At 35.7% G+C, this 125,037-nt stretch overlaps 4 protein-coding genes and 1 long non-coding RNA gene across 14 annotated transcripts in view; 2 read left to right on the top strand and 3 right to left on the bottom strand.

The window, feature by feature from the left end:
- Positions 1-3,658: 3,658 nt before the first annotated feature.
- Positions 3,659-27,721, top strand: LOC113426505 (kinesin-like protein KIF20A). Its single transcript, XM_087960081.1, has 18 exons — positions 3,659-3,772; positions 4,532-4,609; positions 5,886-6,005; positions 7,157-7,295; positions 7,373-7,557; positions 14,870-14,948; positions 15,365-15,559; positions 16,502-16,613; positions 17,104-17,175; positions 18,212-18,358; positions 19,471-19,636; positions 20,414-20,590; positions 21,727-21,866; positions 24,124-24,289; positions 24,778-24,877; positions 24,956-25,008; positions 25,972-26,088; positions 27,115-27,721. Exons 1-18 carry the CDS (start codon positions 3,659-3,661, stop codon positions 27,280-27,282), a joined length of 2,328 nt encoding a protein of 775 aa, XP_087816207.1. The 3' UTR covers positions 27,283-27,721.
- Positions 27,722-28,215: 494 nt separating this feature from the next.
- Positions 28,216-72,645, bottom strand: LYN (LYN proto-oncogene, Src family tyrosine kinase). 2 transcript variants are annotated; one of them, XM_026692506.2, is made up of 13 exons: positions 72,370-72,645; positions 47,651-47,788; positions 44,466-44,511; positions 44,262-44,370; positions 42,268-42,366; positions 42,072-42,175; positions 39,938-40,087; positions 39,151-39,303; positions 35,975-36,157; positions 35,560-35,636; positions 32,721-32,874; positions 31,971-32,102; positions 28,216-29,879 (listed from the first exon to the last, which is right to left on the bottom strand). In XM_026692506.2, the coding sequence occupies exons 2-13, from the start codon at positions 47,780-47,782 to the stop codon at positions 29,677-29,679; spliced, it is 1,542 nt and encodes a 513-aa protein (XP_026548291.1). In that variant the 5' UTR covers positions 47,783-47,788; positions 72,370-72,645; the 3' UTR covers positions 28,216-29,676. The 2 variants fall into 2 exon arrangements, with proteins under 2 accessions (XP_026548291.1, XP_026548304.1); XM_026692519.2 differs by having other exon boundaries at positions 47,714-47,788.
- Positions 72,646-89,422: 16,777 nt separating this feature from the next.
- On the bottom strand, positions 89,423-94,142 carry LOC148131473 (uncharacterized). Its single transcript, XR_015748905.1, has 2 exons — positions 94,037-94,142; positions 89,423-91,543 (listed from the first exon to the last, which is right to left on the bottom strand). It is a non-coding gene; the product is annotated as an uncharacterized LOC148131473 (long non-coding RNA).
- Positions 94,143-96,685: 2,543 nt separating this feature from the next.
- Positions 96,686-120,798, bottom strand: TGS1 (trimethylguanosine synthase 1). Of its 5 annotated transcripts, XM_087961740.1 has the most exons (14): positions 120,532-120,798; positions 118,763-118,827; positions 118,033-118,214; positions 116,461-117,271; positions 114,646-114,748; positions 113,057-113,143; positions 111,968-112,142; positions 109,964-110,246; positions 109,278-109,448; positions 108,179-108,322; positions 107,550-107,766; positions 105,905-105,983; positions 100,249-100,376; positions 96,686-99,474 (listed from the first exon to the last, which is right to left on the bottom strand). In XM_087961740.1, exons 1-13 carry the CDS (start codon positions 120,648-120,650, stop codon positions 100,260-100,262), a joined length of 2,553 nt encoding a protein of 850 aa, XP_087817866.1. In that variant the 5' UTR covers positions 120,651-120,798; the 3' UTR covers positions 96,686-99,474; positions 100,249-100,259. The 5 variants fall into 5 exon arrangements, with proteins under 5 accessions (XP_087817866.1, XP_087817865.1, XP_087817867.1 ...); XM_087961739.1 differs by lacking the exon at positions 96,686-99,474 and having other exon boundaries at positions 100,080-100,376; XM_087961741.1 differs by lacking the exon at positions 96,686-99,474 and having other exon boundaries at positions 100,080-100,376; positions 120,612-120,772.
- Positions 120,799-124,820: 4,022 nt separating this feature from the next.
- LOC113430036 (DGAT1/2-independent enzyme synthesizing storage lipids-like) overlaps positions 124,821-125,037 on the top strand; it is a 16,999-nt gene continuing 16,782 nt past the window's right edge. For 2 of the 5 annotated variants that reach the window (XR_015748901.1, XR_015748900.1), the window contains exon 1: positions 124,821-125,037. This exon is cut by the window's right edge and continues 1,038 nt beyond it. The gene's annotated coding sequence lies outside the window, so the exon portion shown is untranslated. The other 3 variants (XR_015748899.1, XM_026692539.2, XM_087961738.1) reach the window with 3 other exon arrangements.

Below are 125,037 nucleotides of genomic sequence, written 5' to 3'. Positions count from 1 at the left end.
TGGCGACTGCTGTTTTAGGCCATTATTCAATTTTTTTACATTGCTTTGTTAATGCCCTCTAGTGGATTATTGCAATAACTGTAATTTTAAGAAGGAAAAGACTAATTCTAAGGCTACATTGTATTTGAACTTTTCACAGGAATCTTTCTAGATGTTAACATCTGACAAAAAAAAGTTGATTTCATTCAGTGCTTATTTGCAGCAGGAGCTATATTACCTGCAGTACACCGTTGGACATTTATAGAAATACAACACTGGCATGTAAATATGCAAAATATTTTTCTAGCCATATAATTTAATACTGGGGAAAATCTGCATATTTCTTGCAATATGAGGGAATTTGTCCTCATATTCTCATAATCAATTACAGTAATTAGTGTTTTTGCCAAGTAGAATCTCCTAAAAACTAGTAAGACTTTGTTGTTCTGGCAGCACATAGAATAATTTACACAGTAGATGCAATATTAATATGGATTAGAAGAAACTTAACATGTGTGCTAGTGTATATTATCAGATTCTCTAACGTGTGATCACCAGAAAAGTTGCAATTCTACAGGTGTATATAAAAAAGGTGGAATATGACTCATTGAATTTTAATACAATTCACACAATACAAGCTCTAATTCAATAGTACTAACTTGAACTGACTTAACTCCCACAATATGCAAAGCCACAGTTTACATAATTATTTAGTAAGCTTTAAAATTCGTACAAAGAATGAGTAATGATTTATAAGCATAGTGGGTGGATTTATACAATAGACTAAAATCCATTTTTGCTTCGAGGTACACATGAAGAGAATCCATGCCAGATTGTCTTTAGAATAATGTGTATGGCAAAAGGACTAAGTGGTTTTGTTGCAGTTGTCTAATTTCACAAAATTTCCATGATATACTGGACCATTAATTACACAGGTTAAAATGTAATTGGCAAGGTTGTAGTTAGGTGTGCTTTTCAAATGCTAACAAATGCATTAATGTAGACAGCATCTTGTGCAAACACACCCCGATTGGGAGAGGTCACTCATATTTTAAGCTGTAATCTTCAGCTGCATTTGGAAATGTCAAGAACTAAATGTTACATTCTGAATATAAAACATTATGAGCTGCAGTCCTTTCATATACCTTTCCTTACCAATGTTATGAATCATGAATACTAAAGTCTAAAAGAGTCACCATATAGGTGAGGGGAAGCATGAAAATTAAATAAGAAGAATGCCAATTTCCATGAATGAATTGTTACATCTCCAAGCACTTTAAAATGTGGACTTCAACTCCCAGAATTCCCCAGCCAGTCCATACATCTTAAAGTTTCTAAGGTAGAGAAACATTGTTTTAAAAATGTTAAATATATGCACCTGCTCATATTAGCCAGAAATACTTTATTCCTTTGTTCTGAAGGTTCACTGAAACTATTACTTCAATAAAAATATTTTCAGTAAACATCTATGGACACACAAACTACACCTGATAACTTCTAAATCCAAATGCTTATATACACTATATACAATATTGACATCCCAATAGCTGAACTTGTTTAGACAAAAGTCTGCTCAATTAAGCTTTCAATCAAGTGTGGAGATTACACAGCTGCCCCTCCCAGAAGTATCAGTAGGATATGGGAAGGGCATATAAGCATAAATTTACTTGCTGGGTTCTAATTGGTCAGCAGTCACTTATATAAAACTTCAGGTATACAATGACTTTTGCTGGGAAACTTGGAGGGAAGAAAATAAAATTTTTAACTAGAAAGGCAGTGCTTCTATGTCTGTAACTTCCAGAGAAATAAAAACAGGTAAAATACAGTTCAGGATAAAAACAGAAGTCAAACGTATTTGTAATAACTATAAACAATGTGTAGAGAAATGTATGCTTATTTAGAGGATCTAATGATGCTTATCCTGAAAAAGTTTGTGGCTAATTTGACTCTCGTGGTATACTCTGCTAAGCTACGATTTGTTTAAACCATGATCTATTAACCTACAATGGCTAGGTTTACTCAATATATTAAGCCATTATCAAACAAAGCAACTTAAGGTGTAATATGTGTGAAAGACCTAAAATAACCTTATTTAATGTAAAGGTTAAACTTGAAATGAGGAAAATACATAAAATAAGTATCTGGGTAAGCAATTATAATTGAGTACATTTTCTGAACCAGGTTCTCTAACATAATCTAGAATTTGAATCTATGTGTGTCATAAAAGACAGCTACTACATGGTTTGTTTCAGAAGCTCTTATTGACTATCCTTTGGAAATTTACTTGTGGAGAAAGGTTTACTAGTGGTTTATTTGTGGTTTACTAATTACAGCCTTACATGTTTTGTATTTTCACAAAACCATGCCAGACTAACATAATTGGGCCTAAAAAAAATTCTGAAAACTACTACAGGACAATAATTTATTCTTCTCTTAGATTCTGTTTCTCAAATAATAATGTACTCATTTAACTGGCTACATTGATAGTTTGCCTACAGGCTAGTAACCATCAATGCCAATTTGAAAGAGATCTTGAATAGATATTTTCTAAGATCTGAGACTGCTGAAAGTGGCTTGAGTGGCCACTTTTCACTTTTCACAACTGGAATTGGACTGGAAATGAATCAAATGGAGTTTACAAATTCAAGCAGACATTCTTTGATCTGGAATTCCATTCTTATGACTACCAGGCCAGAACATAAATGAAAGGCTTGGTTTTCAAAGTATAGAAGCAAATCAGTTGAAGCCAAAATAGGATGTGGAGCTAAGTCAAAATCAATTTTTATTTCTTGCCAAAGCAATGATCACTTTTTTAATTTTTTAATGATCACTGCATGGTTGTAAGATCAATTGCATAATTGATCTTACAACCATGCAGTGATCATTAAATTTATTTTGTGATGTGCTAAAAGTTCTTTTTTTAATACCTTTAAAGCTCTACCTGGGCTAATACATCATATTAAGCCCTTAGTTTTAACTTGTGCTACATATGATTTTTGTTTTGTTTTGGTGACATTCAAGAACCATTTATCTTTAATAAAGAGAAGCTTAAATTCTGGTGATTTCATGGATACAGCTAAGTATTTGGTTTTGTACAACAACATAGAAGTGCTTAATTGTTGCCTTTTTATTTATTTATAAATATTTTACGTTACTTCGACTTCCTGCTAGCTCATAGCTCTGATGTTTCCCAATGATCTTCCCTCCAAGCACTTTTCATTTCCAAAATCAACTAGCTGAGCAAAAATAAAAACCTCTCAAGTTGAGCATAACTGCTGACAATTTCCAAGCACTTTGGAGGCTTGGGGGGGGAGAATATACAAGTGATCTGACATTCAGGAAGAAATTTGATCAACTTCCTATTCTGTAGCCTTAGGGCTCAGTTCTAGTTTGTTTCTAACCCCAGGCAAAGTCAACTAGCTGCACCACCTGCAGTGTCTCAGAGTATCTTAATTTATCATTTGTGGTGGATTTTAGATTCATCAGTTTGGATCCTGAATGATTAAGCATATTTGAATTGAAATCAATGGATCTTTATGATAATGAAAATTTGTTATAATTGGTTGTCTAATAAGTAATACTAGGTTCATAACACTAACTCTACAGTTTTTTGTTGTTGTTAAAAAGGACATTACATACAAGGTAGGATTTTTTTTTATCTGCTGTCATATAGTGAAGAATGAATTGCCAAGAAAATTATGGAACTGCTTTCATGGGGTGTGGCATGATAGAAGCAGTATCTCATGAAGAATTGTCTGAAGTATCTAGTCCTGAAGAACATCAAGAAGTGAAGGTAAACGACTTTCTGTTTAACCACTAAGGATGTGTGACCAGATTTCTGTGGCTTGATGTAACATACTGTTTGTGAATGCTAAATTATTTAACCCTCAAGTCTATAATCCCATGAAATCATACAATGGAGAAAGCTCCTATCCCACTGATGAATCTTAAATTATATCATAAAAGGACCAAGTGATTACAAACATAATACAAAGAGTTAGAACAATTTGTTGTTTTCATTACATGGTTGCTTCTCACAATGACTGAAAACACAATATAAGGAAAATGAAAGTTAAAATGACCATGTGCTATGCTACCAGATTAATAGACCTAAGCAATAAAAATTGCTATCAAACTGTGTGGCCTGATTTATGGATTGTGTGAAGTAATGGTTTACTAATTCATAATTTGTTGTATAAACTACAAGTGGTTGATTCACAATACAGGCTAAGTCATAGATTATGGTTTATAAACTACAACAGTAGTATGTAAATCTAACAAACCTCATTATGGCATATTGTGATGCTTGAACCCTGACACAAAGTTTGATCCCTTAAAACCATAAATATTTTTCACCCCATCCCATATGTAGGGTAGTTAAATCATGAGCATGAACAGAGCTGGTTTTACTAAAAATAATGTTTGAAAGAAGTAAAATTTTAGGCACAAATTTAAAATTGAGGCAAGCCAGAAAGTAAATGGTAACATATTCAAGACTAGTACATCTAAATGATAAAATTGACATAATATATTTATTAATTTCTTCTTTAAGGAACTATATCAGCTACTAAAAGTTTACTTGAGAGTTCGGCCCTTCTCAAAGGCAGAGCTTGAAAATAATGAAAACCAGGTTTGTTATACATCATTTTGAATATTCAGAACTAGTAATCTAAAAATATTATGTTCACTATTTTGGTTTCTTAACAAGCTCTTAGGTTGTTTTTCATCATCATTGTCTAAGTATCATCTATACTAGAATGTGTTATTGATTTGCCTTAACAATGGTTTTGTTATTAACAGAAGTGTGTCTTCCAGTATATTTCTAGTTGATTTCTGAAATAATTGCTGCAGAACTGTTATTATGGCTCTCATGTTACAAGGGGTCCTCATTTAATGACCACTTGTTGGGTGTCTATTTGAAGCTACCATGGTATTGAATGAGGAGACTTATGACTGATCCTGTTGCAGCCATTACAGTGTATTTGTGGTCATGTGGTCACAATTCAGGCAATTAGGGCATTACAAATATCCTCACATGATCGCCATTACTGAGCTTTATTGCTGGCTTCTGACTGGAAAAGTCAGTGGGCACACTAGCAATAGGCTGCAAATGGCAATCGTGTGACATCATTGCCTAACAACTATGCGAGATTTTTTAATGACAGAAACCAGATCTGACACAGTTGTTGGAAGCCAATGTGATGACATCTTGCTGCCTAGCAATAGAGCTGCTGCTCCCAATTACTGTTTTTAAGTCTGTACAGTCTGTACTTGGCAGCCATTTGTTTCACCTGTTCAGTTAGGAAATATTTTGGTATAGATTTTCATTTTATGAATTTAAACATATTTTAATTTAACTTGTATGCTTTTAAATAGTTTGATTTCTGTAAAAGACTGTGCTATTTCTAATTCTTTTAATATGTTTTTATATTGATTGTGTTTATATAGATTAAGTTGTGCTTTAATTGAACAGCAGTATGAAATGTTTTAGCAATAGGATAGCTCATGCATTTTTAAAATAAACATACAAATAAAATAAACAAGTGGGTAAGTTGAAATGTACAATAGAGCATAATATTTAGATCCTAAATTCTAAATATGTTGGTTCTCCTACCTGAATGTATATCAGAAAATAACTTCTCCTGGTATAGAACATTTTAACAACCTTAGCAATGTTAAGATGTATAGAACTCCCAGAATTCCCCAATCAACATAGTTAAAGTTGTCAACATTTGAAAAACACTGCTATAGAAGAATATATTCTGCAATTTCTACAACTCTGGGCTCCATCGAATTGTTATGAACAGTAAATGGATAATACAAGGGGTTTGCATATACTGCATATCTTGGACATTGTGTCATATCATTTCAATTTGTAAAAGACATTAAAAAGTTTTTGTATTAAGGACTGCTTAATTATTGAAAATCAAGAAACAGTAACACTTCAGGCTCCAAAAGAATTGGCACAAATAAAAACTAATGAAAAGAAGATTGGACAATCTGCACATCAATTTACCTTCACAAAGGTAAGTTGCCCCTCTTTCTCTTCGTGTCCCAAATTTCAGAGTTTTGAAACACACGTAAAATAGTGTCAAAACATTTTTTTTGCTTCCCACTTTTCCAGGTCTTTAAGTAATCAGTTTATTCAGTTGAACACGTAATATGTAAAAAATTGCACTATATAGTTAAGTACAAATTAGTTTTCAATAGTAACCAAGTAACCAACAATATTATCTTAAGGGAGAAACTAATCATTATTTCAATGGAATCAAAGCTTTCAAAATCAGATTGGATGTTACATTATCTGGTCCAATCATCACATAAAACAGGGCTGTCAAACTCACGGCCCACCGGCCAAATGCGTCACATGCTGGCCACGACCATGCCCGGTTTAGTGGAGGAATAAGTCACATGTGTGTGTGTGTGTGTATACACACACACACACACACACACACACACTCATCTGCCATCATCAGGCTTCTGTATTGTGTTCGTCTGACTCACAGAAGCCCAATGATGGCAGATGAGATTCTGCCGAAATGTTGCTACAACTTTAAATGTTGCTACAACTTTAAAAACACAACTATAATGACGTGGGAAAATACCCGAACAAAGCTGAATACCATACATGTAAGTACCCATGAAAACGTAAGAAAACATGTATGTATGTATGTGTGTGTGTGTGTGTGTGTGTGTATAAAATCATTTCTAACAGCAATTCCTGGAGAGTCCAATTTAAATTAGAAGCATAGTGTTTGAATTTGAGGGTTAACCTCTTTAGCCTTTCTAAAGCTAAAATAATTTATCTTCCACAAGTGCTATTTTGAGTGGAAAATCCAACATGCACTTTGGTGCTTCATGAGTTAAACAATCTAGATACAATTTTTTTCTCATACATAATTTTTTCATCACATAGTTAATATTCACAAGGGAATTTTATATCTAATATCCATATACCATGTTAGAAAAATTATGTTCTGAAGCCAATGCAGATTTTTCTTGTGGTTTCATAAATGGAAAACTTGATAAAAAGGGGTTAAAAAATCTAATAGTGTTTTTGGAAGAATCTGCACATTCCTTTTTAAAAAAAAGTAAAAAAGGGTTGTAAAGATTGTTTGTACAATCTCATGCATCCCGTTTAATATGTCTCTGAAAATAACTTGTATTCTCTGTGTAGGTTTTTGGACCAGATACAACGCAAAATGATTTTTTTGAAGGCACAATGAAGGACATTGTAAAAGCTTACCTTGAAGGAAGAAATGGGCTTGTTTTTACTTATGGCGTTACTAATGCAGGCAAAAGTTTCACTGTCCAAGGTATAATCTGAGGTTCAAAATTCAGAACATCTTCTAATTTACAGCATGAAAGGAAACAAAATTAATTATATCCTTAGGTTGTCCAAAAGATGGCGGCATTCTTCCTCGTTCCCTTGATATGATCTTTAATCATATAAAAGGAAGGCAGTATTCGAAGATGAATTTAAAACCTTGCTTCAGTAATTTTACCAAGAGGCTAAATGATATGCAAGTTAAGCAAGAAAAATCCATGAAAGCTGCACTTCTTTTTTCTTTGAAAGAGGTAAGTGGACCGATATGTTTGGTATTATCATGTGTTAAAAATCTTATCCTGTAGGGCTTCATAGGCAAAACTCCACATGACCCTAAGTAGAATTTTCTACGTAATTCATTGTGGTTCTTATTTAGCTGTGTTTATGTGTAAGAATATAACCAGGCCAATTAAATGTATCTAGAGACAGACTTTAAGATCAAAATAAAAAAAAGTTAAAGAAATTGTCCCAGAAAGCTCACATTTTTATTCTAAAGCTAAAGAGGAAAAAGAAACTATCATGCTCTTCCTGTAGAAAGCAGTGTGAAGGAGAAAGATCAAGAATATTATTCTTCAATTTAGGATCAAACAGTGCAGTCAAAGGAACAAAAAAGAATGTCATTTTTTTTCTATTTCTGCTATTGTTCATGGTGGTTAATAGAAGAGAAGATGTAGGGTTGATATGTAGGTATTGCATTTCCAGTAATAGCTAGACATTCCCTGGAAATTCCATATTCCATACAGTGCTAATGATGAACAAGGATTATTACCAAGAAGAACCCACCATTTCTTTCTTTCTTTCTTTCTTTCTTTCTTTCTTTCTTTCTTTCTTTATTTATTTATTTATTTATTTATTTATTTATTTATTTTTGTCAATTGCTTACAAGATAATAGGTATGAATAAAAGAATAAAAGAAATAATAGGACAAGGATGGTAGGCACGTTTTTTCTAGGATAGGAAGCTGGTTGTCTTTTTTCTTAGCCAGAATTTGAGACTGGAATAAGACCACAGGCAACGAAAACATTTAGTGGTGTTTTCTATATAGAACAAAAACCATGGAATGAGTTAAGCAAATCCATCGATGTGCTCTTTAAAGTGGAAGATGATTTCTGCCTTGATATTATAGTCCATACTTTCACCTAGGATACACAGAGTTAATTACTGGTGAAAAAATAAATCTAAAAATAAATCTAAAGAAAAATACATAAAACAATAGCTAAAACAATTCCTAAAGCTAGACTGAAACTATTCTTATCTGCAATTATTTTTGCTTTAAGAAGGATTGTTAGGGTTTGGAGATTAACCCCTAGAAAAGTATTGCAGCAGTAGTCAAGCCAGGAAGCCAAACGAGAGTGGAAGGGCCCCAGAGTATACACACTGAACACAAACACTGTTTGTAGTTTAAATAGTTTTTAATCCAGTTAGAGTTTAAGCATTGTCATTCAGTCCATTAAGTCATTCACAGTATTTCCATCCAGTAAGACTCACTAGTATAGTCCAAGTTAAGAGTCCTTGCAATATCTTTATCAGCCGATAAAGATATCTTCTCCTCCTCCGGTTTCACTCTCCAGAGAAACAAACGCTGGATATTCAGCAAACAGTAGCAAACAATAACATTTCAGTCACAGGCACTCACAGTCAGTAATCACAGTTAGTCACAGCAGCACACAGTTACAGACAGTACTCAGTTACAGTCAGTAAGCTTTCCAGCTTCTAATGCTTCCTTATATTGTAACTTCTAACCGCACCCTTAATCGGCTAATTGCCTGCTGCATTGTGCTTAAAGTGATAAGCACTTAAACCATGATATCTAAGTTTTATATATTTATTCACCCAAACCATATTTGGTATCAATGTTATACCTAACATACTCCCCTTTGGGTGATATAAATATATAATACCTTTACAATCTAATCCCATATTTTTCACAACTCTCCTGGTGCTTACTGGCACCTTGGGCTTTAGTAAAATTATCAGCTAAATTGTCCTCCGACATACAGTACTCTAGCTGAATCATCTTACTTCTTACAGATTGTCTCACGTTTAGGTATCTTAGATCTGTATGTTTGCTCCTTGTTTTTACTCCAATATTTGTGGCCATTTGAATTGCTGCCTGATTATCTTCATGTATAATTATAGGATAATCTACTGTTATACCTATATCAATTAACATTTGTTTATACATTATTAATTCTGTACATAACAATGATAAACAGGAGAATTCTGCCTCCATAGTAGACAAACTTATATGCTGTTGTCTTATTGACTTCCAGCCTATTAATGTATTACCCAGCATTATGGCTGTTCCTGAAGTCGACTTTCTAGTGTCTCTTTCTGATGCAAAGCTAGCATCTGCATAAGCACTCAAAATTAAATCACCCTTTGGTTCTAAATACAATGAATAATTCATTGTCTTTTTAAGATATCTTAATATCCTCTTAGCTGCATTCCAGTGTCTTTCACATGGTGCAGAATTGAATCTAGCCAACTGATTCACACAGTACGATATATCTGGTCTAGACCAATTACTAATATAACTCAAACTATCAATTAAAGATTGATAAATCACCTTATCAAACTCAGGACTTTGTTCATCAGTGTTGCTAAACTCCTGACTCATTGGAGTCTTAGCTGGCTTACAAAGCTCCATCTTGTAATCTTTTAGCAATTTGCTTATCTTATCTTCCTGAGATATCTTAAAACCTTTCCGTGTTTTCTTTATATTCAAACCGAGATACTTCTTTATCTCCCTAATTGCTTGATCTTTATTCTCTTTCCTAATGATGCTATTATTTTATTTGCTTCATCATTAGTTTCAGTAATCAATGCAATGTCATCTGTGAATAGTAATAATAATGATACTTTCCCATTTGTCACCCTCTTAAACAGACATGGATCAGCTAAACCAGCTTTAAATCCTATATTGTCTAGTTCCTTTACAATATACTGGTTCCATTCATAGCCTGATTGTTTAAGACCATAGAGACTTTTCTTTAACAACCAACAATCATTATTATCCTTATTTTCACTTTTAATACCAACAGGTTTTTTCATATAAATAATATGTTTTAATGGGCGTGCAAGTAAGCAGTTTCCACATCTAGATGGTTAACTATATAGTTTTACTAGCTGCCCACACTAAAGCTGCTCTCAAGGTTGTTGCCTTAAGACTAGGTGCAAACACCTCGTCATAGTCATTAGCATTCTGCCTAAAACCTTGGGCTACTAACCTTGCCTTATGGATTAAATTACCATCTTTATCTATTTTTACCTTAAATATCCATTTGCAGCCAATGGATTTCTTTCCTACAGGTAATTTTGCATTTTCATACACCTTCATATCACTTAATGAATTCAGTTCCTTATTCATTGCTGCATACCATCTTGCTTTTTCCTTAGTAGGATACTTTTTAATTTCTTCTACAGAATTAGGAACTTGATTAATCTGGCACACTGTGTTAGCCTGGTACCTATCAGGCGGTCTAGATACACGTGTAGTTCTTCTGGGAATTACAGGGCTTACAGGAGGACTTTGTTGAACTACTACCTGTTCATCTTCCTCATCCTGTTCAGCTATTGAATCTGTTTCTTCCTTTATGGGCACTATTTCATCCTGTATTTGTCTCTTTACTTTATTTTTAAAGTTACAGGGATAACTAATGGGATTTCTATAGGATTCAATAATTACATCTTTATTGGCATCCTGTTCTAATTTCTCCCATCCTTCATGTTCTAGAAATTGGGCACTAGCACTACATAACACTTTAGATGTGCCTTTTCCCAAAATCTATATGCCCTATGGTTTGCCTGATAACCAACGAAGAAAAATCTTTTAGCTCTATGTTGCCCTTTTTTTCTGAGTTGTGCAGGAATATGCACCCATGCTGGTGCACCAAATGTGTGCAGGTAACTTAGGTCAGGTTTCCTGCCATGCCACCTGGTAAATGGTATTTCACCTGTTGTTGTATTAACAACGTTGTTCAATATGTTATTAGCACACATTGTAGCCTCCCCCACAAAGAATCAGGTAACCCAGAATCATTTAACATTGTTCTAACCATTGCCTGTAGTGTTTGGCCTCTTCTTTCAATAAAAGCGTTATGTTCTGGCCTGTATGGAGCAGACTTCTTATGCTCTATTCCAGATATCTTAAGTCTGTTCTGGAATTTGTTATTAATAAATTCCGTACCATTATCTGTCACCAGGGTTATCAGTTGACGTTTAGACTTTCTTTCAGCAAACCTAAGCCAATTGAAAAATGTTGATATGTTTCAGTTTTGCTTTTCATTAAATAGCAAAACCCATATCTAGAATAATGATCCATAATGCTCAGTATATATCTAGCACCCCCATACTGGGTTTCTTTGGACCTATGATGTCTGCAAATACCACTTCTAAAGGTTCTTTTGTTTTGAAACCATTTAGCCTATTTGCAGGCAATACTTTGCTCTTATCTTCACAGCAAACATTACAACGCAAATATTTATCACAAGGTTTTAACCTTATTCCTTCAGATAACTCAACTGTACGTTTTAGCATTTTAAAATTTACATGCCCCAAACGCCTATGCAATAAATGGATGCATTCTTCATGAGGCTTTATATTATTAAATACAGTTTGAGCCTCCCTTTCTTACTATTATCTAAGACATATAATGTTCCATTTAAAGCTGCAGTTACCCTTTTGTTATCTTTTTCAATTATGCAATTATTATCCTTAAAAGTAATTACATAACCTAATTTATCTAATACCCTTACTGAAAGCAAATTAAACTTTAGTTGCGGTACATACAACATTTTTATATCCTGGTTTATGTACGGACAACGTGCAAAACCTTGACCTTTCGCTTTCAGGTTCCAGCCGTTTGCAAGTGATATATGTTGAGAACTTGTAGACATTTTTATAAATTTTGTCTTATCTCTTGTGATGCAGTGGGATGCGCCACTGTCAACCACCCATAAATTATTCTTCATATCAGAGTTGCCAAACGTGGCTAGTTCAAATGCTTTCTTTGGCTTTTTTACATTCTGGCTTTTTCTCTTTTTGCATAATCTTGCCAAATGTCCTCTGCCTCCACAATTAAAACACTTTTTAATTGTGTATGCCGTTGAAGATAAATTCTCTTCTTCCAGGTGCTTTACTTTGCTTTGCTGGTTTCTTTCAAGCTTTGAAGATAATTTCTCTTCTTTCTTATCTTCTCTCAGCTCGTCACGCTCACGCCTTCTTCTGGCTTCTTCTAGTAGCCTGCCTGTAATCTCGGTTAATGAGAGGCTTTCTTTTGGCAATACTTCCAACGAAGTCACATAGTCATCATAGCTTTGATCTAATGAAGATAATATTATGTAGACTTGTTGCAGTTCATTAAATATAAGCTCTTTTTCTTGCAAATCTTGAAAAATGCTCTTCATACAGTTTAAATGAACTAACATATCTCCATTCCTCTGAAGATGCGTTGAAAAAGCTTCCGTGTAAGATTTATATGTGCTCCTACACTGTCCCGAACATAAATCTTCCTGAGGTTCTCCCAGCAGTTTGCAGCATTTTCTTCTCCACGAATATGGACAAGCTGCTGATCACAGAGAGTCAGTCCTATGATGCATAAAGCCTGCTCATTTTTCTGTTTAAAGTCTTGTAACTTTTCTTTATCATCATCATCAGCAGGATCCCATCTACTCACATCTGGTGGGTTTGCTATAATGTCCCACAAACCTTCTCTGCGTAGAGAAGTAAACTACATTTCATTGACCATGAAACATAGTTTGTTCCATCCAGCCTGGATATCATGGACAGTTGTGACAAATTTACTTGTGCCATTACTCTTCAGATATTTTGACTATTTTAAACTAATTAAAACAGTTTGTTTTTACAGTAATGTGCAACTCACACCAACTCTCTCTGTTATATCCTGGTTAGTTAGACTATGCTGCTGGGCCCATAACCATTGTTAGGGTTTGGAGATTAACCCCTAGAAAAGTATTGCAGCAGTAGTCAAGCCAGGAAGCCAAACGAGAGTGGAAGGGCCCCAGAGTATACACACACTGAACACAAACACTGTTTGTAGTTTAAATAGTTTTTAATCCAGTTAGAGTTTAAGCATTGTCATTCAGTCCATTAAGTCATTCACAGTATTTCCATCCAGTAAGACTCACTAGTATAGTCCAAGTTAAGAGTCCTTGCAATATCTTTATCAGCCGATAAAGATATCTTCTCCTCCTCCGGTTTCACTCTCCAGAGAAACAAACGCTGGATATTCAGCAAACAGTAGCAAACAATAACATTTCAGTCACAGGCACTCACAGTCAGTAATCACAGTTAGTCACAGCAGCACACAGTTACAGACAGTACTCAGTTACAGTCAGTAAGCTTTCCAGCTTCTAATGCTTCCTTATATTGTAACTTCTAACCGCACCCTTAATCGGCTAATTGCCTGCTGCATTGTGCTTAAAGTGATAAGCACTTAAACCATGATATCTAAGTTTTATATATTTATTCACCCAAACCATATTTGGTATCAATGTTATACCTAACATGGATGGATGAAATAATGTTTTTAATTATCATTTTGGTGATCCAACATACAGTTGAAGTATTTCATTGTACATAGTCCTTGACTTACAACAGTTCATTTAGTGACTGTTCAAAGTTACAATGACACTTTAAAAAGTGACTTAAGTTTTTCACACTTATGACCATTGCAGCATTCCCATGACCACAAGATCAAAATTCAGATGCTTGGCAAAGGATTCATATTTATGACTGTTGCAGAGTCTTGGAGTTATGTGATTACCAACATGTGACAAACAAAGTAAATAGGGAATCCAGATTCACTTTACAACCATGTTACTAACTTAAACAAATGTAATGATTTACTTAAAAACTGTGGCAAGAAAAGTCATAAAATGGGGCAAATGTTTCACTTATAAATTTTGGGGTCAGTTGTGGTCCTAACTGCAGGACTACCTGTATTTACTTTTCACTTAGTTAAAATGCTTTCCAGAAGCTGTTGAAATATGTTAAGACATTCAGCTCCAACTGGGTTTCAAACTTTCATCACAGGAAAATTGCTTGTCTTAAAATAGCCACATATTTCAAAAATAAAGATTAAAACCTTGAAGAATTGCTTACAAAACTATTTAAAGATTATATGAGTAATAGAATACAAATACATTAATAATACACAGCACACACACACACATACACACACACACACATATATATATATTTTTCTTAAGTTTTCGCGGGTATTCATATGTATGGTATTCAGCTTTGTTCGGGTATTTTCCCATGTCATTATAGTGTTCGTCTGTACACTATACAGAAGCCTGATGATGGCAGATGAGATTCTGCCGAAATGTTGCTACAACTTTAAAAGCACAACTATAATGACGTGAATGGCAAAACTTGTTAATCTCTAGGAAATCTTGACATGTTTTAGTGTGCTCGGAAAAACATATATGTGAAGTTTTGGGGAATATGCATTTTAATGCTAGATTCATTAGAAGCTATAATAGGTTTTTTTTTTTTAAAAAAAATAATCATATTTATCTATACAATATTTTTAAGGAAACTGAAAATATTTGGAAACCTTCAGATTCAATGTCATATAGCTACAACTCACCAAACCTTCCTTTGGACCAGTTAGGTAAAGTAAATAATGAGTATTCTTTCTTTTTCTCTCTCTCTCTCTTTACAGTATGTATGTATCTGTGTGTGTGTGTGTGTGTGTGGTGTGCATGTGTATATCTTGTTAGGATAATGTGAAAAAGTATCATGCACTGGAGATAGATAGATAGATAGATAGATAGATAGATAGATAGATAGATATAAATGCAGAAATTTAGTGTATTAATATGGAATGTGTCAAAATAAAGCTATATGTTTTCCACCAGATCTTGAAAGCCAAGACTCTGAAGCATCATTAGCCATGAAATTAGATCCTTAATACTAGCACATAACAGGGATAATAATGTATCTATAAATATGAATAAAATGCCATTGCTTTGTTGAATAAGTGTTGCTTTCTATTCTTTTTGCTATCCTTCAAACTTTTGTAAACAGATTACAAGACTGAATCTGTAAAATCAGAGACTTACACCATGGGTCAGAAAACCTTGGCATCACTTTGGGTTTCCTTCTTTGAAATTTATAATGAATATATTTATGACTTACTGGACTTACTACCAGTCTTGAAAAATCAGAAGCGTAAAGTTTTAAGAATCTGTGAGGATCAAGGAGGAAACTTTTACATTAAAGGTAACAGTGCCACTTTATTGTTATTCATCTAGCTAGATAATTCCTGGGTCTAACATAAGTTTCAATGATTATTTTGGTAGCCCAGTTGTTAGTTCTTGGGATATTGTCCAGCACTAAAAGCATAAGCAATTTTTGCAATAGCAGATGAAATCTATTTCTCCTCTTAGGTAAATTCAGAAAATACTTATTGCAGTAAACAAAGGCTTAGTTTCATACAAAGTTTGTTACTTTTTCAAATGCAAGTAACCTAGTTTAAGGTCTCTTATTTAATGAAAATCCTTTTTCATAATAGAAGATGACAGCTGTATTAACTTCTGCTGGTTTCCAAGTTACAGCTTGGATAAGAGTGCATAATAAATTGGTTGTTCTATAACCTATAAAACAGTGTTATATTTTTTTGTTAATAATCACATTTGCTGATTTTTTTGGTTAATCTTAACATCAGCTTTATTTAATGTGTAGGCTTCTTGTTACGTATATGTAACTCAGGCCAGAATTCAAATATTATTTTATAAATAGAAATCTGTCACAAAAATTAGGGTGAAATTTCAGCTCAAAAACAGTGGGATAACTCTGGGCAGTAAAATGTGCCTTTTATACTGATTCTCAGCTTCATAAGAAGTCAAAACCCTATCTTATGTCATCACTTTATTCTCTTTTATTCATCTTGTGTCATCTTTTTATTCTGTTTAAGTTTTCTGTGAATAAAAAAGAAACGTGTGTCTATTTTCTTATCCACTATATTCAAAAGCAGGGTGAGTTTGAACTCAACAGGAATACTTTCTGAATAGTCATGTATGTATAGTATATGTATGTACTTTCTGAATAGTCATGTAGTCATGTATGCACTGCAAAGAAGCAACAAGTTGTTATATCTTCACAGTGAATAAATAGAGCTATAGTTTCATTTTTAATTCATGCTAATGTTATCTTCTTTCCCAGATTTAAAATGGGTCAATGTATCAAATTCAGAAGAGGCTTGTAAAATACTTAAAATAGGAAATAAGAATAGAAGCTTGGCATGCACCAAGATGAACCAGCAATCCAGCCGAAGGTTTGCTTCCTTTAAATTAGTTTTACTCTTCCTTCTTGAGCTAATGACATTGCATGCAAAGTATAATAACTGGTATGATGAAAAAGGAATGAAGAAGGTATGCACACAAGATTGACTACAGCTTACACTAAAGAACTGCAAAAAAAAAATAAAAAAATCCTTCCACCCACAGTTGTTGGCGGATTTCAGTTTTCCTCTGTGAAGTATTATGAAGTGGTATTAGCATCTCATGTGATTTTGATTATATTCCTCTGTTAATGCAGCCTAGGACTTTTGGCTTTTTTGCCAGCTGCAGCACAGTGCAGTGTTGTCTCATATTTAAGTGGTTGTCCACTAGGGCAATCCACCAGTTTACTAGTTTACTAGGACAGTCCACTAGTTTACTCAAATACTTTTCCAAACTAATAATAGTTATGCTATTCATATGCCACAATGAAACATTAAAATTCTTGACAAAGATTAGAACACAACATATCTGTTTTTTTTCTAGTCATAGTATATTTTCTATTCGACTCCTCAGTTTGAGTGATGAAGATGTGCCATGTACTCTTGGAATCTCTGAGTAAGTGTCACTTCACTAATGATAGAGTACAGTAATGTAGATTAACTGATTGGTTGTATTTGTATGATGTCAAATTTCTAAGACTTACAGTAACAACAACAAAAACCATATACAATAGAAATAGTTGAGAACATCCCATTAGTTCCAAACTTCCATTCAGAAGATCTTTGTTTTAACTAAATTCTGCAAAGTAACTGAAGAAGGAATTAGCCTTACTTTCAAACAAAGATTCAAAGTCTAGGGCTATAACGGGAGGGGGGATCCTGGCCTATGACTATTATTAAGTATTGTACCTTATGATTCTTGACTCTTGACAAATGTATCTTTTCTTTAACATACACTGAGAGCATATGCACCAAGACAAATTCTTTGTGTGTCCAATCACACTTGGCCAATAAGGAATTCTATTCTATTCTGTGCTGTGCTGTGCTGTGCTGTGCTGTGCTATGCTATGCTATGCTATGCTATGCTATGCTATGCTATACTATGCTATGCTATGCTAGCCTCAGCCATACTCACTTCATCGAAGTGTGATGATACCAGTAGTTTTTCTCAGGAAAAAATGCATTCGACAGTTTGCATCTAGTTGGAGAAGGTACTCCTGCTGGTATCTAAACATAAGTGATACAAAGTTGTATAGGTTAAAATAAGCACTTTTGAGTGTACCTAGAACTTACTGGCAGGCAATGTAAGATTCACAATACAGCTTTTAGATGCTGAAAGTATCTAAAAGAAGTAGCAGGCATCTACCAATGACCAGACTGCTGCATTTTAACTCCAGTACAGTTTCTGGATTGTCTTCAAAGGCAATTTCATGTGGATTACATTGCAGTAGTCCAGACAAGTAGCAATAAGGCCATTAATCACTATGTGCATATATTTGTTTGCTACAGAATTGTACCATAATAGCTAAGAGTGAATTCATTTTCATAATTACAGCCTTACAGTTTAGCTATCTTAATGAAAACAGTTGCTTTCATTTATTTCAACAAGTGTAAGATCAAAAGAAATCAGATGTATGTGTTGATTTGTACAGACTTTCTCTCTGTGACCTGGCTGGTTCAGAAAGATGCCATAAAGCTCAAACCTTTGGAGACAGACTGAAAGAAGCTGGCAATATTAATAATTCTCTTCTTATTCTTGGAAAATGCATTGCAGCTCTAAAACAAAATCAAAACACAAAGTAAGTAATATAGATAAACCTTGGTACAACTTCAATTTAAAACTAATGTATTAATAATGTCAAATAATATGAAAAGATAGTTAAAACAATCTATTGTGATAGCATGACATAATACAACTGTTTACGGTCAGAGTTTCCCTGCCCAGGACACAGGTAAATAATTCTACAGGATTCATCCACATAAGAAAAATTTCTTTATATACAATACCATATAGCAGAAGTCAGCATACAAAATCAGGAACACAGAAGCAATATTCACAGAAGCAAGTCATTACAGAGTAGAGAAATATAGAGGCCTAGATTTACAGAGGCCTAGGTTACAGAGGACAAATCAACTCTTATATACAGTTCAATAAGTCAAAGCCACGTCCAGATTCCAAACTGTCTCTTATGGCCCCATACAAACAAATACTATGTTTCAGTATTCAAACAGCCCCCATTGGCTGACCTGATGCCATGTTTATTCAAACAGTCCCCATTGGCTGACCTGTTGCCATGTCTATTCCAGTTCATGAACTCAGGGATGGGATCCTAATGGCTCTGCCCGGTTCTATAGAACTGGTAGCTCTGAAGATCAGCAGACACTGTGTTTGCTGCTGTTTGGCCCACCTGCCCACCTGGGCTCTTACCTGTCCTTTATTTCCTGCTTTTTCAACCTCAGCTGCTTTGCACAGCACAGCTGAGGTTGAAAAAGCAGGAAAAAAAAGGTTTTTCAAATGCTGCACATCCGCGCACAGCACTTTTCAACTGTCCGGGCGGCACAGCTGATTTTTTTTTTACACGCATGCGCAGCAAAGCAAAACTAGTCACCAAACCGGTAATAACATTGGTTGAATCCCACCCCTGCATGAACTATATACACTGACATTTACTGCAGCAGATAACAAAAATACAAAATCTGTATCATATTTCAGGGGTGTTTTTTTTTTAACAGTTTATTGTACACTTACCAAATTGTTTTGTTTGCCAGTATATTTCTCAAAGATCACACTTTTCAATTGTTATGCAAAAAAATGTTTATCTCTCCTTTTCTCTCACTCTTACCTTACATCTTTGGATTTTACAAATTATCCTGATTCTGAAGTTAACATTTATATAATTTTTACTCCAAGATTAAGGCCAACTTATATTCCTTTCCGAGAGAGCAAACTGACTCGCCTCTTCCAACCATTTTTCTGTGGTAAAGGCAAAGCCTGCATGATTGTCAACGTTAGTCAATGTGCTTCCACATATGATGAAACACTTCATGTAATGAAGTTTTCTGCTGTAGCAAAACAAGTAAGAAAGATGCTATATCCTTCACAATACTCACATATCTTGTGCTACCACTTTTGCCATATTAATTGATTTGTTTTCTATGGAAGCTTATCTTGTCTGAATTGAAAAGCGGACTTTACTCACTTCTTTCTTCTTTGATGCTACACTACACACCACACATTTAATTGCTTTTTGTGTGAGAACAATAGTATTCAATTGTTGAAGCTGCTGTTAGTGATTTTTCCAATAGAAAGTATACATAAGAGGTGTGACTTTATAGATTCTCAAATGTTGGGGTCCAGTTTTCTCCAGCCTCAGACTGCATGTCCAATTTCCAAATAGGATGGAACAGATATTCCCTCATTCTATATAATAAAATAAAATTATGCATAAATAAAAAATTATGCATTTGTGATGAAAGTTTAACTTTGAGTGACAGGGTACATAGATTTACTGTGAATGAGTATTTACTGCTGAGAACTGCCTTTGTTTCCAAAAATTCATCAAACTGACTACTAGGTTTACCACTGCATCTTGAGTTACTACTAAAGCTAGTCAAAAAACAACAACTAGTAAGAGCTAGTAAAAATAGCTAGAGGTATCTATTTTTATACTAGCACAATCTCCAGCCTTCCATCATTAAATGTACCTTTTGATGGTAAACTAAAAGCTTTTTCCCTTAAGTTAATAGAATTTCTCTGATAGTTTTCCAAAGAAAGTAGACAAAAAACAAAATAAAATCAATGATCGTACCATTTTAATCAATCTTAAAATGTGTTTTGTGTGTGTGTGTTTTAGGTTATTCCAACATTTCAACACAAACTCTTCGATTATTTTCCTCCAAAGTACAGCAGAAGAGAAGATAAACCTACAGTGCATTTTGATGATGCATCAATTGAGCAATTTCCCACTTATGCCAACATTCCCTCTTCCTCTGAAGATGAGGAAATAGATATTACTATTCTGAGCCACGAGGTAGTCAAAAACCAATTCCTTACAATACAGTATGTTCAGTGAAAAAAAGATCATTGTGCTTTGTTTGACAAAAATTTGTTGTGTAAATTATAGCTGGTTGGAAAACAAAGTTGTAAATCATAAGGTACAATATGTAAATCTAAAATGGTTTAATTCATGTACCAAATGTCTTATGGCATGGTGAAATGAAGGAACCCATAACTTTTCCAACTCAAAGCTGTTAGATGTGGTTTGTGCATTTGCAAAAGAACTGGAAAAGTTGATAAGTAAACTCAGACTACATGTTGATCGTGTCATAGACCTAGTAGTAAATTTAGTAAACGTGAAAGTAGAAATAAAGTCAGAAAAAAGCAGAAAAAGTTGATCATCTTGCAATAAAAGCCACTGATTTAGGCGTCATTCTCTTGAAGTACCTGATTTTTTTTTAGAAGATAGAATAGCTTTCTATTATCTAGGAACCTCTCTAAAGAACTACAAATATAATTAAAGGAGACTGCATCTTTTACACAAGCTTGTAATTCAGACTGGAGTGGGTGCATATGATAGATTTAGACCTCTTCTCCCATATATTTCCTTTCTGAAATTCAATATCCAGAATAAAGACTTTAAAAATATTCAATTGCTCATCACCACTAATGAATTTCAGAAACCAAATGAGAATGGCAGGAATTTCAGCATTATGTTCCTTGCCTGCAGTTTCATTCTGAAACATCTGCAAACTTGCAGTAAAACAGAAGGAGTCACTGGTACACTGTATATTTTTATTCCTGCGGTCCTATGCAATATCCATTCTTAGTTGAGAACTCACCGTCTGACTTCTGCATGAACAGTTATAGCATTAGTAACCAGTTCAACTACCAGTACAATGGTAATAATTTTTCCATTTATTTCAACAAAATATAACATACTTAATTAGGCTAAGCTTTTAGTAGAATAAATTTTAAAATCAATTCAGTTCACATGTGAAATACATTGGGCAATTTTTAGTAGTACTGCTCAACCTGAGATAAAACATCTAAGAATAAGCCTTCTGGCTAGTGAATTTCCAATATTAGGTTTGACTTCTTTGTGCATGATGTACTATATCACTTCCATTTTTTTCATGTTTCTATATGTGATTCATGTTGGTATTATAGGATCTCTTGAAAACCACAGAGATGCTAAAGAGTAAACTGATTGCCGAGAAACAAAGCAAATTACTTCTTGAAGTCGAAATACGCAAAGAGATGGCCAAAGCAATGTTTCAGCAACTTATGGAAACAGAAGAAGCTTGGAGGTATGCCATAGAAAGTTATATTGGTAGGACTGACAAAAGTCATCTTCCTGTCCCATTCCAAGGGCAGCCAAATGAATCAGCAGTCGCATAAAAAGACATCAAGTTATGAATATGAACTGCAGCAAAGTTAGACACTTCATCTACCTTATTTTTGTGTAGCAGCTATCTAAGTTACTTCCAAAGAATTAGCTTCAAACTTATTTGCATTTTGTTTTATTAAAATTAAAACTTTATGGCAATTGTTGTGGCTGCTCCACATCATTTCCAAGTCTTTTGAACACTTCTATGCTTCTATAACACACAGAAAACGTTGGTAATCTTGTGGAGTATTTTATGAGATTAGAACTTCTAATTTTATTACGTTATTTCATTTCCATATTCTATCCAACTAACTATCAATAAGGTCATTCCATCTTTAGAAAGCTAAAATACATGGCTAATTCATGTATGTTTATTTGGAAGGGACTATTAGATCAAGGCTTTGTACACCATTTATGTTTTATGAAGTATTACATCAGAAGGAATTCTGCTGTTTACGAAAACACTCATATTCAGTGGAAATACCATTAAACAAAGACAGAAGTGGATACTCGAATGCAAAGCATTCTGTGTATGAGAGAATTCCTGAAAGTGAGAATTATAACAGAAAGGATATTTGTTTACAAGAAATACAATACAAGCAATGCTAATCACCTAGCAAGATACTATACTAGGAGAGTCCAAGAGCTCATGCCTGGAAGAAAACAAGATAGAGATAAGTAATCTCAAACTAACAATAATTTGGACACAGTGCAGAAAATTCTTAACTCTCTAGCTCAGTGTTTGTCAACCTTGGCAACTTTAAGATGTGTGGATGTCAACTCCACATAAGCGTGCATAAGCGCACGATCGTGCTTCCCATCCCTGTTCTATTGTTCCCAATTATTCATACCCATTTCCTCTATTTATACTTATGTTTATTATCTTGTAAGTTATTGACAAATAAAATAAATAAATAAATAAATAAAAATTAAACTCCCAGAATTCCCTAACTAGCATGGCTGGCTGTAAAATTCTGGGAGTTGAAGTTCATGCACATTAAAGTTGCCAAGGTTGACACAGGTCTAGTTATACCGTATTGTCCTATGATCGATAAGTCACAAGGTGCTGCAGAATCAGTGCTCTTGGTGTTTACATCTTCAATGGAGGGAGAGAGGAATTCACTAACAGCTCTTGTTAATGGATTTGATAATGAGTCAAACTAGCCTTACAGTATCTTTTCTGCTTTCTGGTTATTCCAGGTTATTTAAGATTTCCCTTGATAGAATTATCAGAGGTATAGTAAGTGTCAAGATATAACTAGCTAAATAAAAACATCAATAGGCATAATGTTCTCATAGCTGATGGCGAAAGCCAGGCAACTTTTGCTAAGTTAAATAAGTTAGACCTTGTTAGGGCCTGGATGGAGGAACCAACTGGAAAATCCATGCTTTCAGGGTAGAATGGAGAATCAGAAATAACAAATAACAAACCAACACTCAGAATAAGGAGATGGAATGGCAAATCATTTTGAATGTATTTTTTCTTTTTATGTACACTGGGAGCATATGCACCAAGACAAATTCTTTGTGTGTCTAATCACACTTGGCCAATAAAGCATTCATTCATTCATTCTGTATTGTGCCTAGAATAATGCATGAATTTGCTTATGTAATTCCTCAGGAACTGAGTTTAACTTGAAGGCAATTTTTCTTTTTACTTTGTGAAGTATTTCAAGCAAAGCTAAAATGACCTGACAAGGCAAGTGGATTGATGAAGATGATTCTTTCTATTTACTAGTGGGGGAATAAGATAGATGCATTATGGGTCCTTGGGACTCACTGAACTGACACTGATGATGTTACCTTGTTTAGGTAATGAAATGTCTGTAAGAAAACAAAGCTCAGAGAGCACCAAGGACCCTTCATTTCAACCCTGAGCTACAAATAGTCTCCTTTATAGATGCATTATCTGAGAAATGGGGGATAGTTGAATATGAACACGCACTTCTTGTATTAAGCTTACATCGGTATCCTGATCCAGATATGGAAAGTTCTGAGCAAGCTCATATGTAAAAGGAAATACCAAACAGCTGATACCTGAAACTAGTTAGCATTATATTGATTATTGTCAATGGTTACCAGTTGAAATCAAAGTAACAGAGCAAGGAATTGAATTTAGCAATAATTAAATACTAAAAAGTTCTCTGTGTTCTGGTTGTTACACATTGTTGATCCAGTAAACGCTTAGAAGACTTGAAAGAAAGTTATGAAGAAAAACTGGAGAATAAATTTGTAATGTATAAAGATGCCATAAAGAAGCATGCATATACATGTGCAATGGATCAAGTTGAAGAACGCTATGTTCCAATAAACGAATTCATAGCTGAACAAGAAAAGGTTCAGGTATGCCTGGATTTAACCTATTGTAGATTTTGACATTTTTGTATAGTTATCTCCAGGATTTCTATCCCAAAGTATAGTTTGGTAAATGTAAATAATGAAAATACTGTAGATCTCAGAGTACACTGAATGGCTTGTTTGTTGATTGTTGTCACATTTGTCATGTTTACAAGGCCGCATAACTTCATAAAATCTCTGCTTACACGAGCAGAAGTATAAAAAACTTTTAGAAATAAAATTATTTATTCATTCAATACCAGTAAGCCAAAACAGAATGAAGCATGAAGCAAAAAAATGGCTTTTTGTGCTTTTTAGAAAGTTTCATTTTGATTAAGGAAATAGGTTTTGAATTATCATTTAAATAACATTTTTTTGGAGGAGGGATGAAGAAGAATCATGTTAAAGCAACATTCAAAATGATTTTTCTTGCACTTCTAAAACTGTTGTGATTTGTATGAAGCCCTAAACTATTATAGAATATTATTGCTCAGGAAAGAGAAATGAAAATACTAGAGCTGAAACTAAAACTTGGAGAGCAAAATAGTCTGCCTTTGGAAATTCCCGGTTCAAACTCTACAGAATGGAATCTAGGTAAGAAATCCGTGTCCTAAGCTTGCCTATAATTTACAATGCAGGTCAAGTATTCTTACCCTTGTTTGGTGTTCACAGATGCTCAATGCAAGATGATGGAAGAAACTTCAGGTGCTTTACAGAGAGATGAGGTAACTTTGTTTATTTTAAAAAGACTACTAATAGCAATTTGTAATCTAAAATGCACATTATCATAATCATTCTCTATATAGATTAAAATATATATAGCAGTAAAAAAAAATTGTAAAAATATTGAAAAGGAAAAATAGAAAAACAATTAAATTGATGCATAGTTCCAGAAAAAAACATTTAAAACACAATTTCAGTGTATATAATTTATATATAATTATAAGTATATAATTATAATTAAACACGTTTGCATATCTTGAAAGATAGGACAAGTCTTGAGCATTAATTTGAGTATTTCATGAACATATGAAATGATTGCAACGGTGTGTAAAATTAACTATGGATCTTGTCCCAGTGCGACAGCAACCTTTCCAAAGTTGTTTGGTTTGAGGATGAAGTGAACTGACTCACTGAACTTAGACTTTACATATTTGCTATATTATAATTCAGCTATTCACTGAAGGTGCAGCTTCAATCACAAAATCTGCAGTTGTTGGCTCTAGAGGAATTCTGACACATGGACAGTCATCAAGAGACCAGCTACACAACTTTTTTTGCAGTCATTGCCTTACCTGCAGGCTTAGAATTTTAAGATGGATACAAAAGAAAAGCAAAGAAATAGGACAGAAGCTGAAATAGGCATTTCAACAATAACTTCTAGAGAAGTTTATTAAAGCCCTGTTTCATATATAATGTTCAAGTGTTGGAAGAAAATGAAGAAGGTCAAGGATTCTTTTGAAGCAAGTTGTAACTAAGTTAAATTTGCTTTTCCAACTGGCTTTTTCCCCAGTGGATTGGATACGACTCACAACATTTGCCAGCATATTAGAATATTGTATTCCTAACTTATCCAGATTTTATATTTTATCCAGATTTTAATAGTTTCATGTAGTATGATGAAAGACCATAAGTTGGCAGTTGATTATAGCATTATTCTCATTACTTTCAAACACTTTGTTTTGCAGTTAATAAAATCACTGAAATTGAAAATTCAGAAGTTAAATGAAATGTTGCAAGATGCCAAAGAAGAATATAGAAAAATAGTTGAGAACACCACATTAAAGCAGATGGTAAGGCTTAAAGTTGGTCACATATCTATTTAATATGTAGTTAGAGATATGTGTTCTGCTACAAGACTCTAATATGCTGAGATATGCTTTTCAAAGGCTTCTTCTGTGCTCTTGGCCTTATTTAAAATCATTTTAGCTTCTTCACTGTGATTTTGCTTTTTCAGTTAAAAGGTAATTGTGAATACAGGTAATTCTCACTTAACAATGCTAATTGAGAGTGGAAACTTCATTTTAAGTGATGGGATTGAAAGTCCAAAAATGCATGACTTAGAGCCAGCAGTTTCAGCGGTCTTGGTTGCCATTGTTAAGCAAGGACTGTGTGTTGTTAAGTAAGAACCTTACCCTCATGGGACTGCAACTTCCAACTTTCTGCCAGCTTCCCCTTTGATTTTTCTTGTGGGAAGCTGTTAGAAAAGTCATAAATCACATAACCACGATTTATGCTCTGATGTCCATAAGTCCAAAATCTCATCATAACTGCCATTCATACAGAATCGTTTCAAGTTTGAACAGACATTGAATGAGTGATTGTTAAAGACCATTTATAATTTTACTCATTTATTAAATGAATACGCATCCCATCTCACTATCTAAGCAACTCCAATAGAAGACACTAAATGGAATTGCACTCTGTTTACTCTGATATGAATAAATCCTGGTGGTTATTAATACTTTTTGGAAATGGCTGTGGTGCCTTTTCAGAACCTTGAACAACCATGTGAAATTGAATATCCAAATTCTATTTACTTTGCTTACCATGACTACTTTACAATTAAGCACTAGACCAGGGACTTCCAAACTTGGCGACATTAAGACTTGTCGACTTCAACTCCCAGAATTCCCCAGCCAGCCTTAAAGTTGCCAAGTTTGTGGACCCCTGCGCTAGACTGAGAGAAGACAGCAATGTTGGAGTGTCTCTTTCCCATATTTTTAGGGGAAAAATCATTTAGTTAGGATGTGCAGTTTCGGAAGAAGCTAGGGCAGTAGGATTAAAAAGACAATGTTTTAATTCTATTTAAACAAATCTTGCTTTCATAGGAACAAGAAACCATTGGCCTTCAAAATAGGCCTAAATGTGACCATGAACCTGATGCCACATTATCTCACCTACAAGAAGAATTAAAAGAAAGCAAAGGTCTATTAAGTGCAGAAAGTATTAAGCAACATAAATCAAAAAAGGGCTTCTTTGCAAGTCTGAAATATTAGTAACAGATGTTCCTAAGACATTGAAAAGTAAAAACTGCAAAAACCTGAGAAGTCACTTTCTGCATCACCCAAATTGATGTCAGTAGCACATAAAACAATATTGATCAGGACATACTAAATCAAAATTTATAAAATTGGAAACTATAGAGATATAAACTTAATCTGAAAGGAATAAATTGTCCTATATTTTGTTCATGATAATATGGGCATAAAAGAATTCACTTGAAACAAATTGCATTTTTTATCTTGGTGCCAAATTTGCCATTTTCCTGATGGTGGGATTACAACCCACAGAATTTGCTGTTGTGTCAGGAAGAGTTATTCTACCAATATATCTTGTGGATGAGGGAAGCATGCTAAATAATATTTACATTAAAATCTTCTAAAATTCCTATATTCCCATTTTCCTCTTTTGTAAACATATTTTTTAATTGTTGTAACAGTGCATATAATATTTAGATCTTAACATTCACATAGTTTAGGTTTATAACGATTGTGAAAATGTACAAAGATTACTTCTGTTCTTTTACTTCCCAGGAATTCAGCCAGGACAACAATTTTAATAACTGACATATTGTTTATATTTTGATACTATTATGACTAATTGTTTGACACTAATAAATTATTATATTTCTTTTGTACATGTTCAAAATCTGTAATTTTTCCCTTTCCATATAAGTGCAATAAAACATAGAGAATTCTAAAGACATAAAATTTGCATAACTTTATACATTCAATTAGTAAAAGAAGACTGGTATTTTGTAGCTGTCAGAAGTATATGGGGTATATATGAGTGAGGTGCTTTCATTCTCTGCAGTTATTATTTGTTCAAAAATTCATATTGGTTTCTAAAAAAATCTAGATTTATTGGTCCATGGTAGAATATATTTTAAAAATTCCAAGGAAACAAAAAATACCATAAGAGCTAGAAAAGACATTTTATGGAAATATTTAATTTATGATAATTTAATAAATTGATGTAACTGAGCATATCCTGTAATAATTATAAGAGAAGATACATTACAGGAAAAATGGAAATTTGTGATATACCAGATATTGTCTAAGGGCAATTTCTAGCATCCTTTATCACTGACCAGCTAACTAGGACTATTTGATGTATTCAAACTCCAGCATAATGGATCATATTCTGGAACAGAGATGTAAATCCAGGAGAATTAATTTGTTAAAGAAGCTGTCCATTATTGTAATAAGGAATAAGAAATTGACCTTATATTGGTTCAGATTTTCAATAATGCTTATTTATTAAAATCACAAAAACATTGAAATTGTATTTACAAGTTGACAGTCCGATTACCAGTCTACCAAATAAATTTCTTCATTAAAAGTATATAACAGTATTGACCAGCACTACTGAGCATAGGTATAATCATTGTGTTCTGATAATAATGGAGTGGTGAAAAGCATTTCAGAAGATTCACCCAAAACACTGTCCTCCCAATATATTATACAGGACATGTGTGCATGGGATGATGGTGGTGTAGCATTACTAAAATCCTGATGCACAGTATTGTGTCTTTGGAAGACATATTGTTTTCTATGAATTGTGTTCTAGGACTCTTACTTAAAATGTGTTCAATTATTTTTCACCATATAATTTGTGTGTGCCAAAACATACTACTTTTAGTTGCGATATGCAATTGTATTTCTAAAGCTAAACATTTTAATTGGCTTTTTCCCTAAACACAGTTAATAAAATGACATAATCAGAGGGGGAAAAAATAGGAATGGAAAATAGCTGTTGAATTCCAGAAAAACACAAAATATTATTCTAAAGTGATATTTTCTTTTCAATTCCAGCATATTTCATACTACCCATTTTTGAAGGATACCTTTAAAGGGAAATTTTCAGCCATGCTTAGAGAATAGATTTTTACAAAAACATTTTTTTTTTTTGCAAAGAAATGGTAGAATGATAAAGGGATTCCCTCCAAACTTTTGCAGCTTTTCAGTAAACAAAATGCAGCAGCTCATATAACTTCTAGCTCAGCCGTAAAACTAATATTTTTTTTCCAGATACATGTTGCACAGGGTTATTTGGAATAAGTGTTGATTTCCTTCATGGAGTTTTGATTTTGCACCAGGATTTTTTACAGAGAATGATGATCTGTTATATCATAATTCATTTCAACTAGTTGTTTACTTAATATAAATACAAAGAAAGCATCAGTGAAGAAGAAAAACTTCTAAGCCTTCAGCAAGATGTTGATAATCTGTCTTGCCCACTTGAGTTCTAGCTTTCAATTTTGAGTACCACAAAACAATTAGGGTATCCCAACACATGTATGTGTGTAAGTATAAAAGAATTGGCTCAATCACATTGTCTTATTAAAAGGTCCCTGCCATTTGGAAATGAAGAGCAACAATTCTTTTTTTCTATGGTTGCTGCTGATACTGTCCTTCAGTAGCTGTGTAGAAATCATCAAGGACACTTTGTAAATATTCAAATGTTGGTCTCTCTTCTGCTTTATTTTTCCAGCACGTTTTCATAATATCATAAAGCTCAGAGGGGCAAGATTCCATGCATGGCATGCGATAACCACGTTGAAGGGCTGCCATTACATCGGAATTACTCATACCTGAAATAATTTTTTTAAAAAGTAAAAGTTATTTTTAATATGGTTGGTACGAGAAGAGCTGATTTAGAAAAGGAAAATATACATTTCTAAGGTACCGTATTTGCCGGCGTATAAGACGACTGGGCGTATAAGACGACCCCCAACATTTCCACTCAAAATATAGTTTGTTATATATACTCGCCGTATAAGACTACCCCCTCTTCCACACACCTTCCACTTTTGCACTTTTTTTTTTTTGACGCACTTTTCTGCTTTGGACAATTTTGAAATGAGCTAATCCAATTTTGAACCAAGAATATGCAAATAGCTATGGAGTTTAGAAATGAGTTTTAAAAATATTTTTCATTGCTTACCATTAAGCGTAAAATATGTTGTAAATAAAATGAGAACACAGGAAACGTTCTCTTCTCAATACAGCTGATCTCTCTCTCTCTCTCTCTCTCGATCTCTCTCTCTCTCTCTCTCTCACACACACACACACACACACCAAAACCCGGACACTGAAAAGGCTGCCAAGGAACATTATATTCAATGCCTTCTCTTTAATCAAGAAACAAGGAATTCCTTAGAATCTTTTTTTTTCCCCAAGTGGCCCTCTTAAAAAAAAAAATGGAGGTAACACTTTCATTCAAAAAGTCTTCCAGTATCTGGAGTCGCTCAGACATATTGAAGTGAGGCAGGAGAGTAAGTGAAATTTGAAATGATCCAGCTACCGTTTTCTTCCCCTCCCGCCCGAAGGCCATTATCTCCACGTCAAACCGAACGAGGGGAGGCAAAGAAGCCAAACACGCTAAAAAGGATCTCTTTATTTTCCTACACAAGGTCACACCTACTTTTCCGCATTAAAAGGACAACCTCTCCTCACCACCACCACACACACACACACACCCCAATACCCGCAAACAATGTTCTGGGCATTAATCACCATTGCTACATTAACCTGGTAAATTTATACCCTGCCTCCCCCAGTGTTGCTTTGACGGCAGGATTTCACACAGCGGGCGCTCGCTCGCTCTCTTCTCCGCTCTCCCACCGTTCGCACATGTTGGAAGCACAGTAAAACCTGATAACCCACCCGGGCTCCCCATCCTTAACCTACAGCCGCCCGCACGCAAAACCTGCGTACAAAAAGAAAAAAAAAAAGAAAAGTATGCCGCACGTGAGGATCTTGAATCCCTCCTCCCCACACCGCTAAGGAAGGAAGAGGGGGAAAGGTTGCGCAGCGCGTGGCGAGTGACACCCGCCACACACACACACACACACACACACACACACCCCCCAGCCTCCCTCCCGGCTGCAACTCAAGCTCGAAGTGGGAGTCGGAGTCCCCGGCGTATAAGACGACCCCCACTTGGAGGCATGTTTTTCAGGGCAAAAAAGTCATCTTATACGCCGGCAAATACGGTAAATCATGTGCTTATATCCATTTTATTCACAAAATGGGCAGGATTTGCTTACTGGAGAAATGCAATATTTAGGTAGATTTCTTTAACCTAAATAAATTATTTGTGAAAATGAATAAAAACTTCAAAACACAAAAAGGGGCATGTTGTTTTCCAAAAGCCTAATCTACATTTCTTATTTCTAAGCTTTGAAGAAAAATCTTGCCATTGTGTACTCAGTTAATAAATGTTCCTTGTAACCTGGGAATGAGTAGGACCAAACCTCAATTGTTTTGGCCTCTTGAGTATTGCAATTGGTTTTCCTCATCCAGTTCAGCAATGGCAGTAATGGGCCAAAGCAAACATTTTCACCTTTGCCCACAACAATAGGAGCAATTTATTCCATTATCCAAGAATAATCAGATTTACACTTCCATTGTCTAGCAAAAGATGCAACTAGTGAAGTAACCTAAATTGCTGAACTTTAGTTACGTAACTTTACTTGTGGGTTGTACTGGTGTTTTATTATGGCTTCTATAATAAAACACTGTTCCACCTGATGTAGCTGCAGTCATACTTTCCTACCATCTTTTTCTTTTACCTTTTCACCAAATAACTATGTTCAACACATACCTTTGATTGACTGTGATACTTCTCTATATAGTAAAAACAAAACAAAACAATACTGTACATAGGAAGAAGCACAAACCTGGATAAGGAATTTTTCCATAAGTAATTATTTCATATAGAAGAACTCCAAAGGACCACACGTCTGATTTAATAGTAAAAGAACCATAGTTAATGGCTTCTGGTGCTGTCCATTTGATAGGGAACTTTGCACCTAGAGAAGTACAAATAATTCCATCTTAAATCTAGACATTGAAAAGTGAAGGTAGTTAAGAAATTGGAAAGAATTGTGAAGTGACTGGGTAATGACTTCTAGGAAAACATGAAAACCTATTTTCTTCCTCATCCCCTGCCTTACCATAATTGTCCTTCATGAACAGAGAACAAAAAAGGAAAGCATGCAGATCTTGGCATCTGGAATTCTTCCTACCCCTTTTCCAGCAGTGGTCTCCATATTGTGAATGTAATGAAGTAATGTGTTTCGTCCACTTGTGTGATTATGACACAGGAAATTCAGGTTGGGTATATAATCTTTGCTCTGAATTGTGCAACTAAGAGGGAGGGGGCCTTAGAATGGAGGAATTGTCAAAATTCCAGGTTGCTGCCCAAATCTCTCTTTCAGAGAAATGCATTATATGTCTCCCCACAGCCCCTACCTACTGCATTGTTTGTCCTATGGAAAATGACACATTGTTCAATATATTAAATTTAATACATTAAATATATTAAAAGTATAATTTATTATACTTTATTGATTAGAAACATCTAAGTGACCACTGATAAAAATCTGCCCCATCATTAAATATATTAAAATTTAAAAAACAGTACAAACCTTCCCTGGCTGTGTATTCATTATCTTCAATAACTCTTGCAAGGCCAAAATCAGCAATTTTACACATAAGTGCATCTGAAACTAAAACATTTGCTGCTCTAAGATCCCGATGTATGTAATTTTTTCTTTCAATATATGCCATCCCCTCTGCAATCTGCAAGAAGAGATAAAAAGGTTTTAATTTTTCTACTGTGTTGCTTATATGTTCAAAAATATGTAAAAATAACTCATTAACAATAGTTTGTGTTCTATTTTAGTATATCAGTTTTATATACAAGCCTAATATCTCCTTTTATTTGTATCTGAAGAATACTTGTAAAAATTTATAACCTTTTGTTAAAAAGTGGTGATTATTTAAGCAATATTTTGTAAAATTTGTCTAAAAGTTATATTTGGATCTGTTTCCAACCCATAGGCCAGCAGCTTAAATACAAGTATGACATTTTCCATTGCTTTGCAAACAATAGAGACAAAGCCACTAGTTGTGTTCTATTTAAATAACTGGTATTTAAGTTATATTTTTTAAAATACACATTCTTTTATTTTAATGGCAATTGCTTTTCTAAAATTTATTAGGACTGCAAATCTTTGAAAGACACTTAATTTTATTTATTAAACAGATGTACTGTAGAATCAGGATCAATTTGTAATGTACTGTTTTATAACAACATATCATAAGTCAAGAATAAAGCAAAAATAATGTCAATACATTTGGTTACTAATGCCACAGTGAGAATTGGTAAAGGATTCATTAGGGGTTCAACAGACCTTGGACAAATTCTGTCTTTCCGAAAGATGGCACCAGGCACCATCTGAACTTCTGGTGAAAACCTTCCAGAAGGTTGAGATAGGATACCCAAGAAATATATACAGGTAGTCCTTGACATTTCTTGCCACAGTGGTTAAGTAAACCACTACAGTTGTTAAGTGAATCTGGCTTCCCCATTGACTCTGCTCACCAGAAGTTTGCAAAATAGGATCACATGACCTTGGGACTTGACAACAGTCATAAATATGAACTAACTGGCAGGCATTTGAATTTTGATCATGTGACTATGAGGATGCTGCAAAAGTTACTGTGAAAAACAGTCGTAAGTCACTTTTTACTATACTCTTGTAACTTTGAATGGTCACTAAATGAACTGTTGTAAATCAAGGACTACCTGTACACCCTTTATGCCTCAGTCTTTCCAGCCTACATATGTAGGGAACTCCAAGACTGTTTTAAGTGCATGTGTACCACATAGGTCCAAACTATCTGAATCTGGCATATACTTATTAGTCAAGCCTATAGAGTCTGAAAGGTTGAAACAAAAACTTGAACTTGAATAAATAAAGTCACTGTATTCACTGGAAGTTGCAGTTAAGTTGAAGCTGAATTTCAGCAACTCAAAAACTGTAATACTGTAAATAGGTGCCTGTACATTCTTTAAAAACACATAAGTATACGCAAAAAGAGAAACTGTTCTTTTCTTGTTCCTCTTCTTGAGATCAGATAATGGAAAAATATTTGTGACGCTTCTCATTTTCCTGTCACAATTGCTGAATTCTTTTTTTAAATATGAGAAATAGTCTTTAGATTAAATACGTGTTTAAAATAAATAAAATAAATGAATTTAAACTTAAATTATGATTTATAATCTTTTTGAAAGCAAAGCGGAATGTCCAGATAAAATAATTCATTGCACTGGGAAAAGTAAAAAAACACCCCGATTTTAAATAGAAGTATAAAAAGTTGTTGATGTTAAACTAGTCTGGGCTAAATTTTACAACAGAAAATTAAGTTCATGTTCAAAGCATACTTGTTAGAAGGCATCCTGTTATCTAGTGTTTTGATCTGGGGTATATTCTGGCCTGGGGTATATACTGGCCTGGGGTATATACTGGATAGGTTTAATAGATAGGTTTAATTGAAACCTATCTGAAGTTATGAATATTTAGATCTATTTTTATATATATTGTTCCACTGTGCTAGGTTTTGAAGTGAATATCTAATCGGATAGTAATGTATTCTGGCTAGTTGCTATTTTATTTAATGAGAAAGAAAGTGAGGAAGATGGTAAAGTGAAAAACTATTTACTAAATGCAGTGTATTTCTCTTCCGCTCTTCTAATTTATTTGCAATGGCTCTGGCTTCACTGCATCTGCTTCCTAGTAGTAACAGGGCCCATCCTCATAAATGAACCTAGTTTTAAACTCATGCAAATCCTGAAGATTTCTAAACTAGTTGGAAGGAGCTCAGTTTCTGTTTCTTTTTCTAAATTGGCTTGAACTTAAATGGGCAATGCATTTACATGGCTAAAGAAATTTAGTTCCTAATGATTTTTCATGATCCAATGATTAGTCATTATAGGTCTAGAATTCTCTTTTCTCAAGTTTATAAGCGAGAACAACAATGAGTCTTCTTGGGAAGTCAGATTCACACCTAGTTGACGTTTCTTGTATTCTCTTTTGCAGTACTAAACAGTCATCGTAAGCACTTAAGGACTGCAATAACTTCTGTAGCAGGAAAAAAAAACCTTTTTCCTGCTATGTTGTTCCTTGAAGTTAGAATATGAATACTTATTCCATGACATCAGAAGAGCCCAGACAACAATTCAACATGGTTGAAAGCTCTATAAACATAATTAATTAGTGCTTCATAATTAAACTGAAGTTTTTGTAATAATACTAGCTTCGTTGATATACCATAGTTATGGTTTTCAAGGGATACTTTTACATGCTTGTAATCAGGTTTATAATTTGGTAACAGTTTATACACTTCAATCTAGTCACATAGATCTATTATTTTCCTATAGCAACAAGAAGACTTCTTTAATTTATATCTAGTTTTGTTTACCTGAGCTGAGAAATCAATGAGCTTTGGTAGTAGTAATTTTGTCCCTTCTGTACTCTTCAGAAAATCCAGTAAGCTTCCTGTGTGGAGTAAGCAAGTTTATTGGCAAAAATACAAATAAAACAAGTATTCTGATCATCTGGTTTTCCAGATTACGCTAAAGTATGCAATTTTAGATTATACTTTACTGACTAACCCACAAGTTTAGTCACTTGGACCATTATGGATGAGTGCAAATTGTGAACTTTAATTTACTTTAATTTATGAAGGATAGTTTTGTCTAGAAAAGAGCCAACTTCCAGGATGAAAAGCCAACAATTCTGCCAAGATTCAGAATTTAATGTAGATTGACTCTCTATTTCAAATCTAATGACTATCAATAAATAATATTTTTGACATAACATTCAATAATGCATACCTTTTGCCATAAATTCTGTTATAATGTAAATAGGTTCTTCTTTGGTGACTACAGCGTATAGTCTGACTAGCTTGTCATGCTGAAGTGTTTTCATTAGGTTAGCTTCTTCCATGAATGCTTGGACGGACATAGTACCAGGTTTCAAAGTTTTAACTGCCACTTTGGTATTATTATTATAATAACCTAGAATGAAATTGACAAGATGAATCCAAAAATAATTACAATTATTTATATTCAATTAATACATTACTAAAATATCTAGATGTGACACTTTTACTATGCTGTATATATGCAAAAGTCCAACCTTATCCAGCCTGGTGTACGCCACATGTTAATTGAGCTGGAAGAAGAAATTTGAATCTTGCATTTACTAAATGCAAAGTTTATTTATTCATTGAAGCAACTTTTTTTCAGGCTTCAATGTGATACAGAAAAAAGATGCTGCTGTTTTTTGTATCTATACTTTCAAATCATCACTGTAGAAAATTGGTGGATGAATGGGTGTACAAGAACACTAAGCTCTTAAATAGCGGAATCCTACACCTAAACCACAAGAAGGAATATAATACTCATGACAAATTCATATCTAATATTACAAAAATACAGAAAAATGTACACATTTAATTTCTTTTATATTAGGAAGATAAATAAAGAATAGTTTATTTATCTGTTTTCTCAAAATTATACAAAGTGGCATATATGACAGGTAATGAGGGAGGTTGGTAATGATTGTAAGTCTAAATCTTCTGGGTCGAGCTAAAGGGGTAACTAAATTTTATTTCAGATGCATTTTTGACAGAATCCTGTTCCAAAGTTTTTTAAAATTTAATTTGCATTTTATGTTGTGCATTTTTTAATAAATTTTATCAGAATGCTTGCTTCCTTTTCTGTATGATCAATTCCCATAAAAATAATAGGATATATTCCTGAGCGCACATATTATATAATCTTTTGCATACATTTTTTTCTCAAAGCAGATACTTTCTAATGAAATAGAGTTTTCTCTTGTCCATGAGACCTCATGTTATAATACCCTTCAGGATGTAAAATGTTGTGAGATTCTTTGCTGGTTTTGGTCACTGGATTTAAAAAGTTATTCTTCTATATAATTTAAAACATAATAAAGGATTAGTGTTATCCTTTATTATCTCCCTTAACTATCTTATCTCATTAACTGTCTTGGATTTCTTTGCCACACTAAAATCATTATGAAGCAAACAAGGCAAAATACATGTCCTTTTGGAAATACAAAGAAAAATGAAATCTATACACTAATTGTGATCAGTTCCAGGACATTTCTATATGAGGTGTATGACAAGCTAATTTGCATGTTGGCAGACATGAGCAGTAGCAACCTGTAGTTTGGCTCTTCAATGCAGTAATTTTGTCATTGTCTAGCAGTTACTTAAAGGGTTACAGTATGCCAAATTTAGATGTCAAAGTGGCTACATAAACAAGAGGAAACATCTTGAACCAGAAACACCCTCTTTTTCTTTTTTACATAAAGATGAAGGAACATAACTTCCTGAAATCGGTTCTTCCTTCTGCAGATGACAGCACTTCCCTAACCTATAGTATAGTATGTCCATTCATTTTGCAGAATTTTTGGTATGGCTATACTAAATAGCAAACATCCCAAGATGATGCCTGAGAAGTATATTGTATCTGCATGTCTTATATTAAACTAACAAATCAATCATCACTGTGACAGGAAGTGAAGGCATGGCCATATGGAGATGGGTTCCTAAATTGAAAAGAGAGGCAGTCATTCGGTGGGCAAATGGAAACTTGACCATGCAACTGAAGTCAACAATCATAGTCATCCAAGATTTGTTCTGTGCTACCCAGCATTATCTGCCAAGTACTGCATAAGGCACTGTTTCATGATATGAGCAAATAGTTTTTTTCTACATCCCTGAGCAGTGGTGGGATTCAAATTGTCTTACCAACAATTCGGTGGGTGTGCTTTGCGTGCACGCATGGCAAACACGCACTTTGCACGCATGCAGAGCCTTTCCTACTGACCTCCTGCACGCTTCCTGTGTCTTCAACAGCTGACCCGCGGCAATCCGCTGTGCCGCACGATGCAGCTGAGCATCAAAAGCAGGAAATAAAGGTCGGTATGGAGCCAGGGTGGGCCCAGCAGCTGATCATCGGGAGCGAACTGATTCGCTCCCACATGATCTTCGGAGCTACTGGAGTCACTCCTCCTCCGACCAAAGAAATGTTCAGGGTAATTGGGCAATAACAAAGGCCCATTTTGCCTACGCATGATCTTAGGAGCTGCAACATCTTAGAAACTGGCACTATACTAGATTTTTTTGACAACTATTTGAGGGATGTTGGGAAAAGGACACACACATTCTCTGACATCTTCTGTAATCTCTTTTTTTCTTATATAATCATTCAGTTCAATGCTCCTAATCAACATCATTGTTTCTTGACTGTTATAATAAATCCAGCACCAGTAATTATGATTACAAGAAGTGCCAGCAAGATCACTCTTTACTGGTGCCTAGGTTCACAAAAATTAAGTATCAGGTTAAACTTCTCTCTCCCCTCCCACCCCCATGTTTCTGGAAAAAGAAATAAGTTGAGAAACAATTAAATTGCTTTCTTATGAGACTATGAATAAGCAACGGAGAATAGTGGTTAGAGCTCATAGGCCACCTGCACTTATTTGAACATAGAACTTCAGTTTTGGGAAAAAAACATTTCATATTTCCAAACATTCTGATTTGGTTCATTTCCTGCACTGTATCACTGAAGAGAAACATGTAGCACACAGCAATGTAGTACATCTTTTGAATGCAAAATAATGCTTATCAATAACTTATCCCAGTTGAGAAACAGATATCATTGTTGACAAGTGTTCTAAGGTTTGCTTTATGTATGGTGACTATTTGTTTTAGTTTGGGGTAAGGGTTTTATAAATTATTTTATATTTCAAAGCCGTGTTAAGCCAATTTTAGAGCTTTATAATACTGTTCTCATGTATTTCCTGCCTCAAGATGCCAGAAAATAGCATCCCCATTTCTCAGTAATCATGTCCATGATAGATATTACGAGGAAGACTCAGGGGCCATAGTTCCTCTATCCTCTTCTACTTACTCCCTGCTATTTACATGTTATAAGCATATGAGAAATTGTCTATATAATACAAGTGAGTACCTTACCCATCCAAACTTCTCCGAATTGACCCGCTCCAAGTTTTTTCACTAATTTGATTGAATCTCGAGGAATTTCCCAGGCATCTTTATCCCACGGTTTCTGTGGCTTAGGACTAATACATGCTTTCTCTAGCTTTCTGCATAAGCCATCCGCTTGTTCTGTTTAAGAAACAAACATCCTATATTTGTATCATTATACATTTTCAGAGCCTGTATACCTGTATTTTCTTTCTAGAGGACAGGATTACATTTTAATGCCACAGATTCTGTGGCATTTGTTTTTCATCCTCAAGTTGACTATCAGTTAAGATTAGTGTGATCCTGTGATGCAGCTGCAAAAAGTTATATGGGGATAATTACATTGGAACTATGTGTACTTATCCAACCTTTCATAAGGGAAATGAAAGAGCCAAAGATATCTATATAAAATGTTATTGTGAATGAACAAAATTGCACTCCCTTTAATATCAACTGTGGTTTTTCTTTCCCACAGCAAATATGTTCACAAGACTGCCACAGTGTTATACAAATATTTACAATGTTGATAATCTGAAAAGTATTCTGTTTCAAGCCAATCTGATATTCCTCAAGCTGCATTTATCTTGGTTTCACATTGATATATGCCTTTTGAATATTTCAATCTGCTCCCTCCTGAAATTTCACCTGGACTTATACTATGCTCACCCTTGACACAATTATCCTATAAGTCAAAATCTATTTGAATTTGAAATGCAGAAATGTTTTCCGTCTTGGCTAGTATTTTATAGGTACTTTAGAAAATCTGCTGACTTACTTTGATAATGTTTGATCATATCACTGATGCAGGGAAAAGTAATTCTTGGAGAGATGTAATAGCCTCCATTGTCTAAGCTTCTGATTTTGTAGTGCTTAACAACATCACCATTTTGTCCATCATGGTCTCTTATGGATAATGAATAACTACCTGTGGACAAAACAAAACCAACAATAAACCATAAAATAATTGCCATTTGGTTGCTATCTTTAAAATAATAACATATAAACAATGTTAATAAAGAAAAGGTTAAACTGTGTCAGCTTTGTAAGGTAGTCCAGACAAGGAGCCCACCCAGAAGTACTACTTCTACGTTATTGTAAGGTTGTATTCATATAATATTGCAAGTCTTAAAGTAGGTTTCTCCCCCATTGCTGTCAAAACCCAAAATATTAGGAAGGGTCCCTTTTGAGATGTTTGCCTTCCCATCTCCCTTCTGCATGCTAATTGCCTCATATCTGAGAATTGTTCTTCCTCCATCTCCCAAAGTCATTGCTACCTACTGTCGCAGTAAGACAATAAACACTAGGTCCATCAGATTGATATTTTTCTAAAGCTTAGTAAACAGATTGCAATAAAACAAAACTTACTTTTAAAAAACAGGCTTCTGTTAGCATTCCCATTTGTTTAAAAATGTTTCTTTTTAAAAAAATAAAACAACATTTTTCCTGGGCGAACAATTCTGACTCTTTCCAAACAAGCAATGATTCAGAACAAGGAAAATAATCATGGGACTCTGTTTCTATTTTTCCACTATAGTTAATCATCTTATAAACTATTTTTCTCACAGTATCACTCATTCCAACTGCATTTCTTACACATTTGAACAATTGTATTATGTTATAGCTGAATAGTGATAGAATTTGACTTTAATAAGACTCTCAGATGATTGTAAAATAGAATCCTAATCATTTCTGCCCCTTAAACACTTTCCTTTTCATCATACAACACAAACCTGGAAACCATAATCATATGGCTGAGCTGGCATCTGGTGGAGATGGAGGGCAATTTAACAATTTTTTTCTCTATGGGTTCCTCAGGTTGTACTCTCTCTCCATTCTTATTTAACAGCCAACAAAGCCACTAGGTCAGATATCATCAATACCATATCCAGTTATATAACTCCCAACCTAGAGCAACCAAGTCATATTGCTAAGGTTCCTTCCCAATCTCTAGAAACTCTGGAGTCCCTGAATGGGAAAGAACAGCTTTCGCTCAGACTTTCCTCTGTCCTCCTTCAGTTCTGGATAAAATTGTGTTCTCTCAGACAGAACTGGAGCACAGTTTGGGGATCCTTTTATGGTCTTGGCTCTGCTGAAACGGGAGACAGCAGTCAGGGCCAGGAGGCTCTTTCAGATACTAAATTCCATACATTTCCAGATTGGGGGACAATCACTCATGTCTTAGTCGCTTTTCATATGGACTAATGCAACATGCTCTATATAAAGCTGCCTTCTACCTAGAAAATTTTTTATTGTATGAATAATTACGGGTATAACTTGATGTACCATTGTGTGCCATTGCACACGGCCATGTTATTTATGAGACACCTGTGCCTCCTTCTCATTTCTTGGTATCTGGCAGGTAGGCATGTTTCAGGTCCCTTCTTATATTACCTGGCAGAATCCGGCTGCCATGCCTTCTCTGTCACAGTCCTCTTAAGCTTTAGATGGCCACAAGTCTGCTAGCCTTTAAGGCCCTGAAAACCTGGCTTTCACTGGGCATTAGGCCTGATCTTTTTAATGGATTGTGCATTTGTTGACCTTGATTGTTTTGCTGTTCTGTTCTGGTATTCCCTGTTTTGTTTTTATGCTACTATCCAACTATAAGTTCTTTTGTTAAGTTGGGCAGCAATGTAAATCAAAGGAAGAAAACATCAATTTAAATAGCAATGTATATTAAAGATAACCCGAAAATCTTATTTCTGGTCAATAATTCTCTTTAGAAGGAATCTAGAAAAAGTAGGAAAGTCTGTTAGATTCTGGTTTGTTGATTGGAAGAAAGATTTTTTTTGTCATAGATGTTGCAAATATATTTGATCATACAGAAGCTTATTCAAAAGTTTGTGTCACAAACATGTAAGAGACAGAAAATTGAATTTATTTTCAGATCCAATGAAATCCAGAAAACTTACCTTTTAATGTTTCACTCTCTCTGATCAGGAATGCTCCAGGAGAATTTCCTGGAGCTAGAAGTTGCCTTTCTGCATCTTTTCTGGTTATGTCTTTAAAGAACCATCTGAAAGTATTATTTAAAAAAATATTTTATTGTTACCCAAACATGAGAAAAAAAGCAAAGGAAATCAAATACTTAAAAGATAAGAAACCTACTCTTCTGTTTCTAAAGTATTGACTTTTGCAACATAATTGCTTGGGATAAATCCTTCTTTTTTCGTTACAAGGGACTTAGCCCTCCACCATTCACCATGTCTAAAAAAAAAGAGTAAAATAATCACTGTTATTTTTGTAAAGAAGACTTTACTGATCAACATTCAAAGTAGCATTCAAAGCAGCTTACATTTCAACTGAAGGAAATAATAACTATTTTCAGACATCATACTAATCCAGGATTAATGGTTTGGCATGAATCACATTCATTGAAATAGTTGCCTCATTTGGGGCTTTTTATCCTAACACACTATTTGCTTTGTTTAACTGTAGATGTAAATAAATCACAGGTAGTTCTCAACTTATAAGCCGGAATTACTGTCGTAAGTTGTTGTGGTCATAAATTTAGGCGTCATGTGACCAGATCTCCAATTTTTCAACATTTCTTGTGGTGGTGGTTAAATGAATGATGCAATTGGAATGAGAAAATCAGCAAAAAAATGTCACAAATCACAGTCATGTGACTGCAGGATGTGCACATGGTCATATTGATGATCATGGACCATGGGAATATGTCTGCTTACCACAACTTGGGAAATGGGTGGTAAATAGCTTTTCTGGGTATTGTTGTAACTTCAAATCCTTGTTAAGTAAGTGGTTGTAAGATGAGCATTATCTGTTCAAAGTATATTTTGTTCAATGCCAGAAGTAACCTCATTCTCTGATGGTAAGGCACACTACGATACCAGGGAACTGGACCCATTCTTAGGTGATTTAATTTTGAGCTGGTTGTTTTTATTCCCTCTTTGCCAAAAGCCTGTACCTCTGTTTTTATAAGGTTACTGTAAATGTGATTTTTGTATCTTTTTACATCTATGGTTTTTATATGTGGTTTTATCCATTTGTTGTGCACCACCCATAGTCTCCTTTGGTGAAATGTGCAGATGTATAAATTTGATAAAGAAAGACATCTTCATCTGCCCATAATAACTTTCTCAGACAGGCTGGGTAGAAAGCTAAGCCAGTGAATCCAAGCACTTCTGTTCCTTTCACAGCTAAAGGTAAATGGTTTAGTATGCTGCCAAAGTATGCCCAACATATTACCTGTTAACTATGTTAAGAATCAAAACTGATTTGAGACCTCATGCATATTAAATCCTGCAATTCACTTCCAAAACTAGTATTACTTATCACACAGGTTTAGATGACTGCATAATTTAATAAATATATAGGTCAGCATTAATTTCTGTATTTGCATTTGCATAGAAAGTGATTTGTTTTTTTATCGCAATAGCTAGAGATTGATAGTTTTTATTAAACATAGAAAACTGATGGCAGAAAAATACCCAGGGGATTATTCGAATCTGCCCTTTAATGTTTTTGATTTTTTTAACTTAAAAAAAAAAACTTTGTCGGATAGATTATCCCAAGAATGTTTAAATTCAGTTATTGATGATTAAAGCAATATTTCATGGACAAAGAAAAAGCATGTGACTTTTTAATGGAAAGAAATATTACACAGCTATTAATGTCTATGGCTATATAGATACAGTATATGTATGTTTTAGTATTATACATTTACAAACATGTTAATGGGAACAAAATGGGATAAATGGGAACAAAAACTCCCTTTAAAACCTGCAGGACATCTGCTTCTGAACTTCTAATCAATTCTTCAATAAGAGATCCTGGAGACTGAATTTGAAAGTATACACAGGGTTGTCCAATAGTCCTTTTATTATACCTTTCCAATTGGCCAGCTGGTCAGAACAGGTTAAGTTGAATAACAATCCATATCTTGTGAACTTCATGGCCAATAAATACAGTCCTTCCCAGTTTTTACCCAGCACAATGCTACCTTCATTAGTTTTATAACATGAACCAGGTTTGATCTACTAGAATTAAAATGGCCAGTTTAATTGCTGAGCATACCCCCTAACCTCATGATTACACAGAAGTAAATAAAATCAGGACAAGACTTCTATACTTATACTTACTCCTCCAGAATTCTCATTTTTTCTCCTTTTTTAAAGGACAAGTCATCTTCATGCATGCCTTCATAAATATATAAGGCTATCACAATGTCCCCATGTTCTTTCTCCTCATCTAATTGAGAAATGCAATAAATATATTCTTACTCATTTATTACACTCAAACAATAGCAATTTGTTGTAGCAATCAATGATTTTCTATAAACATACCTTCATGATAGAACCTTTGACCTGGCAAAAGAATATCTTCATTTCCCTAAAACAAAATAATACGTTATTTGATATCATCAAACTTATTTTAATTTAAAATACAGATCCTATAGGGTTTTTCTTATGCTGATTATTTTATTTTGGGTTGTAAAATAAAATATCTGCACTTAGGTTTGAAATATCCACACATACAAATTTATCAGGAAATTCCTGTCCTAATAAAGCCATTTTGGAAACTAAATGATTGCTCTTTTACCTGAACCACCACGGTTCTTCTATAAGCTTCAATGCTATATAGATTTATAAAAACATTCCTGGAAAAAATTTGCAAGAGCCAACTGGGTGGATGTCTATTTATAGAACAACAATTAGAAAGTGTTCAATATGCCTATAAAAATGAATTCCATGTCAACAAGGACTTGTATACAACCTAATCTGTTCCACTGGACAATGAATAAAATTTATTCAAAGTCAGCATGCATTTTTAGGTTATTTAAAATTGTTGGACATTCTGCAATACTAGGCTATTGCTAAAAATATTTATGGCACAATTGACCATTTTGGCTGGAATATCAGTATTTTGTGGGTTTTCTGAAAACCAAATTGATCTACTTTTGGTAAAAACAAATTTACTTATTTGTCAAAATTATATTTTTATATATACATTTATTTTAATAGAATGCTTTTCCATTTTAAAATGTGGTTTGTGAATATATCACTAGATAATTGTCGATTATTCTTCAAAAGTTTTTTCAACTATCCAGTAAGTAGAGTAAAGTTGATATATTAAGGGATTCTTGGCACAGTGGCCCCCTCCTAGATCACTTGAGTTACAACTGTTATTCTGACAGAAGGCAATCCAGTAGCTAACATTTTCAGTGATGTTCCAATCAGCCCACAACACTGTAAGAAAATTAAATGGAGCATAGCCTTGCTTTTTTTAAAAGGGGGAACTGGTGAAATCCAGCCAATTCTGAAATCCTGCTGAATTGAAATGCTAATCATCAGCAATGCTACTCCTTATCATGTTAGCAGCTCGTGTAACTTGTAAGAAGAATTGTCTGTAGTTGCCTAGGCTGAATTCACACAAAACATGTTTTGTTAAATAATCTAGAAGGACTAAAATTATATATTGTATTAATCTAAAGTATAATTATAGTTAATGCAGTCATCTTGCAGTTGGTGGACACTTTAGGAGTTATGAAGGCAGATTTTAAATCTTGGGTACCAAATGGCTACTGCGATGGGCAGTAAATGGAATAGAAGCCCCATTTATCAAATGGTAAGCTGCTTTCCTCCACTGCTTCCTGAGACCCTTTTCCATAGGGCTGTGGAATAATTGAGATTTGAATAAAAAGGTGATTTAGAGAAAGTGTGGACTCAGACATTCCATGTACTGTCACTTCCTTAATTCAAATGCATCTTTTCCTGGAGTTGGAAGGAAGATTAGAAAAAGTTCAGCTTCTAAAAGGATTTCCATCAAAGGCACAATGAGCAACTTGGTGCATCAAAAATTTTATTTTCTCTTTAAAATCCAGATTGCTGTACATTCCTATTGTCTATCATCTCATCTTTGTCATATTATTTTGGGGCAGGTAATACAATAAAGTGCCATTCAATTTTTAAATAATGTTCTGTACCTGTTCATTGAAATGCAGGTTTTCTTTAAGGCAATACTTTGTATTCTATTAGTTATTCTTCTTCATTAAAAACAACCTCAAATGAGTAAAGTCATGCATGGCAAGCTTTAGCACAGTATGTAACTCCAGCTGGTATTCTTACCATATGATAACTAAAAAACAGTTATCCTGTAATGGATACAATTGCCAGGTGCATTATCTAGTTCTTGGTTCCCAAACTTTAAAAAGAACAATAATATTCAGTTTTGGCTTTAAGACTTTCTTACACATAGGTTTCTGTTGCAATTTATCTTTCTTATCTGTAGCAATTTTTATTAAATAAAAAAAAGTATTTTATGAAGGCATCCATCTTGAAAATGGAAAGCCCATCCTCCTCTTAGCATATGTTTTATGAGAATTAATACAGTATCTCTGTAACCTTTTAAGACTGCATAGTTTAAAAAATATTTTTGAACCCTGAAGATGGTAAAAAAATTAATACTTTAAAAAAAAACCTGCAAAGCTCCTTAGACAGAGACTTTGCATGCAGCGCTCTGCAAAAGAATTAGCATTAATACTAGGCCAAGGCCCATCTTAGTTTAATACAGGTAGTCCTCGACTTATGTCCACAATTGAGCCCAAAATGTCTGTTAAGTGAAACATTTAAGTGAGTTTTGCCCTATTTTATGACCTTTCTTGCCTCAGTTGTTAAGTGAATCACTGCAGTTGATAAGTTACTAACCTGGTTGTTAAGGGAATCTGGCTTCCCCATCGACTCTGCTTGTCAGAAAGTCTCAAAGGTGATCACATGACCCTGGGACACTGCAATGGTCATAAATATGAACCAGTTGCCAAGTGTCCGAATTTTGACCATGTGATCATGGCCATGCTGCAAAGGTCGTAACTCTGAAATACAGTCGTAAGTCACTTTTTCAGTGCTGTTGTAACTTTGAACAGCTCCTAAATGAACTTTTGTAAGTCAAGGACTACCTGTAGTTTATTTCCTACAAGAATAAATACTTTCACTGTGCTTGCAGTCAGTGTCTTCTACCACTTCCCCCTCTGTAGCTGCATTGGGAGGCATTTACTCCGAACCTGCAGTCTATGGAGAATCATCCAGGTCATAGTTGTCCCAAAGATGCTTTTTTTCAAAAAGCAACAGGATTTTCTTTGTTTTTCCTTGAAGATGTTTGCTTCTCATCCAAGGGGCTTCTTCAGTTCGTGAATGTGTTAAAAAAGAGGTTTTTTTTTTTTAAAGAAAAGTAATGTATTTCCAAGATTCTACAGTGAAACTAACACTACTTAGTGATCTATAAAAGCAAGGCTATATATTTAAACTGCTCTTAGTTGGAACTGCGGACTCAAAGACATAAGGTTCTGGATTTCAGGTACATTCTTTATGGGCTAATGAATCCACTGCCACAAAATTAAACTGCAGTCCATGAAAATGTAATTTTCATTCTGGTTATGTGTTGTGTTGGCTGTTTTAATGAAATAAACACTTAAGATATGCCAGTCAAACTGCAATCTCAGTGTTGGAATTCTTCCCTGAAACTATCTACTTACTGGCCTTTGCTGTTTATTGGACGTTGGATCCCTCACATAAATAGTTCGTTCAGTTTTACGTACTGATTTGTTCTTCACATCTAGCCCATCTCCATGTAGATTGTCTTTTTGTTTGGATTTTATACATCCCATATTTTCCTGTTGGGACAAAACAAAACAATGGAAAGATTAGACAAAAATGCTGTCATATGTATTCACATAGTCAAACCTATATGAATTTGCGGGGATCTTTCCACCTTGGCAGCAGCATATAAATAATAAAACATTGTCCCCAAAGAGATTTGTGTGATATCTTTAAACAGACAAAATCATTTGGGTGTTTAGCCCAAGGTTTCACATAAGGTTTTTATTTTCACTTTGCATATAACCCTGAAAACTAATATTTATATATAGCAGTTATTGTATCTAAATAAAAGGGATTTCTGCTTTATTTTCAGGATCTGACATATATTACATTTACACAATGATGATCATCTATGTTCCATAATTTTTACAATATGCTTTATAAACGTAATAGTTTATCAAGTTGAAAGGTGAGTGAAAGATCGCTATGTTTTGTATTTACATTTCCTGTATGTTCGTCCCTTCTAAATTTAAACTTCTCATGATTAATGTCCTGGGATTTAACTGAGGTTTTAGAAATTGGTAAAGTGTATATTGCTTGAGAGAATGCATCCTGAATGTTTACTGAAATCAAGAAAAAAAAATCATAAAAATCATGTTAAGTGTCATGATTTCCTAACATTGTTTTTATTATTTATTTGGAAAAATCAGAAGGCTCTTGCAGATTGGTACCTGGTACCGTAGCGACCGCTTTGTGCTCCTGGCAAAATGAAGGAATGGGGTGGGATTCTCCCGGTTCTGTCCAGCTCTGTAGAACCGGTAGCTCTGAAATGCAGCAGACATACCCTGTTTCTCCAACAATATGGCCTCCCCCAATAGGAAGTCCCAGCATGTTTTATAGGCATGAAATGAAATTAAGCCCTTCCCCCCAAATTAAGCCCTATATTAAAACATGCAAAATGCGGGGGGAATGGTGGGGGGGCTTGCCGTTAGGAAGTTCTTTTGTTGCACACCCGGATATGGTGCTGCCTTCGTTGACCCCAATACGAAGTACCCCACCAACGCCGAGGTCAACATCCAAGCCATCGCCGCCCGCCCGCCCGAAGATGCAAGGGGGGGGGAATTAAGTCACCCCCGAAAAGACGGCCTAGCCATTTTTTCAGGGCTCAAAAAAAAATAAGACCCGGCCTTATTATATGAGAAACACGGTAGAAACGGTTCTATGTCTGCTGCTGTTTGGCCCACCCGCCTGCCCGGGCTCTTACCTGACTTTTATTTCCTGCTTTTTCAACCTCAGCTGCTTTGCGCAGCACAGCTGCGGTTGAAAAAGCAGGAAAATAGTGCTGCGCTGCTCCGCTGTTTGGGCAGCATAGCTGACGATGCTCCACACGCGCGTGCAGCGTGCAAGTCGCCAAATCACCGAAGCGGTAGTTACACCAGTCGGATCCCACCCCTGGTTCCATAGCTATCATTTCAGCATAGTTCTAGAAAGAGGAAAATGCTAGAGCAGTGATGTCGAACTTTTTTGCCATGAGTGCGCAAAGCGCAAACATGAGCATACCCAAAATGCATCGTGCATGCCCTGCGCAGGCATGTGCATCCCCACGCATGCGCCCCTGCCCATGTGCAGCAGAAACCTGAAGGCCAGCTGGCCAGCGGGAAACACGCGCACTTGCACGGTGGAGCTAAGCTGGGGCAATGGCATGCATGCCCATGGAGAGGGCTCTGTGTGCCAACTGTGTCACGCATGCCATAGGTTCGCCACCACAGGGCTAGAGACAAGCCTATAACAGCCTATTAAAAACCTAAAGCAAAGTCAATCTATTGGTTCTTTTATTGGTAATAAGAAAAATCGCACATGAAGCAATATAACACACCGGTAGCTTGATAAAATCCTAGGTGTAAATAATAGAAAAAGAAACATAGTTGCTGTATATATTCCTAATATGTACGAAGTGGATGAAGTTCCATCTAAGTTCTCAGAGAGGTATCAACAAATTCAAGGTAATCTTAAGCACTGCTGAATCATAATCATTCAATCAAAATATTTAAGAAGCATAATCCTAACGAATAGGCATGAAGAACAAAGACATCTTAACAAGGACTGACCACGTGCTGACAGTACTGGGAAGACAAGGAGAATTCCAGATTAAAAGATTATTGGAATTTATCTGTACTCCCCATTGCAAATTTATTTCAAACCCATAGTTTCTGTATTTTTAATGATGCTGCTTTGAATTCTGGATTTCTGGTTTTGTCAATCTTATTCATTCAATTGTGTTTGGTTTTCGGACTCTGCCTGGACAAATCCTTGTAGCTTTCTTGCCCAGGTTTTTCAGAAGTGGTTGCCATTGCCTCCTTCCTAGGGATGAGAAGAAGTGACTGGTCCAAGGTCACTCAGCAGATTTTCTGTCTAAGGCAGGAGTAGAACTCACAGTTTCCTTGGTTTCCAGCCTACAACAACATACTGGCTCAAATTATCTTTAATTAAGAAAAAATGGGTATAAGATAGTAGAGTTAGTATAGTAGAGTATAGTAGACAATAGAGTTAATACTCTACATGCTACATTTTGTCATAAATTCCATTCAGAGACAATCTTTTTATGTGTGTTGAGAGTGACCATATCTAGCTATTTATTTTTAGATGCTAAGTACTTTCCTATTTTAACAAATATTTCCTGAGTAATTTTCCTTTGTATGGCAGTATCCTGAAATCAAAATACAAGTATAAATTATCATGTTGCAACAAGTTTGCAAAAATGCATAAGTTACTTGTACCCATAACTTATCAGTACCTTTAAGTTGACTATCTGACCTTTGATCCCATGAGTTCCTGGGAAAGTTCTCTTCCCTACTTACACATTTGTGAAATATTAACACTACAGGTCAGGCCCGTTGTTTAGTACTGAGAGATTTGTGACAAATCCTTCCCCTCGTCTCTTTTTTCCCATCCAAGTGAGAAAAAGAAATATTACAAATGCTTCCACTGAATGATCCAGAAATTTGAAAAGGGAATGACATGAAGTTTAAAAGACAGAAATATAAAAACACAACTTTGCTTTAATGCCATAAAACTCTGCTCCAATCTGCTTTATTTTTTTTTAGATTCTTTTAATTTTGTTTTGAAAATGTAGCTGACATCTTAAGGAATTAGAGGACATTTTTCAATTTATTCTTAAAAGAATCATGTAAGAAAGCAAAATCAAGATTAGCCCAAGTACATCTAGTGATCTTCACTGATCTATGAAATTTGGCCCTCAGATCTAAATATCAGTTGCTTTTTATTTTTAATGCCAGGCCATTAGATGTAAAGCGTGTCTTAAAGATTCAAGAGAGACCCCCTGAAAAGGAGAAAAAGTATCATCTCTTCATGGGCTAAGCATCTTTCTACAAATAAGTGTTTAGTATACTCTAATATGCTCTTTGCTCAGTACCTAAAAATACTGTAATTTAAGATTAAACATATTTGAGAGTTGAAGAATGACTTTAACTGAGCATTTCTACAGCAATGCTTTAAAAGCAGGTTTCACAAGAAAATGTAAATAAGGGTAAAGTTACATTCTTTTATTTTTCCCCCAAATATTCTTTGGTTTGGGTCCCTTACATACAGTTCCAGTTTATCAGATTGATCATACTGTAATTAAATCCTTCCTTGCACTCTTAAAATCATTTTTGTTTATTCAGTTAGTCTTCTTTCTGGAAACATTCTCCTTTCTCTACTACTACCAATTATCTTTTTGTATCTCTTTTTCCACTAACATCTCTGTGAACTATGTATTGCAGTCCTTCAAAGTGTAGAACTTTTGATTGCATTCCTGAGAACAACTTGCACCCTTTAAGGAGGGAAGTAAAATTTGCCAAAGATTGGAAACTGCTAATGCAGCAAAGGGAACAGATGAAGAAACTGTGGGGAAAGCAACAGGAAGAGAGAAAAGGAGGTAGCCTGCTGTTGGGTAAGAAATTCATGCTACAGCTGTTACGTAGAACACTGATCTTCCCGTGATATTCACAGGTCTGCCAGTTAATTATTTCCTGTCAGTCTGTTGTTCCAAATACACCTCGGTTCCTAATTTTGATACTGGAATTAAGTAAATAACAGAAAAAAATACCTTCAGAAAAAAGAGACAAAACAGTAGCCCAGAAATGTATTGTGTACAAGTCTCTCCCACACATTCTTATTGTCCCAAAGACAGTCTTTATTATGATCCCTGTAAATGAGGGCAGAAGAAACAAGAAAAGGCAGAAATACATCAGCTTCTCAAACTTCATCTTATTTGACAAAAGAGTCCAACTTTACTTCACCTTTCTTTAAATAGCAACAAAGTTTGAATACAAAATTTAGGTTTTTATAGGCATTATAAGACAGTCCATGGAGTTTCTCTGAACATTGGACAACTAAGAAATGACCACACACTAATTCCATTAGAGCAAGGTGTCAAACTCGATCGTGTCACATGACACATATTGATGTATTGTGACATTTTTTGCCTCTGCGGAACTGGGGTGGGTATGGTTTGCATGTGATGTATCTGGCCCCTGGAAATATGCTTTTCTTTTATTAATGTTGGCATATGCTCAGCCAGTTAAAGATCTGTACATACTTTTACTCTCTTATGGCAACATCTCTTTAAAGCAACCTCATTGTTATGGAAAACATTAACTTCTGCTATACTGCATAGAAAGCCATATTCTGCAGTAAATACTGACAAGAAAAAAGAAACAATGAGATCTTATTAGCATGAAACAATTAAAAATAAATATTGTTATAAATTAATGCTAAACCATATACACCATAATTTTAGGTTCCATTTCTGATATATTTAAAAGAGTCCTGGATATTAAGATAGGATTTTTAAAAAAAAAAATAGGAAGAGCTGCTAATCAAAGTAAAAAAGACTGATGGATAAATGGTTCTGAATCCATACTAGGTTCATGTTACTTATCATATTTCCTACTATTTCAAAAATAGTAGGAAATTATTAGTGAATGCCACAATTGTTTAGCTTCATCGTTTGTGCTGATTGAAACTAAACAACCTTCACTGTGCCTCAGTGCACGTGAATCTTGCCAGAATGAAATACATTTCCACAGGCTATATAACTTGGAATTTTTTCTTAATATAGAGTACTGTCTATGTCAGGATTTTCACACTGTCATGTCAATTATATGAGCACTAGTTTATTAGTGCAAAGGCTCTTAGATTCTCCCCTTTATATGCTAATTCAAAAGTCTCTAAAGGTAAAGGTTCCCCTCGCACATATGTGCTTGTCATTTCCGGCTCTAGGGGGCAGTCCTCATCTCCGTTACAAAGCTGAAAAGCCGGCGCTGTCCGAAGATGTCTCTGAGGTCATGTGGCCGGCATGACTAAATGCCGAAGGCGCACGGAATGCTTCCCACCCAAGCAGTCCCTATTTTTCTACTTGCATTTTTACATACTTTTGAACTACTAGGTTGGCAGAAGCTGAGACAAATCCCTAGCACTGATCACTCTGTTATGCGGTGCTAGGGATTTGAACTGCCAAACTGCCAACCCTTCTGATCGACAAGCTCAGCGCCTTAGCCACTGAGCTCTACTGGGTCATAAATGAAGATTATCATTAAACATGCCTTTATAGACACCACCAACCCCCACAAAACAGAGCTCTGTTTTCACTATCTTACTTTGCCTACTTACTTGGCAGTATTTTTCATTAACCAGAATACCATTATTTACTTTGGTTGTTAGAGAATAACATCATACACTGTAACCACACTGGAAACTTGGCACGATATACCAAAGTAAAATGAACTATGTCTGACAAATTGTGTCCCGTTCTACCCAGAATTAAGAATGTTATTTGGCAATTTTCTTTAAAGCAAAAAAAAATGTTGTGTCTTCCATTTGGCATAAGTCATCTCTCAGAAGAGGCTGCAATTCCTGAAGATTTGATTCAAATTTAGTTTACTTATAAAGGAAAGTAAACTAGAAAGTGATTGAATAAGTACAATCTATCACATAAGGAAAACACAATTGCCACATGCAGCTTTCTCATTATCACTGTGGAGTAGCATGGTGCTTTGGATTTTCAAATTAAATACAATTAAGTATTGAAGAAATCAGTACCAATTCTTTGGGTTGTGTTTATGTATGGGATGCATACATGTGAGGAGGATTTAATGCCAAGAGTGACACAAGCCATTTGGGTATATCTCCTAAGGAAGACCAGAAATGGCTCTCTATCACCTTTCCATGAAGAAGTAGTCTCCTCTCTTGATCAAATTCTTAGTTTGCTGAGAAATGCCACTCTATTGCTGCTGCTGTTTCTTCTTGTTTCTTCATTACTAAGGTAGCCACACTCTCATATATTAGTGCTTAACTGAAAACAGGAGTGTCTGAGTGATCCTGGTTTCATTGCCCTGCTGTCCTCTGCTGTCTGCAGGAGTCCCACAAGGGAAAGCAGTCAAGAAAGAATACACAAGTCATGGGTGACAGGACAGTCAAAATACTTGCTTATCCTATCTGTGGAGCTATGGTGGCTCAGTGGTTAGAATGCAGTATTGCAGGCTAACTCTGCTCACAGCCAGGGGTTCAGTCTTGAACAGCTCAAGGTTGACTCTACTTTCCATCCTTCCAAGGTCAGTAAAAAGAGGATCTAGATTGTTAGGGGCAATATGCTGACTACATTTCTAAACCATTTAAAAGAGTGGCATAAAGCATTGTGGCGCCATGTATACGTCTAAGTGCTATTGGTATCCTTATACTACTGTACTACTGGTCTTAGCTATGTAGAACAAACTGACAATCCCAACCTCAGCTACAAGGGCTACTGTCCCATCCAGGCATGGAGATTGGTTTTTTTCCATAGTCCTAGGGAAGATCCATGGAGCCTGGCACAACTGTTGCTCTTCTGCTGCATTAACATAGCCAGACAAAATATTTGGAAGCCAAATGTGGTCTGGTGGCTGGGAGCTTAAAATCCCTGATTTACCAGAGATACACTTGAGCGATTTATATAGATTCTGCTCAAAAGTCCTAATCAACATTGTCCCCTTCCAGATGTTTACCATAGACAAAATTGTAGCCATATGAAGTGGCTACAAAAATAAAGTCAATATGTCTCTTATTTAATGCACATTGCTTTATAAAGTTAGTTTCTATTCCTCTTTAAAATGTTGCTTTAAACCAAATTATAATTCAGCATTAGTAGATGTCAGTAGAAAAGGTATGAATCCAAAAGATAAAAATTAAATGTATTTATTAGATTTTCATACAACTGTAATCAAGAACTTGATTTTTAAAATCAAGTTTTAAAAATAAGAACTGCATATATAACTTATATGTCCCCTGTAATGATTACTATTGGTATTTCTAAATAAACAAGACATAAATCCAGAATTATAAGAAAAGCAGTTGATTATCTTTTCTCCCAAATACACTGATATTAAAGTCATATTGATATAATCACAAACCAGGGGAAGGCATTCAGTGCTAGTTACTAGCTTCTTTTTTTGGCATTAAGCAGTAACCACCTTTTCTGTGGTGATGCTCCAAGGAATAAAACAAACTTACTTTAAAGAGGAAATGTTCTTTGTATATAATTTAAGCAGCAATTTCACCAGTCAGGAGGATCTGAGTCATGCCTGGAAACCCACCACTGTGCTTTTTTTTTTGTCTATGAGGGGTGAGGGAGAGTAGTATCTTGGTAGCATTATCACATAAACTTATTGGAGAGGAATAGCTTAAGAAAATATCTTTTCAGCAAAACTAATGGATACAAATTTGTGTTGTTATAAGCTGTAAAAGAAACTGTAGTCAATATATAAACAGCAAAGAAAACAAAAACTTTATTTTGAATAGCTAGATCCAGGAAGTAATGTAAATATGTTTTTATATGGTATTTTTTGACTAAGCAGAATATCCTAATTTTCTTGTTATTCAATTATGCAACATGTCCTCAAATATAAAGAACATGAAATCTATATCTAAACAGTAGATAGCGGAAAAAAGAGTATTGATAAAAAAGAATGTTTGTAGATCAGAATTGAAATGAGGTGACCTTGGTACTCTCTGAGCTTGGTTGTCCCAAAGGTTCCTTTTTTTCAGGAGGTAACTGGATTTTCTGGATTTTTTCTTTGAAGACATTTTGCTTCTCATTCAAGAAGCTTCTGAAGAGCTGAAGAAGCTTCTTGGATAAAAAGCAAAATGTCTTAAAAGAAAAACCATAAACTGCGTCTTGAAAAAAGCATCTATGGGACATCCATGACCTGGATGACTGAGAATCTCCATAGACCTCTGAGCTTGGTGTTTTGTTGCAGCTGTTTCATTACCCAAATATCAGTGCACTAATGATGTTACCTAGTTTGAGTAATGAAACGTCTGTAAGAAAACAACCAAGTTCAAAGAGCATTAGGACCCTTCAATGAAGAGCATATCTGAATTGTTTTATATCAAGTCAAATTTTTGAGTCACAGAACTCTGCATTAAGATTTCCTAGTCTATGGAAAAAATATTTTCCAGAACTACAATCCCTAATCCAATGCAATCCTTTTTTCCCCTTGACAGTAGGAAAACAGGTTGCTGAACTTTTTTAAAAAGTATTAATTATTAATAGAACTAAATGCTATACTTTTTATTTTGTCTTTGTTCATACATACTCTAGATATAAACAAGAGCAATGTACAGAGTTACAAAATAAATAACTGTCCAGCTATAATACAGCTACTTCCTTCTTGGAAATTCCAGCAGAATTAAGTGAGGTATAAAAACGAAACAAAGCATCTTCTTAGTAATAGACTGATATAATATAATAGGAATGGCTTACCTTTTTATGACTAATGCCATAAAAGATCGCTCCCAGTTCTATCTGGAAATGCTAGATTCTGAGCAAATGCTGAACTCTGTGAGATTAGTGAGTCATTACCCTCTTACTCTATGTAAATTCTGGCCACATTGGCTTCAGAAATACAAGGCCTTCCTCCATTTCTCATCCCTATAACTTAATAGCTTCACTTCAAATATTTCACTAGAATTCTGATTACTTTTGTTTGAAGTAATCAAATGGCACTAAGAAATCATTTCATAATCATACAGAAATGAAAAAAAATATTTAATTAAGTTTCTATTGAAGGAGGAAGATTGTTTTGTCTATGTAAGTGCAAACTATTATACATAATAAGAGTTATAGGAAAATATTATGAATGCTGTTTCTATGTTGGTATGCTGTTTCTCTTCATTATTTTCTTTCTCTTATATTTCTCTTGTCTTGTTTCTTTTTTTTTTAAACAAATTTTATTGATTTTTTAAAGACAGACAAAACATAGGACATAAAGGCATAAAACCTCCTTTCTAAAAAAATTACTTATAAGTTTTAACAAGGCAAATAAAACATTATTTTTTAAGGCATAGTTCCACATTATCACATTTCCATTTAAGCACATATATATCTTTTCCAAATTTCTAATTATTTCTCCCTTGACTTTTATTCAATTATATTTCTTTCTATCAAGGTTTTATTAATTCTCAATCAAATATAAACATTTATACAGCATAATTCCAAATTATCACATTTCCATTTAAACACCTATATATCTTTTCCAAATTTCTCATTGTTTCTCCCTTCACTTTTATTCAATTATATTTCTTTCTATCAAGGTTTTATTAATTCTCAATCAAACATGAACACACAAAATACAAAACATAAAACAAGACATAAAAACATAAAACCTTCTTAATTATCGTTTGTACATGTCTTTTCCAAAGTTCTTTTCCATTATTTCTCCCTTTAGTTTTATTCCTCCAAGGTTTTATTAATTCTCAATCAAACATAGCTAACCAAAACACAAAACATAAAACATAAAACTTCTTTTGAAAAGTGGCTTAGCCCCGGGTTACATCTTTTTTTACAGACCTAAATCAAATTCATGCTCACCTTATATACCATTCTTATCTTATTTACCATTCTATATTTTCTATATAACTTCTCCCTTCTTTTCACTCTCTTAATTATATTTTGTTTATTTCATCTTATTTTAAAGTCATTATACTTGTATCTTTTGTCCGTTCTTTTCCAATTATCTATTTATCTCTTCTCTTTAACAAAAAAATTTCCCCCGTAATCACTTTTAAAGTGTGATGCCTTTCTATCTTTCCCCTAAATTTAAGTAATTATATATTACTTAAAGTAATACATAATTTCCGTTCTGATTCTGCTTAGTACATTCTACATGTTGCATTTTAAAATAAAAAATAATAAATTTATAATATAGTTAAATATATAATTTCCATTCTAATTCTAATTCTACTTAATACATTATTTTAAAATAAGAAAATGAAATAGTAAATTTATAACATTAAAATAACGAATTTAAGCTATAACTAAACATTAATCATTTTACACATTCTCTTTAATATTTTATTAAATATTGAGATCTATCATTATTAAACATTTTAATATTTTAATATTTTGTTAAATCTTATAATATTCCAATAGACTATTTCAAATGCAAGTACTACAATACTATCTTATGTACTCTTGCAGAATCTTTCTTTAATTATACTCTATCCTTTATCTCTGAAAAAAAATCTGCTTTTTTGCATCTTGTTTCAGACCTTTGTGGCTTTCCCCCCCCTTTTCCCTCCCTTTCTTCTCCAGTCTGGTCTTTTTGCCCCCCCCCCCCAACCTCCACCTTTTTAACTTCCCCTCTCTGTTGTATTTCTCTTTTCTGTTGCTTTCTAACATTGTACCTTTTTTTCACCTTATTTTTCTTTTTCTTGGTTGTTTTATTAAATCTTAAATTCTCATTTTTCCTTCCTCTCTTCCTATTTTCTTTCTTAATTGAACTTTTTGTCCATTAAAAATGGCTTCTTCTTCTTCTTCTTCTTCTTCTTCTTCTTCTTCTTCTTCTTCTTCTTCTCTTCTTCTTCTTCTTCTTCTTCTTCTTCTTCTTCTTCTTCTCCTTCTTCCTCATGTATTTGCTGAATACACCATTTCTAAAACCGCCATTTCTAAAAAGTGGAAGACAGCTCCCAAAGAATCCTTGCCTTCTTGTTCTCTTTCCTTTAATTTTTCATATTCCATTTTTAATTCATCCACAGATAGTGCCATTGTAAATTTTTAAGAACAACCCAGATGTTTTTAATCTTAAAGTAATTTCCAAGTGTCAAAGTTATCAAACAATCCAAACAGACACAAAATATTTCCTCTTCTTCTCTTTGCAGTTTTTCCTCCTGGGGCAAAATCCCAAAATATATTTTAAAGCTGTATTACAGTTAATTGCTGATCTTATAATCTTCAAGGCGTCTCCTCCAACAAATTTTTAAAGGTTTTTTTAGTCCTCTCCTTCCCACTTATAACAAAGAGCTTATTTTTACCTTAAAGAAGCAGGTTTTTCAGTGCTCATTTGCTTTCTCCGTAAGGAAGGGGAGTGAACTTTCCTTTTAGCACTTTCGCCGTTTTAACAACTTCTTTTGGAAACAAATGTATCAATCCAAAAGTCAGGTTTCCAGGGTGTTTAAAAGTATCTTAATGTCCCGGTTCAGCCAAGAAAACTTCTCCTTCTGATTCTTCCTCCTGCACAAATCTTATCCGGTTGAAGATTCCTTTGTGGCTGCCATTTCTGACAGCTGCTCCACCGCCTCAGGAAAAAGGAGTCTAGCCGGCTGGGGAAAGGGGTTGCGATATCCCCAGACCCCTGCCCGGATCTCCTCTATCTTCCGCTGCCCCTCTGGGGTAGCGACAACCCCCAAATCCAGTTGGATCGGGGGTACCTCAGCGGTGAGCGCAGCAGGGACCCGCAGAAAAGCGGATTCCTGCCGCCGCCGAAGCCTTGCAACCGGAAATTCCTTGTTTCTTTTATTTTTTTTAATCAGCCTTTGTTAAATATTATTCCCTTTATTATTCTTTCTGTTCCCTCCCTACTGATTTACACAGCATTAGTAAATGGTCGATCCGTATTGTTAATTGTGTGGAGGACAACTGGAATATGTGCTTTGGTCTTTAAATGTTTCAGCTACAGTATGGATGATTGTGACATATGCCATTCCTTGGTTTTTGAATTTTAATTTTTTGTAATTTCCTTTGTAACAAGACATTTTAAAAGGTTGAAATTTCCAGTTAGGTGCAAAGAATTGTTAGATATAAAAATAGCAACTGAAATGGCTTCATTTTTCAGAACAGACTGACATTGTTCCTAAAGTTAAAAATCTGTTTTAAAAAGCTTGGGCAGGGGAAATTGGTGTGTAATATCTTTAATATGGCAAGAGATATTGGAATTATATTTAATAGGCTTTTGATGAAAAATGTTGTATTATGAGATCAGTATACCGCTCTCCTGAATTTCTGTGGTCCAACTGAAGATTCTTCAGAACAAATAACTATTTTCAACACCTATATATTATGGCTTTGTTTGTTACCTTTGAGTTAATCTTGATTCCTGATAACCATCCAGACAGGTTTCAATAGAAACATTTTGGACATGTGACAAAGAAAGACTGACCGTCCAAAGTCACTCAGGTTGAAGGATTTATGCCTAAGGCAGGGCTAGACTCCATAGTCTTGTCTGGTATGGTATCTTTAGCTACTGCATCTTATATGTACTAAATTAAAGGTTGAAGGTTGTGTGAATCAAACTTTGCATCCTTATTTAGATCATAGGACATATACAGGTAGCCCTCGACTTACAACAGTTCATTTAGTGATAATTGAAAGGTACAACGGCCCTGACTTCTGGTTGTTTTTCCATCATGTCAGAGTGGAATCCACGATTGTGCGCGGTTTTGTTCTGTCCTAGCTTGTTGGAGGGTCCTGATTGGGAGCAGAGCCACCCTGAAGGGGTTAAGAAGGGGAGGACCACTTGGAGGGTTGAGGGGAGACATATCTCCCCTCTCTGACAAGATAAACCCCCTCTGAAGACAAATTGCAGCAGTGGTCTAAAATGGCCACCATGGAGATGGGAGGCAGTCCAGGAAACTAAGACTGCTGGACCAGTGAAGTTGTGAGCAGTGTGTGAACCAGGCAATGTACATGAACATTGAGGTACCCCAGAATTAAGAAATAAAGAACTATTTTTGATGAAAGTGTGTAAAAGCGGAGACCAAAGAGAGAGAGAGTGAGAAGAAAATTTGAACTTATGAAGTTACCTTTGAACATTGAAATGAATTAATTTGGAGGTGGAAAATTCAGAGGAAAATATCTGATTACAAAAGGCTTGGAAATTAAACTGGATAATTATTGGATTTTTGGCACTAAATAGGCATAAGTAAATACTGGAATTGAATGTGTTAAAAATAATAGCTAATAACTGGAATTAGCGAAATTAATAAGTTTTTTTTTAAAGTAAAAAGGGTAGAACATGGAAACAGAATTGAGAGTGCCACCTAATGGTACAGGAAACATTTCAGTGACTCTTTGAAAAGTGCTTGGTCTTTCTAAAATTGGAATTTAAAAGAAAATAAGAGGAACTCCACTATAATAAAATAAAAACCCTGAAAAAATACTAGAATACTACAAGGAAAAAAGATACGTGAAGAAATTGTCTTAGGATTACTTGGTGACTTTGGGAAAAAGTTGGAAAAGAAATCAACAGAAGGAACCTGGAAACAAAGACTTATGGACATTGTTGAAATTAAATATAAAAGTCCCTGGTTGAAATAAACTACTGGACATTTGGATTGGATATAATTATTAAAGAATGGGGGAGAAGAAGCATACAAAATGGGAGAATTATATGTGGAAATGAGATTGGAACTACAAGATATGAGGGAAATGATGAAAGAAAGCATGGAAACGTACAGTATTATACTACAAAAATTAGAAATGGTGATTCAGATTGAAGAAGAACAAAGAGAACCAGAGGGGAGGAGTTAAATAAAGAGGAAACCAGCTTTAAAGAACAAGTGGAACAACGAACATTAAAACAGGGGGGAGGGAATTAAAGTTAAAAATCTGAGGTTTGATGTGATAATTAAAGGGGGAATTGTTTGGGAAGCTAAACAAAGGAAAAGGAAACAGCAGAAGAGGGAATTACAGAGGAAAGACCGAGAAAGGGAGGGGGACAAAATAAATAATTGGAATGAGAAATGGAGGGAAATAATAAAAGAAAAAAGGGGAATTTAGAGAAAGGAACAAGAGATGAAGGGAAGCAGAAAGCAAACAAGAATGAAAATAAATTATATAGTCAGGAGGATGAGAGACAATGGGTAGAAAAAGAATAGGGAGGGAGATTCTGCAAGGTAATTTGTTGTGATATATAAGAATAGGTATTTTAAAATAGATAAGATTGGAACTGATTTTAAAAGGATTATTGTTAAATCAAATATAGATTTGAATGAAATAGATATGGAAAAGGGAATTTATTATAAGAATATTGATATTTTTAAAAAGTGATGAATAAAGTTAAAATGAATTATGAGAATTGTAATGGAAAGATTGATATCAGTTTCTATAATTAATTGAATAGATTAATATTTTTGGAATAGATGATTTATATGGTAATTGAGAAAAAGAATACCATGCAGATTCTGACTTAATATATATACAGTATATGCATATGTGATATGTAGTAGTTAGGAGAATATTGTTAGTAATGTAGAATGTTGTAATTAAATATACTATGGTAAATTTTTATAATGAATTAAAGAGAATAAATTGAAGGAATGTATAAGGTAAATAGGTGGCAATCTTGAATTGACAACTAAAGGGGACAACTTTTTGAATTGTTAGAATAAGGATGAAATGTATTGAATAATGAATGGAATAACAGTAGGTGATAAAATTGCAAATGTGACAGATAAAAGCAATATGTGCAATGAATATAGAAATGGAACAAGAATCTTAGATAATATTATAAAACAAGACATGAGAATATTTTAAGAAAAATGAAATAAGTTAAGATATGAACTGGAATTGGATAAAATAAGTGGAATGAATTTAATATTTGAGAATATTCAAAGGAAAATAGAATAAGTAACAATGTGATATGAAATTGAATAAGAAAGATGACTATGTAACTATGGTCATGTTTGTATTGAAATGTAAAAACCTGGAACCACACTGTTGGCCAAAAGAGATGTTTTTTAAAATATAAAAATAAAAAATTTATTTAAAAAAAGAAAGGTACAATGGCCCTGGAAAAAGTGACTTATAACTGTTTTTCACAGTTACGACTTTTGCAGCATCTCCTTGATCATGTGATCAAAATTCAGATGCTTGGCAATTGATTCATATTTATGATTGTTATACTATGTCCCAAAGTCATATCATCATCTTTTGTGACCTCTTGACAAGCAAAGTCAATGGGGAAGCCAGATTCATTTAACAACTGGGTTATTAACTTATGAACTGCAATGATTCATTTAACAACTATGGCAAGAAAGGTCATAAAACTGGCAAAACTCACTTAACAAATGTCTCACTTAAAAACAGAAATTTTAGGCTCAATTGTGGTTGTAAGTTGAGGACTACTTGTATTTGGTTCCAGGCCCAACTTCTTTGTCACCATTCTTGCCTATATTTACTCTGAAGCTTTGAGTGCATGACATGAGGAGTTTGTTTATCAGACAGTTTGCCGCAGAGTGCGATGCTGATTAGGGCTGAAAGGAAGTGACCCACTCAAGATCACCAGGCTGGCTTCTGTATAAAAAGGAAAACTAGAACCTGGAAGTTCTCCCTGTTGGTAATCAAGCATATTAATTATTAGACCACGCAGAAAGAATGTACATCTACATTTAATTTAATAGTTATTGGCTTGCTGTTCTCTTCAACAGGAATATATGAAACTGGCATACAAAAACATGTTTTGCTAGATAATTTCTATCTAGCTAGATAGTGCTTCTTTAATATGTGGTAGAGATGCCTTCAGAGCCTTTTTACAAATGTTTATAGGTGTTATAAAGTTTGTGGCTTTGAGAAAACTGTTGATTGTACAGGAACTTTAATTCATCATTTCTGAATGATGATAATGATTTTATTAAGTAGAAGGAACTGAAAAAGCAGGGTTTTTAAAATTAAGATAACTTGATTGTGTCTTGGATATTAAATACTGCTACAGCCTTTATCTTTGGATGAATCATAATTTTCATAAATTGTAAACATACAAATATGCTACAATCAACTAATGTTAAAACTCAGGAGGAGAAAATTAAATGTCCACCTCCTAATCAGTAAGCTTTATAATTTCAAAACATTTTTATTACACTAAGACACAAACTTGATCTCGTCATAGGCTGCATTGTGATATATCGTGACATTTTTTGCCTTTACAGAGCCAGATGGGCATGGCCTGTGTGTGACATATCTGGCCCATGGGCCACCAGTTTGACAGGTCTGCACTAAGGCAATGACATTGGGAAAAAGAAGAAATATTTTAAATATAGCTAATATTGATCAATCTACTAAGAATATAAAAGATAATGTAAGATGTTACATTGTATGTGAAATTTTGGTGCATTCTCCCATGATCTCATTACAATGTATTGTTTTAATGTTTAAGATGTAATTGTTTTATTATATGTCACCTACAATCATATTACTGGGATAGACAGTTATATACATTTGATAAACAAACCAAAAAAAATTGACTCTAAGTTTGATTAGTATTTGGAGAACTTTTATTGTCATACATTTTAAAATGAATTTACAATGTATAGAATTAATTTTGTTGTATTTAAAGAACTGGATTGAAATTGGATTGTGGTTTATAAATCAGTAATCTTTCATAAGAGTCCTGAACATCTAGCTCTTTTCTCAAGCTCTGGGCCAATGCTTATTACAAAATCTGATTGGATTGTAGTTAATGGTTGTAATTTCTTTTTCTGGCATAAATTAGCCATCATAGTTGTTAAATCAACAAGGGCTGTTTCAAATCGTGTGAAATATGTTTCCTAGAATCTTAAAACTACAGATAGTGCTTAACAATCACAACCACAATTGGAATTGGCAACTCCATCAATAAGCAATGCGGTTAAGTGAAACTTCATATAGCCTCATGTTTGCCATGAACATTAAGCAAATCACCCACAGTAATTAAGCAAGAGATCATGTGATTGCAACTTGTAATTTTACTGCCAGCTTCTCTACTGACTGATTATTTGAACTCAACTGTGAAGCATGTAAATGGTGAGCATGTGACCACAGAATGTAAAAACTCACCAATTGCAAAGTGCCCAAATTATGAACATGTGACCACATGGATGCTGCACTGGTTTGTAAGTGTGAGAATCAATACAGTATAAAAAAGCTACTTTTTCAGTATCACCATAACTTCAAACAGTTGCTAATCAAGGTAGTCATTAAGTGAGTACCTTCTATAGGATAATATTAGAAAGAACTAGCTGCATGTACAGTATATTGGATTCTTTAGTGAATGTTGAGTAAAAGTTACTTAAAATCACAATTCAAATGTCAAACTCTTAATTTGTAGAGGGTTTTTTTATTATTATAATATTTAGGATTACTAAAGAACTCTGGATTGATTGCTATGTATTAAAGATGCACATTACCTCTTTCTTAGGGCTGAGGGAGTGTTACTGGCCCAAAATCACCTGGCTGCTTTGTCCCTGCGGCAAGACTAGAATTTAGTCTCCTAGTTTCTAATCTAGTGCCTGATTCTCATACCACATAAGGTAGAATTAGCTATATTAAAGATGTCCCATACAACTACTTCAGCTTCAACTGCAACAATACAAGACCACACAACAGATACAAACTCAATGTAAACCACTCCAAACTTGTTTGCAAAAAGTACGACTTGCTTCAGCAACAGAGTGGTCAATGCCTGGAATGCACTATCTGACTCTGTTGTTACATCCTCAAACCGCCACTCCTTTAACCTTAAAGTATCTACTACTGACCTCCTCACCCCATTCCTAAGAATGTAAGGGGCGTGCATAAGTGCACAATCATGCCTACTGTACCTGTCCTATTGTCTCCATTTATTCGTACCTATTTCCTGTATTCATACTCATTTTACTCTTATACTTATTATTTTGTAAGTGTTTGACAAATCAGATTAATAAATAAATAAAATATATTTATTGCTGTAGAATGCAGAATTCAAAAATTAAAATCATTGGTCATTCTGATGTTAGCCTAATATATGTGCATGTTTTCCCTGTGTCTATCCCCATTGAAAAAATCTGGTATTCCTCAGAATTCTAAATAATCTTGAATTGTTGGAACCTATTGAGATTTCATCTCCCTTCTCTCATAAGGTTTGTGTCTGAGGAGTTCATCCAAGCAGTTGTTTATCCAATCATATTTTTCCTCAGTTTTCAAAAATCATCTGATCATTTGACTATCTTTCAAAATGTTTTATTTTATGTTTTCGGAATACATAAATACATTGGAAGGAGAAACAAACTGCCAAAAAGTGCTTTTCTCTGCTTTCTATAAAACAGGGTTTTTGTACAATCTAGTATGCATTGTTTTTTTAAATACAATGGAAACTCTGCAGATGGGCCCCAAGAACTCTTGATTGATTAGTTTGGATAGCAAACATTTCAACACCCCCTGATTAACACAGTGGATGCAACTTTAAGAAATACAACAAAGTTATAGATTTGTAATACAAATTTGACTGGTTTTATATCAGATTAGCAAAATACATGTGGGACATCTGGAAATATTCTAACCCATAATATAGTATTTATTTTTGCCTTAACATAAAATCTGAATCTACAATGCCATATCACCATAACTACAATGATAACAATATAACAAAATGTGCTTTGTGATATAAAACCCTTCCCAATGCACCCATTCATACACATAATTATCTAAGGGATGTTGAGTTTTCACTGTCACATCTTGGTTCATGTTAATTACTTTTTTCATCTCCCTGGAGATGCCCATGCATTCTTTAAGTGAATCACAATTCTGAAGTTGTTTAACAAATTAGAAGTACGTGGTTGAAAGAATCCTGATCTATATGAGCTTCTAACCAATACTTTTCCTTTTCACCAACAACTATAGGGTCTACTTAATCTGTTTTGTTTTACTTTAGTAGTTCTTCATTGTTTCCATGCCTGAAGGAAGACACACATATATTGTATATCTAGTTCAATATATGTTTAGCCATAATATAACCATTATGACTAAACATAAATGTTCAACTTTCAGTATTTGAAAATTTGACAGTAAAGCTATGTATAGATTCAGATTCAAAAAGCAAAATGGGATTCTGATCATAAATGTCCTTAAACCAATTATGTCTTTTCCTATCTTTATTTAGCTACCTTTTGTATAAGAAGACCTTAAGAAAACACAGAATGATATAATGCAAATTTACTTTGAACAAAGACATAAAAAGATAAAAACTTTCACACCTCCCTTGGACTCCCAAGGGAAGTACCCTTATGTGGGAAAACCCTGGTCTAGGGGTATAATGTTCCAAAGGGCAGATGGTCCAAGCATATTTCCTGGATCTCCCTCACAAGACAAAGTTAGTAAAAGGACCTGAAGCAATGGTGGGATTCAAAAATTTTTACTACCGGTTCTATGGACGTGGCTTGGTGGGTGTGGCAAACTGTAAAATCTCCAGCCCGAGGCTGTATTTGCGGGTTCTCCAAACTATTTAACATTTCCGCTACTGGTTCTCCAGAACTGGTCAGAACCTGCTGAATACCACCTCTGACCTGAAGCATGTTCATCCTCTTACATTTGGTGAAATGGTAGAAAAGGATGGTACCTCTGACCTATGTTGGTAAGAACCATATGTTTGGTATTTTCATTTTAACTCATACATGCCTTAATTTTGAATTTAAAGTTTGTAAGGCACACCATTAAAGGACGCTTCCTCTGCAAAATAACTTTCACATCAAAAGCAAATGTAAAAAGCATATATTATTGATGTAATGTGTTGAAATCCATAGTGACAAGACTGAAAGATAAAATGACTTACATAAATAGTTAATCTGTTAATTCTATTTACAAGTTGCTTTCAAAGTTTACATTTCCCAAAGCAATTACAATGACCACTGGTTCATTCACAGGAAAGGGAAAAACATACATAAGAGATTGTAAAAAAATTATGCAGCATACATCAGCAACTATAAAGGTAGTCCTCATTTCGTGGCCACAATTGTGACTGGTAACTCTGCCATTAAGCAAAATGCTCATTAAATGGAAATGTATTTGTCCTATAATTTTACTCCAATTTTCCTTTTGTCATAAATTTACTTTTTCCTCACCATCCTAACTGCGAATAGCTGCTAAACAAGGCATTTGCTAATCAAGGACTACCTATAAAGACTTTTACTTTTCAAAGAGCCAAGGTATTTGATCCGGAAAGTCTTTCTCAAAGATATTTCCCAGAGCCACAATTGAAAAAGTGGAATTCTTAACAGGACAATCTAATTTTCTTTGTGACTGGAATGTATACCTGCTCCATCACTTCATTGTAATGAGTGTATTAGAGATCAGTATCCTCACAATATTTGTGATCAGAGTTATATTTGGCCTTTAAATACTATGTTGCAACATGCTTGAGGAACAAAAAAGAAAACATTAAACAATAATCTAAAGAATTGTGGATATATTTAAGGAAAATTAGAAAGATGTATTATTATTATGATAGTTAAGAGATCTATACTTAGCAACCTACATGTTTTTAGTAACAAAGTACTTAAAATAAATTTATCTCAAACACTGGATTTCCTGCTAGTGTTAACATGCAATAATGAAACTTCAAGAAAAGGAACTATGAAAAATATTATCCACACACACTTTCTTCAGTACCCGGGTAGCTTTACAGTTCTTCAGTCACAATATCCACATTATAATATGGCAGTTGTACAGCTTGTTTGCATTAGATTTTCTTTTTTTTTTAAGGCAAAACTTCATTTTTAATTAATTGAAGCTCAAATATACTAAGTATCTAATTTACATAGCAGCCCATCTCATAAACATGATTCTGACCAGTGAGTCATAAAACAAACACTATAAACAAATAAAAATAACCATTAAAAACAATTCAACATATACAGTAAATAAGAAAGGGGGAGAAGGGAGCAACATACTACACACAATTCAACCACCTCATGGGCTCTCTATTTTCATGGGCTCCCCGAGCTTGCTGGGGGAAAAAAACAGATTTTGAGAGAATTCTAGAAGACCAATAGGGTTGGGGCTAACGTCACCTTGGGGCTAATGTCATGTTTGCGGGAGGGTGTGTGTGTGTGTTAGTAGATTCCACTGCAGAAAAGACCGGCCTCCTGATTCCCATTAGATGTCACAAGTACAAATGTGACTTGTAATATTCCTCTCCTCCCAGACCTTATGGTATGATTGTTAACAGTGTATATTGTAACAGGCCATTTATGACATTTATTTCAAAGCATTCGTGTTTTTAAATGAATGATTAGAGATAACTCTCAAACTCTTAACAGGAAATGTCACAAACTTAAGTATCTGAAAGGTGGCAGATAGCAAAAAGTGTCTTGCGAGGAACTCTGGCAATGAACTTGTTTGGTTTTTTTAGGCACATTTGAAATTTTGAGAGACCAGTATAGGCATTTTCACAAAATGTCTTGAAAAAAGTTTAAAGGTTTCATGTGGAACTCCAGCGAATCCTGGGATTTAATGAGAGAATCACAAACCTAGAAAATAGTTTTAATAATTAACCATGTAACTTTATTCTCCAAAGACTATGAATATTTGGTTGTCGGGCAAGTGACAGAGACCTGAACATTTTTACTGATGAAAATTATGTTTATTAAATGTACATGCCATCATTCTCACTACTAGTGTGACTCCATGTCTCCATATACTCCTTGGGTTTGTCTTTAACAGAACATATCTAGCTGAAATTAAGAAATTCTCAGCTCTTTCATACTACATGTGCCTATCCTTACTTATCTAATAATAATTATATTCATATCTTCCAATGTTTCATTGTGCTGACCAAACAAAACATATTTGCAAACCTTAATAATGGATTTTTTTTTTCCTTTTCTTCAGATAGAAAATTTGTCACACTTTATATCCCAACAAATATACGGAATAATCAACATAGCAGCAATTATGTATACTGCTTTAAACCTAAATTTGCATGCATCAGATGTGGGTGGGTAGAACTATAAAGTCATGTTTTGGCTGGAACATTCTAGCCACCAAGATGCAATTGCCTCTTTTTACTATCCTGACTTCTTTATATACAACGTGTGCAAGGGCACTCCGAATTGCCCCTTTACCATTAATCTTTTCTAATTAATTTCTTATTAAAACTGGAAGATACCTTGCTGCAATACATTCCGTATAAACATATACTTATTAATATGACTTTTCAATTTGAAAATAGTAAATCTCACTTATCTAAGGAGTAAACTGAGAATAGACAGTGTGATTTGGAATCAAGACTGATTAAACAATTTGTGACCAAACACTATCTATTCTAAAGACCACTACTGTCTACCTTTATAAGCCCTTCTAGTGAGCACAAATGGATTGTAACTACACAAAATATACACTATGCTGCCTTTGTTCATTGAAGCATCAAATGTTTCAAACATATGCACACAAGAATATCAATCCTACTCCAAATGTAATTGGTCTTTTTTTAATATAATGACTTAAAAATCAGGAAACAATTTCCCCGATTCAAGTTATAAAGAAAACCCTTTTAAGAATAAAATCAATTAAGTTTATTTGTCTAGCATTTTAAGTAATTGTTTAACATTCCATTTTGAGTAATCATTAACTTTTGCTTGTATCAGAAGGCTATAAAAACAATGGATGAGAATGCTAAATAGTAAACAACTATTCTGATAGCCATATCAAGATTGTGAAGTAAGAGAAAATCAATGAGCAATAAAACAGAAGTATGTTGTTATGATGAATACCCTATATCAAGACTGCAGTTTTTTAATAAAATTTTAAGTATCTAGAACATCCTCACAGGTAAATAAGGATAGGATTGAGGAATTGAAGACAGTTAACTTCAACTGTTCTTCTAGATTTTTTTTATAAAAACCTAATTATAATTAATATTAATTAGAAAAAAGAAGTTTGTATCATCTTGTAGCAATTATTTAGTTGAAATATTACTAACATTCAAGAGCAGAGCTATTATTATTAAACTGCACAAAGACAGTAACATATTATGTTCGCAAGTGTTATCTGGTTGAGAAAAACAGCTAATAGTATCTATAAGTGGGGAAAACAGCTAATATATTTCTTAAATAATGAATCAATCATGTCATAAAACAACCTACTTTTAATAAGACAAAGTGTAGTGACACTTGCAAAACATTCTGAACAAGAGGGAAAATGTCTGTCAAAATTAAACAACTGAACTGCATAAATTTACTTCCCTATAAACTGATAGAGGAGCTATTGTAATAATAGTACTGACTTCCTTTCAGCTAATGCAACTGTAACATAGCTGGTATACAGATAAAACTTCCTCTAAGGGTCAGCTGTATAAACTGCCCATTTAGTATCACACTTCCTCTTTTTTTTCAAAAGAACTGTTCAGCATACAGTTCAAACTGCAGAGCATTAAGAATTTAAATAACAAAGCAGGAAAAGGCACTATGTTGTAAATGGTTTCAGAGCATCATTAAAAATATTTATTTGTACCCCTTTGCTAATGTTACTGTAATTCAATTCAATTCAATTTGCTAATGTTACTGTAATTCAATTCTACAAACTACTGTAACAATTTCATCATATCCATGTGGACAAAAGCCCATATGAAAGTGCATCCAAAGCATCCCTAAATAATAATATTGCATAAAATAATGTCTAGACTACTGGACCCCAGATTGAAATCCTAATTTTGCCCTGAAGCAGAGTTCAGAGACTTAATGAGCCAATCACCTTCTCCCAGCCTTGTGGCATTTTTGCAATGATCAAATCAGAAGGCAGCAAACTAGGCATCTTGCTTCGTCCTTCTGAAAGAAAGTTGAGACATAAACTAAGCTAAGAAATATTTACAAATTAAATCAGTTGCTCTCATGATATGCTCCTCAATGGTTTTCTGAACTAACCTAATTTTTTTAGGTTCACAGACTTCATTGCATCATCTATTACTGGTTTGAGGCAGAGTCAGTATTTCATACAATGTCTAACCCAACTAACACCTAACAGTCTGGAGAAAATTGGGTTTGGGGAAGGTTGATATTCCCACTGCCTCTAATTTCACAATATATAAATACTAATATCACACGTTAATTACTGAAGGCTAGATTGTCTGCCTAACTTGGGATAATTTCAAGACATCTTCAATGTCTTGTAAAACTACGGGCAAAGATTCTTGAATAAAAGGAAAAAGATGGAGAGACAATACATGCAAAAGTATAGGATACCAAAATCAAGCGTTGAATGAATTTACAATAGACACATTAGTTTGTTGAGAGCCAATGGGGCCAGACACCCCTTCAATTGTCAACATCGGAGGGCAAAATCTCTTTTTACCTATCTCCCAGCGCTCCACATCCGTCAGAAGGAAATCCGTCAGAAGCAACGACCCACTCTCCAAAGATAAAGACAAATTATCACTGAACAAAGCGACAGCCAACTAACCCAAGCAGATTCAAGTCGAACCGGACGGGTAGAAAGATCGTGGTCTGATCAAAGGAAGTTCCACAGGCTCCAGTAAAACCAACCCATCTCCCAGGACAGGAAGGGAGAAAGGGGCCGCCAAAAGCCCCTTAAAGTGGTCGGAAAAGAAGAAGGACTTACCTTCCTGAGCTTGGAGAGTTGAACTCCACACCAATTAAGTCCACCGTTTTTTCAGCCCGGAGGCTGGAGAAAAGGAGAGGGAGCCCGCAGCCCAGAAGGAGCCTCTCTGAGAACGAAGTCGCCCCGTTTTCGGAACTTAAAAACAGGGGAAGTGAAAACCTAACCAAGAAGAACCGGCGAGGCTCATTCTCGCCTCAGCCAGTCCTGCTCGCTGCACAGAGGAACCTCAGGCGCCTTGCAGAGGCTACTGTGCGCTCCGGCTTTACTTCCTGGTCGTGGACAATTTGCATAGTTGTTCTGGAAAGGGCGCGCGGGAGGGGTGGGGGCTGCTCTGGGTAAAAAGAGAAGTAGAGAAAATGTGAGCATTTTCCCAAAAAGGAGTGGGCGGAACCGAACTGGCAAGAAAGTTGTGCCGGGAGGTAGGCGCAAGAGCCTCCTGGCAAATGGACCCAAGTCACCGGCTGCGGGGGAAGGTGTGTGCGCGGGAGAGAGGCTCGGCTTTTGGGCTAAAGTAACGCCGGTGGATAGAAGGACCTTCCTCGCTTCGTAAAAGAGGGAACGGATTGGGCAGAAACTGCAGGGCGCTCACAGCTAGTCAAACCCAAATGGATTGCCCTTCAGCTTTCCCCGCCGCTTTTATTCCGATTTGCCTCCCGAATCCGCCGCGAACCGGGTTCCTCTCGAAGCCTCCGGATTACAGTTCCTAGAGTTTCTATGTAATATGAACCAATAAGGAATTGGAAGAGTCCGAATATATCTGCTGGGGAAAGTTTTGTTGAGGTCACTGAGGTTACACGCAGAAAAAATAATAATACAAGAAATTACAGCCGCAGGTATTTCGGTAGGCTAAACATTCATTTCGGTTCAACTGTGAACATCTTATGATCTAACTGTAAACTATATATTGGCCAGTCAGTAAAGGGTTAACCTTTGTTGCTTTTGTTTTCAAAAGTGTGAAGGTAATTTTGAAGCACGTTTGTAATTAAAAGGTCTCAGGTACATATAAATTAAGCACAGATGCGGTATAGCCAATCAACATGCTTGCAGGTACAACTCTGCCAGCAGGGGAATTTGGGAGTTGGTCAACCAGATCAGCAGGTGGGGAGAAAAGTTGTTTTTTCCCCCCCTTCATGTCTTCTCACCAATTACCTTTTTAAAAAGGAAAACCTAAAATTAGTCTTACAAGAAACACAAATGCCATTAGATTCTGGAATGAAGACAAAAAAAAAGTACAGTATAGTATTCAATCTGAGAAAGACCTCTTGCTTAAGGGGTTTTATTTGATAGCATTACATTTTGCAATCACTTTATCTCACCTTTATTTTTCATAAATAACTCATGCAGCAAACAAACCTTACTCCTGAATGTGACTGGCTCAAAGTCACTCAGCTGGCTTTCATAACTAAGGTGGGATTATAATTAATGGTCTCCTGTTTTTAGCCTGGTGACTTAACCAGTAGAGTAAATGGGCTATTGATGGTCATCATTTCAGGACAAAAACAAAAAAGCAGCCTTTTGCCATGAAAGGCCATGATGACCCTAACCTGCTGTTAGTTAAAATGGATTAAGAGAGCTTTGTAGTATTTGGGGCTATAGTTAACTAACCATGATAATTTGGGTATATTTTCAAAGGTGTATTCAGAGAAAAGATAATTGGAGAAGGGCTCTCAGTTATATGCTCCTTAGAAGTGTATCAGGGATGCTGCTTTCAAAGCCATAATAAGGTTAGTTTTCATCTTTACATGTTGTGTGAATCTAACCATTGTGATTTTTAAATACAATGTTTGACCACTAACAATTGTGGCTTATTGAGCCAACTAGAGTTTAGCAAACTGTGGGAACACAATGCACGAACTGCAACTTTTATCTCATCTATCTGGACAATTTTGCTTGCTTTCTTCAGTTTGCTTAACGGAATAATGCTGAATTGGCTTTCTTAAACTCCATCCAGTTATTTTCGCATTGTAGCACCCAGAATTTTGAGCTGAATGTTGATCTTAAATAAATTGCTATCTTGTCTAACTTTGGAATATATGAAGCTGAATCTTGGCATAGTGGTTATTATATATGTTAGATCAACATTTGTTGCCCTCTTCCCCATACAGAAGGTAGAAATTTACCTAACTTTGGCATAAACTATCCAAAAAATGAACTAATAAAAACTTTTGAACATATTTGCTAGTTTTTGGTATTGCCAATGAGACAAGCCATTCCAATTAAAATATAGTGTCATATAGATGTAAACTGTAATTTTCCATGTTCTTTAGGTACCTACAGATAGTCCTTGACTTACATTTGGTCACTTAGTGACCAAGGTTATGACAGATCTCCAATTTATAATCTGGATTAGAATATCTGATTCCCTTCCCCATGTAGTTATATTATGACATTTTGGGTAATTATCACATTTACAGCCATTTGCATCATCTTGCAGTCATCTCACCCACCCACAATTTATGACATTTTTTAAAATGTAAAATACAAAATAAAATGTCCATTGCTGTCAGTCTGTGCCAAGAAAGAAATACTCAGACTCCATGGTGTAGAGCAAAGTTACCCTTTTACTGGAAATTAAAGTGGAAACGACAGAGCCAATTCTGAAACTAAGAAATTGGCGGGTAGAACACATATACAAAGGAATAGAATTGCTCCCACCCCGCAAAGTTCAAATGATTCTTCCTGTTAGGGATTTGGGGATTAACCCCTAGAATAATATTGCAGCAGTAGTCAAGCCAGGCAGCCAAAGGAGAGTGGAAGGGCCCCAGAGTATACACACACTGAAACACAAACACTGTTTGTAGTTTAAATAGTTTTTAATCCAGTTAGAGTTTAAGCATTGTCATTCAGTCCATTAAATCATTCACAGTATTTCCATCCAGTAAGACTCACTAGTATAGTCCAAGTAAGAGTCCTTGCAATATCTTTATCAAGCCGATAAAGATATCTTCTCCTCCTCCGGTTTCACTCTCCAGAGAAACAAACGCTGGATATTCAGCAAACAGTAGCAAACAAAAACAGTTCAGTCACAGGCACTCACAGTCAGTAATCACAGTTAGTCACAGCAGCACACAGTTACAGCCAGCACACAGTTACAGCCAGAGAGCTTTCCAGCTTCTAATGCTTCCTTATATTGTAACTTCTAACCGCACCCTTAATCGGCTAATTGCCTGCTGCATTGTGCTTAAAGTGATAAGCACTTAAACCATGATATCTAAGTTTTATATATTTATTCACCCAAACCATATTTGGTATCAATGTTATACCTAACATACTCCCCTTTTGGGTGAAATAAATATATAATACCTTACAATCTTATCCCATATTTTCACAACTCTCCTGGTGCTTACTGGCACCTTGAGCTTTAGTAAAATTATCAGCTAAATTGTCCTCCGACATACAGTACTCTAGCTGAATCATCTTACTTCTTACAGATTGTCTCACGTTTAGGTATCTTAGATCTGTATGCTTGCTCCTTGTTTTTACTCCAATATTTGTGGCCATTTGAATTGCTGCCTGATTATCTTCATGTATAATTATAGGATAATCTACTGTTATACCTATATCAATTAACATTTGTTTATACATTATTAATTCTGTACATAACAATGATAAACAGGAGAATTCTGCCTCCATAGTAGACAAACTTATATGCTGTTGTCTTATTGACTTCCAGCCTATTAATGTATTACCCAGCATTATGGCTGTTCCTGAAGTCGACTTTCTAGTGTCTCTTTCTGATGCAAAGCTAGCATCTGCATAAGCACTCAGAATTAAATCACCCTTTGGTTCTAAATACAATGAATAATTCATTGTCTTTTAAGATATCTTAATATCCTCTTAGCTGCATTCCAGTGTCTTTCACATGGTGCAGAATTGAATCTAGCCAACTGATTCACACAGTACGATATATCTGGTCTAGACCAATTACTAATATAACTCAAACTACCAATTAAAGATTGATAAATCACCTTATCAAACTCAGGGCTTTGTACATCAGTGTTGCTAAACTCCTGACTCATTGGAGTCTTAGCTGGCTTACAAAGCTCCATCTTGTAATCTTTTAACAATTTGCTTATCTTATCTTCCTGAGATATCATAAAACCTTTCCTTGTTTTCTTTATATTCAAACCGAGATACTTCTTTATCTCCCTAATTGCTTGATCTTTATTCTCTTTCCTAATGATGCTATTATTTTATTTGCTTCATCATTAGTTTCAGTTATCAATGCAATGTCATCTGTGAATAGTAATAATAATGATACTTTCCCATTTGTCTCCCTCTTAAACAGACATGGATCGCTAAACCAGCTTTAAATCCTATATTGTTTAGTTCATTTACAATATACTGGTTCCATTCATAGCCTGATTGTTTAAGACCATAGAGGCTTTTCTTTAACAACCAACAATCATTATTATCCTTATTTTCACTTTTAATACCAACAGGTTTTTCATATAAATAATATGTTTTAATGGGGCGTGCAAGTAAGCAGTTTCCACATCTAGATGGTTAACTATATAGTTTTTACTAGCTGCCCACACTAAAGCTGCCCTCAAGGTTGCTGCCTTAAGACTAGGTGCAAACACCTCATCGTAGTCATTAGCATTCTGCCTAAAACCTTGGGCTACTAACCTTGCCTTATGGATTAAATTACCATCTTTATCTGTTTTTACCTTAAAAATCCATTTGCAGCTAATGGATTTCTTTCCTACAGGTAATTTGGCATTTTCATACACCTTCATCTCACTTAATAAATTCAGTTCCTTATTCATTGCTGCATACCATCTTTCTTTTTCCTTATTAGGATACTTTTTAATTTCTTCAACAGAATTAGGAACTTGATTAATCTGGCACACTGTGTTAGCCTGGTACCTATCAGGCGGTCTAGATACACGTGTAGTTCTTCTGGGAATTACAGGGCTTACAGGAGGACTTTGTTGAACTACTACCTGTTCATCTTCCTCATCCTGTTCAGCTATTGAATCTGTTTCTTCCTTTATGGGCACTATTTCATCCTGTATTTGTCTCTTTACTTTATTTTTAAAGTTACAGGGATAACTAATGGGATTTCTATAGGATTCAATAATTACATCTTTATTGGCATCCTGTTCTAATTTCTCCCATCCTTCATGTTCTAGAAATTGGGCACTAGCACTACATAACACTTTAGATGTGCCTTTCTCCCAAAATCTATATGCCCTATGGTTTGACTGATAACCAACGAAGAAAAATCTTTTAGCTCTATGTTGCCCTTTTTTTCTGAGTTGTGCAGGAATATGCACCCATGCTGGTGCACCAAATGTGTGCAGGTAACTTAGGTCAGGTTTCCTGCCATGCCATCTGGTAAATGGTATTTCACCTGTTGTTGTATTAACAACGTTGTTTAATATGTTATTAGCACACATTGTAGCCTCCCCACAAAGAATCAGGTAACCCAGAATCATTTAACATTGTTCTAACCATTGCCTGTAGTGTTTGGCCTCTTCTTTCAATAAAAGCATTATGTTCTGGCCTGTATGGAGCAGACTTCTTATGCTCTATTCCAGCTACCTTAAGTCTGTTCTGGAATTTGTTATTAACAAATTGCGTACCATTATCTGTCACCAGGGTTATCAGTTGCCGTTTAGACTTTCTTTCAGCAAACCTAAGCCAATTGAAAAATGTTGATATGTTTCAGTTTTGCTTTTCATTAAATAGCAAAACCCATATCTAGAATAATGGTCCATAATGCTCAGTATATATCTAGCACCCCCATACTGGGTTTCTTTGGACCTATGATGTCTGCAAATACTACATCTAAAGGTTCTTTTGTTTTGAAACCATTTAGCCTATTTGCAGGCAATACTTTGCTCTTATCTTCACAGCAAACATTACAACACAAATATTTATCACAAGATTTTAACCTTATTCCTTCAGATAACTCAACTGTACGTTTTAGCATTTTAAAATTTACATGCCCCAAACGCCTATGCAATAAATGGATACATTCTTCATGAGGCTTTATATTATTAAATACAGTTTGAGCCTCCTTTCTTACTATTATCTAATACATATAATGTTCCATTTAAAGCTGCAGTTACCCTTTTGTTATCTTTTTCAATTATGCAATTATTATCCTTAAAAGTAATTACATAACCTAATTTATCTAATACCCTTACTGAAAGCAAATTAAACTTTAGTTGCGGTACATACAACATTTTTATATCCTGGTTTATGTACGGGCAACGTGCAAAACCTTGACCTTTCGCTTTCAGGTTCCAGCCATTGGCAAGAGATATATGTTGAGAACTTGTAGACATTTTTATAAATTTTGTCTTATCTCTTGTGATGCAGTGGGATGCGCCACTGTCAACCACCCATAAATTATTCTTCACATCAGAGTTGCTAAACGTGGCTAGTTCAAATGCTTTCTTTGGCTTTTTTACATTCTGGCTTTTTCTCTTTTGCAGAATCTTGCCAAATGTCCTCTGCCTCCACAATTAAAACACTTTTTAATTGTGTATGCTGTTGAAGATAAATTCTCTTCTTCCAGGTGCTTTACTTTGCTTTGCTGGTTTTTTACAAGCTTTGAAGATAATTTCTCTTCTTTCTTATCTTCTCTCAGCTCGTCACGCTCACGCCTTCTTCTGGCTTCTTCTAGTAGCCTGCCTGTAATCTCGGTTAATGAGAGGCTTTCTTTTGGCAATACCTCTAACGAAGTCACATAGTCATCATAGTTTTGATCTAATGAAGATAATATTATGTAGACTTGTTGCAGTTCATTAAATATAAGCTCTTTTTCTTGCAAATCTTGAAAAATGCTTTTCATACAGTTTAAATGAACTAACATATCTCCATTCCTCTGAAGATGCGTTAAAAAGCTTCCGTGTAAGATTTATATGTGCTCCTACACTGTCCCGAACATAAATCTTCCTGAGGTTCTCCCAGCAGTTTGCAGCATTTTCTTCTCCACGAATATGGACAAGCTGCTGATCACAGAGAGTCAGTCCTATGATGCATAAAGCCTGCTCATTCTTCAGTTTAAAGTCTTGTAACTTTTCTTTATCATCATCATTAGCAGGATCCCAGCTACTCACATCTGGTGGGTTTGCTATAATGTCCCACAAACCTTCTCTCGTAGAAGTAAACTACATTTCATTGACCATGAAACATAGTTTGTTCCATCCAGCCTGGATATCATGGACAGTTGTGACAAATTTACTTGTGCCATTACTCTTCAGATATTTTGACTATTTTAAACTAATTAAAACAGTTTGTTTTTACAGTAATGTGCAACTCACACCAACTCTCTCTGCTATATCCTGGTTAGTTAGACTATGCTGCTGGGCCCATAACCAATGTTAGGGATTTGGGGATTAACCCCTAGAATAATATTGCAGCAGTAGTCAAGCCAGGCAGCCAAAGGAGAGTGGAAGGGCCCCAGAGTATACACACACTGAAACACAAACACTGTTTGTAGTTTAAATAGTTTTTAATCCAGTTAGAGTTTAAGCATTGTCATTCAGTCCATTAAATCATTCACAGTATTTCCATCCAGTAAGACTCACTAGTATAGTCCAAGTTAAGAGTCCTTGCAATATCTTTATCAGCCGATAAAGATATCTTCTCCTCCTCCGGTTTCACTCTCCAGAGAAACAAACGCTGGATATTCAGCAAACAGTAGCAAACAAAAACAGTTCAGTCACAGGCACTCACAGTCAGTAATCACAGTTAGTCACAGCAGCACACAGTTACAGCCAGCACACAGTTACAGCCAGAGAGCTTTCCAGCTTCTAATGCTTCCTTATATTGTAACTTCTAACCGCACCCTTAATCGGCTAATTGCCTGCTGCATTGTGCTTAAAGTGATAAGCACTTAAACCATGATATCTAAGTTTTATATATTTATTCACCCAAACCATATTTGGTATCAATGTTATACCTAACACTTCCAATTAAAACTTCTGAATATGATCATGTGGTCATGTCCAGGTGGTGATGAGGCTACTGTCAGTTGACCTTGACATATTTTGATAAAAGTTCGCAGTTGCGCAAAAAGGGACAGAGGCTAGCGAAGAAATGGAAAGTTAAAGAAAGGAATCCCCCCTCCCCTTGCTAACCCAGCAAAGGAATGCAAAACACCTCCTGCCTTCTTCCCCTCCAAGATTCCCCCCTCCCACCGTTTCATGATAGCCGAAAGAAGTAAATTGGCATAACAGCAGAGAAGCAACAGTTAGAAGACAGAATATACTTATTAGGAAGATATCTTGAGGCTGACATTCGGACCCCCTAGAAGAAGGACATTAGTCCCTGTAAGAAAAAATAATCATATGTTAACATTGGCATACATCTCTGGTTTATCAGGGTATTTGGCATAAAAATTCTTAGGCAGTTCAGGAGCCCTAATGTCTTTCTCATTAACCCACTCAGCATAAGACGGAGGAAAATGTTTCCAAGCTACAAGATATTGGATACGACCCCTCCATTTCCTAGAGTCTAGAATTTCTTTAATCTCGAAATGTTGTTCACCCTCAATCAACAGTGGTACGGGGGGATCAGACTGGGTCGGTCTCAGGGTACAGGTATGTTCGGGTTTCAACAAACTGACGTGGAAAACCGGATGAATACGACGAAGAGTCTTTGGTAAAGTCAGTTGAACAGTCACTGGATTTACAATCCTCTCAATGGGAAAAGGCCCCACATACTTAGGACCCAACTTCTTAGATTTCTGGGTAGTCTGCAAATACTTGGTCGAGAGGAATACTTTATCGCCCACCTTATACAACATCTGCGGGGCTCGCTTTCTGTCAGCAAATTTTTTATGAGACTGATGCGCTTCGTCTAAAGCTTTACGTGCAACCGGCCAATTAAGTTGAAGTTGAGATATCCAGTCGCTCAACGATTGAACACTGGGGTTTTCGCCAGGCAGTTCAGGTATGGGCACAAAATCTTGCCCTGTTGCTATTTTGAAAGGAGTAAACCCCGTACTGCTGTGAACAGAGTTATTGTATGCCACCTCCACAAAAGGCAGTAACTCCACCCAGTTGTCTTGCTGATAATTTATGTAACATCTGAGGTATTGCTCTAGCACCCCATTAGTCCTCTCGGAAGCCCCATTAGTTTGAGGATGGCGGGCGGAGCTTAAACTCTGGGTGGAGCCTATTAACTTCAAAAATTCCCTCCAGAAGTTCGAGGTAAATTGGACTCCTCGGTCAGAAACTACACGCTCAGGTACACCATGCAACCTGTAGACATGAATAATGAACAGTCTGGCCAATGTCTTCACCGAAGGGATTTTGGAGCAAGGGATGAAGTGGGCTTGTTTGGAGAACAAGTCAGTCACTACCCAAATGACTGTGTGTCCACTGCTTTCGGGTAGGTCTACTATAAAGTCCATGGAAATTTCCTTCCAAGGAGCAGTTGGCCGAGCCACATTTTGCAGCAAACCTGGTGGTTTACCAGGAGATCTTTTTGCTGAAGCGCAAACTGGACAACTCGCCACATAGGGTCTCGATGTCCTTTTTCAACGAAGGCCACCAGAACTGCCGTTTGACCAAATGTAGAGTCTTTACAAATCCAAAATGACCAGCCACTTTGGAATCATGAGTTTGTTGTAACACTTGGCTTCTCAGGTTTTGAGGTACATACAATTTCGCACCTATCCAGGCTAGACCATCTCGAACGGTGCAGTTATTCGCATTTGCCAGGAACCACTCATCCGTTTTCAAAACCTCCTTAAATCGCTCCATCAGGTCAGTGGACAAATCTCTCTCCTGTTTTCTCTTTTGCACGCGGGTAACTACGGGGGCAGCCAGCTGTGTAGTGGACACGATTGGCCTTATCACTTCTTTACAAATACTGTTGTATTGAGGCATTCTAGACAAAGCATCTGCCATAAAATTTTTTACCCCTGGAATATATTTCAAGGAGAAATTGAATCGCTTGAAAAACTGAGCCCACCTAACTTGCTTAGGAGATAGCTTCCGAGGAGTTTTTAAAGCTTCCAGATTTTTATGGTCAGTCCATACCTCAAATGGGTGCTTCGCTCCTTCCAGAAAATGCCTCCACGCTAGTAAAGCCCAGCGGACTGCAAACACTTCCTTCTCCCAAACGGCCCATCTCCTTTCAGTGTCAGTCAATTTACGAGAGGTGTAAGCGCACGGTTGTAGTGTCCCCTTCTCGTTTAACTGAAGTAAGACCGCCCCCACCGCCACATCGCTCGCATCAGCTTGGATCACGAACGGGGCATCCATGTCTGGGTGTTTCAGTACTGGTTCTGCAGCAAAAAGTCTTTTAAGCTTTTCAAATGCAGCTTGGCACTCCATGGTCCAATTCAACGGTTGGCTGGGCTTTGGTTTTAATTCCCCCTTTGTTTTCAGGAGGTTGGTGATGGGCATGGCTATTTTAGCAAAAGACGGGATGAATTGCCGATAGAAGTTGGCAAATCCAAGAAAACTTTGAAGTTGTTTACGGGTTCTCGGTGGGGCCCAGTCCAATACAGCTCGCACTTTCTCTGGGTCTATCTCAATGCCCTCGGGGGAGATACGATATCCCAAATAGTCGATTTTTTCTTGATGGAACTCACACTTGGACAGTTTGGCGTACAATTTGGCTGCCCTCAGCTTATGCAACACAGAGCGTACCAATTTCACATGTTCGTCTCTAGTCTCCGTGTAGATGAGAATATCATCAAGGTAGACCAGAACCCCCTTGTATAAATGTTCGTGAAGCACTTGATTGATCATTTGCATGAAAACAGCAGGCGCACCCTGTAGGCCGAAAGGAAGAACATTGAACTGGAAACAACCCATCGGGAAGTTGAACGCAGTCTTCCACTTGTCCCCCTCTTTAATCCGGATTCGGTAGTACGCCTCCCTCAAGTCCAACTTTGTGAAAATCTTCCCCTTTGCCAAGTGGGCTAACATGTCCTTCATCAGAGGGAGGGGGTACACGTTCTCCACAGACACTGCGTTCAGGTTTCTATAGTCCACCACCAGACGTTTGGAGCCATCTTTCTTCTCGTGGAACATCACAGGGGCCGCCACTCGAGGTCTGGCAGGTGTGATGAAACCACGTTTCAGGTTCTTGTCGATAAACGCTCTCAGTTCTTCCAGCTCCCCCGGTGTCATCGAATACAGCTTTGGTTTCGGGAGCGTCACCCCCGGTAGAAATTCAATACTGCAATCGGTTGACCGATGGGGAGGGAGCTCGTCGGAAGCCTCTTCACTAAACACCTCTCTTAAGTCCCAGTACTCCTTCGGGATTTTCTCCTCCCCCTCCACCCGTTCGACACCTGCGGAAGCTGCCTCGGCCGGAACTTGCGGCTTTGGATGGGATTTCTCCTCCCCTTCCGGATAGTGTTGCTCCTCCCCTTCCGGTGGCCGATCGGTGCGGATGCGTATCCACCCCTCTCTCCAGTTCACCTGGGGATTCCACTTCCGAAGCCAGGATAATCCCAATATTAGAGGCTGTTCCATCCCAGGGGCCACAATAAAACATAGGATCTCGCGGTGAGTTCCCATGGTCATCTCTAAGGGTTCCGTTATAAAACGTGCTGGGCAACCTCCCGCCACAGATCCATCCAGTTGACAGAAAGCTATGGGCGTTCTTAAAGTTCTCAGTCCAATGCCCATACCCTTAACTACTTTCATGTTAATTACGCACCTCGTGCACCCCGAGTCCAATAAGGCCAACATCTCTCCCTCGGTCCCAGAGGTAGGCTCCCTTAACTTTATTGGGATGGTCATGGGCCCTTGGTTAGGACTTACCGGGACGTCATCTTCCGAGTCGGTCTCGCTCTCATCGAGTGGGGTTGGAGGTCCCAGCTCCTCTCCCGCCGCAAGGGCGACCTCTACAACCTCTCTCGTCTTCAGCCCGGTTTCGCGAGGCTTGGTTGAGGGGTTTTCGGGCTTCCTCCCTGGGCCCTGCGCTTTCGGTGGGTCCGACTTGACCCGGCAATCCGCCATCCGGTGGCCCTCCTTCCCGCAACGGAAACAGGCTGTGGTCTTGGCTCTTGCCACCATCCCTCCCCTTTGGGGGGTGGAGGTCTCTTGGAGACGTGGGGGGAGTGGTTTTCTCCAGACGGGACCTCCTCTGCGTCTGCTTCGAGTTAGATCACCTCTTCCGCCAGCAAGTACCACGACTGCAAATCACGTGGGTCCCTTTGGGAGATGCACGTGTGGTACACATCTTCATTTAAGCCATCTTTGTAGGCTTCTATCAGGGCCCCTTGGGACCAACCTCGGATGTGGTATGCCAGCTGCCTGAACTCTTGGGTGTAGTCTGCAACCGATCTTCCCCCTTGGGTTAGAGTCTTCATTCTGATCCTAGCCCTTCTCTCTGCCAGGGGGTCCTCAAACCTTCTCCTCAATGCAGTCATGTAAACATCGAGGCTCCGCAGTTGGGGGGAGTTATCATTGAACAAAGTCACCACCCAGTCTGCTGCCATCCCTTCCAGGGTTCTGGTAACACATCTCACTTTGGCTGCTTCAGAAATGAACTCCCTTTCAAATTCTGCCATATAACTCCCAACTTGTACCAGGAAAAAACCCCAAGTCTCTGGGATTTCCTCCAAATTTCACATCTAAGAGAGGCAGGTGGCCTCTTCCAGGAACCACACCTATTGCTGGGGCTCCCCGGGCGGCGGCGGGTGGCTGCGCCGGCGTAGGCTGGACTAGGGGGGTGGGGGTAGCTCGACTTCCCCGGGCTGACCTCGCTCCCTCTTCCCCCTCATACCTTGGAGCCGTGCCGGGCTTCTCAGAAACGTCCATAAGGAATTTCCCAGCTTGATCCAGCCTGTATTGCATCTCCTCCCCCTCTTGCCACAGCCGTTCCCTCGCACCTCTTTGTCTTACAGTGATCCTGGGAGGAGGGGGGTCTTCAAGGTCTCTCCAACCAACCCCCAACGACCATCTGGGCATCTCAGCTGGGGTTTCTTCCAGAGTCAGGTCGGCCAGTAGGTCAGCAGCCGGCATCTCTGGTAGCAGCATCGGCTGCCCCCCCCGCAGCTCCCTGGTCATCTTCATCGCTGGCTGGAGACGACATGAGATGAAACCCCCTCGGAAGAAAAGTTGCTGTTTTCTCTTGGTGGGTTGATGTGGGAGTTTCGGAATAATGTCAGTCTGTGCTCCCTCTAAATCCCAAGAAAGAAATACTCAGACTCCATGGTGTAGAGCAAAGTTATCCTTTTACTGGAAATTAAAGTGGAAACGACAGAGCCAATTCCAAAACTAAGAAATTGGCGGGTAGAACACATATACAAAGGAATAGAATTGCTCCCACCCCCCAAAGTTCAAATGATTCTTCCAATTAAAACTTCTGAATATGATCATGTGGTCATCTCCAGGTGGTGATGAGGCTACTGTCAGTTGACCTTGACATATTTTGATAAAAGTTCGCAGTTGCGCAAAAAGGGACAGAGGCTAGCGAAGAAATGGAAAGTTAAAGAAAGGAATCCCCCCTCCCCTTGCTAACCCAGCAAAGGAATGCAAAACACCTCCTGCCTTCTTCCCCTCCAAGATTCCCCCCTCCCACTGTTTCATGACAGCCTAAAGAAGTAAATTGGCATAACAGCAGAGAAGCAATAGTTAGAAGACAGAATATACTTATTAGGAAGATATCTTCAGGCTGACATTTGCAGTCAGTGGATTCACTTAATATTCATTGTGCTCACTTTATGACTGCCATGTTCACAATAGAGATTGTAAAATCAGGTGCGGGTACATGATGACCTGATTTAAAACCAGCATGACTTATGACCGTAATTCCATGCTCAATTATATATAAGTTGAGGACTACCTATATATAAAACTGGTTATATTATATACATTTTATATGTATTATTGCAAGCAATATATTAGTTTTTTAAAATATATTTTAGTCCACTTTGCTTTTATGCTGTTTCAGAGATAATTTTAAAACAAAACAAAAAAAGAACTATGTAAAGTTCCATATCCAAGATTGTTATTAATAATTGGATCTGTGTGTCATATAGACATCAGGATTCATGTTGAGCTGACTTGCTTAAAAATATTTCTAGCAAATTAAGTATAGGTGGAAGGAACCACCTTCTGTCCTTTGCATTATTAAAGCTTGTCATAAATGCTGAAGAAAATCATCTGGCTCTGCAATACTACTCTGGTTGTATTTACTCAGCATAAGTGCCACTGAATTGAAAAGAGGATTGGAGCCTTGTATTTTAAGCAAGGCTTTCACTCTATGCATGCTTAAAGTTAATTCCCATCTGATTTCATATATGATCCTCCACTTTCAATGGCAGCATGGAGACTTTATATTATTAAAATGGTATAAGATACATTGTCCCTCAACTGCTCAAAGATTGTCCAGTTATAGAACTATGGGTATGAAATCCAAGCAACAATTAGGGCACATTGATCTTATGTTATGCAGTCAGATCATAACTTACAATATATGCTGACTCTGTAAACTGCTTAGAGAAGGCTGTAAAGCACTGTGAAGCAGTATATAATTCTAAGTGCTGCTGTTATTGCTCTATGTTCCAAGTCTTTACAAGTAGAGTGTCAGGTTTCCAAGTGATGAAATCCATTTAAAAAGAAAAATACAAAGTCCATCTTCAAAAAAGATTTCTTTTATTTAGGAAAGCATCAAATTGGCCAAGTCCATGGTAATTCCGGATCTGACACAACCCGGAATTACCCCACAATATTACAAGTTAGAAACTACCCCCAAAAGTCATATTCTCCAATAGAAGTAATTCAACGTTGCTTAATGTCATAAATCTCCACCTCAAGGGGCCCAAGCAAGGACAGCTCGTTTTCCCATGGGAAGGATAATCACCTAGCCAAAACAACTCTCTTTATCTCACTCCTCCCCACTTAGGAATGTGACAAGCCCAAAACCCTTTCCCCCATGACTACCACAGAGAAAGTAAGAAAAACAATATATATTTAGACTAACTAAAATGGCTACACTTATGTCAGTTTCGGGCTTGACATACAGATCTTCACCTGAATTGAAAATAATGTTATCTATCAAAAGGATATTATGGCTTTAAGGAGCTGTTTGTCAGCAGATACCTGTTAGTCAGCTGCACTTATTAAGCTTAAATTATATTATACATATTGACTGTCCATTTCTGTGGGGTGCTTATTGCTGTTTGAAGTGCTGCTTCTATGTGTGTTTCGTTGTCGTCCTGGATAAGAGGACCTATTTGCCATTTGAAATGACTTCACTATGGACACATGGACCAGCAAGTGCTAGTTCTCTCTAGTGATTCAACGTTCCATTGTTGATATGCAGATTGTAAAACAGAATAAACCTTTAAATCCTTATTGACATTTGTTTCATAATTGTATAACTTTGTATTAGTCTTTGTGTTTAATTCATGCGGTGCCAGTTGAAGTGATATAAAAAAACTTTGTTTAATTCCACCATTAATTCATAACTATGGAAACCCAGATATCAAATTTGGTTTCATAAGAATAAATACTAGGGGCCACTGGTCCTATATATAGATTGTTAGTCATCGTAGAGTGTGCCAATGTTGAATTCTATGCTGGAGAAGGTTACTGGTCAGAGAGTAGATCACCAACTGCAAAAAGTATACATCCTTGCCAGGCCATGGCAAGCCATCATTAGATCCTATTATCTGTCAACCCAATTATCTTTTGGATTCAGACATTGCATTAAACTGAACTGAATAACCATGTCGAAGCTTAACATAAAGTATTAACCCAGCCTTCGTACTGGACTATGCAACTGGGATCCAAAATCTATGTATGTGTAATACTGGGCTTTCCCAGAGCAACATAGACTAGTTCTAAATGGCTAATAGGTGAAGGTATAGCTAAATGATTAAGAAAATGAAAATGATTAAGAAAATGAAATATTTTTCCAATTTCACTTGCTAGAAATGTTTTTTTTCTGTATGCTCAGTGTAATGTGCATTCATAAATCATAGCTAGGTCTATCAGACTTCGACAGGCAAAAGACTGGATGACTATTAGACTACAGCAAAGTCTAGAGCTTTCTAATTGTCAAGGATTTTGCACTTCCAGTTCTGATGGCCTATTGAAGCTGAGAAGCAAGATAAAATGACATAAAAGTGTGCAAGCTTTCAGATTCTTTGTAACTTTTCATCTGAAGAAATGGTACAAAAAAACAGGATGTAGTAAAGAAGCAAAAGATCCAAACTGTAGTTGCTACATAAGCACTAACTGTATTTGTAGTGAGTTGACAATATGGTTGTAGCAACCACAATTCAATCAGCTGAAATCAATTCTACAGGAAGGCTATCCTTTATTTACATTCATAGAAAACTAATTCCGCCCCTGAATAGCCCTCACTTTACTCATAAAGCTGATAATTACAGAAAAATGTATTTAAACTAACATATAGTAAATTGAATTGTATCTATGCTCTGCTACTAGAAGTCAAGGTTGAACAATCATTGAAAGAAAATAAGAGTTGCATCTTTGATATGTAATTTGAAGATAACACTTTCATCTCTCCATTTAGAATTGGGAGAAATTCCTTTCTGAAATCTTGAGAAACCAATAGTGTCGAAGGGCTATATTCACAGGGCAAAGTAGCACTTAAGTTTCTAATTGATTTTAAAATGAACTGATACTTCTAGTTCATATCTCATATTCAAAATGCTATGTTGTATGAACATGTGGTTGGGGGGGGGGGAATGAAGACAATTCCTCCACGCCAGACATGGAAGAAGCATTATCTAAATAATGCTATATTTTTCACTAAAGAATTAATGTCAGTGGCAAAAAAGTGCCGATATAGGATGTGAGCCTAAAATAATCCACTGTCCTCAGCCTCTCAACTTGTTGAAAGTAGTTGGCTAAAAGAAGAGAGACCATCCCCCGCTGACACAAGGATCATGAGTGTCAGCCAAGGTACAACATTCTTCTGATATTTTCAGCATATATTCCAATTACCTAAAAAGGGAGAAAATACTACATGATACCACAAGCACAAATTATTTTTCAAAAGTAGTTTTTTAGCTCTTGCATCAGAAATGTTAACTAATTTTTAAACAGATTATCTCATGCATTTTAAATCACATATTTTTTATAAGGAAGTATACTTTTCAAGGAAATACATTTATTTTTCTCACTTGCACATTGGTACCAAGAAACAAGCAATTTCTTGTAAACAAATATTCCAGAAGGGTTATTTGAGGTGAGGTTTTTCATAAGGAAATAAGTAATAGAATAATAATTGCTTAACAGATAATGCTAAATGATAAAAATATAAAAGAAAGCAAGTATTATAGGAACAAAAATATTTGAAGATAACACACTAAGTAAATTGAAAAGCTTTCAGGCATTTAATGAAAGATAATCTTAATTTGATTACAATATTTTCAAGGACTATTTGTTGTATTCTGCCACACCATTCTGAATTGAAGTTTTGGTAACTGACAGTATGAGTTTGTTGAGTTAGCTGGCACTTCTGCAATATTTAATTGTATTAAACATTTTAATGATCAAGTATGGATTTTGTGACAGTTTAATTTATATCACCCTGCTTCTTTGCTTTAGAAGTCAGCATTCCCTGACCTGTTTAGTGCAAGAGGAAATATTCTTTATTCTTTTCTTCTGAATATAACTATACAGCTCACATCAAGTGAAGTTTACTATGACGTGGATAATGGAAGAAGACTGAATTCTGCTTTTTCCTAATTTTCGCATTTCCTTGCTGCTACTTCTTTCTGCTTCAGTTCTCATGTTCTGTGAACCTGATAGGCCTGGAAGAGTTAGTTGCCACTTTTATCAGTGTTGCTGCTTTAGAACGCTCTCAAAATAGCTATAAACTAACTATACTGTATATACATGAGTTTTGATAGAAAATAAACACATTTTAATTATTATAGCAAATTTATCTTCCAAATTCTATTTTTTTAAAATTAGAGAAAAAGAGGACACACAAAAATGAAAAGCAAAAACATAAAAACAAAAGCTAGCACCTCAAAACAAAAGGCTTCTGTATAAGATGAAATGCTCACATAAAACACCACATCAATTTTTTTACACTCGTGTTGTGAAACTGCTTTAACAATATTCTGAAAGCAAAACAAAGTCATCGCCATAAAGGACACCAGATTTTCTAACTTGCTATCAAGTAAAAAACATTACTTGTGCTACAATCATTGTGAAGTTACATCCACAAATAATGTTAGGAAACAAGGAATACACAGACATGAACTGGCTAAAGCAGAAATGGGAGAAACTTCCTTTGATTCAGGCACCAAGTTACTTGGAAGCCACATAGAAGCCAGTTCCCCCTCTAGTGCTTTCTCTCTCTGCCCTGCAGAAAATGGGAAGTGAAACCACAGCGAAGAAAGATCAGGTCCTTCAAAAGGCGCTGCTTCGAAACAGCTCTGCCTAGGAACCTTGTTTCAGTCAATTCTCTTGTACTAGACTTCCTTTCCTGACTAGTCTTTCTCAACAAGATGCAACAGATTCAGCACCTGGGCTATGAGTGGGTGTGCTCAATAACTGGGAGGAACTTGAGGGATCACACGCTTCCAAAGCGACCATTTTACTATCTAAAACTTCATGTTTCCTCTCCTTCCCAGACATAGAAGGAAAAAAACATGGGCACAAATTTGGGTGCACCTAGGAACCTAAAAAAGAGAGAGACACATGCTGTATCATTTACCTTGTTATGATTTTGTCTTAAAACTCAAAATAAATTCAAATTGGAAACTTATTGTTTCTTTTAGCATTTATATTGAGATAGTTAAGTTAGAATTGGGAGCTGCCCCCTTAAAGGAATGCCTCATGGTAAATGTAGTTAATGCATCCTGGGAAATGTAGTTCATGTCATGTGGTTACATCTGTAATCCTGATTGTTCACTGAATTTACCCTTGGTTGGGTTGGGGGTGTTTCCTTCACTCTTTCCTGGACCCCAGCAGCATGCTGGTGTCTCACCCCCTTGCTCCTTCATTATGGGGTGAAAGATCACTATTCTTTGACACTATGAAGTCATCTGTGCAAATTGGACATTAAGATGAATCTCGACGTAACTGTGAGTTATATTTGAGGATGCCTTGTGAACCAATAAAAAAAACTTTGTATGGAAGCCTTTGTAGAGTTACCTGTTCTGTCTTTTAATTGGCTGGCTGAATATAAAGATAGACAGGTAACTTTACAAAAGCTTCCATACAAAGTTTCTTTATTAAAGGGGCAGCTCCCAATTCTAACTTAATATCTGAAGTAGCATTACTTATATACTGTCTGGACAACACAATTTGTCAAAATCTACCTACTTTCACTATGTTTATTTGAATTTCCTAACTGCAAATCAAAGATCCATGAGGAAAATAGTTTAACACGGAAGATATTTTTTATTTCAGTATGCTGAAGAAAGCCACACAATCCCTTCTTTTTAGGCCTTGGTATAAAGTCACTGATGCATTTCATCTGAAAATTCCGGCAGTTAACAAGACAGCAAAAGGGAAAATAAAGGACTATAAGCTGTTCTAGAAAATTTGATAAAACTGAATGATGTGCAGGATGGTTATTGTTTATAGCCTAAATGCAGTTAGTATTTTTGCATATTGAAAAAGGAAATAGGCTTAAAAACAGCAGTACTTTTATCTGCTTTCAAAATCAAGTATCTAAGCCCAGTTGAAGGGAGAAAGAACTCCCAATGTCTCATACTAGACATTTAGCTAAGCATTCCAATTGGTCCTTTCATAGAAATAATTGTATCTTTCATTTGATTAGATATAGTTGCAGTTAAATAGCATGATGATGGCATAATCTAATTAATGGCTTTATTGTTTACAAACTGATTTCTTCAACTTTGTCTCAGTATTCCAGTTAAGAAAAATTGATCGAGGTAGCATGTTTTATTTAAAAATAGTGATATTTATATCATTAGCTGACAGCAGTATAGCAGTAGCAATAGCACTTAGACTTTTGTATTATAATATCCAAATAATATTCCCTACCCACTTATTTTTGTTTCATTTTTCTTTGCTGTGAAGTAGACACAATGCAGTCATAACAAAATGTTTACTTTTAAGATAATTCTTCAAATCTGCATCTTTATAAAAATAAATCCTTTAATAAATATATGTTCAAATATTATCTAGAAAAAATGCCTTGGCTCTTTCTTGAAATAATTTTACTGAATCATGTTCTGTTACAGTAATAATATTTATATAATGCTGATCTATTCAATTAATGATTGAGATACGGGAAACATTTTAGTCAAGAACCATAATATAGAATGAAAAAATATTTGCAAAGGGTTTAAAGATAACCATATATCTTTATATACAAAATTCAACATATAATCCTATAATATTTTTAATGTACAAGAGATTTAGGTGGAGGAGTATTCTATCAAAGGACCTCAAGTTGTAATCATCTTAAGATGTTCAAAATATCTATAGTATATCTGAAAAATCTTGAAAAATCTTGTGATATTAATACATGCTAGCTATTAAGACAACAATTTGCCTTAATGATCTTAAAGTGGAAATCAATGTAGAAAGAGGTATTTGAAAAGGAGATACAATATCACCTATCCCTTTCTCAGCCTGCCTTGAAGAAGTATTTCACAAACTAGACTGGGCAAAAGATGGAATAAAAATCAATGACACATATTTAAATCACTTGAAATTTGAAGATGTTGATACAAAAGCTAAGAGTGGCGCAAAGAACCATAGAAAGATGCATGCTCGGTTTTACAAGATAGAGACCTACACATGGATTAGAGAACAAACAAAAGTATACAATATCACCAAGAGAGCAAAAGGATTGAAACGGAAATGGGATGGTCACATAGCAAGAACTGATGGCAGGTGGACAAAGGCAGTCATAGAATGGATCCCACTTGATTAAAAGTGTCCATGAAAGTGACCTAAAACAAGATGGATTGATGACATCAACAAGTATTGTGGGCCCAATTGGCAAAAGAAAACTCTGGATTGTATGTGTTGGAAACATGCAGAAGATTCCTTCATCCTGCAGTGGACAGACAATGGCTGATGATGAATGATTTATCAAAACATTTAAATCATCAGTATTTTGGTCTACTTATTTCTTTCACCACAAATCTGAGCACTTGTAAATTAAAATTACTACTGTAGCTAATTTGTAATTTCTACCTAAAATATTATTTCTTTCAAAAATATATTAGGAGTCTTAAGCTGAACAGCTTTTCTCCTTGTCCTTCATTTATATCAAACCATTTTTACATGCTTTCAAACTGCTAGGTTAGCAGAAGCTGGGACAAATTACCTGTCTGTAATTGGATCAATTTCATATAGTTAAGAACTGTTTCAAAATGTTTCTAGGAATGTTTCTGTTCTGGCCAAGAATTTTCCTTAAGCAAAGTTATTTCTTCTTTTACTATTCCATTTCTCTTTTTCAACTATATATTCCATAACTACTATAGATGCTTAGTATTTATTGCTTAAATATGTTTCTTTTAGTATTTGCTCTGAAAAGATATGTACTTTTCTAAACCTTGTGACCACCCTGAAAAAAACCTGAAGAAACCTAAAGAATTCTTCTACTCTCTTATCCACAATGCTATTAGCACTCAGTTTACTGTAAAATGGCAGGCAGTCCTTATACAGTGACTGTTGTGGTTCGCCGGCAGCTGGTGCAGACGGCACCGGAATTGGACAATTGGGAAGAATGGGGACCAGTCTGGGAGTCTGGAGAGGACTCAGACGAAGGTCCTGCCTCCAATGCAGAGATGGGGCCAGGACCATCTGGGAATGGGGTGGTGCTGCCTCTGGAATCTGAAAGCAGCGAGGCAGAGAACCCAGGGGAACCTAAACAAATATTAAAACAAAAGGGGAACTCGGGGTTAGGTCTCCCAGAAGGTATAAAGGACAAAGATTTTTCAGGAAGCAAAGTAAGTTCAGATTCATTCTTAGAATAATAGTTTCTTTTCTAGTTCATTGGACAGTTCTATTATTGGCAGCACTTCACAGGAAAGAAAGGTGGGTACTTATCTCATGGGACTGATTGAGATTCATTACCAGCTGGCTAAATGATAAAAATATAAAAGAAAGCAAGTATTATAGGAACAAAAATATTTGAAGATAACACACTAAGTAAATTGAAAAGCTTTCAGGCATTTAATGAAAGATAATCTTAATTTGATTACAATATTTTCAAGGACTATTTGTTGTATTCTGCCACACCATTCTGAATTGAAGTTTTGGTAACTGACAGTATGAGTTTGTTGAGTTAGCTGGCACTTCTGCAATATTTAATTGTATTAAACATTTTAATGATCAAGTATGGATTTTGTGACAGTTTAATTTATATCACCCTGCTTCTTTGCTTTAGAAGTCAGCATTCCCTGACCTGTTTAGTGCAAGAGGAAATATTCTTTATTCTTTTCTTCTGAATATAACTATACAGCTCACATCAAGTGAAGTTTACTATGACGTGGATAATGGAAGAAGACTGAATTCTGCTTTTTCCTAATTTTCGCATTTCCTTGCTGCTACTTCTTTCTGCTTCAGTTCTCATGTTCTGTGAACCTGATAGGCCTGGAAGAGTTAGTTGCCACTTTTATCAGTGTTGCTGCTTTAGAACGCTCTCAAAATAGCTATAAACTAACTATACTGTATATACATGAGTTTTGATAGAAAATAAACACATTTTAATTATTATAGCAAATTTATCTTCCAAATTCTATTTTTTTAAAATTAGAGAAAAAGAGGACACACAAAAATGAAAAGCAAAAACATAAAAACAAAAGCTAGCACCTCAAAACAAAAGGCTTCTGTATAAGATGAAATGCTCACATAAAACACCACATCAATTTTTTTACACTCGTGTTGTGAAACTGCTTTAACAATATTCTGAAAGCAAAACAAAGTCATCGCCATAAAGGACACCAGATTTTCTAACTTGCTATCAAGTAAAAACATTACTTGTGCTACAATCATTGTGAAGTTACATCCACAAATAATGTTAGGAAACAAGGAATACACAGACATGAACTGGCTAAAGCAGAAATGGGAGAAACTTCCTTTGATTCAGGCACCAAGTTACTTGGAAGCCACATAGAAGCCAGTTCCCCCTCTAGTGCTTTCTCTCTCTGCCCTGCAGAAAATGGGAAGTGAAACCACAGCGAAGAAAGATCAGGTCCTTCAAAAGGCGCTGCTTCGAAACAGCTCTGCCTAGGAACCTTGTTTCAGTCAATTCTCTTGTACTAGACTTCCTTTCCTGACTAGTCTTTCTCAACAAGATGCAACAGATTCAGCACCTGGGCTATGAGTGGGTGTGCTCAATAACTGGGAGGAACTTGAGGGATCACACGCTTCCAAAGCGACCATTTTACTATCTAAAACTTCATGTTTCCTCTCCTTCCCAGACATAGAAGGAAAAAAACATGGGCACAAATTTGGGTGCACCTAGGAACCTAAAAAGAGAGAGACACATGCTGTATCATTTACCTTGTTATGATTTTGTCTTAAAACTCAAAATAAATTCAAATTGGAAACTTATTGTTTCTTTTAGCATTTATATTGAGATAGTTAAGTTAGAATTGGGAGCTGCCCCCTTAAAGGAATGCCTCATGGTAAATGTAGTTAATGCATCCTGGGAAATGTAGTTCATGTCATGTGGTTACATCTGTAATCCTGATTGTTCACTGAATTTACCCTTGGTTGGGTTGGGGGTGTTTCCTTCACTCTTTCCTGGACCCCAGCAGCATGCTGGTGTCTCACCCTTGCTCCTTCATTATGGGGTGAAAGATCACTATTCTTTGACACTATGAAGTCATCTGTGCAAATTGGACATTAAGATGAATCTCGACGTAACTGTGAGTTATATTTGAGGATGCCTTGTGAACCAATAAAAAAAACTTTGTATGGAAGCCTTTGTAGAGTTACCTGTTCTGTCTTTTAATTGGCTGGCTGAATATAAAGATAGACAGGTAACTTTACAAAAGCTTCCATACAAAGTTTCTTTATTAAAGGGCAGCTCCCAATTCTAACTTAATATCTGAAGTAGCATTACTTATATACTGTCTGGACAACACAATTTGTCAAAATCTACCTACTTTCACTATGTTTATTTGAATTTCCTAACTGCAAATCAAAGATCCATGAGGAAAATAGTTTAACACGGAAGATATTTTTATTTCAGTATGCTGAAGAAAGCCACACAATCCCTTCTTTTTAGGCCTTGGTATAAAGTCACTGATGCATTTCATCTGAAAATTCCGGCAGTTAACAAGACAGCAAAAGGGAAAATAAAGGACTATAAGCTGTTCTAGAAAATTTGATAAAACTGAATGATGTGCAGGATGGTTATTGTTTATAGCCTAAATGCAGTTAGTATTTTGCATATTGAAAAAGGAAATAGGCTTAAAAACAGCAGTACTTTTATCTGCTTTCAAAATCAAGTATCTAAGCCCAGTTGAAGGGAGAAAGAACTCCCAATGTCTCATACTAGACATTTAGCTAAGCATTCCAATTGGTCCTTTCATAGAAATAATTGTATCTTTCATTTGATTAGATATAGTTGCAGTTAAATAGCATGATGATGGCATAATCTAATTAATGGCTTTATTGTTTACAAACTGATTTCTTCAACTTTGTCTCAGTATTCCAGTTAAGAAAAATTGATCGAGGTAGCATGTTTTATTTAAAAATAGTGATATTTATATCATTAGCTGACAGCAGTATAGCAGTAGCAATAGCACTTAGACTTTTGTATTATAATATCCAAATAATATTCCCTACCCACTTATTTTTGTTTCATTTTTTCTTTGCTGTGAAGTAGACACAATGCAGTCATAACAAAATGTTTACTTTTAAGATAATTCTTCAAATCTGCATCTTTATAAAAAATAAATCCTTTAATAAATATATGTTCAAATATTATCTAGAAAAAATGCCTTGGCTCTTTCTTGAAATAATTTTACTGAATCATGTTCTGTTACAGTAATAATATTTATATAATGCTGATCTATTCAATTAATGATTGAGATACGGGAAACATTTTAGTCAAGAACCATAATATAGAATGAAAAAATATTTGCAAAGGGTTTAAAGATAACCATATATCTTTATATACAAAATTCAACATATAATCCTATAATATTTTTAATGTACAAGAGATTTAGGTGGAGGAGTATTCTATCAAAGGACCTCAAGTTGTAATCATCTTAAGATGTTCAAAATATCTATAGTATATCTGAAAAATCTTGAAAAATCTTGTGATATTAATACATGCTAGCTATTAAGACAACAATTTGCCTTAATGATCTTAAAGTGGAAATCAATGTAGAAAGAGGTATTTGAAAAGGAGATACAATATCACCTATCCCTTTCTCAGCCTGCCTTGAAGAAGTATTTCACAAACTAGACTGGGCAAAAGATGGAATAAAAATCAATGACACATATTTAAATCACTTGAAATTTGAAGATGTTGATACAAAAGCTAAGAGTGGCGCAAAGAACCATAGAAAGATGCATGCTCGGTTTTACAAGATAGAGACCTACACATGGATTAGAGAACAAACAAAAGTATACAATATCACCAAGAGAGCAAAAGGATTGAAACGGAAATGGGATGGTCACATAGCAAGAACTGATGGCAGGTGGACAAAGGCAGTCATAGAATGGATCCCACTTGATTAAAAGTGTCCATGAAAGTGACCTAAAACAAGATGGATTGATGACATCAACAAGTATTGTGGGCCCAATTGGCAAAAGAAAACTCTGGATTGTATGTGTTGGAAACATGCAGAAGATTCCTTCATCCTGCAGTGGACAGACAATGGCTGATGATGAATGATTTATCAAAACATTTAAATCATCAGTATTTTGGTCTACTTATTTCTTTCACCACAAATCTGAGCACTTGTAAATTAAAATTACTACTGTAGCTAATTTGTAATTTCTACCTAAAATATTATTTCTTTCAAAAATATATTAGGAGTCTTAAGCTGAACAGCTTTTCTCCTTGTCCTTCATTTATATCAAACCATTTTTACATGCTTTCAAACTGCTAGGTTAGCAGAAGCTGGGACAAATTACCTGTCTGTAATTGGATCAATTTCATATAGTTAAGAACTGTTTCAAAATGTTTCTAGGAATGTTTCTGTTCTGGCCAAGAATTTTCCTTAAGCAAAGTTATTTCTTCTTTTTACTATTCCATTTCTCTTTTTCAACTATATATTCCATAACTACTATAGATGCTTAGTATTTATTGCTTAAATATGTTTCTTTTAGTATTTGCTCTGAAAAGATATGTACTTTTCTAAACCTTGTGACCACCCTGAAAAAAACCTGAAGAAACCTAAAGAATTCTTCTACTCTCTTATCCACAATGCTATTAGCACTCAGTTTACTGTAAAAATGGCAGGCAGTCCTTATACAGTGACTGTTGTGGTTCGCCGGCAGCTGGTGCAGACGGCACCGGAATTGGACAATTGGGAAGAATGGGGACCAGTCTGGGAGTCTAGAGAGGACTCAGACGAAGGTCCTGCCTCCAATGCAGAGATGGGGCCAGGACCATCTGGGAATGGGGTGGTGCTGCCTCTGGAATCTGAAAGCAGCGAGGCAGAGAACCCAGGGGAACCTATCCCCAGTATGTGTGTGCGCAGAGCTGCTAAAAGGCAAGAGCAGCTAAAACAAAAGGGGAAACTCGGGAGTAAGGTCTCCCAGAAGGTATAAAGGACAAAGATGACGAAACCTTTGCAGGAAGCAAAGTAGTTCGTTCAGTTCAGATTCATTCTTGAAGCTCTTTGTACTTCACTTAGTTTCTTTTCTAGTTCATTGGACAGTTCTATTATTGGCAGCACTTCACAGGAAAGAAAGGTGGGTACTTATCTCATGGGACTGATTGAGATTCATTACCAGCTGGGAATGAAAATAATTCCCAGTGTTGCAATAAAACAAGACTTGTTTTAAGCGTGTGTGTAATTACGGTCTCAGAAGCCTTGGTCAGAACAATGACCACTTGTTTAGCAATCATTTGCAATTATGATAGTGCTGAATAAGGAGATTGGTCCTCGAAGTTTCAGCTGTTGCAGTGCACAAGTGATAATAACTTGACTGCTTGAGAACCAGCACATAATGATGACTGTTACAGCATCCATGATCTTGTGATTTCCATTTGTGACATCACTTCCGGCATCTGATAAAAGTCAAAGAGGAAGACAGCAGGAAAGCGTAAGTCATGGTCATATTATGTTGTATGATTCACTTAATGACCACAACCAGAACTCTGTTGTATGTTTGTGCAGTTATGCATATTTTTACTTTACAATCACATCACTTAGCAATGGAGTTTCTGGTCCCAATTACAGTTGCTAACTGAATTATCAATGTATTTGTAAATGAATGGTTCATTAATTTTTGTGTGAAATGTATATATGTTATATATAGTTAATTTCTTTTATCCCAGTCAACTTTCATTCATAGGTAACATAGATAAAATTACTCCATAATTTTTTACATTACTCAGACCACTTGATGATGAAAAGCAATTGATGCAGTATTTCAAAGGTGTATGAAATGAAATAGTTCTTAAATAACTTCCTTCCACTCTGCCTGAAAAAAGCAGGTTCCTCTCTTTTTAAACTTTTCATAGCCAAATTTAAAATGGCTTATTAGGATAGAAACAAATAGATTAATTTCAGTAATGTAAGATTGGAAACACAGAGTCTTGCTTCAATTGATTCTCATCTTTTTACTATCAAAATATATATTTAAGTTAATAATATATAATAATATAATTAATAAAATATAAAATATTTTATTGATGTTTGTGACAAACATTTTAAACCACTGTTTTCTCAAGGTCAATACAACATGGAACATTTTGCAATTAAAAACTGACAATAAAAGTTAAAAAAAGGAAAGATACATTACAATTTGATTATCTCTTTTATCCCAATAAACAGCTTACTAATAAATAAGTCAGGATACATCTTGTCTGATTAAATCTCCAAAATAAGCAGTTATGGTCTTCAATCTGTTATTCAGAAAATTTTGTTCTATTTCAACTTTCCCCCCTGGTCCAGCTAAGGAAGCTACCTGTAAAAAAAAAAATCAGTATCAGAAAATTAGACATTTGAGATATAGTTGCATTTATTATGGGAAAACCCCTAGTATAAGTTTCAGTAATACTTTATTATTTACCAAGCGGAACATTTTTCCACCAGCAATTTAATTTTAGAATTAGGGTTACATAACTTTCCATAATGCCTTTTCCCAGCATCTCTTTTAGCATGAACTTATTCCAAACTTATAATAAATGGATAGACAGACAATCACTGATTTCAAAATCCTATTCAAGAAATAACTGGTCATTGGTAAAAATATTTTCCTCATATCAACCCTGAGCTACAAATATTCTCCTTTACTAGTACCAAATATTTTCCCTCTTCCCAAACATGCTGACTGGGTGCACAAGACAATTAAAAAAAAATCAAAAGTGGTAAAAATAAGTCAAAGAGAAATTTATGTCCCCTTCCACTTTTTGTCTGTTCATCCCTAACCCTTATTTCAGGCTTTTTCAGACCTGCTGTAAAAATAGCAGCACATCACATCAAAGGTGCAGGCTACAAAATATTCTGATTAATTTTTGTTTCTTTCAATATTCAAGTGCTTTATACAGTATATAGACTTTCCTTCTAGAATATGGAAGCTCAATCTGGCTGCAAAAGCTGTCGGAAATGCCCAGGTGCTCATGTGTTCAGCATTTTATGTTTGTTCTGATGTCATCTGGCACGCCCACTGCCAGACATAGTATCAACCCCCATCTATGTCACAAAAGATCCTTGTGCAAGAATGTAGTCAAAATAGATTTTCCCCAACCTCTATCTTTCTGTAAAGGAAAAAAAAAGAATATTTGCCTTTTCAGCATCCAGTCAGTCCCACAGAAGGAAACCAAAAAACAAGAAGTAATATATTGAAGCAGGAAATATAAAAACCATGAAGGCTTTTTTAAAAAAAACAAAACAAAATAATTTTGAAAGAGGCAAGAGATAGGCAAGAAAGACTTGGAAAAGATATAAAACCCAAAGCATTAAAACTTGAAAACTCCAATCCCAAAGATTTGCTAAAGTATTAGTTTAGAAAGTATCTACTCAGGAAATACAGGATAAATGTAATAATATTATAAATTAATTACACATTGTACACTGAAGTATTTTATGTATACATTATGTAATTAAGGTATTAACTGGTACAATATATTATAATAGCTAAATAATTAGAATTTAAAAAGATTCAATGACCAATGAATAAGTTCATCAAAGGATCTGGGGGAAGAAAAGGATGGCAAATCAGCCAACACAAATGGAATTTTGCTAAACTGTTTGAAAGTTAAGAACTATCTATGACAATTTATTGATGTTCATAAAATTATTAACATTTCTATTTAGTACAAAAACTAGTCAGCGTAGAATATATTCATTGTATTATTTGCCACTTCCATTATTACTACTTAGAAGAGTTTCTTTAAAATTTTGTTTACAGTCAAATGTATAAAAGACCAAATAATTCTGATTTTTTTGTATTTTACATTTAATCAACTCCTAACTGTTATATGACATTTTTCACTTTTTCTTCTCTTAAGACTTAAACACAAGTTTAAATGCACTGAACTTTCTCTCTGTTTAAATGATTATTAAAAATAAAATCTAGCTATGAAGAGTGATGAAGAGATGAATATTATTTTTAAAATAAATTGTGTGATTCTTTTCACACAATTACCCTGGGATGCAAAAGTAGAAGTAGTCGGCCATCTAAAAAACTGCTTAAAACAAAACAAAAAAATCCCCAAAGAAAAATTCCAGATTCAAAGTTTAAACAATATCAGAAATTGTTTGTTACACTGTCAATATACCGTCAATATATTGACTCAATATATTGAGTCAATATACACTCAATATACTGGGAAGGTATATTTTCATTCTCATGTGCCATCAAATCTGTGTTGACTCTTAGCATCCATATAGACCTTCTCTGTGATGGTCCATCCATTCCAGAATTCTTACTGAAGGTACAAGTGATCATAAAATATGCTACACTATCTTGAGCCTCCTTAAATTGTTCTATTTGTGTATGTGCTGTTGTTGCTTCAATAAAAGTTTAGTGACTTTTACATTATTACCTTAAACAAACCTCAGAAAAACTTCCTTAATTGAACTGCTGAAACAGTGTAAATTGTACCTAGCCATTTTAACCATTGGGCCATTATGAATGCCCATTATTTGTAAGTGCAGCCTAAACTAAAATCTCAGTTGTACCAGGTAATTGCACCACCTGATTATAGAATACTAGCTAGCTATTCAATAGTTACTCTCCTGCTCCTTGTGTCAATAAGATATATATCACACAATACCACTAGGAGAGTTTATAATTCAGGATTCTTCACAGGTCACTGAACTTTGACATTTAATACTGTAAGGGGAACTTCTGTATTACACAATTCTTTTTAGAGAAATTGTGTACAGTATTACTCAATTTAGTGCAAAAGATAACTGCACTCAATTGTTCCTGCATGTTTAGTCAACAAAATTTTATTCTATTTGATAGCTTTTCCCACCAAATAAATTGGACTTAAGTCTCAAAATTGCTATGCAGATGCAATACTGTATAAACATATATGGAGTGACACAGCACATATAAGTATTTTGATTTTAAGGACATTAATCCTATTTTAGGGCTTATGTTACCATATGTACAATATTTCCTTTCTAAAATGGTTGGAAACGTGCTGTTGAATTTCCACAAGCGTGGTCTGAGGGGTTTCTGGGACCCATAAAAAGAATTGGGGCAGCAAAAAAGCATTCAAGATCCTCATTATCTATTTCTGCATTAAGCAATTTGATTATACTTAAATGACATGCTTTTTATTTTTAGCTTATGAGTGTTGTAGAAACTATGTAGTTCTATTCTTTTAACTCATAATGGAGTTCAGTTCAAGTTTTAATTATTAATATTACACTTTTACATATTAACTGGTGATCCACTTTTTACAGTCACAGAATAGACAACTAGTAGGGAGTTCAGGGGATTCAGTCCCAAATTTGAATATGTTTATGGGAAATAAGTGCTATATGGTTAGAGTTCTCCTGCTTTAGGATATTCGGGATGTTTCTTTATCATATCGCTGACCAGGTGGTTATGCCATCTGCAGTCAACAGGGCTTTTAGCCCCTCAACCATCTGGAGCCCCAGAGCACAAAGCAGCATTCCTTTTGGAAAGTAATTCACAACAGTAACTCATGTTCCTGTTATTATGAAATTGCATTTTTAGTTACCCTACCTTTAAAGGTAATTAGCAAAAATGCAACAGCATTGTGCCAGCAGCATGTTATAATTTTGCTGCAGGCCCTACAAAGATAACCAGGGTTTCCTGGTTTCCACATGCAATTTTAAATGCTTGTTTTGACCTATAAAGCAATATATGGCTCCAGGACAGCCTCTCCAACTACAATCCACCTTTCTCAGACATCACTTGGCAAGTTGACAGAGTAGGGCACTAGGCCAGGATTAGCTGTTTCTCCAATATCGTTCTCATTGTGTGGAACATCTTTTCTGTGGACATTCAGTTTGCTCTGACATTGATGGTCTTCTGGAGGGCTTCCTTTTAAATTTAATGAAGGTGATACCATCTTGTGAATTTTCTTTTTCTGTGTTTCTATTTTTGATTTTACACCAGTTGTTTTTATTTCTGATTATGTTTTTTTGTTCTGTGGATATTTTATGCATGTCTACCATTGAGAATTGTATGATAATACCACTACATACATTTAATAAATGAATAAAATCAAAAGTATTAACACTTATGAAATGATCTAAGACCACAATTGCTGATTTCAAGGTCTTGAATCTTGTAAACTTCTTTATGGAAGCTTCCCATAAAACATTTTCACAATCATCTGCACTTCTGCAAAAAGAGAACTGGCTGTAATTACTGCTTGCGTCGGAGCAATAATGCCGTAAGTAATGGGACATACTCAATGTAACCTATGTTAGTAACTTCTGATTGTCAAAGTTTTTGGCTGTTGGTCTTAATAAAATATTGATTTGTCTGAAAATTTTGTAATTACAGTACAGAAGTTATAATCTCAATAGGTTTTACTAAATTTTATACAAACTTGGAAAATTTCAAGATCCTAGAGAATAATCTAGAGTCCATTACTATCTATTTTGGGATTGCAATGAACTACACATTTCTTTCATTTGATAGGCTTGATCAAAGTGAATAAACTGTCATTTAAATAACAGTTTTATAGCATGGAATGCTATTCTGCTTCACTATCAGCTATCCCAACAATTTCAAAAACTCCAGACAGTATAGACCAGGGGTGTCCAACCTTGGCAACTTTAAGACTTGTGGACTTCAACTCCCAGAATTCCTCAGCCAGCTTTGCTGGACACCCCTGGTATAGACACTGCTTTCTCCTACTTTTTCCGACAACAACAAACCAAGAGTGACTGGCCCAAAGTTATCTACTGAGTTTTGGTGGCTCAGGATAGGACAGAACTTGAGTTTCACACTCCTTATCTACTAAAGCACTACATCTCTGAACTTTTAAAACAAATTAATTTATGTTAAACATGTATTACAGTGCCTGCAAACATTCTCATGGTTTTAGCATTTATCTAACTCCAACCAGTTTTGCTCCAAATGTGTCCAAACATGGTCTGAACAGTCCATTTATTCTGTTTTAAAATATAATAAATCTTCACATTACATATTTTTGGAATTGCTACTCCCTCTAGTGGAAATGTAAAGAAACCAAGTTTTGATAGCTGTAAAAAAAAAAACAGAAGTATACATACCAAGCTATGTTTTAATTCCGGATAATAACTGTTTTGTTTTTGACAACCCACAGGAGGATATTTACATGTCTACAATTTAAACTATAACAAAACTGGAAAGTCAATGCTACATATGTCACAAATAGGGAATGTTGATAACAGACACAGAACAGACCTCAAAACACAGCCATTCAGTTTTACCATTCTTCCCAGTCTTTTTCTAAAGTGTAAATAGTGAGTGTAGGGAGTGCAAAAGTTAGTTTAGTAGAGGAATACAAGAGTCTTTAGAACCTTTAGGACAAAATATGCAAGAATTTTGAGAGTCAAAGAGATTCAAAATAACTCTACCTTGATTCTGTTTGGTGTAAAATGTGAAAAATAAGCACTTGTTCTGCATCAAAAATAGATACGTACACTACCGGTTATATACTTTATACCAAGATTAGGCAATCTACATTATCTTGGAATTTCATAATAGTTCTGAAGAGAAAGCCAATTCCATCTCCCTACTGAAGTTTTGAAATAGAGGCAAGAAGAAATACAGAGAGAAGCTTAGCTATAATTACCAAGTAAGATGAAAATTTATTTTGTTTAGTTGGATGAATTTATAGATCAATCTGCAAATGATTCTGAACAGCATACATCCTAACCTCTGCAAAGTGTGTTAAAAAAACAACGCAAGAAAAATAACATCACATTATACAAATTTACAAACAGACCAGAAAACTAATTTACACTTTAATTTCTAACTAAACATATTCATTTTATCTATAATTTATAACTCACCTGATCTATGTCAGCATTACGTGGAAGAAAATAAACAATGTTGTTGGTAATCTTCTGGGACAGGTTAAAAATTTCAAATGTAAAATTGTGTTAAGAAAAAAACCAAATGTTATATTGCAATGGTTCTTACAGCAAGACAACTTTCTTAAATATACATCCTTCCACATATAAAAACTAAATTCCAAATATTTTTATCTAATCATAATCTAAATAAGAATTATTTTTACTGAATAACCCTTGGGAGGATTTATTGCATTTTTCATCTGTTCAAGAAATAGAAATAGAAAACTGAGCCAGAATGGGAAAACCAGCTTTTGAACTTGCTTCCTTTTTAACTGATGGGGACTTATGAATTAACCCATATTGAAAGAGCAGGTATTATCAGCTTGGAATGGTTAAGTTAGCTCAAAAACAATAATTTCCGTAAGTTCCTTATTATAGAAATGTTTTACTTCTATTCTTTCTACCTCATTTTCGTTGACATTATACTGCATTCTGAAATGAATTAGTGCATTCTACCATGTTTATTTGTTCGTTTCTATAGCCTGATTTCCAATAAAGGACTTACTTAAAACAAAACTGAAGCATGCTAATCTGGACAATATTATTACACTGCTAATAATAGTGGTTCATTGTAAGATTTGCATAGCATCTGAAATCTTTCAGCTTTATGAGCTGATTTAATGCTATTAATACTATTTGTTTTACTTTACAGATAGAACTTACTATACAATATACAAAATGTGCAACTTTATAAGAACAAAAACTGTTAAATCTGATAATTTTAAAAGCAAACATACAAATCTTTCAGATGACTTAAAATTCATTTTTCAAAACTTTGTACAAAATTAGACAGCTTCAAATACTGTAGTTCACATAATGAATGCAAAACCTCCATGAGAAATGATTAAAAAAATACACTAAAAATCTTACTGATACTTCCTTTGACATCTATTATAATAATAAGCAAACAAAAAGAAGTTTTGTGACTTTTTGAGGCGTCCTTGATGCTATCTGAGCTTGGTTGTTTTCTTGCAGACATTTCATTACCCAAACTAGGTAATATCATCAGAGCACACCAAAGACCCATTTCAACCCTGAGCTACAAATATTTTCCTTTATTTGTATATGGCTTTTTATTTACCACATTGTTCACTTCTCTTCAAGTTAGAAATCTCTTCCCACTGGTACACAGATATCAATCTGCAACTTTATCATCTGCTTTGCCACTTTTAACAAGAATTATACAAATTTCTTTTTAAGCTACAAAGATCACACCTAATATCCTTAATTCCATTAAAGAAGATCACTGTTGATTAGAAACAAATAGCAATAGCAATAGCACTTAAACTTATATACTACTTCATAGTGCTTTACAGCGCTCTCTAAGCAATTTAAAGTCGGCATATTGCCCCCAACAATCTGGTTCTCATCTTAGCGACCTCAGGACAGAAGGCTGAGTCAACCTTGAGCCTGTGAAAATCAAACTGGCAGCCGGCAGTCAGCAGAAGTAGCCTGCAGTACTGCATTCTAACCACTGTGCTATTACAGCCTAACGTTAAAATACAGAGCTTTGTCACTCAAAGGAAAATAATATCAGTTTTACCTTTAGGGTTACAACAAAATGATTTTTAAAAAAGGATATCCATCAGGAGAAATCATTGTTTGAATATCAAAGATTTCTGCAGCAGCATATTCAGGCCCACCCCAGGGAGGACTCAAGAACACAACATCTGCTTTCAGACTGGATGCCAGCTTCATGAAATCACCACATATGAATTCTATCTGGTCTGCCACTCCATAAACCATGGCATTATTGTGAGCAAGTTGGATCTTCCCAGGGTCAATGTCAACTGCAATTACTGAAAAGATGAAACAATTTTAAATATTAGCAGCTTAAAAAAAAATCCATGAAATAGAAAATTTCAGATACTTTCTAGAAAAATAGTAACTAGCCTAGCTGTAGCTAAAAATATATTGTTTACAGTTATTGCCTACATTTGTAGTTGTTTAACCAGAATAGATTAATAAACTGAAAATTTTTGAAGGGTGATTTTTTTTTTTAACAATTAAAACAGGGCAACACCTGGACTTCAATTCCCACAATTCCCCAGCTAGAATGCTGGCAGGGGAACTCTGGGAGTTGAAATCCAAGTATCTTAAAGTTTCCAGGTTGAGAAACACTAAATGGGAACAATACTTATCCTGAACTAGCAATCCATTATTGCTGCTATGAAATATCTAGTAAAGTTCAAACCAAGTTAAAGAATTTACCTCTTTTTGCTGCCAAGGCAAACTGAATAGCATTTCCCCCAACACCACAAAAGGCATCTACTATTATGTCAGAGTCAAAGGATAGCTTTACACGGTCTGCAATGTGTTGAGCAATCTTCTCAGGTGTTACGGAAAACCATCCCTCTAATAAAAAAGCAGTTAATGTATTTATGATATGGCCTTAAAAGAAAAGAACCTCAAAATCAAATAATCAACTACATCAGTGCAACTGCATTTTATCGAATAGCCATACATAGTTGTATTAATTAAGAACACAAGTGTAAAATTGCCCTGCAGAATCACACAAAGGCATCCCTTGCTCAATCTCCTAATTCCCAGGAGGCAGATTTTTAGGTTCCATACTGAACAGCCAGCCACACTGGCATGTAATAAGAAATTAGAATTCCTGGTTCTCCTGACATACTGTATGTATAAGAAGTCTGCAAATATACCCAGCTCATGTGTTCCTCTCATCAGTTTTTCCTTTCCCATGGCAGTTTCTTGTAATGCTTGAATCCAGCACCCTGCTCTCGTAGTCTTGGACTACAGAAACAATGCTAACCTTTGTTGGCTTATGTTGCTGAGAATTCTGTGATTGACATAGTTGAGCATCACAGTAGGACACTGGTATTTGGCTAACTTTCTTCTCATGAGAACTGAACAGACTGTATGTACAGGTAGTCCTCGACTTACAACCATAATTAATTACAACCTCGACTTACAACCTTTGTCAAAAGGTTGCAAGAGATTGTCAAGTGACCCCGGGACACTGCAACCGTCATAAATATGAACCAGTTGTCAAGCATCCAAATGTAAATCACATGCCCGTGGGGATGCTGCAACGGTTCTAAGTGTGAAAAATGTCACTTTTTCCAGTGCTGTTGTAACTTTGGTCACTAAACAAACAAAAAGTTGAGGACTACCAGTTTGGTGCTTGTTCACAATAAGTCACAAAAATAGGAAGGGGTACTAGCTCTTCATTAATTGCAAACCTATAAAATGACCACAGCATCAAACAGCAATTATGTATGTGAGTGATTCATCAGAGAACTTGAAATTAGTTTTTAGGTCATAGAATGCAGTATCATTATAAACTTACCTCTATCTAACTGAATCCCTTCATCAAAACGAGAAAACAGTCTATATCGTTGTGCCCAGTATTTAGTCAGCTCAGGATCATTGGCTATTTTGTGAGGAAGGCACTTCACATTTCTGTTTTTCCATTTCTGCATCTTTTTATTTTTCTTCTTTTTCATAGTATTTGCTTCACCTAAGTAAAAAAGAAAATCATATTTTTTTAAAAAAAGAACATTTTAAAAAATACCTTTAAGAACACCAAGGAATTAATTTCACTTCATCTTGTAAGACAATATTCCAGAATTTTCTATGCTGTTATGTGCTAAATTATTAGCATCTACTATAGTAAGAAAGCATAAATTCATTGGATATTTAAATGGCTGTATAAAATGTAAGGATAGTATGACCCTTTAAAAATGGAAAAGAACAGAAAATCCCACCCAGAAAAACCTAACTAGAAAATTACCATTTGTTATTAGTAAATTGGTTTTTTCTTATAACATTCCTGTCTATGCACTATACCAGGGGTCTCCAACCGTGGCAACTTTAAGACTTATGGACTTCAACTCCCAGAATTCCTCAGCTAGCAAAGCTGGCTGAGGAACTCTGTGAGCTAAAGTCCACAAATCTTAAAGTTGCCAAGGTTGGAGACCCCTGCACTATACAACTATGTACATCTATAAACACATTGTTTTTAATTCCACATACCTTCTGTTTCCATTTGTAGATAGTCTGGAATATCCAGGGGAATGAGTTCTCTTCCTAATGGAACTTCTTCTCCTATCAGCTTTTCTTTGCCTTTTTCTTCAATACTATCAAGTTCCTGGATATCTGAACTAGGATATAGCAAGTCACAATTTTGGAGACTCAAATTCTTTGAGTGAGAGGCATTTTCCTGTTCATCTGAATCACTGCTGGTAGAAGTATGATAGACTCTACCTTCAGATCCAATTTTCACATCTTCATTTGCTTTTTGCAAGAATTTCTGTACCTAAAAATACTATATGTTATAAAATTTAAAATTTAAACAAAAAGATTCTACCTTTAGTAGACACCGTGCTTCAAAAATTTACCTTGAAGAAATAGAAAATTTTGGTAATTAGTAGTTCTCATGTGTATGGATCCTCTGCTCACATTTAGATCTGTTAATATTTCTTTCAAAATAGACAGTGAAAAAGTGGGCAGAAATAATCCTTATGAATGGTTCTTTCCATACATAGTGGCACAATCCTATTAGAATCTTACCAGTGATATGGTTGCTATCTGTGAGATGCTGCAAAGGCGTTTCCCGCCCCCTTAAAGAATTTGAATACTTATGCAAAGACTGAGGCCCTCCCAAATCTACTGTATACTTAACTCTGTTATCAGAAACAGGAAATGTTATCTATGTTTCATGTTTGTTTCCAGGACCTCACCATTGTGTTTTTCTTTCCAAATGCTATTATCTTTTTAATATATACACTTTTTATAAATACATGCTACTTCTACCTTTTCCCTTAATGCCTGTAGTGCAGAATGCCATAACACAAGTCACTGCAAGTGTCTGCAAACATTCTATATTGAGAACAAAGCCTTGTAATCATTTAGAGCAGGGGTCCTCAACCACCGGGCCGCGGACCGGTCCCGGTCCGTGGAGCACTCTGTACTGGGCCGCAAAGAAATTTTTTTTTAAAAAAATGGCGGCTTTCTTCGCCTTCGGTGAATGCTGCTGGGATCGGGGATCAAGGACACAAATGAGAGAAGGGGAGGGAGGAAGCAACCAAAGCCTGTCCTGCTCTCTGGCTCAGCGGCTTCGGTTTCCTCCCGCCTCGTTCCTCTCTCAGTCGCTCTCTCGCTGCTCCACCACCCCAGGAAGAAACTGCTTCAAAGTAGCCGGGGGGAGTGGCTTTTCCTGTCGCCGCAGCACCTCCGAAGCGCCCGTTCACCCCCACCCCGCCCGCCTGCGCGCGGTTCAATCCACAGTGCTCCGTTCTGCCTGCCTGCCTGCCTTCTTTGTTTCTGGTGAGAATAATAACTGTTCGCCTCTTTTTATCAGCCGAAGGCTGCTCTGAAACGAAGAAGGCAGGCAGGCAGGCAGAACGGAGCACTGTGGATTGAATCCGCTGTGGCGTGGGTGAGGGGTAACGGCGCTCGGAGGTGCTGCAGCGACAGGAAAAGCACTCCCCGCTTCTTTGAAGCAGTTTCTTCCTGGGCTGGTGGAGCAGCGAGAGAGCGACTGAGAGAGGAACGAGGCAGACACCTGAGGGAGGGAGGGAGACACCTGAGGGATGGGGCTGAGGGAGGCAGGGCCGAGGCACTCCCTGAACTTGGTGGTTTGCTGGCAGATGTTTTATTACCCGACTAGGTAACACCATCAGATGTTACCTAGTCAGGTAATAAACGTCTGCAAGCAAACCACCAAACTCGATTCTTCTCCCCCGGTCCTTGAAAAAGTGTTTGTGCTTGAAACTGGTCCCTGGTACAAAAAGGTTGGGGACCACTGATTTAGAGACTGAAAGTACTTCTTGAGTTCCTAAGTTAAAACTTTCCTACAGCTATCTTTTATGTTGTTACTTAACATATGCTAGAAAATATATACTATTTTATATCATTTAATAATTGATATTATTCAATAGTTAATACATTAACATTAGAAAATGTAGTCTACTATAATAAAAAAATAACAGAGTACTTTGTGTACTATACTATATTACATATGCAAACAATACATACCTTATTTAAGGTCTTACTTTTCTTCAACATAAATGTTTCAGGTTCATCTGTAAAATATGTATGCTTGTTTTTAGTCTTGATTGTTCTGCGCATGTCCAAGAACTCTGATTTAAATTTAATATTTTTATTAAGACGAATCACTTTCCTTTCACTGAAGCTAGGAATGTCTCTGTATCTAAAGACAAGAAGTTAAAATTTTACTATTTAGAAAGACATTTTGTTTGTGTGTGGATATGTGTGAGATGGAGTAATATAAATAAAACTGTATTTTTTTTTTTTACTTTTAAAGATTTATTTATATGCAGTCTATCTTTGGATACAGACGTTATAGCTAGTATATGATGAGGCCAGAATGGATGTAATCCAGTATTTTTAAAATGCATAAGGGTGCTTTAAATCTTGGCTTTAAAACACTTCCAAAACCATACAAATCAGCTGGGTTGATTCAGAGTTAGGGTTTTGAAGGATGAACCAATTTTTTTAAGCCTTTGCAATGATTTCACCACACATTTTGTCCCTTAGTAATTGTCATGTAAACATGCTTAAACTAGAGAAAAAGAAATCTGAATTTGATACTTGGGTTGATATACATATGACCTGTAGACTTTCCATCTGTGATCTCTGATTTTCTCTAAAGTTGCCATATCTATAATCCTATATCACAAGTTTGTAGATGTTATAATATACTAAAAAGCCTTAATATATTCTGCATCTTAAAAAAAAACCCACATTGATCTCCAGTTCACTCAAGGATTTAAAAGAGATGCCGGAATCATTACATTCATTTCATTATCTGGAGTCTTAAGAGTATTTTATTATTGTCTTCAATATTATAAATACTTCAATATTTTATATATTGAAAAATTCTGGGTAGTCAATTGTATTTAGGCAGCACTGCGGGTTTGGGGTAAATCTTCACTTAAAGGCATTGCTATTTTAGGAAAGTTCTAAAACAAATTTGACAATACTGAGATATGTGGACTTCAATTCCCAGAATTCCCAAACCAACATGCTGTCTTCATATTGCTAAGTTTGAGCAGCACTGGTCTATAAGATTTAAAAAAAAAAAAAAACTTTAGTATACATTACTTTTGTCCTGTGCCATGCTTGAACCCCAATTGGTAGAAAATTCCATCTGAATCATCCTGAGGATTTTCTTCAACATCTAGTTCATGGCTTGAAAGAAACCACAATATCCATTACAATCAAAAACATGATGAATAATTAAAAGTAAATCTTTGTTGCCTTCTGAACTGAAGATAGAGCATCTTATTTAAAAAAATAAATTAGAAATTACTCAAAGCAATTTATTTCACTCAATTACCTTTTCACTCAAAACAATTTCTTTCATCTAATCAGCAGTGACCAAAACCAACCTGTCAATTTTCTCCCATCAGCTCCCCTGGCGGGAAGATTTCACGGGACTCCTTATTTACAGAAACTTTGCCCTTGTGGCCGCAAGGAGGTAGAAACTCTCCACCATATGATGCCCTGTCTATGTGTCCCAAGACATCTCTGATTGGCCCAACCATTTCCAAATACGAGGACTATGCAGATAAATTTTATTTTTATTATTTTTTAAAGGGTGCTAACCCCACATTCACAGATCAGGTGTCCAGATATTTTCACCAAGTTGTACAGCTGCACAAAACTTCTTAATTAGATCTATTTCATATATAATCATTTTTTTCTTTCCCGGTGACAAATTGCTGTATTAAACTATTTCCTTGTTTACTGTACTCTTTTATTGCAAATACTGATCAAAGACTGCATTAAAGATATTTGATTTGATAACACTAGTTGAAATGTTTGTCGTGTTTTCCTTAATTATGCAGTAATATATCAATGAAAACTGGCTAAATAGTTGTAAGATAGTATAAAAAATGCAAAAGCAAACAGTAAAATTTTTCTCCTACCTCCACAGTATGTGCATTATAGCAGAGACAAAACACAATAATTTAGTTATAAAAAGTAACGCTCATAAGTAAATACATATTTTCAGCAGAAAAGGAAAAACAGACTATATCATGGAACAGAATATCCTTCTCTTTTGCAACATATCTGAATTACTTCTTAAACCAGGGGTGGGTAGCCTGTGGCCCTTGGAAACACCTGCTGAATTTGGCTTCCTCTCATTTTAAAATAGGAATAAAAACGATATATACATATGTACAAACGTACGTACGTGTATGCGGTGTGTGTGTGTGTATGTATGTATGTATGTATATATATATATATATATATATATATATATATATATATATATATATATATATATACACACACAAACACACACACAATTATGTCTGATTCTTAAACATCGTCTGGACAAGTCCCTATAGTTTTTTTGGCAAGGTTTTTTAGAAGTGGTGTGCCATTGCGTCCTTCCTAGCACTTAGAGAGTGACTAGCTAGCTTTGTGCCTAAGACAGGACTAGAACTCAAGTCTCCTGATTTCTAGCCTGATGCCCTAACTACTATAAAATGGCTCTCACAAAAAAAAGTAGTGTAAGGTTAAAAGAGATGTACATGTTAACAGAAAAAAAGGGAAGGTCAACACAACCAAAACTAAGAATGTATAATGAAGCCTCATGCTTCAGCCCTCACTACAACTATCAAGTATACTCCCAAGCTAAATAACATAAGAACAACAATCTGTTGACATAATGGATGACCTGCCTCCTCTTTAGTTTGACAGGTTTATGCTCAGGGGGCTCCTCATCACCATCACTACTCTCAGATCTTCTCTCTGCTGTGGTATCCAAAAGTTCCTGCTGTGAAGCTAGTATAGAAAAAACATAACAGAATGATATATTTAAAATTAAACACTTTGAGAAAGAAATCACAGTTTAAGTAAATTAATTAACTGATCTATTTACTACACTTTCTGAAAGACAAAACAAAACATATTATACATATTAAAAGTACTTAAGCTTTTATGTTAGCATTAAAACTTGATCATGCCAAGCAACATTGATCACTCCTTCTATCATATCAAAAAACTGGTTTATAATAAAAAAACAAACACATTTGTAATTTAAGGGTGTAAATCTTGGTAGGCACTGTTACATCATGAAATAGAACAATATTTTTAGCTCTGCTCTATACCTAAACATAATAAAATTTTCTTCAAAACATCGTAACTTCCTAATAGCAGGTATGTAATACAAAATAACATGCACAATTTGAAACCGGATTACTATTCTCAAAACCACATTAATGAACTTACGGATTTCAGCCAAAATGAGGTAATAGTGTCCTCTTTATCATTGCACATTTCCTGCATAATGAAGCTTGATTTATATGACCATCCAACTCACAAAAGTAACTCTAGGCAGCTTAGAGTTGTATAAAAGCCTAAAGCCATCCTTTTAAAGCATTCTCTAGGACAGCATTTAACACCCGAGGCTTAAGCATGTGGGACATCTATGCCCAAAATACTCCATCCAGCTCTGGGACTTGAAGTTTACACATTTTAAATTGCTGAGGTTGAGAATCATTGTTCTAGGTTGTTCAATAAACTTTAAAAATGATGAAACTGGGTGTGTAGTGTTGTGTACTGTGCTGGTTAGTAAGTAATGTAACCTCTAAAAACTACCGTGTTTCTCATATAATAAGGCCAGGTCTTATTTTTTTTTGAGCCCCGAAAAAATGGCTAGGCCGTCTTTTCGGGGGGTGACTTAATCCCCCCCCCTTGCATCTTTGGGCGGGCGGCGATGGCTTGGATGTTGACCTCGGTGTTGGTGGGGCACTTCGTATCGGGGTCAATGCAGGCAGCACCATATCCAGGTATGCAACAAAAGTACTTCCTAATGGCAAGCCCCCCCCCCCACCATTCCCCCCCATTTCGTATGTTTTAATATAGGCCTTAATTTGGGGGGAGGGGCTTAATTTCATTTCATGCCTGTAAAACATGCTGGGACTTCCTATTGGGGGAGGCCATATTGTTGGAGAAACAGGGTATTTAAGCCTCCCTTTAAGTGGAGACACTCTAAAGCAGGGGTGTCCAACCTTGGCAACTTTAAGACTTGTAGACTTCAACTCCCAGAATTCCTCAGCCAGCTTTGCTAGCTGAGGAATTCTGGGAGTTGAAGTCCACAAGTCTTAAAGTTGCCAAGGTTGGACACCCCTGCTCTAAAGCTTCAAATATGAGGTCCAAGCCAAGAAATGAACAAAAATGCTCTATTAAAATTGCTAAAGAAATCTCAATCTTAAAATCATAATCAACATACATTATATATTTTAAAATCCAACTCGTGATTGCCTAATATGGGATATTCCAATGAACTAAATAGATAATATTCATATTAACGATACTTTTAAAATTATGGTAGGAACAGAATCATCCAAATAAATTTCAGTGCTGATTGCCATTCACAAATTTTTGATGCTGCTAAGGAGCCTGGATCAAGTGATTTAAAAAACTGATAGAGAGCTCATTTATTTCCAACAGCCACAAAAGATTAACAGCCAGATTAAAACTGAAATACCAACCTGGCTGATTTGAGCATCCATTTTTAGAAGACACACCTCCTTCTCTTGTTCCCTTATCTGATTTCTCAGTTTGGCCACAATTGTGAGGACTATGCCTTGCAATGCTTGCTGAAGTTGGTTGTTTTTTAGTATCAGCTGCACTTTGCAATTTGCTGTGTTCTGCTTCTTTGGAATTTAGATTTATTTCACTGATTTTAGAAAAAATATAATCATTACTGGAATCATTATATACAATAGGATTTTCTTTGCAAATGTCTAAGGAAGGAGACATATGAAAAACTGAGTCCTGCACTTCTCCATGGTCTCCATGGCTGTCTGAGTTTAATGATTTTTCTGACTGCTTACAATTCAGCTTTCCGGTATTCATTTCTAGATCACTACCATGTGTAACATCAACAGTCCAACCTTGACTTGCCCAGTAGCGAAACTGTTCCCAGTAATACCAGTAGAGCTCATTATAGTGTTGCTCCCACTTGTCCTTCATTTCAGGATTATTCCAAGGTTCAAGATTAGCCTCCTCCTGTTTCTTTTCCCAGCTTTTCCATAGAAGCTCTTCTCCAAACTGATGCCAGTATTTCTCCCATTCTTCATTTATATGAAGTTCATTCAGTGGCATCCTTCCATTTTTACAGCATTCAGCATAATCATTTTCCTTTTCCACCAAGATTTCATCATCAGAAAGAGAATGGTCATCATCATCCTCTTCCAAGGACTGCCACATTGTTTCATGGATATCTTGTTGTAGCAATTTTTTCTTCCTTTTGTTTTTCTTTGTCATTTTGTTAACTATCTTGCCAGTCTTCTCAGGGGCCTAAAATGTAATATGAAAGCAAGCAAATAGAGTAATTCTGGATTGCATGTTCAGGTTCAATATCCTAAACTTATTTCATTTTCCAATTTGGCACTTTCTGATGGACTGAGATTATACCAGTGAAAATATCAACCATTAAAACTAACACTGGTGGAGACTCTGAATGCTTCCTCAGCATTATTAGAAGAGCAAGAGCTTAAAAAAAATGACAGGGATTTCTTTTTGAAGCCACAGTATGGCTATTTTATCAATAAAGAGAAAAAAATATCTTCAAAGATTCATGAACTGAAGCAATATAAATAAGGCCTGCATCTTCAAATAATGAGCTTTTGGATTTCCAGTTTATTGCTTCAATTAATCATAACATACTTTATTGTTATTTGAGACCCTTTAGGTACATTTGCACTTGAATCTTCTTTTGCTATCAATCAGACAAAATAAAATGCCAGAAGACTGTGAATTCTACTCCCACCTTAATCATGAAAACCAGCTGGGCTACTTTAGTCTAGTTTCCCTTGTATCTGTGATTTAGTTTCCTGTGCAGGGTTGTTGTGGGGAAAACAGGAGGAGGAAAAAGTATATTCACTGCCTTCAGCTACTTATATAAAGGCTGGATGAAAAAAAAGCTGGATGAAAAAATAACCTATGAAGTAAAAAGCATTAAAAACCACTATTTTCTTTACATGCAATGCAATTCCACTACATATTTCTTAATTTATTTCCTAATTCAATAATTTAAACTGAATTAAATTGGGTTTTACCGCTTTTGTTTTATTGGCTGCCAAACTGCCAAACTGTAAGGGTAACCCCATACTCTTCATGAGTTCAGTTTCTGAATCTGGTTCGACATCATCCACTTCCAGAGCAAGACTGTTACATTTTTCAGTAGTCTCAAAGATTGGTTTCTCCTCTTTTTCGTTATCTTCAGTAACTTCCTCTTCTCCTGTTAATACACAGTAGAAGTTTAGAAGGTAAAGTCCATCAATTTTGGATTTCTGATGAAGAAAACTAGTTTGGTTTCAGGTCTAACATCAGGTTTGGGGTTACAGATTCTCCCTCTGCTATCTACCTTTTTTTAAAAAAAAAATACAATGCTCAGTTAAGAAGCACTTGTTCGGCGACCAGATTTAACATGGTGCTGAATAAGTAGTATTTAATAGAATTCTTTAGAATAAAGAAGATGTTCCTCAAAAGTCCATTCATGATAGGAGCCCTCCCAGTCATGTGATCACAATTCATGTGCTTAGCAGCCAAGGTGGATTTTCTACCTTTGCAATGCTGGTGGTCACATGATCAGGTTTTATAATCTTTCCTGCCAGCTTCCCAACAAGCAAAGTTGATGAAGAAGCTGGCAGAAATTAGAAGTGACTTTTTATAAAAGCTTTAATGCACTAGTCAATTAAACACACCTGAAGATATTAATTCTAATACTGGTCTATAACAATGGTTTCAAAAATCCAAAATTAACAAACTTTTCAATAAAAAACTTACCTATGCTGTCATCAGCCTCTTTAACATAAAAGCCTTTTAAGCCTAGTTTGTATAATTTTCGATCTCTGGGAAAAAAAATAACATCAATGAGATATGGGACTAAAGCATCAAGGAACTACACAAATGGGTAATAAAAGGGGATTTTTTTTCAGTCTGTATTTCTTGTGCTTAATTTGCTTTCAAAACTTAACTTGGTATATCAGTGCCAAAATTTCAATCCAGCCAAAAATAAGCATACTGCATACAACCTAATTTAAGCTAGAACATGTACAAGAAGAAGGTTGCAACTGCTTAATTTTACAGAAGAATGAATACTATTGTTAGGCAGAAAGAAAGATCTTCACATTAAAAAATAAGCAACGAAGAAACAGATTTTATCACTTGGATCCCTCCAATAGTTAGAAACGTATAATCAAATGTTTTATTTGATCAGTCCAAAGCAGGGAACCACCCCTGAAAAAGACCTCTTTTGCATAGGGAGGATATCTGGATGAAATCCCTAAATATTGGCAGACTTGTGCTGAGATAAATAATCCTTCAAATAGCCTTGAAGTGCAGCAGTGAAGAGTTATAAAAGGGTAGACTAGTATTTTCAATTTGGTTATAAAACCTATGTAACAGCTGAAGCAGACAAGATAATCAGAGTTGGAAGGGACCTTATAGGTCATCTAGTGACTAGTCCAACCCTCTGCCCAAGCGGGAGACCCTATACCATTTTTGACAAATGGCAGTCCAATCTCTTCTTGAAGGTTTCAAGTGATGGCGCTCCCACAACCTCCAAGGGCAAGCTGTTCCATTAGTTGATTGTTCTCACTGTCAAAAAGTTTCTCTTTATTTCCAGGTTGAATCTCCTTGTTCAGTTTCCATCCATTATTCCGTCTGGCCTACAGGCGCTTTAGGAAATAGCTCCCTGTGGCAGCCCCTTAAATATTGGAAGATTGCTATTGTGTCTCCCCTAGTCCTTCTCTTCACTAGACTAGCCATGCCCAGTTCCTTAACCAGGAAGCAGATAAGAATATTATTGATAAAAGTTAATTCCTATTTGCAGTTTAGAAGACATATTCCAGACTAGTTTACAAAGCATCATTCTATGCTTATAATAGTAAAGTAAGTTGCAGCTCTTTAGTTTATTCTAGTAACATTTCCATGAGTCATACAATATATTAAAACACAGTATGGCTTTTTAAAATTAATGGATAATGTGGTTTGTTTATTTTGGGCTCATGTTATTGTACAAACACTACTTGGTTAGACTGTGTTGTATTAAATGGATACAGCAATTTCCCCCTACAAAATGAGTCTTTACAAAAAAAAATAATGAAGAAAAATGCCCCGTCTTTTGCTCCACTTCAAAAAGCATGCCAGGCAACAAATCAACCCCCGTGCAAGGATACACTGCTCGCCTTTGGGTTTAATTTCCATTGAGATCTACGCGAGGGTGATAAGAATAACTTCCTAAGCGCTGAGAGGTCGCATGGTCATCTGTTATGCCTTTGAATTGGCACAAGGTGTTCTTTTTCTTGCAAAAGATTAAGAGGCTCGACTTAAATCAGAAATTCGAAATCCTCGGCCCCGCATCTCTCCCCTCTCCCAAGCGACAATCGCGTAAATCAGTGTTTTTCCACCTTCAGCATCTTTTAAGATGGGAGGACAGCAAGCTGTCTGGGGGAATTCTGGGATCTGAGATCTAAAAGACCCTGAAGTGGAGAAACACAGATCTAGAGGCGACCGAGAAGAGCTTCGGGTTCGACCGCCTGGCGCCGACTCACTCGACGAACGCCCGGGAGCACAAACAGAAGATGGCTCCCACACCGCTGCTGCCTTCTCCTCTGCTCAGCGCCATTAGCACCTCCGCCACCAGCAGGCTTCTCTCGCCCTCGCGCAGCATCGCGATCTGGGGCCGCCGCTGCACCGCCTGCTATTATTCCCTAGCAGCAATTTCGATCCTCCCGAGGGAGCAAGCATGAGGTCGGCCTTATAACGGAAGCGGATCTCCGCGCCCGTTACCCTCCTTGGAGTCCGGAAGGGGAGGAGCCTGCCTGCAAGCAGATGTCAGCAAAGCCGTCCTTTTTTTGGGGGGGGTGCGAGGCTGAGTTGTGAGCGAGAATTAACAGCTTTCAGTATAAATTCTGAACGTCCTGTAGAACAGGGGTCTCCAACCTTGGCAACTTTAAGACTTGTGGACTTCAACTCCCAGAGTTCCTCAGCCAGCTTTGCTGGCTGAGGAACTCTGGGAGTTGAAGTCCACAAGTCTTAAAGTTGCCAAGGTTGGAGACCCCTGCTGTAGAAGACGAGTTCGCATAGAAACAATGGAAAAAGTAGCATTTCAGCAGATGTCTCTAGAAAGCGGCCTACTGCACCCCCTGGAAGAAAGAGACAGAGATGTATACTTTGGAACAGTATCTTAGCTGGCTAGAGAATTCTGGGAGTTGAAGTTCACCCGTCTTAAAGTTGCCAAATTTGAGAAAATTTGCTGCTTTATAGAAGGCATTGGCAAATCCTCCCTAGTATAGGTAGTCCTCAACTTACAACCACAATTGAGCCCAGAATTTCTGTTGCCAAGTGACACAGTTAGGTGAATTTTGCCCCATTTTACAACCTTTCTTGCCACTGTTGTTCAATGAATCACAGCAATTGTTAAGTTAGTAACACAGTTGTTAAGTGAATCTGGCTTCTCCATTGACATTGCTTGCCAGGTTGCAAAAGATGGTCACATGACCTCAAGACACTGCAACTGTCATAAATGAGTCAGTTGCCAAGTGGCTGAATTTTGGTCACATCACTATAGAGATGCTGTAACGATCATAAGTGTGAAAAATGGTCATAAGTCATTTTCTTCAATGCCATTGTAACTTTGAATGGTCACTAAATGAACTGATGTAAATTGAGGACTACCTGTTTACGTATCATGATTCTTCAAGGTGATCTTTTATGATAACCAATCCCTTTGCTTGAAAAACCTGCATATGTATTATTAACTAGTGCCTCATGCTTTGATTTGAGAATTTTCCATTTCCTATGGGAAGTCTCTGTTTCAAGTTACTGTTAATGGAAAACAGGCTAATGATCGAATAAATGCATTTTGTCAATAGACAAAACAAGTTTCTCTGTGCTCTTTGCCAGTTAATGGAAAGCATTGAGCATTGCAGTTTCTAATCAAATTCAAAGTTTGAGCCTAAGTTCAAGAATCTTGGCCCTTCCTCCCTCCCTCTTCCCCCTCTTTCCTACAGCAGCCCAGGACAAAATGTTTCCCATTTCTGCTAATTTTTCCCCATCATTCTCTCCCACTAATAGCGAAGAGGTTCTTGGTGATGCCAGCCTTGACATACTCCTTCCTGCAGGTGGAAACCACTATTTTCATTATGTGCCATCAAGTCAGTGTCAACACCTAGTAATCATATAGAGAGATGTCCCCAGTCTGGCCCTTCAGGTCTTGCAATGGTGGCATTCATTGTCACTGTAATCAAATTTGTCAACCTTGCTGGACATTCTCTTTCTTAATTTTTGTTTGAAAAAAGAATTCTGGATTGATTTGTCTAATGATCCTTTCCCCCCCCCCCTTGGCTGTCCCTGGTATTCTCAGGATTCTTCTCTATCCGCAAAATTCACTCTGAGGGAGTTGCTGATTCATGGACTAATTAGATTTCAGAAATAATTGAATTACCTGTTAGAAATAGCCAAAACTATTGTGTTATAATTATGTTATTTAATTATGTGTTTTTAATCTGAAGGTATTTTTGTATTCAATGCAGTTTATATTTTGAGCAGAGTTGGGATTGCGTTCCAAGATGTACAGTATATAAGTATTTGAAATAAATACTTATAATTCTTTTATTTGTAAATATATTCTCCAATAAAAGTTCTTTGGCCTCTATTAATTTGAAAATGCCTTGTTACAATTAAGACACAATTTTCTTGTACTGTATGTATACATAACTTCTATTTTATCTACTTGGGGAAAAAGACAGAAAGAAGGGGAGGGAAGGGAGGAATAGAGGCAGGAATGGAGAGGAGGGTAACTACCTGTAATTACAGCATAGTAAAACCCATTATCCATTACCACCTCATTTTCATACAATCTTTCACTAGCCCATTAAACACAGGAACTGATACGTGTGTTATTCAATTACATAGATTTAGTATTTTTAATATTTATTTGATTTGTCAATCACTTACAAGATACAGGTATAAGAATAAACATAGTTTTGAATACATGAGATAGATACTTATAAGAAAAATAAAAAGAAAATAGGACAGGGATGGTAGGCATGTTGGTGCCCTTATGCACACCCCCTACAGGCCTCTTAGGAAGGGGGTGAGGTCAATAGTATACATTCTAAGGTTAAAGTTTTTGGGGTTTGGGGAAGAAACCACAGAGTCGAGTAGAGTATTCCAAACATTGACCACTCTGTTGCTGAAGTCGTATTCTCTGCAGTCAAGTTTGGTGCGGTTAACCTTGAGTTTGTATCTATTGTGTGCTCTTGTATTGTTATGATTGAAGCTGAAGTATTCATTGACAGGTAGGACATTGCAATGTATGATTTTATATACTATATTTAGATCGGACTGGAGGTGGCATAGTTCTAGGTTTTCTAGGTCTAGAGTTTCAAGTCTGGTGGCATAAGGTATTCTGCAATGAGTAGAGGAGCAGAGAACTCTTCTTGTGAAATATTTCTGGACTTTTTCAATTGTGTTAATATCAGATACATGATATGGGTTCCAGACTGATGAGCTGTATTCAAGCATAGGTCTAGCAAATGTTTTGTATGCTCTAGTTAGTAGTGTGATATTACCAGAGAAGAAGCTACATAGGATTGGGTCAACAACTCTTAACCCTTTTTGGCTATGTAGTTACAGTGGGCTCTAGCACTTAGATCATTAGAGATGAGTACTCCAAGGTCCTTGACAAAGTTTGGATCCTCAACAAGGTCTTGATTATGTTGAAAGGCTGGAAAATGCCTTTCTTCTGAGGGTTCAGTTTTCCTGCTGGGAGAACTCCAGTGCAAGGACACAGGCAACTGCTTGGAAGCTGTTTCTTTTTATTTTTCAGGAAGGCGAGAGACAGCAAGAAGTCTGCGTTCCTGGGGCTAGCTCGCTTTGTATAATAAACCCCTGATTTTTATACTTTTTTTCTCCTTTTGTGTGTGAGTGCTTGTGTTTGTATTTCTTAATGTTTTAAATCCTGTCAGGGGTTGTCTTCATTTCCGCTGGAGGGTAAACTCCGCGGGGTGGTTTGATTGGATTATCAGTTTCGTCCTAATGTTTTCTTATATTTGTTTTGTGGCAATCTCCTGTCTGCTATGGAATTTATTTCATGTCTTTTGTCTATTTGTTTTGCTGATTTGGCATGACCTGTTGTTTGTAAGGGATTTCTTTTTCTTGTTTCCCTAGCTTTCTTAATTACTTGGCTTTTGTCTAGGGGGCTTCTTTCAATACCTTTTATTAAATCTCTTTTCCTATGCAAGTTTGTTTTATGCCTGGCCTGATGTTCCCTTTGGGCTTTTCCTGCTTGGGTGTCACCACTGTCCTCATGAAGTTCCCTTTCCACAATTATTTAGCTTGTATTTTATGATATTAGACAGGATGGATTAAATAAGCATGCTGCTGGGCTATTTCTGTGTCAGTTCTTATATAAAATATATACAGTATTTAGTTGCACAACCCAAGCTATTTTAAGTGCATGCTAAAAGATACAAGTGTGCAGTATTAAGGGTCTGTAATACATCATGGAACATTTCATCATTCACAAGTTATTTAAAATAAACCCATTTTGGGGTTTGGCAAATCACTTCCAGATGAAGACGATTTAAATCCTTTGACCACTCGAGATTTTTCGCGTGAGGGGCTCAGATATCAGATGGAACATACCACAACCGACTGTAGGTAGAGGTTTTATTTTTCACTGCTTTCCCGCTGAAAAGCCCCATATCGCTAAAGATAATCTTTTTAAATTAAAAGCGCAGCAAAACAGAACGACAACTCTTTTGCTTATATTTCCGAATTCCAAGACATGTATTTAAAGTCTTTGCATCCTGAAATGGTCCAGCCCAGAAAAAAGCCAAATCCTTCCTCGCAAGTCGTCCTGAAAAGAAAGACGGCGCCGAAGATCTCCTCCTCCTCTTGCATCTACACGATGCGCAACTCCATACTGCATTGCAGCTTCTCGGTGTTGCAGGTTTCTGCGCGATATCCCCATTTGATCTTCCATCGAACGCTTTTGGGCCGAGCCGGGCTCATTCCTGCCACCCAGATTCGTTTGCGCCCGGGATGCTGTC

The sequence above is a fragment of the Notechis scutatus genome, chromosome 3 (genome assembly GCF_049901735.1).
Source record: "Notechis scutatus isolate UNSWTSFEM ecotype Mainland chromosome 3, rNotScu1.2, whole genome shotgun sequence".
In the NCBI taxonomy this organism is placed as follows: Eukaryota; Metazoa; Chordata; class Lepidosauria; order Squamata; family Elapidae; genus Notechis; species Notechis scutatus.
This window is presented reverse-complemented; position numbering and strand designations above follow the sequence as displayed.

Coding starts and splice junctions, on each gene's coding strand:
- LOC113426505 (XM_087960081.1), top strand. CDS start 3,659: ATGAATTGCCAAGAAAATTATGGAACTGCTTTCATGGGGTGTGGCATG. Junction 7,296..7,372: donor CAAAAGTTTCACTGTCCAAG/GTATAATCTGAG, acceptor TTATATCCTTAG/GTTGTCCAAAAGATGGCGGC. Junction 14,949..15,364: donor CCTTCCTTTGGACCAGTTAG/GTAAAGTAAATA, acceptor TTTTGTAAACAG/ATTACAAGACTGAATCTGTA.
- LYN (XM_026692506.2), bottom strand. CDS start 47,782: ATGGGATGTATAAAATCCAAACAAAAAGACAATCTACATGGAGATGGG. Junction 42,367..44,261: donor AAAATGAGAATTCTGGAGGA/GTAAGTATAAGT, acceptor CTTTTTTTTTAG/ACATGGTGAATGGTGGAGGG. Junction 36,158..39,150: donor ATTCGGAGAAGTTTGGATGG/GTAAGGTACTCA, acceptor ATTTCATTCTAG/GTTATTATAATAATAATACC.
- TGS1 (XM_087961740.1), bottom strand. CDS start 120,650: ATGCTGCGCGAGGGCGAGAGAAGCCTGCTGGTGGCGGAGGTGCTAATG. Junction 113,144..114,645: donor CCTGTCAAACTAAAGAGGAG/GCAGGTCATCCA, acceptor GTTTCTTTCAAG/CCATGAACTAGATGTTGAAG. Junction 105,984..107,549: donor ACAATGATTTCTCCTGATGG/ATATCCTTTTTT, acceptor ACACAATTTTAC/ATTTGAAATTTTTAACCTGT.